The 144,179-nt window shown below is 42.0% G+C and overlaps 1 protein-coding gene across 1 annotated transcript; it reads right to left on the bottom strand.

Moving 5' to 3' along the window:
• Positions 1-52,258: 52,258 nt before the first annotated feature.
• LOC123798073 (uncharacterized) lies at positions 52,259-132,988 on the bottom strand. Its single transcript, XM_087866420.1, has 5 exons — positions 132,878-132,988; positions 80,832-81,165; positions 79,176-79,259; positions 52,538-52,691; positions 52,259-52,358 (listed from the first exon to the last, which is right to left on the bottom strand). The coding sequence occupies exons 1-5, from the start codon at positions 132,986-132,988 to the stop codon at positions 52,277-52,279; spliced, it is 765 nt and encodes a 254-aa protein (XP_087722546.1). The 3' UTR covers positions 52,259-52,276.
• Between the last annotated feature and the right edge of the window lie 11,191 nt (positions 132,989-144,179).

Here is a 144,179-nt window from a genome sequence, read left to right as displayed (position 1 = left end):
AAACCTTCAATTTATTAAAAAGATGCAATATCTGGGAAGCCCAATAAAGCAAAGCACAATAAAATGAGGTATGCTTGTATTCCAGAGAGCCGAGAGCACGTAACATAGTCCCTGCAGAGAAAGCACATGTATAAAAAGATACTTATGATTCCAAGCGGCATGCACTCTAACGGTTGCATGAAGGAGAAAGTCAAGGTCACTTGGGGCTGAGATGGGAGAGGAAGGCTCTATAGAAGAGCTGCACCGCAAACTCGTCCTGGAAGTGGATAAGGCTTAGACAGGAAGAGGAATGGAAGGACACACCAGGTGGGACACACAGGGTGAGCAATGACAGAGGCAGAAGGACTTGCGGGAGAGTGAAGATCAATGTAGAGAAAGTAGGGGGTAAAATGGGAGAGGCAGTTTGATGTTACATGATAGAGGGCCTTTGTGGGAAGCTTAGGCCTTTAGACTTCATATTACACAGGGAGCCATTGAAAGTTGTAGGAGAGTTACAAGTATGGACCTTGCAAATGCCATTTACCATACACCTTGCTGTGAAATCTGAGTCACTCATTGATGACAATGCCAGAGGCTCTACTGTCAGTCAGGAGATTATTAGATAGCAGAATCATCTAGACCAAGGTTTCCATCATCCTGGTGAACAGTTGCATAGGACAGACTCAAAAGCCTTCCTGTCTATGAACTGTTGCTTCCTGCTAACAATCATACTTGATTTGAAGGAAAGTTATTTCCATTACATTCCCAGAGACAAATTAAAATTATAGTCTTTTATTCTTCATTTTTGACCTCAAGGGCAGAGGCCTATAATAATCCTACACCTCACTTTATAGCACATTGTCACATATTCCCACAAGACACTTCTCTTACTTCATTGTTTTCTCCTCCTCACCGCAGAATCCTCATCACCACTCCTCTCGCCTCCACACAGGCATTCTGACGTCGATATTGTATCTTTGTATATCCAGCATTGTGTTGTATTTAACAAATTTGAATTTGTTTTTTAAATTTGGGCAGAGGTATTATGCTTTAAATCTCATTTTTTCTTACTTCTTCTGTCATAATTTTGCTTTTAAAATGTATCCATACTGCACACCAAAATATTGCATATCTGAACACTGATCATACTGCCTCTATTTGTTGCAGAGTTTTCCACAGAATGAAACTGCCCCACTTATTTATTGTCCTAAGAAGGGCACCCAGGAGAATTCCAACTCCCAGTTACCACAAAAGTGCTAAAAAGACATCTTTGTGCATGATCACTTTGTGATAATAGCCCTGGGATGTGTTCAGAAGTGGGCTTGCAGGAGTAGGATGACTACATAATTTATCGTCTTCCCTAAGTGGAACATTTTGGGAAGTGAAGCGGGCACTATTAGTAAATTATGGCTGAAGCTCAGGCTTTCCCTGCCTTCCTCGCTAACTTGTCGTCTTCACTTGAATGTCACCAAGATTGTCAGATTGTTTGCTGAAATGATCATACTCTTTACTTTTCTCCCAACAATTGAAGTGCTCCCATCACCCCCCATGTCCTTGCAAGCACCTGGCATTAGCCAGCTTTCCAGTTGGGACATTCTAATGTGTCTGAAGTGGTCTGTGTTGTTCTGATTACCAGGGAACTTGAGCACCCTTTTTAATACCAGTTCACCATTTGAGCTTCCTCTCCTGTGAATTGCTTCTTCATACCCTTTGTGCATGTTTCTTTGAGGTTTCCTGCCTTTTTCTGGCCAGTTTGCAAGAGTTCTTTTTATATTTTATGTAATAATCCAATGTCACTTTTTTTTTTAGAGGCAGTTTTAAGCATTGCAAATTCTTCTCCCAGTCTGTCATCTGTCTATTAATGTTGTTTATGAAGCTTGTCGTTTACGGTTGCCAAGGTCACCATTTTCTCTTTAAAAATGAAACACTATTATCTTCTCCTCCAGGCTGTGGCTGATTCTCTAGCTCTTTGCATATTCTCTACAAAGCAACAGTAAGATTGATAGTAACCAAAACGTGGCCTAGGATATAAGACATCAGGGCCTGTGGAATGGGATAATAGAGCTGCAAAGGACTTTAGATATTACCTAGTTCAAACCCCTCACTTGACAGATACAACATTCCGAGTCACAAAAGAACAAGTACGTTGACCAAGGGCCAAAAGCACAGGTCTGCTGCCTGATTCCAGGCTGGGCTCTTGTTAGCACACCAGGCACAATGTGAAAGTGTCTCTGTTACTCCAGCCATTCCTCATTAGGACGGACTCGCCCTTCTGTTCCCCAGGCTGTAGGGTGAGCCTTACTTTTGTTTCACAGTTGACTTCTTACCCAAGGCTTGGGGTGCTAAAAAGCTAAAATGCTTTCATTTTCGGATGTCATTATTATCAGCACATGTTTATTTCTTGCATTTCAACATTTTCAGAGTAAAGCCAAAGACAGGTGACCTCACCTTGCTGTGGATAGCATCTCTGAAAAGAGCCCACCAAACCTCCTGAGCCCCATGCCAACAAAACTCAGCTCGCTCTGTGGCTTCCCCTGTTTCATATTCACACGATGCAAAACACATGGGCCAAATTTATGTCACCGCAGTTTGCCTGGCAGCCTGCATTTAAATCACCAACGTTTGCAGCTCCACGTTTTAGGGTGTTGTTTGCAGTGCTGCAGCCAAGAGCTCCGAAGGAACGCGCGCACATGCAGGCTCATTAGCCAGCCGGTGTGATGGGGCTCTCCTGGCAGACTGATTAGTATGCTGCAGCATATCTGCGTATCTCTCAAGTAGACATTGTTTGTGTCTTTCCTCAGTGACAGGGAAGACTGTTCAGTAGGACACCTTACCTTTTAATATGCAGGGTTTGTTAGGAGAACAGCTCAATTCATATTTCCCTGGTTTGATGGTAAGTGAACAGCAGTGGCAATATTAATCTGTAGTAACCTGTCAGTGAACTCTACAGCCAATATGATGTAGTTATGATTTTACCATCAATCAGGACTGAACAGGCTCTGGGCAATCCTTACAGCACAGCCTCAAAAAATCTAATTGTGCAAAAGCTTCATTGGTTTCCAACATTTCTTTTTTATCTGTCACAGGCTTTAGGCCTAGTACACAACCTTTTATTATTGGCCTTATTGCATTAGCTTGTTGGACAAAGGAGAAAAGGCTAAAGCAGAGGGTTCCCCTGCATTCCATCATTTGTTTGCATGCAGGATTTTATCTGACAGTCCCGTATTGTTTTAGATGTAGATAAAAATTATTAGGACATATGGCATCATATGAACTTTTGAACTGCCAATTGCCAATGTGCTCTAAAGGACTAGAGGCATTTAACAATTCTGATCTACCTACAGAGGCAGAGATGCCACATGGTCAAGCAAATAAGGTCTCCCCGGGGAATTGCATTTTAGAGTCAACATAACCTTGCATGTTCTCCTTGACCAATTTTTATGTAGGGGAGGAGTAAAATCACTCAGAGATGGAACATTAGCAACCGAGATGATCTTTAGCCAAAATTAAGGCTGAATATTTGTGATATGATGATAAGGAGAGTTCACTTTCTCCAAGAACGTGCGCACACAGTGTGAAGTTGCGTGGGGCCACGTGGCCTCCGTTCCCATGCAGAGCATTTCTCCCCCATGTCTGGGACACAGTCAGACTCGATTCCAATAAAAGCATGTGTGTAAAACACAAATCCACATCAAAGTCGCTCCAGCCCTTGAGTCTACACGGTGGGAAGGGACTATAAGACTTAAAACATATAAAAACATTTAGGAAGATGAACTATTAACTTTATCCATTGAGGCATTTTAATCTTTTGCATCTTAAATGCGATTGGGCCTTTTGAAACTGGGAAATTGCTAATCAGCACGTTGGGTAAATGTTTCTATTTTAAAATGTGCACATTTAGAAATAACAGCTGGCCATAAAGTGCATATTTATGTTTGTGATTTAATGTATCACAAACTTTATATTTTATTTCATTTAGCTTCACAAAGAGACCACACTATTTTTTTTTGCAAGCCTTATATAACTTCTACAACAGCTTTATGACTCAAGGCACACATTTGACAATAAATCAGATATGTATGCAATGCCTAAGTTTTTCAACTTTGAAACACCTTTTAATCAAAAAAATTAAGGATTATATCCACTCCTTACCCTGTTTCACTTATTTAAAGATTCAGTTGAAAATTCCTGTTCATTAATCAGGAAAAATCTGCATAGAATTACAGTGATTGTCTTTTGAAACACTGCACCCTTGCTTCAAAGGAAACATATTGTGAGTAAGGGCACATCAACCGCACAGCTGAGTGTTAACTCTTCACAAGCCAGCGTGCACATTGTCCACAACCTAATCAAAACATCTACACAAACTGAGGAAATGGCTGTGACATCCTGCAAGAAGTGTGCAGGAACGCGCCTTGGAACTCCCGAGGCGGCTGCTGGAGCAGAGACAAAAACAGGATGTGAAAATTATTGCAAGAGTGGTGGTGATTTTGAGAGTTCTCTGGCTACCTCTCCATCATTGGTGAGATTTGCTTTTTTTTTTTTTTAATTGTCACTGGCAATTTACAGCTCCTGATGTAACCATTCCTGACAAGTGGTTGGCACACCCCTAACATGGGTTTTTGTCAATACAGGAAAATGTTTGCATTTGTCAGAACAGGTATGTTTCCAAATTATCATAGCTGAAAAGTGAGGAAGAGTACTAGATCCTATTGTGTTGTTATTAACAAGAAAAACACAACATAGAACATTCCTATGAGCAGGTCTAAAGTCTGAAAACTAAAAGAGTCCAAAACTGAGTAATTGCCCTCAAATAAGAAATCTAGGCCGTCTAACCTAGATGTTGCTGAATACTCAATTTTTTAAATTAAAAAGCATGTGCAGAGACATAGCTATGACAGACACGCAACGTTCATGACAAATAACAGTGAAAGTTCTCTCCAAAAGTAAGAAGCACAAAGCAAATGTGAAGTATTATTTCACCAACATTATCCTTGGGTGGGTTGGAAAAAAGATAACTGGATTCATCTTATCAATGTCTCAATAACTGTAAATTGAGAAAATACGTCTTTCAAAAGAGTTCGCTGAAAACAAGGGCAAAAGGTTTCTAGAGGAGAACTGGAGATAAAGACCTGGGGGCAGACGGATGGTGAACTTCCTTAAAAAAAAAACTATCTGGTCAGAATGAAAGATAAAGATACTGAGTTCTGGGGGAGGAAGGGGGAAGAGCTGACGAAACCCACATGTTAATTAAGTGTAAATTTGAGATTTTATTTATTTTTTTGAAGAGATAGAGACAGCCAGCGAGAGAGGGAACACAAGCAGGGGGAGTGGGATTGGAAGAAGCAGGCTCCTAGCGGAGGAGCCTGATGTGGGGCTCGATCCCATAACGCCGGGATCACGCCCTGAGCCGAAGGCAGATGCTTAACCGCTGTGCCACCCAGGCGCCCCTAAGTGTAAATTTGAAACATAGATAATAAACATTACTATGCAAATTGTTCATATTTCCAAACACTCATCCCTACGGGTGTACATGTAAATGTAAAATATACCTTTTCATGCTATCATAAAGGGTTTTTTAAATAAAATGTCTATTAAAGTGCATCTTAGGTACATATAATTCTGGGCAGGTTTGTACTCACTGAGAATATTTCCTAGACCCCAGATAATTTAATGCAGTTTCATAAAATCTATGTTTTTTTTTTTAAATTATACTCTTGTTTGGAAGGTACAAAGAGCAACAATTATTCCAGCAATCTACTGAGCATGGAAAGAACTGAAAAATGTAAAAGTCATAATGGCAAAATGTGTGAAGTTCAGCAGCCAATGAAAGGGAAACACAATTATAAGCTCAGTTGGTCAGAGTACAATAACGTTGATAAAAAATACAAAGATTAATTTCAAAATCATTAGAAAAATATCAAGTAATGCATGAATCATTGAGGTAGGATTAGTCAGGTCCCGTAGTATTTTGTAGCAGAAAAATGAGAAGAATTGAAATTCAAATCCAATCACATTTACTTGCATTCCTTTTTGGATAACATTATGGTATTAACACAAAATGTTTAGATCAAGGCCGTAGGTCAAATGAAATGCATGCTATAGGTCAAACGAAGTATGTGGTTGAACCATATGAAACTGCCATTTTGTAGGTCAAAATCAGTTGAGATTTTGCAAGCCCAAGTGGTTCATGTATCTTAATATATGTTGTAATGTAGGCAATTTAAGACAGTTTTTGAAATCAAATGGGCATGTATGGATTCCATCTCAGTTCTACCACTTTATTAGCTGTGAACCCTTAGGTAAGTTATATGCTTTTACCTCTCCTATAATGTTCCCATCTAGATAAGGGCATTGCGGTGTCCACTCTTGGAGTGTTGTATTAGCTGTGTAATTAGATATGAGGCACATACAGTGCCTCATAAAGGGTTTTGTCCCACCTAATGAAAGAGTAGTTCCCCAAAGGTTTATTTTAAAATCAGTGGTTTAGAACTGAGAAAGGAGGGACCCTAAAGCTTTACTGAATCTTCTGAGATGCCCCACAACTATAAGCGTTCTGGGCTTCTCGTCACCTTCCAGAAAAACCACACCTAACACAAGCCAGCTGTCCATATAGGTGAGGGCATCCCACCAAAACATCTGCTCTGAATCAATGTCAGCTTCATCTTCGAAAGATATCTTGAATCTTGTTTCCACACCTCACTCTGCCAGGGACAGTAGAATTTAAAATAACCAAGAAGACACAGAGAATAATTCTTTGAAATTCAATAGCTGTGAAATTGGGAAGTGGAGTAGGTGGGGCGCTTATGTCAAGCCCCTCACACTTCATAAGCAATTTGATAACTCCTCAATGCCTGGTGGTATTAATCCCACTGGCCTTACATATTTGGGTTAATTTCCTTTGGGGTAAGCTTTTTCACACCCCATCCAGCCAGAGAAATAAATGCTTATCAAACTCTGAAAGATGCCGGTGGGTGGTTTCTTCTCAGTGAGTCCTGGTCTCCAACACCCAGTCTGCTCTTCCCGCAGAAGCCTTCAGAGTGAATTCCACTGCCTATAAGCTTTCTGGCTGAAGGACACAGAGCCCTGAAAGTACACCGAACAATAAGCTTGTGGCTGTGATGAGTGACTTCCATGTAATATTTCACTTTGTTCTCACAGACACTTAGAAACGAGGAAACAACTTCAGCCTTACCAAAGTCACACTACTAGGAACCAGGGAATCCCAGAGTTGGACTTCTCTGTTATTACACCCTGGTGCTTCTGAAAATCAGGAACAGCCTAAGAATAAGCATGCTATAGAGGGTTCTTTGTTTTTTTTTCCCCCTATGAGTAGAATTTCTACATCAAATAACTGGTTAAAAATGACTGTTTTTCTTCATGACATCCTCTAGCTCATTCCCATTATCCTTCAAAATGGGTCAACATCACCCGGCCTTCCATTAGTGACTAAAAGGTGCTCTTCTCCTCTCTGATTCCCAGTGTTTTACCTTTAAAGGGAACTCTTTCAATGAACTGATACATTGTTGTTTTCAATCTTGGCTCTGTCCTTCCAATCCTTGTCCCTGGGTATCTTTCAACTCCGGCAACAGTTCCCCACATCGCAGGTTTTTCTGGTGTTGAAAATATCAGATTTTGCCCACTTGCACCTTTGGAATCTGTGCAGGGCCAGGATCTCTGGCACAAATCAATATTCTACGTTAGAGAAGTGCAGGCATGAGCCAATAGAATTAGTGAAGTAATTTACTGTGCCTTGGCTACAGCTGGTAGGGACTGCAGAGGGAAGTGAGCAGATGTTTGTTTGATAGTGGCGGTTTCCTCCAGCGGTCAGAGCCCAACGCCCATACTCCGTTAGCAGTCTGTCCAGCTTAATAAAATAGGATAAGGGAGATTTGGGTTTCCTCAGTTCGTAATGCCAATTGAGTTCTCCTTCTACTATTTCATTGCAATGTTCCGTGTTTTTCATGGTTATAATATGGAATAATATTGTATGAAGTTTTAGATTTGTTGTGGTGCAAAAAGGCAAGGATTTGGATGCAGACAGGTCAGAAACGGTTACTGGGGTCACAATTTCCTATAATTATAGGCATTTCCTATCATTAAAATGTTCAGGAAATCATGGCCATTGACAGCCCATGACAAGCTTGATAAAAATTAAAATGGCAGCAAGAAGCATATGAAAGAACATGCCGGTTTTCCTCTTTTTCCTTGCACGGTAGTAATTTACAGAAGTTTTGTTTTCTTTTTCTAAAATATTATAAATAAACTTGTATCAATAAAAAATTCAGTCAAGGAAAACCCTGTTTCCTTGGGATTAACTTCTGTCCTGGCCTTCATGCCCAACTTCCTGGGGCGGAGGGGGGGGAACCAAGACTTCAAGGGTAACAGTGTCCTCTTTTGCAAGGCCCCTGAGGAGACGACAGTACATAAACTATGAACCCACAGTAAGTCTTGGTATCTACTTTGGTTTTGTTTCTTCTTTTGGATCTTATCTATACCCTGAAATGTTTATCGAAAAGTATTCAGCCAAGATCTATTTTCTGAAGCTTACTGTGGCAAGGTCCTGAGTCAGGTTCACAGGAGAGATAACTTATAAATGAGAGTATAAGAAATGTACAAATATTAACAACACAGGAAGACTGACACAAACTTTGGGGGGTGAGGCCAGAAGAGGGTGTTTAAAAAATGAAAAGATGAGACAACATTATTTTTTTAAAAAGCCACTTCAGCTTGAAATCTTGGTGGAACTTGCATAGCCAGAGGCATGGCAAGGGAAAGGTGGAGGAGATGGCAGGGGATAGAGGCACAGACTTGGTAAGAGACCAGAGAGGAGTTGCATGGGCTGGACAGAGGAGTTGGTGGCAAAGTAGCCAGAGATAAGCCTAGAAAAGAAAAGAGCCTAAAGCTTGAAACACTTTGAATGCCAAGCTCTGCCATATGGATTTTATGTGGTAGACTACTGGGCACCACTGAGGGGCTCTGAGCACAGCCTGTCCAGTCAGTTCTGTGATTCAGGAAGGTCAATGGTCATCAATGTGTAGGTTGAATTTGTGGGTACAGAGTAGCAGGAAGTTAGGGGATAATGAAGGCATGAACTAAGATGGTAACAGGAAAATGAAATGGAAGCTAAGCTGAGGACTTGATGTTAAGGGGCTAGAAGATGCAGAAATTCCCAGATAACTGGGTAAGGTGGTGGGAGGGTGGTAGTTCAAGAGGAAGGAAGGGCCAGTGGCAACTGAGGTTTCAAACCTTAGGAACTGGGTGCCATTAAAAAATCTAGACCATTGAAAAAAGAACTGATATGGAGACACTGCTGGGTATCTCAGCATGTCAAGTGCTTTCATGCAGCATTTCATCTCATTTTCACAATTTTTATTAGAAGCTATGTTATTCCCACTTTACTTCTAAGAAAACTAGGACTCTGTTCATAGCCAATATGACCAAAGTCACACAGATAGCATGTGGGAGAGTAAGGATTTGAAGTCAGCTCCATTTGGCTTCAAAGTCTATACCCCATTCCAGAGGTTTTTCTATCTGTGCTCTAAAGAATTCTGGAAATCCTCAGAAGCTCCTTGGGATCTCCTGAAGGGGCATGATGGACATTGAGCCTCTGGGGTCCCATCTTGACTTCAACCTGGCTTAAGATTTCCTTTAATGAAAGAGTTTTCCCACTAGCAAAACCAGCACGTCCTATTTCATCTTAAAAGAAGAGAAGGGCTTATTTTTGGACTCGCTGAATTTGAGAAGCACATGCAACAGGTGAAGTCTAAATGTTAAATATGAAGAAATGATCTTAAAAATGGTACAGGATCAGAAGATTGTGGAGGGGATCAGTGCAAGGGGCTGCTAGTTCCATGCAGGTATTAGCTTTCTAGTATAAGTAATAACATTCTTGCATTTCTAGTATTAGTAATCACATTCAACAGTCATGTGGTGGAATGGCTAGGAGTTCCTAGTTGCCCCATATTGCTGGATGCTGCTCTCTTGAATGTCTACACACCCCTGCTCCCAACAGTTGGGTATCCAATTTATCAAGAGTACTTGGACTTATCCCCAAAACAGTTTCTGGCAGTTATGTTTGTTTTTATAATTCATAATTTTATTAAATAATATGTAAACCAATGCTATATGAATACAAAGGAAATAAAGTCTTTCCTTAAAAAATAGGTTGAATTATTTGGAAAGAATAGACAAGTTACTTTGCCTTCAAATGAGATTGGAATAAGATTATTGTATAATATTGGGGAAAACCATAAAAATCTTGACAAATTATTATTATTATCATATTTATTACAGCTTATACTACAAGAAAGCTGAGTTGACCTTCAAGCATCAGACCTTGGCCCTTCATCAAAAGAGTGGGAAATTACTGCATATTGGTAAGTTTGAAATGAAAATAAGATGTTATATGGGTTTATATGTATTACTGTTTATGATGCTTATTTAAAATTACTTATTCATTAACCTACAACCAAGTAGGATAAGAACCCGTCTACCATGTATTTCTAGCCCTTGAACAGAAAGGGGATTTTTACCACTTGAGCACAGGCCAATCACTTGACTCTTCTGATCCTTAGGTCAAACCAACTAGAAAATTTGGCAAGGAACAAAAAAATTGTTGAACTGGGTTGAAACTTCCTAGAACCAATCAATATGAGAAGGGACAGGGGTGAGAATTTAGATTTTAAATGACTTAATTATGATTTCTACTTGGAAAATTATGTGGAAAGAAATTTCTTCTCATCGTAAATATATGTAAGCTCACTTATGACTCATCGGTACACTTCTGCCAATCTCCGCAGTCATATAAAATAGGGTTCCAGGCCAGGCTAGCAGGGAACGGACTGCTGGGAAGACATTTTTAACTGTGTGTGCAAGGTCAGATTTTACTTTGCTGCCCTGGAGAAATACGAGGAGCTGGAGCAAACAGAAGGAGAGGCCACACTGCTCCCCAGCAGCTGCTGCCTCGTGACCCGGAAGCCCTGAGCGCTCAGCACCAGCCATGAGGCCTGTGTCTCTAATTGGCACTGCAGCCAGCTAAGACTCTTCCCTTTGTGTGCCCTAGACTGCCAGAGCCAGAGAGACAGAGAGAGAGAGCGAATAATATGTGTGTGTGGTGTGTGATCACCTGCTTCCCTTCTCTTGTTGCCATGGGTTACAGAGCCCAGAGCCGGAGAGTGGGGCCAAGCACTCGGGGTGGAAATAACTGCGTCAGCCTCTGAAAAAAAGAAATCAGAAATAGGGAGCAGGGAAACAATGGGCAAAAGAACAAAAATCAACATCCCAAGGCAGCCTGACTCTGAGCGAGCAAGCCAGGCAGCCGAAACGAGAGCAGCCCTTCATAAATCTAGCTCCCACCAGACACGTCGGTCTAAACACCAAGGAAGAGAACAGAACAAATGCAAATGTCTACAGCAATCCTATGCCTCTACCCCCTTGGGCCTTACGTACAGGTCTAGGATCCCCCTTGGAGAAAAACAAAGTCTGTTAAGAGTTAAGTCAACAGCTGTCAGGAATCGCACCCTATGCATAGCATTATGGAGTACCAGGCACTGAGTGGAGAGACACACCAACAGGAAGGAGGCTGTGACCTTGGGGAGGCCACTATTTAATTAGGCATCTTAAGTCTGTAAGTCAGGCTTGTTGTGAACCCTGCACCCAAATACTCATTACTCTTCTTATTTGATGGTCCATCAGGGAAAAAAATGTGTTCCCCCCTCTTTCTATGGCTTCTGAATATTTTATATGAAATGTCATAGCTTTTAGAAGTAGAGGGGACTTTTCAACAAAGTCCAATCCCCTGATTTTACAGCTAGAAAAACAGGCTCAGAGAAATTAGGTACCTTGATCAAGATAACCCAGCCTGTTTGGGGCTTCTTTGTTTGGTTTTGGTTTTATTTGTTTGTTTGCTTGCTTGCTTTCTGCAGAGGAAGAGAAGGGGAAAGAAGAGTCTTAAATGAGGCAGCTGTTGTTTTCTTATATCTGCCTCAGATTGGACAGCCAGGAGGTGAGAATCCCACATCTCTTCAGACTGAACTATCAAGAAAAGAGATAACTAAGATCCCTGCTTTTCTGATAGGACCACCCACTGCCTCTGGGTGTGAGGACAAGGGCCGCTTCCACCAACGTTGCTCAGTCCAAGTCTCATGGGTGGCAGGACGTTTGGAGGATGATTAGGAGGGACATGCTGGCGAAGATGTGATCTACAAGCCTTTCTAACTCAGACCATGACACCACTGTGAGCTTCCAGGGGCAATTTCTTCCTTCTTTGACCCCTGTCAGAGGACACGAGTCCTCAGTTACTACAGTGCCTGTTGACTTTTGCCATCCTCTCCTTCCTCAAGGTTGTGGTGAGCCTGTGTTCTTCCCGGTTACCATCGGCTATTGGCAGGAAACTGATTCCACGAGAGGCTGTGGCTAATCTGCGTGCCTGAAGGGAGCTAGTTGACTAGCCACTTGCCAACTCTCTTTCCTGCTCTAGCTCCCACTTGCTAAATACAGCGAGGTGGCCATTCTCTTTTTGGCTTCCAGTGTGTCTTGCTACCTCAAGAATTTAGGCTCTCACATTAAACCAGGTGAGCAGTTGTGTCAATTGTATGCTTCTGGCAGAAAGTGTAAAATTGTAGTATCTACCTGATGCCAGTAGGGTAGAGATAACTATGGCTGCTTGACTCCATGACCCTCCTCGAGAAGGCTAACGTCAGAGAGGGATGAGCATGACCCTTTGTAGAAGTGTGGCAAGGTTGTCCAGCTCTTCTGTCTCCCCTGAGCTCCCCATGGGGGTAGGGTGGGCAGAACACAAGGAGAGGCTATGCCACAGCCTCTGTGAAAGTTTATCGGGAAGCACTAGAGAGCTCTGGTGCTGGGAACACATAGGGAGCTGTAGGCTATACCCTGGAATGCAGACTGTCCCAGGAAACCACAGGAGACAGGTGTGTCTAGGTTCACATCCCATCCAAAGTACCACAGCTATTCCAAAGGGAAAGAAAGGGGTTAAGCTTCTCTCTGCTAAACAAATTAATCCAGATCCTAAATCCTGCTTGTTATTAATGGCTAGATATCCTTGAGATGGATTCCTCAGCAAGTCCTTTGATCTTGCTGGCCCTCTGGGGGCTGCAGATTTCTCTCAGTAATCAAAGTCCATAGATCTTTTTTCTTCAGGGGTTTATCTATACTCCATGAGGTTTTCAAAATCCTTATACCACGTCCTTCTCTATTTCACTTCACTCTCTTCTGTTCTTCCTCTATCCAAATCACTGTTATTTACCTTTCACTTTTGATCTCCACACGGAATAAGAAATGTTTACAGAGCACCTACAGAGTATCACCCCAGGGCCAGAGCCAGGGTATAACTGCAAAGACAGCAGATGTGCTCTGTCTTCATCACACTCATCTACGGAGTCAGAAAAGTCAGAGGCGGCAAGTTTCAGTAGAGAAGAGGGGCAGTTGGGAATGGAGAAAGGGAAACACAGGTACAAAGACCCCAACTCAAGAGAGAGCACAGCAAGTGAGAGAAACTGAAAGGAACTCAGTAAGTTGAAAGCAAAGGAGGGATGATGAGAGATGCTGTGGGAGGAGGCTGGCAGGGACCAGGTCATGAAAACCTTTAGACCTTCTAAACCACATCAAGGAATTAGACTTTCTCCTGTGCGAAATGGGAGACATTGAATGTTATAAGCAAGGGGGTAGTGCAATCAGATTTGAATTGAAGAAAGATGGATGCAAGACTGAAGGGACATGGGAGTGTCTGCAGGGAGACCAGTTAGGAAGAAAGTGAGTGGGGGTAATTACAAGAGTAGTGGCAGTGAGGATGAAAACTCTGAAGAGTGGAGACTTATTTAGAAGTGGAAATGCCATCTGACATCCGTGTGGGCTGGTGCATGAGAAGAGCATGGGCTGCTCTGAGAGGCCTTGTTAATTACTGAATAGGAATGCAAGGATGACTTCAGATGTCGATCATGGTGCTTGCCCAATCACAGCATCTGCTGAAGGAACAGGTCTAGAGGAGCCTGTGTTAAACAAGGTAACCCTACTCTACCTGGTCCCAGTTGATAAGATCCAGGGTAAGCTCCTGACCCAAAGGCAGGCTGCCCCTAGGCTGGCCGGCAACTTGTGATGTGGCCTGGCCTATTGCTATAGTCTGGACCAGTTTAATTTGCTCTCTTGAGAATATAAACTATGAAAATGCCAAGAGAATGAGTCAGTTAGTAATAAGAGCTGAAGTTTAAAAAGGATGGAGCAAGAGGGAACATATGCACGCTGGTTATAGGGAAGAGGAAGTTATAAGAAAGCAATAGCAGCCGGTCCTCAGAGAAGACAGAATGCAACAGAGGACAAAAAGAAGCAGAAAAACCAATAGAAAGTATTCCTGTGGTTCCTGAGAGCAACAGAGAGCATAGGTACTTTCTAGAACTATCTCCAGCCCTGAGCATTTTCTATTTCAAATGCTGTTCCACAAGCATCCTTGCAATAAATCACCCCCATAACTTGAGAGTCTGTTCATTGCAACAAAAGAGCATTACCAAAACATGCACCTAATATTTTGCCCAGCATCATGTACTTGACTCTGCCCACCTTGCTGCTTGTCTCCAGGGTGGTCCAGAGATGCTTGCCTGTCCTAGATCCCTCGAGGGGAAGGAATTCTCTCATCCCCGATGACTTTACAAAAGCTGCCTTCGGCGATACTCAGTAGGTACATCAAAATCAGAAAGAATGTAAAGCTTCATTCCAGAGATTCTGCTCTATGGCAAAATTTTAAACCCATGACGTGTTTCAGTGGGTTGAAAATGTCTTTGAACGTGTGCTCCCATATCCAGAGCTATGATTAATTACAGGTTGTTGCTGCTGGTTATGCCTGCAGCTCTCAGCAAGAAAATGAGTAAAAAGTATTTGAGCTTTTAACATTCTCTATCTGACAAAGAGCCTCTTTAAAAGAAGGAAGGAAGGAAGGAAGGAAGGAAGGAAGGAAGGAAGGAAGGAAGGAAAGAAAGAAAGAAAGAAAGAAAGAAAGAAAGAAAGAAAGAAAGAAAGAAAGAAAGAAAGAGAAAAGAAAAGAAAAAAAACAAAGCTGGGTGTAATTTATAACAAGGTTCCCATATTTTCTGGGCAGCCTGGGCCCAGCCAGCATCTGTCCTGAGATGAGCTATGATGGAGGCAGGTAAGGTGTGCTGCTTCTTCCCCACACACGAAGTCATCCTCATCATGCTCTCTGCACATTTCTGAATTAGTTCCAGCTAGTTAGTGTCACTGCAGGACAATTTAGACTGCCATTGTTTGAGTATTCAGCATACTCTTCGATGATGGATTCCCAGAAAAGGCGAAATCCATTATTTACACACAGTAGGAAAATAAACCTTCTCCCCAGCCTACAACATGAGATCGGAAAGCTTTTCATTTTAGACAGTTGGAAATTTTGCATTCAAGTGGCTTTGTCAACTCTTTTAATCAATGTCCTTGGAAAAACAAATTTAGCAATTTGGCTCTTTTATTCAGTAGGGGTGAGGGTATTAGCTATCAATGAATGGTTCATGGTCTGTTAGCCGACACTGGCTTGTAATAAAGTGCCGCTAACTGACAGCTGTGCCTTGAGGTAGCGTCAGAGTAAAACAATAACAACAAAAACCCTCCAGAATTGAAAAGTACAGGTAGGGAAGCTCAGTTCAAAGAGCATTTCGCCCCAGCTAGAAGAAAAACACCCTTCCCAATGGATCGAAGGGGTTCCCATGGTATAGTCACAATATTTCCAAGTCAATACAGCAGGTTGTTGAGGTTCTCTGAGCTCCCTTTCAAGAGATGCCCAAATGTTCTCAGCACTGGGGCCAGCCCGGGGGGAGGATGTGAATGGTGTCCAGCGGGCCGTGGGTCAGGAGGTGAGGAGACCTCTGCTTAACAGCAAGGGCTTTGCAGGACACCACTTTGGTGGCCGAGGAGACTTTGGGTGGTGGTCAGTGTAACCGGATTGGGGCAAAGAACTATAGGAGAGTATTTCCCAAAGTGTGTTCCTAGGAATGGATTGGGTATAAAACATGAAAAGGAGTCTAAGGTCAGATTAGTTGGGAAAATTATGGGTTAAGCAAAGCTACACAGGTTGTAGGACTTCTCGAATCTTTTAATAGGCTAATTAATCTGTAAGAAAGAGTATAGTTTGTGGTCTTCTCAGTTTCTTTTTAGCAGGAGGACCATGGGAACTTTTTATGGAGTAGCTCATCTCTCTGGACTAGTATGCTGTGAAAATTCTTTTCTAGGACTCATTTCTGTCCCCCTCCTGAATCTTCGAAAGAGCCTATCATCTTGTCTCTGCTAACCAACTTAGTTCTGATCTCTTCCTCAGGCTCTTCCTTGCCCTTGCTCCATCATGTTTTCAGCCTTACTCTTTGACCTTGAAGGTCCTGTCAGTTGTCCCAGGGATAACACTGACTCCATCTCACCCTGACTGGGGCCTCCTAGATTACACTCCCGGGTGCACTCTTCATGCTTCAACAATCATCTTTCCTGGTACTCCCCCACACAGGATCTCAGAGCCATGGTTCCCTGTGGGAGGCTCTGCTCAGCCCCCTTAGTCCCTTCAGCAGGCAAATTTGAGCTGATTAGCCAGGGGCCACACTAAAGAGCCACCTCACTTCAGGGCTCCTCATGGGGACACGTCCTGTGCAACCTCCATCCTCTATTGGGCTCTGAGGTGCTGTGAGGGGCTTACAGACTCCAGGAGGCCTTCAGGGGAAGAAGGAGAGCTAAAGTTGTTCCCCCACCCCCTGTATATTCCCTTCCAAAACCCGTCACTTTCTCTAATTATAGTCCCTTCCTGCCTTGCATAAGCAGCTGGCTTGGGGCAAAACCATGAGAAGGTGATGCTGTTCTCCCAACCGCCACTGTTTCTTATGCGCCATCTCCCAGGTATCCCCTTCGGAGCCTTTTCTCACCCACCCTCATCTACCCTTTTTTCCCTGTATAATCTGCTCTTATTTGGTATCAGTCATTTACACATAAGTATAATTTTAAGCCAGTTTTTACCTCTCTGGGGACGTTTAAAAAATATTAGGTAATTAGGAATGGAATGAGTGGCCTCAGGAAGTAGCTCTCCTCCCTACATGCTAAAACCCACAAGGTTGCCTTTGCAGAATGCTAGTCCTGGCAATGACATCACGTAGGAGAGCAAATTCAGGGGACTAAATAATTCTGTGCCACTGGCTAGGCTCCCAGGTGGTAAAGGTGGATAAGCAGATCTCATATTTCGAAAAAGTTATACCTGGAGCCAACCATTTAGTACTGTGATTACAGCTCTTACCAGCTGAACTTTCCTGCCATTTTTTATATTTTTATGTCTTGTACTGCACAATGGCATTATTATTTGACTGTGCCATATAGGGAAGAAGACAAGAGAGTGACCCAGAGTTCTAATAATGCATTTTCTCTCTTAACTTCAATGGATGTAGAGTAGCTAACTCACACCGCGGTGGTATTTCATGTTGCTGTATTTCCCAGCATGCTGTGGCTCTACAGATACTCAAGTATTTGAAGATGTAAAATGACAAAAACAGAACCAATAAGGAGGAATTGAGAAGACGGAACCCAGTTTTCCTTCCATTCCTGTCAGAAGTGACTCTGTGCCAAGCCATTCAGGAGACGCTAGCTTGTCCTTGGGGCTGAGGCTGGCCTTGGCAACAGGGGGGTCTCAGAAGACCAACAGGGGGAACTGAGGACTCACCTTGAGCAATGTATGTTGTCAACACCTGTAATCCCTTCATCAACTAGCTCAGTGCCCATATTTAGTGAACTGAATCTATCAAATTTAAAACTGAGCTTGGAGCAAACCATATCTGGTGTGTTAGGGGACAAGCCATCAGATGAACCTTCATTTTTCTTTATTTAATTCTACCCGTGCTCTTCTTTTAAATGAATGCAGTTGCAAAAAAAAAAAAAAGGTAAATAATCTTTACCTCATAAGATTATTGCAAAAACTAAATGACGTAATTCATATAAAGCAATTAACAAAACACAGGCCGTAAGTTTAATAAATGCGTGTGATGATGACAATGATAATATACACATACCTTCTTCCTGCCATCGACAAGAGGTCTGGGCTCAATCATTTATTTTAATATTATGAAAGTGTAGGGTGAGATATCTTTGTGGTGATAGAACAGCTCTGTATCTTGTTTGTGGTGGAGTTTCATGTGTCTATACATGTGATAAAGTTGCATAGAATTACACACATATACAACCGAGTGCCAGTAAAATAGATGAAGTCTGAATAAATTACATGGATTGTACCAATGTCATTTTCCTGGTTTTCCTTGTATGTATGCAGCTATGTAAGATGTTACCATGGGGAAACTGGGTGAAGGTACAGAGGACTTCTCTGTACTGTTTTTTGCAACTGCCTGTGCATCTATTACAATAAAATAAAAGAAATTATTTTAAAATAATTAGAAATTATTTAAAATTATTTAAAAATAAAAAGGTTCTAAGAAAGGATTCATGGTTTTCCCATATTTTTATAACTTTTAAAAGATTTCATTAAAAATATAGATATTCTTATGTTTCCTCATTTATTGAAAAAAAAACTTAGGAGAAAAATTCTCATCTCTTCCTAGAGATTACTATTGTTTAAATGGGAACCATTTCTGGGGCACCTAGGTGGCTCAGTTGTTAAGCGTCTGCCTTTGGCTCAGGGCGAGATCCCAGGGTTCTGGGATCGAGCCCCACATCAGGTTCCTCCACTGGGAGCCTGCTTCTCCCACTCCTCCTGCTTGTGTTCCCTCTCTCGCTGGCTGTCTCTCTCTCTGTCAAATAAATAAGTAAAATCTTTAAAAAAAAATAATAAATGGGAACCATTTCTGCCAGTAAATGTGTTTCCACAAGTTTGAGAGAGATTTATGCAAATAGCTGATTTATAATATCACTCACTTTAAAATATTTTATCCTTAGGTATACAGTATAGGTGTTGAAATTTAAAATGTTGTTGAGCAGCTTCCAACTGTTAAAGTAATAATAAAATCAAATGGTCATTACTGAAGGGGGGGAAACGCAAGCACAAGTTTAAAGAAACTTTATAAAGAAAACAGATAAAAAAGTCCAATACGTTCTTAAGAAAAATTATGCACTTTTCCATCCCCAAATAATATATTATGCATTATAAGAAATCTGTCTGTAAATTCACAGAAAGACATAAAGCTCTGTCCATTTGCTTCCAAAGGAAATTCTATTTTCTGCAAAAAGCGGCTCAACTCAAAATGAAGGGACTAACTTACATTTGACCACTAGGTGTCACTGTTGGTGGTGGCGTGGGCTGTACGGAGGGGGAGGGGAAATTGAAAACAATCTCTTACGGGATTTTTTTGGATTGTGGGATTTTTTTGAACATAAAATTCTCATATTATTGCCATTTTGCCTCTCTGTGTTAAGAGGGATGACGTGGAAAGGAAATAGAAAAGTATGAAGATAGAGTTCTTGGAGAATTTCTGTACTTAGGGCCATCACATTGCTTTAGGAGGTGGGAAGTGTGTGGCTTAACTATGGAGCTATAATACCCAACAAAAACTGACTATTAAACACAAGCCCATTTTAATAATTCCCTAGCCACATGGCAGGAAAGCAGAAAAACATCAATTACTTCATGTTCAGAGAGGGAAGCAGTCCTCAGCCATGTCTGCCTGGTGCTCAAGAAATTAGATGAATAATTTATATCAGAAAGCAGAGTGAGGGTCAGCGTGTGTGAAGGGGATCTGAGGAAGGAGCTATCGAAGCACGTCAGAAACACCATCCGCAAGGCCACAAACAAAGCCTGTTGGAAGAGTCTCAGGAAGTTGAATGGGATTTTTTTTCCATCAGCTATCAGTGAGGTATAATTTAATTCTGGACTTGGCTATAAGAAATGGGAACTTTTTCAAAGCCCATGGAAAATTCAACAATGAAAAAGAGATTTTCCTGGTGTTGTACTTGGCACAGGACTCCAGCGATAGCAAGATGGGTGGTGCCTGTCTGGTCTCTGGAGGGGGTCATCCTCTTCTTCAGAGCAGCCTGGGCCTGCTGCCAAGCCTCAAGGTCAGGGGCCTGTTCCTGGGGACCCAGGGGCATACCCAGGATCTGTGGGCCCGCTGGGCTCATTGGCAGAAACCCGCAAAGGAAGCTGCTATGTGCCAGTGCTATTTCAGGCAAGCGTCTCTAGCTGGAGCTGTTATTCTTTCACTTTCCTAAGGGGAAAAAAAGTTTAAGAAAACCAAGGAGTTGGGATGGAAGGGAAGTTGGAGGATAGAGCCCAGATGAAGGGTAGAAATCCCTAATGAGCATCCAGAGGAGAATTTTTTAAAATGGAGGGAGAAGTTGACCAGATGGTCCCCAACTTTTCATACTCGAAAATATTCCCTTGCTCATTTATGTTAGAAGCTAATACATGAAGTGATCATTTCTGTCCTCTACTTTAGACATTTCTCAGGGCAGTATTAATGGTTTATTAAATACGTTCACCGAAGGCAAGTTAGTGAGATAATCATTTAATAAATGAAAAAAGAGGAAAATAAGCAGCTAACATGAGTGCTAACTCTATGCTAGGTATTATTCCCAGTGCTTTCTAGGTATGAACTCATTTAATCATCGAACAACCTTATGAAGCAAGTAGTATTATTATTCCCATGATAGATGAAGAAACTGAGGCAGAAAGTGGTTTGCCCACGGTCACAGAGCCTGTAAGTGGTCTGCCTCTATGGTCACTCATCAAAACAGTCACAAAATCAGGACCAAACCTGGAGTACTGACCCTCATCACCCAGTTTCTCATTTTCAGACCACCTTTTGCCATCTTATGATTTGTGAAATGTCTTTCCCAAAGTCAAGATGCTAACCAGAGACCCACAGAGTGTTTGCCCAGAGGGATTTCTTCACTAGCTATGTTCTGACAAAACTCTACAACAAAAGATGAAAGACGTGCTAGAGTGGGAGGTACTGGCCCTTGACAGTCATGCCTCTCATGGCTAACCGCCCTGAACACCACCTCAGGTAAGCCCTTGTGATATCTCTCTGGACCCACTTACGTTCTCATTTCTACATAATGCCTGGTCAGAGTCCACTAGCTCTATCAGACTACATATCAACCTCCCATTGTGATCTACATGAAAGTGACTTCCAGAAACTGTAAGTAATAGTACTTTGTATGAAGACACATCTTCTCCAAGGGGTTTTAAATGCCTACCCTCCAACACACCACACATATACACTACGCTTTCGCCAAAATAAGTTTAAACCGGTTGTGTAATTGTACACAAAATAGCTGAGCCTTCACAAAATGCCTTGTGGGCACTGACTTGGGGGGTGGAGGGAGAAACAAAGAAAACATATGTGCTTCCTAATAACCCTGGGAGCTGCACTGATTCTAATGGATAGTTTCTAGTCCAGCAACAGTATTGCAATTTGTCATTAATGGATGTGGGAAGGCCAGTTTCCTTAGTTGGAATGAAGCCACTATTAGTAGATAGCCCCCTCCTCCTTCAAAAAAGAAAAAAAAAAAAAGAAGAAGAAGAAGAAGAAGAAGAGAGAAGAAGCAATCCCAGGAAATAAACCCAGAGGAAGCATTAGCTCTGGAAAGTAAAAACAAATATCAGAGCACAAAATGTTTTGTGGAGGTTCTCATGGTATTACTTTTAGGACAGACACTAAACATGAACAATGGAATCATCCAACAGATTTCTCATTCCTGTCGTACTTTTAATGAACCAGGGTTATTTCATGATTTGTCTAGGAAGCCAATTATGTAACAGAATTAAGGGGACTTTAGAATTAAACTGTCTTCAATTCAAGTGACCAAAGAAATCTAACTTTCAAAATCCCCCCTCAAATCTGATCAATTTTTGGAAAATGTATTCTCTTTTACTTTGCCACATACATATTTAGATACCAACTCCACATTATGGGAAACTACCAAAGTAAAGGGGAAAAAAAAGAAGTAAACATAAAATGTTTATTAAGATGATTGCACTTGAATGCAAATTTCAAAAAAAATACATGCTTTCACATTCATGAAACTTAACTACAATAAGCAACCAATTGTCAATTTATCAGAAGTAATTTTTCACCAATGACTTTATTTTATATTCATATTTTCAACAAATGTTTTTGTGTTCTGATATGGACTGGATAGTATTCCCTCAAAATTCATACATTAAAGTCCTTACCCCTAATGTGACTGTATCTGAAGACAGGGTGTTTAGGAGGTAATTAAAGTTAAATGAGGTCATAAGAGGCTCCTAATATGATATTATTGGTGGCCTTATAAGAGATACCTCTGTCTCTCACTCTCTATGAACCTGTGTTGAGGAAAGGCTGTATGAGGACACAGCAAGAAGGTGGCCTTTTGCAAGCTAAGAAGAAGTTTCATCAGCTGCCAGACCTTGATCTGGGACTTCTAGCCTTGAGAGCTGTGAAAGAGAAATTTCTATTGTGTAAGCCTATGGTAGTTTATTATGGGAGCCTGAGCTGACTAATATGGCTCCTACTCTGTGTCAAAGATATTACTGCTGGTCTACAGTGGTGTTCAGCTCAGATATGGTCTGTGCCCTCTTGAAGTTTATGATCTCATTAGGGGGACAGACGTTAAACAATCATAAAAATAAGAGTATAGCTATCAGTTATAACAGTGAAATATAAACTTAAAAGGGAATTCAAAAGACTGAGAGGAATTCAATTTAGCTTGGGAAGTCGAGGAAATGTTTAATCTAATCTTCGAAATGAGCAAAAAGTTAGCCAGATGATGATAAGGATAGAAAATTCTGGACAGAGGAAACAGTAGTATATGCAAAGGCCCTGAGGCAGGAAAGAGGATGCTGATTTTAAAATAACTGAAAGAAGTGAGTGGAGTTACAGCATGGTGAACAAAGAAAGGACGCAATATAATTCATGTTTGTAAAACATCACTGGAGCTTCTGTGCAGAAAATAAATGGCAGGGGGAGGGTGAGAATTAATGCAAAGGACTAGCTAGGAAAGGGGCCTGGAAGATCGTGGCTTCAACCAGGGCGCTGCCTGTGAAAGTAGGAAGAAGTAAAAAAGAGTCCAGGAGTCCTTTGTAGGTGGAAACAAAAGGACTCAGTGATTTAATGAAGGTGGAGGGAGGTGGTTAGAGAGAAGATAGGATTATGGATGACTCTCTGGTTTTCCATGTGAATAGCTAGTGCCCATATGTGGCATTTACAAAATGGGAATAGTTAGCAGAGGAGCAGAATTGGAGGGTGAGAGCCACTGTTTGAAACTGCTGTTGTACTTGCTTCTATGAGGCTGATCTTGAGATTGACCATGAGATTATTCTCTAGGGTGAGACCTTGGATGTATCATACACACCAAATTCAGCAGGTGATGAGGATAAATGACAAAATCACCAAGACCAGTACAGTTCCAGTTAGACCTTTTGGATGTAGGGTGCTGCAGGCTTGGATTAGGCTCCTGTTGCAAATCTACTTCGGGGGGCAGTATCCATTGCTGGGCAGCTATCAGGGGAATATCAGGAAAGGACAGCTCATGAACTTGTACAAACCTCACCCGCATACTGAAGGGCAGGGTCACAGGTCACAGATGAGCTGAGGGAATCCTTTAGGCTGAGCCAATACATGGCTCAACATACCTGGGAGAGGTAGCAGTATTCCCTGGATCCCTGGGCATAAGGGACTTCTGGAAGGGATTAGACCTCACTTGTTTCTACCACTATGGTCTGTTGGACACGGGACTAGGGACAATTTTGCCAAAAGCCTTGAGGTTGTACTACCCTTCCTTGCTCTTCCAAATAGTCTAATATTAAACAGTAAGATGCAAATTTGAGAAACATATCGACTATTATACTTATCCTAACAGGTATGGACCTATAGCTATCACAACAGAGACTGTTGGTTTCCTTCTAACCTCCATTCTTTCCTCCCTCCATAGTAACAGGACTGCAATCCTTAATGAGAGACAATGGAAGCTGGGACTAGCATTGTGGTGGTGGAGATGAAAAAACATGGCAGGCAGGAGAGCTGCCCAAGAGGTAAAACCAGCAGGAGTTGGTGGTCAATGAATATGGGGACTGGGGGCTATATTCTAGGAGACCAAGACAATGCCCAGGTGTCCTATTTGCAAAAGAGAGCAAATAATGATGCTGTTTCCAGACAGAGAGAGAGAAGACCAGGTTTGGGAGGGGAGGTCATGAGCTCCACTTTGGATATGCTGACACCCACGAAGAGATCTGAAAGAGGCAGCCGTATACACAAGCCTGGAGGTGAAATGAGGGATCTGGACTGGAAATATAAATTTGCGAACACCAGTATTTCCTGATTAGGTAGTGAAAGATGAGCCAGCAAAGAAGACTAAATAGAAAAGGTAAAAGGTGGAAGATAAAACTAGGAGTGTGTTGTCATGAAAGCTACATGAGAAGAGTATTTCAAGTGGGAGGGGCTGGCAATGGCATGAAGTGCTTCTGAGAGTTTAAGTTCAATGAAGACTAAAACATATCCCTTGAATTTAGCCACATGGAAGCCACTGGTTACTCTGGGGAGAACTGTTTCCAATGACGAGGGAAGCCAAATTAAACCAAGTTGGACAGCGACCAGCATATGCGAAATGGAGCCAACAAGTATGGGCAACGCCTCATTTCCCTTGCCAACTGCTCCTCCCCAGTCACCATTACTCATTAGCAGTGGTCAGAAGCTCCTCTCAGTATAGTCTTCTACATATAAAGATCACTGTCACCATCAAGTAACTCTGTTCAAGGCACTATTGGAAAATGTAGGTTTCTCATTGTTTTTTTAAGATGAACTTCACCTGTGACGGAACAAGTTTGAATGGTTTTTATGGCAACAAAGACAGATGTGCAGACTGATCTGTTCACTCTCTTTCAACCCCTTTTGTAAGAAGGTTGAATAAAGGTTGGGAGTGCAGCCCATGGTCATGGAAGTGACTAAAGCATTCATTTGGGATTGACGTCTGGCCCTCTTTGTTCTGCTCCTATCATCATCCAAATGACCTGTTGAAATCTCCTGTTGTGGGCAGTAAGTGAATAAGGAATCAGATGACAGGACCCTACTCTGTGGGCTGTTCAAAACAGAAGAGGGAAAAGCAAATGTACACACTAAGGACAAATTAAGGAAGCATTCTTTCACCCAAGGCCAGCAATACAAATCCATTCCTAATACAGATAAAAGGTGAGACTTGGGGGAAAAGAAGCAGTAAAAGACAGGGGCAGTCAGCTGAGTGAATGGAATGTATCTACCAAGAAGAAGGTTCTCAAGAAATGGCTTTAAAGTGAGAATTCTGTAGTTTGGCACAGATTAAGAAGGATATTTATAGCCAAGGGGAGTAGAATACTTGGAAATGGTTTAGACATTAGAGGGACAGAAATAAAGACTGAAGAGTCAATTCTAGCTCCAGGATTTGTACAGGTCTGCAACCCGTGGTCAGAAATCCTCAAATTGGGGTGCCTGAGTGGCTCAGATGGTTAAGCATCTGCTTTCAGCTCAGGTCATGATCCCAGGGTCCTGGGATCAAGCCCCGGCATCGGGCTCCCTGCACAGCAGGGAGTCTGCTCCTCCCTTTCCCTCTGCCCGCTGCTCCCCCTGCTTGTACTCTCTCTCTGTCAAATAAATAAATACAATCTTTTTTTAAAAAAAAAAATCTCCAGATTGAAAAAGTTCTGAAAATTGAACGTTTTTCCCTAACTTATTGGCAGTCAGTTCTGACTTGACCTGAACATATCTGGCTACAAAACCGGATCTGGACAAGACGTAAAGTTTTTCACAATTATCTCACTTCAAGGTGAATAGTCATACACCTTATTGCAGAAATATGAATGTTTGATTACAGAGAGCTGCCCAGACCCTACTGGGATATTAGATACTGTAATGCAGATGACACTGAGTTATCTTCCTGAAATATGGAAAATTTTTAATTCTGAAACACATCTGGTCCCAAGGATCTAGAGAAAGCATTGTGGACCTACAGGGGGAGGGGCCAAGAGGACTATATTCCTGACTGTATGAGGACAAATAACACAGAACAAATGCAGAGACCACAGCCTGGGCAAGAGGTCCATCTTCATGGAGCACATATGGGGTCTGCAGTCACAGTCAGGGGCTGTGGATCAGCCTGGGACTGAACCTAGCTCTGTGTTCTTGTAAGAGGGAGGTCTAAAGGGCCCTGATGGTCTCCAGCCAGGAAACCCATGTTTTTTGAGAGCCTGCTGCATGCCAGGCACAACTCATTACCTCATTATATTCCTCACATCAGCCCTGTGAGAAGAGAGAATAAGAATCACAGAGTAAATGGCACAGCTGGAGATCATACCAGGTCTGTGTGACTCCAAAGCCCATTCATTACCCATTACACTATGCCGTTCTCTCATTGAACATAAGTCAACAGGCTGAGGACTAGAGAGAGCAATTGTAGCTAATTCTTATAGAATAAGAATATGCACACACATCATTTAATATTCAAAGCAATCAAGCTGAGTTGGTGTATTATAATCCCATTTTTCAGAAGAAGAAACTGAGGCTTACAGAGGAGGCATAACTTGTCCAAGGTCTTATAGGCCTAATCAGTGGTGGAGCTGAATTTCAAACCAATATCTGTCCCTCCCCAGAGCTGGCCCCGCTCCCCTGTATGCTATGCTTCCTCCTGAACATAGATTGCTGGTGCCAGTGGCTGGATATTTACACACACACACAGACACATACACACCACACACACACAAATACAAACATACAACCCCTTTTCTTAATAGCCATGTGATTACCCAGAGTTAAGCGTCAACAGCCTTCTGGGATCTCTCTAAAGGGTGAAGTGATAAAGGTCACAGTGATGGCCACAGAAACCTGTTTATTATCAGGAGATTACATTTCCTGTCACATAAATGAGCCAGAGACCTCCAGACACTCCAGCAAGTCTCCCATTACACAGGAGAACAGCTTCAACATCAAAAGAGAGTGAGATATGGGCAAAGGAGGGGGAGGCGTGCTTTTCTTCAGCTGTTGATGGTTGGTCAAGTGAGTCTAATGGCTTATTAATAAGAAGCAATTAATTGTGTAGCCAGCCCAGTAGTTCTAAGAAATGAAATCCCAAATCTGATACATGAAGGGCATCAGGGATTGAATAACTGTTAAAAAGCAGTTTCTGGCACTGCTTTGCATCAATAAAGATGTAAAGAACAAAGGAGTAGCGTGCAACTGCACGATCAATAGATACTTGAAATACAAAAGCTGAAAAAGTGAAGAAGCGTGGAACCTGGTAAAATGTTAATATCTGCTTTCCAGGGAGGAAATAAGAATCATGGAGACACAGAGTTGGAAAGGACCTCAAGAGGTCATCCTGATCCATAGCCTAAATTCTCCCTGGCTGGGGACAGCTAATCTCTTATTTAAAACATTCAGAGAATTGCACTAGACTGCATTCCAGAGAAACAAGAGAATGTGCATCTACTTATTGCAGGCACTGGACACCTGGTCCACTGGGAGCACTGAATCAGAGTCCAAAACCATGAAATTCAAAGAATTTCTGGACTCATCTGACCTCCTGTAATGAACAAGACTGACATATGCCAGCATTCCAACAGAAATCATGTGAAATCAAAATTTCAGCCAAAAGAGATCTGGACTCTGTGATGGGAATTCTTATAATTCTAAAGCCAGCCACTGAAATGAAGGGATGCAGGGGCCACTTGGGGGGAGTCCTCTGGCCCATGTGGTGGTTATGACAACCTGTGCTACTTGGCAGGAAATAATATTCACATGGAAAGGATGCTCATAGTTTATAATGATAAGCTAAGAGAATTCTAATGCTAAACTGAAATTACACACACACACACACACACACACACACACACACACACACACACACACACCCATACACAAATTCGGAGATTCCAGGAATGAGAGACATAGGAAAATAGCATTTGTATCATGATGTTAATTTATTAGTTAAGCCTGAAATGTGTAAGATTTCCATCTTTCAGTGAAGTTGCACCAGCAATGTTCCTGCATCTAAAATGTCCTTAGTTCCTATTAATAAGGCTAAAGGAAGACTCAGTAAAATGTTTGGAATGTTTTGAGATCTCTGAACCCCTTGGGAACACCAGGCATAAAAATAGAACAGATTTAATGATCTCTATATCATGCAATGCTTGTTGCCTAGAAACATCCCCCAAAGATTAGTAGATGCTGTTTTAATCCATACTCCTGTATTCTGAGTCTTTTACACTTGTCCATATAATCAAAGAGAGGATATATGCAATTTCTATCTGGTCAGACATTGTTTCATTTCTGGGTGCTTTTTAGGGACATGTCAAAGAATTCAGGGGACCTAAGGAGTTGTTTCACTGTTCAGCAGAGCATTCCTGTGAGGTTAAATACATTTGGTCATAAGTATTGCCATATCAGTGTGATAGCTGAGGAAATAAAATCAAAGACTCAGGGTTGAGGCCAACATTTGTAACAGCGATCCCTTTCTTTCAGTCTGACACTTTCTTGGTAAGAACAGTCCCCTTTATGGGACCTGAACTGCCAAGCAAAGGCCATTTGTAATGAGACTTTTCTTTTAGTTATGAGATTGTCTTCTAAACTAGTCAAATCCCATGGGCCTTAAATATAAAACTGGCTGACACAATCTAATTTTAATATGGCAATGCTGGAAATGTTGGAATGTTGGAAATCACGTTCGTGATTGGGTTTTAACTGTTTTTTAAGAGGGTTTGATAGCTTTTTGTGTTTAGGCCATCTAACCCTTGAAACACTGGTAACTGTGTAAGTCAGAGCTCCACTCAGCCAGTCCCATAAAAGAGGAACCGGTGGCTGACTCTAGGATAGCATGAGGCAACAGGACAGGCACCGCCCATGTTGCTACGGTTGCACCTTCTGAGACCCATCCTTGACTAAAAAGGAAAGGCCCAATTTCCTTGGGGACATCCAAGTAGTTGGAGTAACTCATCAGATTGAACAGTACCCTGCCTGGATGGTGAGAAACTTTTCACATTTCTCTTTGAATACATATTCTCCATTCTCCAATGTGTCATGGGAGGGAAGCAGGTGTCATTAAAACATACTTGTGCCTTATGTCTGTGAGTCTGTGACTCTGGGTAAAGGTCTGCTCATTAAGAGGAAAAAAAACCTGTTTCACATTCCACCTGTGGAACTAGAAACTTAATCCTTGATTAGATAAATAGTAAGATCAGTGAATAACAATTAGAAATCATACCTAGAATCCTACCAAATTAAAAAGTCTTATGATCACATCACATCATGTCTCTTAAGGGGAAAGGAATGATGAACCCACTCACTTCCATTTGGCTTATTAAGAAGGAAGCAGAATAATACAACAATGCTAAAGATATTTCTATAGGTGTTCCTCCACCCCCCATTACTCTTTTTGTTTGGTATAATGGGAAATCACAAGAAAGAGTCACTATTAATAAAGATACATTGAATGGCAAAGATGTGCTAAGGGAATCTTGAAGTACAGCAAGAAACATGATATTGTGAACTGACAGATTAACACAGGCATATATTTTATTGTATGTATGCTATGATGTTTCATGCATTGAGCCTATGTTATAAATCAAGTAAATAAACAAATAGAGCTGGCAATAGCTCATGAGCATCTGTAGACTATTTAGACAATTGCAGGGGGGAATAAATGTTTTCTTTTCATGTTTTACCAAACTTGCTAATTTTATGATGTGGCGTGCCTGCTTTCTCCCAGGGCTTAAATGTTAAAAGTCTCTTGATGAACACAGATAAATTAATTGATAAATTAGAAAACAGTTTATAAAACTGAAGTACAAAACATGTTCTTAGCCTCAAGTACAATGTAATGTAGTGCTAATAACCAGTAAACACTCTGAAGACATTGCCGTGTGCATGCTAGATTGGAGGAACAGTTGAAATCTTGAACAATGGTGGTTTTCTTCCGCTGATTCACAGAATGGAAACAACATGAGGCATCTCTGATTTTTGAAAGTATAAGCAGAAGTAATAAAAAAAATGAGGAACCCTTCATTGCATCAGATCTTAGAGTTAGAAAGAGAAGTAATGACACACGTGGAAAACCAGCAAGAGGAAAGCTTATGAGACAGTGACCCCAAACTATAATCTTAACAAGAAAAAGACATGAATCAAGCACACAGGTTGTCAGACAATGGCCTTATGCAGTGGACCTTCTGGCCTTCCCAAAATTCCCTTTTCTTTTTCCTGGGAACCATACCTTTAACTTCCTGTGAGGAAACCACCCTCCCCTACTCTCAGGGCACAGTGAGATTAGGTCCATTGCCTCTCCTGAGGTAGATACGTAATCCAAGCTTTTTCCATCAACATATTCCCTCCCCCTGGCCATAATTATTATCTCAAGGATAGGCACATGACTCCAGTTTGACCAGTCATTACCAGGCTCTTTGCTGAGCTGAACATGAACCCAAGAGGATATAAGTCTGAAGTTGCTGGGGGGCATCATAAGAAGAGTATTCATCCAAGAGTAAAGCCAACAAATGGGAGAATAAGTAAGAGTGAGACTGAGTCCAAATAAATTTGAACTCCAGCATCCAGCCATGCCTAAATGGGCCTACATTTTACAATTATTATATGATCTAGTACATTCTTTTTGTTTTAATATAAGTCACCTTAGGAGTGGATTTTGGGCCCTTATAACCAAGACAGTCCTGAGTAATACACTCCAAAATAATGAACATGAACCACAGTGGGCCAGTGAATATGTAGTCTGAGTCTGTCATTCTGGTAGATGACATAGAAGGATTCTGATCTGTGCCCCAAATGAACCAAGACCCTTCATTTGTTGAATCCATGTACCAAATACAGAGTCAGCCAGAGGTAGAAGGGTACCATGAAAGATTACAGTGATCATATTGGGGAGAAACCATCTCTAGGCTAAGATGATTTGACACACAATTAAGAAACTAAAGTCCAAATTGATACAGGTAATATCTGATTTATCCACTGCCAAGAGCAAATGAAGAAAAGAGAATTCAAAAATGGACACCAGCTGGTGGATAGGTTTTGGATTTGCAGAGCATCAGAGCACTCCACAGTGAAAGAACACAAAGGACTGTAGAGGTTCCACATCAGTAGACCAAGCACAGACTTCCAGGAAGCTTTTGATAGGCAGGCTTTCCTGAGTTGCTTCCATTATTCCCTCAAGCTCCTTCTGACCTCTGTCTGATATGATCAACAGGTATCCAGAATATTAAGGTGGAATAGAGGCAGAGAGAAAGAACTACTTTCCTTTGATCAATTGGATGCAGTTTTGTAACAACATATTAAGAAAGGATTGCTTTGTAAAATAAAATATAAGCAGAATTTTAGTGTAGTAAATTCATACATGTGTATGCAGAAGAATAAAGGTCTGTGTAGGGAAAAAATTGCAGGCCAGGATTAAGTGCATCAAAGGGGACCTCTATAGAGAATCTAAAACCTAGTTCCTAAGGGTTGATAATCTACAGAGAAGAAAACTGGAAAGCAGCACAGGAACAGATGAAATAAAAAATGAAAGATTTTTTTTTTAAACATCGAGGTTGGCATATTTTGATGTAGTGTTCAAAGATTCATAGTTGCATAAGATTTTTAATACAGGTGAGAGGCAATTCAAGTCTCAAGAACATGATATAGAATGATGATTTAAAAAAAAAAAAAAGAAGTGCCAATGGAGGCTTAAACATTCAGACAGATTCAGATATTCCTGGATTCCACATCTCCCAGTGTGATTGTGAGAATCTGTTACACATCCATTTTCTTTACCCCATCCAGAAAAAGCATGGACTTCAAGTCAGATTGAGAGCTTCTCAAGGGCAGGAGATACTTCTTTTTCTTCTTCTTCTTCTTTTTTAATTCCTAGGGCCTTCCACAGAGGCTGTCCAATACTGCTGAACTCATTGGTTAATTAATCCCAACTGGAAGTGACAATGGCATTCTGAACTAACCCCTAATTTTACCAATGAGAAAGTAATGGTCAGAAAGGTGATGAGTTCAGTTCAGTCACAAAGCTAGTTAAAGGAGCATCTGAGACAAGAGTTCAATATTCCTGAGATGAGGGAAAAACTGTTCTTCTGCCTGAAAAAGTATACTGGATGGTAATGACTCTTCTAATCAGTTAGAAGATGGTCGCCATGTAGAACAGGGTGATACTTTAATAAGCAGGAAATAGAAGATTCCTTTCTATCTTGTTTTGCCCAGAGACACTGAACTGAGGAACAGAGAATGAGCAGTGGTGATAAAAAGAAACTTCCACAAAGATATTACCAAAAGCTTTATTTGGACTTCTTGTTTGGGCTGAAGCATCTAGAGACATCAACTTACCAGTAAGTCTGTGGTGTTTGTTAGTGCCTTTAGCGTACGGACTACAGGTTGGGAACAAAGGAGGAAACCAGAGAGACAGATGACAGAGAGAGTGAAAGCTCACTCACATACCTGGGTTTAATGCCACACAGCTCATTTAATGGAAACTGTTAGCCCTGGATTAATCCTCTCTTGATCACTACCCAACTGTGCAGCCCTCTGTGGATCTTTGCTGCCTCATTGTAACTGAGGGGTGAGGACTGAATAATCACTAAGATCCCTCCTGGCTCTAACATTACCGAACTCTGAGTGCCATGCGGATGTGGCATAAAGGCCTAATCAAATCAGTTGAGGTTAATCTAGAATTGTCCATCCTGCCTTCCTCTTCTGGCTTTCACTGACAAATGAGTATAAACCTGAAATTCATTTTGTTTCCAGAGTGCCTGGGATACTAAAATTATTTATATTTTAATCGGCTTTTAACAAGAATGGGTAAGAAAGAAAATTAAGACAATTAAGAAATAATGAAGCCATTATAAAAAGAGTAATGATTTAAAAGCAGGTAAGGGAATACTCTTATTGGGAATGTTGAATACCTGCAAATGAGCAGCCAGATGACAAGCACACAAATGGGGTTAAGGGATTTCACTAATGCACAGACCAAACCATTTATAATAATTTCTTCCCAAATTTGGGGATAATGCAAATGTCCTGATTATTACTGAAAAGATATATTTTCTTGAAAATTGACCATCCTGCAGAATGTTGGATATTGTATCTGAAGATATTATCAATGTTTTGCTCAAAGGTATTCTCTTTTCAAGGATAGGAACTTTCTAGAGTTTCTTGTAAATCAAAAGATGTTTCTGAAAACTATCAGAACCAGACTTGCTCTCTTAAAACAAACAAACTCAGGGTGTGATGCTAGGAGCTGTAACAACACACCCTAAACCTCAAGCACTTGCTTACTCAGAGTCCAGTGTGAACGTCCCTGATGGGACAGCTCTCTTGGGAGCACCTCTTCCAAGCAGTGAGTCAAGGTCTGGGCCCCTTCCATTATGAGGAGACTCCATCTCCTAGGATCTCAACATACCTCATTCTCAGCCCTAAGGACAGCAAGGGGGAGAACTTGAAAGATTACACAGAAGGCTTTATGGCCAGGCTTGATGGTAGCCAAAGTAGCTTCTACCCACATTTCATTGGCCAAAACTCAGTCTTGTGGTCCCACTTAAATACCAGGGGGGGGGGGGCAGGAAGAAGAGTTCAGCAGTGTGCTCAAGATGGAGAGGGAAATGAAATTGGAAACACTAGTAATCTCTATCGCAATACAGAAATCAACCCTGAAAAAGAACCTAAAAGAGAGCCGGAGGATAGGCAGGGTCCTGCACTGGGGGTCACTCAATATATGAGAATGTTGGCCACCAATCAAACAGTCCACAGATCTTCAGAATGACGCCTGTGTGTGTGGTTTGGGTGCTGTAGGAGAAGAGGGAAGGGTTTGGGCAAATACCTCCTGACTCAGACAAGGCTCTTGCCATCATGATGCTTACAGAATAGTTAAGGAGATAATATATGGAAAGATAAGTGCCCAGAGACCATTTAATAATATGAGACAATATCACCCCGAGCTTTAAGGACAGGGATTTGGCTTTCATTGCAGCCCACCACTATGCACATAGCATGACATAAGTTGACACAGATACATGTTGTTGACTTGAATTAGATGGACTATAACACATAGTACAAAGAAGTACATTGACTAACCTTCGTTACTAAGTCCTCTTTAAGTACAGAGACCGCTACAGGGGTAGCAACAGACAATTATTTGCTGCTTTCCAAGCACAGCTATTATCCCCCATCTCTCACCAAATGGTGTCCTAAGGTGGGGGAATGCCTCCATTCTTTGGCATGTGGTTTGTCTATCCCCAATTTCAGAGGCAGACATCAATTGTCTTGTATCAAAATTTCTTGTACACAGATTGGTACATGTCTAGGCACATAATCCTGTTAAGGTTAAAGAGAAAGATACAGACCATCTGGACGCAGGCGGTACCACAAGAAATACTCTTTTTCCTAGAAGAGAGTGAAGATATAAGATCTTGGACAGCCATGGAACTTTGTGGTCATAAGTGGAGATCTCAGAGCTGTGGGGACACGCCAGGTAGGCCCCAAGGAGAAAGCTTCACTATGGAATTCAGAATGGAAAGCCAGTGAGAAATTCAATCTGTGGTGGCATTGCTTAAGCCCCTAACCTTCTCCTGAAGCCAGATGGCTTTGGATTTTTTAGTTTTGTGTCAACAAACTTCATTCTTGTTAAAGCAAGTTTGTGGCTTTTGGTAACTGACAGTACAAAGTCCTTATGGATACAGGTGGTGTGGCCACTATGGAAAGTACTTTCCTAACTGGCAGTGTTTCCCTTCTTCTTTCAGGTGGAGCCTAGAAATGCTGATCGCTTTCCCAGTCTCTCTAGTAGCAAAGGCACGTATAGGAATATACTCACTCCTGGTGAATAGGACCTGAAGGAAACTCTTCAGTTAAGGAATGGGGGGGGGGGGGGCGTGAGAGGTGGTTCTGGAAAATTTTACTCCTTTACAAAAAGAAACACACAAGAAGAAACTTCTTTTGCTATTGACCACTGTGTGTGAGGATGTGATAGCTGGAGCTGAAGCAGCCATATTGTAACTATGAAGAAACAAATTCAATACAGAATGGCAGAATGAAAGATAGAGCCTGGAGCCTTGATGACATCAATTAATTGCTAAATTTATTAACTTTGCAATTATCCTACTCCCACCTTTTATTTATTCCAAGTTATTATTGAGATGATAAATTATTTCACTGTTTAGGTTGCTTTTGCCTTAATGGAAGAAGTTCAGAAGTTAACAACGGTTTAAAGGCATTAGAATTGATAGAGGCTGAAAGAAGAGTAGGGAGAAGGTTTCTATAACAATACAACAAAAATATCTACAATTTACTGCACATCAACACATGTGAAGGACTTATTCATTTATATCTTTAATTTTAATCTTCTGATTTCCAAATAATCCAAAAATAAACATTATGTTAATTTTGCAAAGGAGAAAGCTGAGTCTCAGAAAAGTTACATGAGTGCTCCCAAGCTGCCCACCTATTATGTGGCAGTACCCAATTCCCATGCATCTGCACTCACTCTGTTATACTGCCACAACTATCAATTTTAGGTCCAGCAAATGCAGTAGGTACATCTTTAGAACTTGAAACAATGTTTTCTATACAAGGATCAAACCTAAACTTATGAAGTAGGTGAACACCCAATGGAATGAATGTGACATGTCATGTTAATGGGTCACCAAGAATCAAGAGTATCTGTGCTTTTGCTTTCCTGTAAGATTCCATTTCCTCCTAGCCTCCTCTTTGCCATTTATGTGCTGTCTATGTGAGAAAATTATCGACTGGTTCTGTTCAGTCTGGGCCCAAGCACAGGAGGGGATGGTAAAGAGCTCTTTTTGTCAGTGTATCATCACTTCCCCTTTCTTTTGATGGCAGTCCCCTGCTTTAATTAAGGGAAATTACATAGTCTGCCTTCAGCGTTGTGCACATTTTGGGGGAACCATTACTCAAGCAAGGGGTCATGCAACCTTCTGGCCAAGGTGACAAGTGACCCAGATAAGCCATAAAGACATTCACTTCCAAGACTCTGCTTCTTGGGGCTCCTGGGTGGCGCAGTCCTTAAGCGTCTGCCTTCGGCTCAGGGCGTGATCCCGGCGTTATGGGATCGAGCCCCACATCAGGCTCCTCCGCTATAAGCCTGCTTCTTCCTCTCCCACTCCCCCTGCTTGTGTTCCCTCTCTCACTGGCTGTCTCTCTCTCTGTCAAATAAATAAATAAAATCTTTAAAAAAAAAAAAAAAAAGACTCTGCTTCTTGAGGAAAGTGATGCTAGTGGGGAAAATGGTTGGTATCCGTATACTCACTTCAGAGGTACCAGCCTAGACCACCAAATGGTTCCTACCATCTGCACCCTACTACCTAGACCCTTGCCACAGTTCCTTCCTGAGACCAGTTTCCATCTTTCCATTGATTACCCAATGTTGTTCTTAGATAAATCATTTCCCTGCTTAAGTTGATTTCCATTTAATTATGGAAAGTTAATACTAGACTGTCAACTCTGTGAGGGCAGGAGCCATGTCTTTTTAGGTTCATTGTTACATCCCAAGTATCTAGCACATAGCAAGCATCTGACAAGTATTTTAATTTCTTAATTAATTAATGAGGTCCAGAAATAAGTGCGTCATCCCAGTCTATAACCAAGTAGAAGTTTGAAGCTTAAATTTCAGATTCTCTTCAAGGATTTTTATGAGAAATTATCTGCTGCTTGTCTTCGCTGAACAAAAGCAGAACCTTTGATATTATGAAGAGTGAGTGATGGCTTAATCAGAAACAAAGAGGAAGTGTTTCCTCTTGTGCCACTAAGTCTAGAATGTGCCGTTTGAAAGACAGGCCGAGAAATATGTGCTTCTCTGTGTGAGATACCCTCGATGCCACACATCCCAGCGCTTCTGATTCTTAAAGAGCGTGAGTAGGTGGACAGAGAAGGGACAGAAAAACCAAGAATATTTCCATAGGAAGCCATAGTGTCCCTCTGCTAAGAATTATAAGGCTAGGAGTGGGTGACTTGGCCTGTAGTGTACTTGCTAGATAGAGAATGGGGATGGGACTAGGGCAGGAAGGAGTCCTCAGCACACTGCTGGTGGCTCTCCCCCAACTTCTTTCAGTTCTCTTCCGGCTCTCTGTCTCCTTACACACTCGCACCACACATGCATGCTCACATGCGCTCATACACGCACACACACACAGAGGCTGTGAGAACCCAGAAACATACAGACATAAAACAAATGGGACTGAAGGAAATCCAACACCACAAACCCCTGGTAACAACAATGATGAAGAAAAGCTGCTGCCAGATGCATCTTGTGATGACGCCAATGATCTAATTCTCCTACTATCAAAAGATGCCGGTAAAGGCAGCCTTGACAGAAGGCTTTAAAAAATCAAAAGAGCGCAGCATCACTGGAACTGTGTTATCTGATTTATGCCTTTTCAAAGACCAGACTTGTGTCATATGCTGATAATAGACTCTAGCCATCAAAACGTTATTTTTATCTGGTATCTTGATTTTAAAGAATTGTGGAAACTAGCAAATGGAACTGGGTTATTTATATGATGTTTGAACTATGGTAGTCCGCTAGGGGAAAATGCAACACACACACACAACAAAATCAAAACACAGGCTAGATAATAATATAATAAAAAGCAACAGCCATCAGGTGCCTGGGTGGTACAGTCAGCTAATTGTCTTGACTCTTGGGTTTTGGTTCAGGTCATGATCTCCGGGTGATGAGATCAAGCCCTGCATTGGGCTCCGTGGTCAGCACGGAGTCTGCTCAGAGTTTCTCTCTACCTCTCCTTCTGCTCTTTCCCCCAGCTTGCTCTCTCTCTCTCTCTCTCTCTCAAATAAATAAATAAATCTTGAAAAAAAAAAAAAAAGCAATAGCCTTGATGTTATAAACGGTCAACAATTCTGATTCTAATTTCTGAATTAGAACATTTCTCTTTCATAATTTCATGATGAAAGTATGAACGAATCCTAAGTTGATATATGGGTGCCCACTGGATGAGACCCTTACCCGCAAGTCCTTGAGCACTGCCAGAATGCAGAGCCATCACCGCCAGCAGATGGAGACTCCTGCTACAGAAGATCCCCCATCAAGAAACAGCCTCCGTCTATTAAGCTACGCAGAAATAGAAGGGTCTCCTTGGAACACAAATTAAAAAAAAAAAAAAAGTTTTAAAAAAAGTTTAAGTAATTGAATATAAAAATTCCCTCAGAAGCATGACCTAATCATTCCACGTTTCATGCAACTTAGAGATGACATCTTTTTCCTTGAATGACTAGACATTAATCAGACAGACCTCCACACTTGAGAAGATAAATGCCAAGCAAAGAAAAGGAAGCCTTCTATATATTTACCTTACTGTTTAAAGCACAGACATTAGAAATGAATGAGATGTTTGACCATTTATCATACAGAGAGACCAATTGTCTTGCAGAAATTTTTATGTCAAACCACACCTGGCCATACATGTTTGTCTCTTGATTCATTAGCCCTAAATATCACATTGCAACATTGTTGGGCTTAAGCCAAAAGTAATGTGTTTAAAACTTCTTCCTTGCAGTCTTAAATTAGCTGCAATACTGGAAGAAAGAAAAAAGCTACCTTGATGATCCAAAACTATGAAAAATCTCAGTGTTATTTATTTAGTGTTTTGAACATATTATTTAATGGGGTTTGGGCAGTATATTGACCTTCCTAATGAGGTTTGACTAAAGCCAATATTAAAATTAATGTGCCCTCCCTGAGCACCCAGTGACAGAGTGTAATAGAAGCTGGCTCAGAAGGATCTATGTGGCAGAAAGAAGCAAGCCTGGCAATAAAATCTGGGCTTGGACAATCCGTATGCAGATGATCAAGAACTAACTCCATCACTGTTAGCAATTCCAGGAATCATCTTCTCAGACTAGACTCAGTGCTCACTGATCAGAATATATTGATAGGAAATATTGATTGCAGTGGTTATAGTTTATGAAAATGCAAGAAGAAAATATAAAAGACCCTGATAGTGGTTTTAAGTGGAAAGACCAGTACCACATGCATCTGAACTCCATGGTGGTTGAAAACCACCGCAGGGCAGTAATAATGCCTGGGACTCATCAGTCCTACAGCACATCTACGTTCTCTTCTAGGTCCTGCATGTTTTCCAGCCTTGCATGCATTCTTCATTATTATTAGGATGCTCACTTGCTAACTGACCTCCCCAGATAAGTCCTACTTCTCATCCCTAAGTATCACAGAATCACGCCAGCCCTCATCCCTGAGAGCACAACCAGTTCAGGCTGATGGCGACATAGGTGGTGAGTCATTTCCACCTCCCAACTTCTTTGTTTTGTCTCCTTCAATCCCCTTTCCCCCCCACCCCCGAATTATCCCCTGAATCACCCTGAGGTTGAAATGACTAATAATAGCTTATAGTGATACGAATATACCTTATGACACCTAGCAGATTCAAGGTAGCTTTCAGAGTATGGCTTTTAGTAGGAATAAGCCTGGCTTCTATTTACGTATGCTGACCGGTCACCTCATAACTGGGTGACTCTGGGTGAGTTATTTTACCTTTCTCAGACACAGTTTCTCAACTGAAAAAAATTGGGGATAAGGAATGAAAGTATATTCACAAATGTTTTAATACCAAGAGGTACTTCTTTGTATTAGAAAGGATGTAGATGGAATAGGGTTCTTCTCATTATTCTAAGTCTGGAGATTCAAATACTGTGTGTTCATCTCTTTAATATAGTCCATCCGGCTATTTCAAACTCCAAAGAGAATTTGAGAGACCAAATTACCCAATTCATCCTCAGAGAACTACATTTACACTGGCTGCCTATTCCACTCCCAAACAGGATAATTCCCATCTCCAACCCTTTTTGGTGAAATCCCTTGGCCGTGTTCTCCGAGCAGACGATTACAGATGTTCTCCTTCTCTTTGTATTTGAATCCTCAGCCTAAGCAGACAAAGCAAGCAGGCTGGGAAAGCAGAGAGCATGCCAGGAAAGGACGAGGACTGATTTTCTGTTGAACTTGCCTAACTTCCACTACATGTTTAAGATACCAAAATAGTTCTTCAAATATGCTTGCAAATGGTGGCACTGCCCTTGAATATGTTCCCCCGGCTCCCATCTGAGTCAGTGTAATGAGTCTGCATTTTATAAGAGCTGAGCCTGGTCCAAATGGAACCGTGTAACTGTTAGAAAGATTAATGGACTGTATCATCCCACAGTTGACTATAAACTTCTAATTGTGTGAATCTCAGTGTGGTGTCTAGAGCTAAATGGGAGCCTGCTTCCTCAGTCACTAATATCCACTGATATTTTTCATGATTTTTCTAATGCCAACCCTAGGTACATCAGGGCTGGGCAGACCCCTGAGGAAAACAACAACTTTTGTTGTAGGTACTTGAGAGCAGTCATTATCACTGTTGCCAATTAATTCATCAATCTGTGTTTACCAAGCTGCCACTGAGAACGGGGACCGGCACTGAGCCTGCTGAGTGAGGGAAGGACGGAGGAGTCTATGAAGACAGCCTCTGCTCCAGAGCAAATGTAAATACGAGCCAAGAGATCTCCATCTGAGTGGGGACTATGTGACATCAAGCAACTCCCTTACCCCTCTGAGCCTTAAACTGGGCAGCAGGACACCCACCACGCCACCTACCTGAAGAACAACGGACACGATGTGTGTGTGAACACGCTTGGGAAAACATGAAGCTGGACACAAATGAAAGCATTCATCGTGACCTATAACAGAAAACACAGACCCTGTAGATCTAAGGAGAAATCAGGTTAACTTGAGTATATCTGCACCATTCTCTCCCTTATAAATTCTTGCCCCTCTCTTTTCACATTTCAGAACATTTTGAGTGGTTTATCCACATCAGCAAACCCCCACTCTTTTTCAGCTTTGAAACCATGTGTGGATGCTTCTTTAAGTTATACTTGCTTTGTCCTTGACAGAACCACATTCTATTAAACGGACTGTCAAGTACTGGCCCCTGGTTGGGATTGAGGGAAAGCTAGAGAGGACTTCTTTCCTCTACTCCCACCCACCTGTTCCTTCCCCTACTCCCTCTTTTTCTGGCTTCCTCTGAATGGGAAGCACAGAGCTCTCAGCCCTGTGATGCCCCTCCATCACACAAGAAACTAGACCATTAAGCGGAAGCCACGTAACCGCTGGGTCCTTCATCCCAGACACCCAACTGTGTGAGTTGCATTTCATCACTTTGCAGAGCTGCCCCCTCTCCTTCCTTATGGCTGCATTAAGTGAACAGATTCCCTTATGTTTGAAAGAGTCTTTTCTTGTCAAGAAATTAAGGAAAGAGGAACATTAGTTATGTATGTTGCTACAGTGTGTTGTGAAACTTGGGAGGGCATAATGCTTATTGGCAAATAGGACTGCAAGTCTCCAGAGTTAATCAAGTTGCTGAGGTTTTCAGGATCCGGATGTTGGCAGAATTTCCTTACGCTCCTATGCCAGTTTAGATGTTTATCTAGGGAACGGTAAATATAGAACATACAACTACAGCATGAAGAAAGAACTGTGGCTGCAGTCCTGTCCAACCAGCTTGTCCCTTAATTCCTCAGAACTGCCCTTTTGACTAGACGGGGAATAAGATCTATACCCTCCTCAGTCCTAGAAAGGGCTTTGCTGCCACTCTCAAAAGGGTTCAGGCATTTCTTGCCACCTCATTTATAACAATCTAATTTATGCTCTGTAGATCAGAGAAATGGGCTGATTAGGAACAGATTTGTGTAGATTCAAATCTGCACTTTGAGTGATAGAGAAGCTAAAGCCTATTGCACTCTAGGGTTTAGAAGTAACTCTGATTCTATCAACTGTCTCAAGCTGTTACAGGGGTTCTATAAAAGGACGGTCCCAACATAATGAGATGGCAAAAGGCGCAGTATCAGAATGCACCTGCAGTCCCCATAAAGCCCTTTATCGGAATATGGGAAGGTTGTGTGTGGACCAAGATGCCTTTACATATCACTAAAGGCAATGACAGCCAAGTTCGGGTCTTCAGACTTATCACCAAATGTTCTCTGTTGCTTCGCCCAAAGACAAGTAATAGGATGAAACCTGGTCCTGGGGAAGAAAGTGTGGGGAGGGGAAGTTAAAGCAGGAAAAAAATAACAGAAGGAAAAGATGCCTAATACTACCAAAATCCTGCCATTTGCAAACATAATTTTCTGTCAAATCTGGACTGTGTGAACTTAGGTAAGTGAACAAAACTCCCTGGTTGCTGCAGGGATAAGGGAGGAAATGGTTCAAGCCCCAGAGATCCAGAGGAAAGGGGCCTATGTTAGCTGAAGGAACTGGTGTTTTTCCTCTCATCTTTAAGAGTATAAATTGTGGAGGATATGAACAAACAAAAAGCCCAATGAGACTATTTATGAGGAGAAGCAATAAAACCCACACAGATAATGGATGACAGGGAGGGGGAAATGAACTTTCCAAAACAGAGTCCTAACACCGTCTTCGTGGGTGCAATGCACAAGATTAACGACGCCACCCTCAGACTCCTTGGTGGCATTTCAGGACCTTGCTTTACAGCTCCCTTTCATTTCACTGAGATGTAAATAATTGATAACTTGAAGGGACCCGAGAAACTCACTGCAACTGAACACAGATATTTTTTTATGACATCAATTACAGGGCTAGTGACTTGATGAGAAAAGGAAAATATTTCAAACCGTACTTTAATGATCTCCACCAAGAACCCCTAGTGTTCCAAATGAAACGTGGGTCTCTAGGCCTTGTTGTTTTTCTTTTTCCTCCATTTTCCTCCTTATAGGGAACATAAGTTACCACTGAACAGAAAAGATGGTTAATTATGTCTATACTTTGCGGTGGTGGCTCGCCGGCCTCCTTGTTTGAATAGCGAAGGAAAGGCTTGGGAGAGCAGAAGACTTTGAGGGGAGCTCCCTTGGGTGTGCCCCGTCAGGGCCACAGGCTACATGACAAAGGTGGTGTGGAGCTGGGCTTGGCAACGGGGCTGCAACTGTAGTCGAGATTGTCATTTATGACATTGCAACAGCAGGGCACATTAACATGGTACGGTAAGCAGCGCCGTTAAGGCCGTTGAAAGGAAGTCAGAGTTCAAGTATTTGTGTGTGAGGCGCTTTATGTGGTGGCGACTTCTGGATTTATAGTTGTCAGGACGGGAACAGAAAGGTTGATTTGGCCTGAGAAGGGGTCTGTTCATGCTTGTGTCTGGTCGATTGTGAGGTCCAGTGCATTTTTCCTTTTTTCTGGCCAAACCCTGGCCAGGTTGCCCCTGATTGATCAGGAACGGCTAGAACCACGTCTGGAAGGTGACCCACAAACCCGACTACGTGGTGCAGTGGGAGTGTGCTCAGGGCTCAGGCGCGTGGGTCCTGAGGGAAGGGTGCTTTACGGTAGTATTGGTGCGGGAGGCCGAGAGGGCCTGGGGATGTCTCTGAATGAAGGGGGAAGCGGGTGGGGAGATGCGTCAAACCAATGCCAAGAACAATAAAATCCTGTTTTTCCGTGACTCATAACATACATTTGAATCCACCAACAAGTCAAAACACATACCTTGAAATATCATTACAGAATACAGGAAAAGTCTCTTGGAACCGGCTCGGAACAGGCGCTTGAGCGTGTTTCTCCTCTACTGGCATCACGGGTCGACTGCAGCATTTCTTGCTTTGGAGAGGCCCAAACCACAGAGGAGAGAACTTCTTTGGTCGGTTAGTTTGGAACTCAAGAGATCTGCCAAACTGCTTGCTCTCAAGTTGAAAAAGACACTGGTTGGCTGTCAGGCCAGAATTCTGAAGCCCTCATACTTTAAGGCAATGTAATTTTAAGCTTCCATGTCTTGTAAAGAGCTGTTCACTGGCTTGGCTCCTCAGCAGGAAGAAAGGGGGGTGAACGGTGCAATGAAAACAAGAATTCTTTCTCTTCCTTCCAATTTTTTGATACAAATACGCCCTTGTTTCTCTAGTTGCATTTCCTCGCCACTCTTCTATACTTTCCTAAAACTCTGCATCATCTGATGATGTCAAATAAGCTATAGGACGTAAGATCTGCAAAATGTCAGCAGCAAAGGGCTCCTTGTGGCTTTTTCTTCTGGCTTTTCTGTAAATGGCACCAGGAAAAATCAATCTATTTTTATGAGTCTTCCAACCCAACTGGGTCTACTTAAGAAAAATCTCCAGATGAAATTTATTGAGATGTTCCTAAAATGCCTCCTATTTACGTATCACAAATGAAACATTATTCAGAATTCGGAAGTGGTTTCTGGAGTATTTGAGTCTTTTCATTCTGAGCCTGAAGGAATAGTTCATAATGAAAACTTACCAATGGAGTCGATATTTTATCACAACTGTGTTAATTGGGGACTTGCTGACTTATCATTAATAAAGCATTTGGTTAGAAAATGATGTCCATATTTGATGGTCTGGTTAACTCTCTCCCCCCCCCCATTTTATGCCACAATAACTGCCCAGTGTTATTGTTGCCCATAATGAATGTGTTAAGTTTTATAGCCTAAGTAATGTCAAATGACACAGTGTCAAGAAGATCTGGAGACAAGTTGGGAGGGTTTGATGGAAAAGGAAGTTGTGTGGTCCATGCCAACCTTGCTTGTAATTTTACTGGGTATTGATCCCTTTTTACATACTGATTTAGCGCCCTGAATTATGATGCAGTATTAAATTTAAATGCCACTTGAAAGCTTGTACCTCAAAGGTTGCTCTAAGTCACAACCATTTTTGACCCTACTGGTCTCTGCCTCTCTAGAGTGGGTGTTTTATTAGAACTGTCCATAAAAGACTGCGTGGCGCTGAGTTCTGCAGTGGAGACAACACACAGTGCTTTGTAAGCGTCTGGAGTGCCAGGAAGCAATGGGCGGTTTGATGTAACAAAAATATTCACAAAATCATAGTCTTGAAAGGAACTTTCAGAGATCATTCAGTCCAGTCTATTGCCTCTAGGTAGACCCGCACTTAACACATTCACTAAAACTTCAGAAAAGAGGATTCCACAGACTTCCTTGATAACAAAGTTCACTTTACAATAAGCCTAATCCTAGAGGAAATGTTCCCTATGCCTCCCCAAACCCCTGCACTTCATACTCATTTCTATTTCTCCTAAATTGAGGAGCGTTGAAATCCCACACAATCTACCACAGGAGGAAGAGGAGTATAATGTATTGGTCAAACTTTTCAAAAATTAGGAATCCTTAAATTTTTAATTAGGTAAAATGCATTACACTCCAGGTGTTATTTATATAGCTTCTATTTGCTGCATATGCACCAAGGCTATTTTTTTGAGTGCAATATGTCTGAACACCATGCTAGGCCTTTTTTTTTTTTCTTCAGTCAGGCAAGCTGGATTGAGTTCTAGAGTCTCTTTTTAATAGTGTGTCAGTTAGTTGCCCATATTGCAAAACACCCCCTATATTCCTATAATCCTTAATGTCCAAATATAGAAAAGAAGGGGAGAGGGGCTGCTGGGTGTCTCAGTCGGTTAAGCATCTGACTCTTGATTTCGGCTCAGGTCGTGATTTCCGGGTGCTGAGATCCGGCTCCTGAGATCCGGCTCCTGCTTCTCTCCCTCTCCCGCTGTTCCTCCCCCTGCTCTCTCTCTCAAATAAATAAATAAAATCTTAAAAAAAAAAAAAAAATTCTCTCTCTCCCTCTGCCCCACCCCCCATTTTCAGGGGCTTTCTCTCTCTCTCTTAAAAAAAAAAAAAAGGAAGGGAAGAGAGGGAAGGAAGGATAGAAAGAGAGACAGAGAGAGAAAGAGAGAAGGGGAAGAGGGAGGGAGGGAGGAAATTATTCATCCATTGATTTTAGATCTGCATGGAACTCACTCCCACACTTTTTGAGTCTGATGTGTGGTCATCCTGTTTCTCATTGCTCAGCACAGAGGCAATGCAGGGAAAGGGGAGGGAGCAAACAGCCAGTGGACCACAGATGGCTTTGTGTTCCATGCAGGACCATGGATAGCTTTGTGTTCCATTGCTGGGTCTAGATTCCAGAAGATCACGGAAGAGCACAGAGAAGATAATGGGAGAACAGAAGGTGATTTATTTATGGCAATCTAAGATGAGTCCTTTCTTGCTCCCTTTCCTTCCAATGCCATAGGCAAATCTACTAATTCTTCCCTTACAATAGTAAAAGAACAAGACCAAAATAAGGTTAAGGTGTAGATTTTCTCTTCTGCAGTATGAAAATATATAGGTTTCAGAAATGAAATAGTTTAATTATATCTGGAATCCCCATTAATTGATGGTATTTATTAAAATGCAATACTTCATCAGGTTTTATAAAGAATTAAACTATGGACCTCTAACAAGTATAACTTTTTATTTCAATCAACTGGCTCACTCATTTTCACTGTACCATATGTTTTACACAATGATCACATTTAATCTTCACCCAATGGAATAGGCAGTTGTTCTCAAAGTTTGGTTCCTGGACCAGCAGCATTACTCAGGAACTTGTTAGAAACATAAATTTACAGGCCTCACCTCAGACCTACTGAATCAGAAACTCTAGGGATAGGACTAGCCACCCATGTTTTAAAAGCCTTCTGGGTGATTCCGACACACACCACAGTTAAGAATCACTGGGTTATGGAGTATTCCCATTCTAGAGTTAAGAAAATTAAGGCACGAAGAGTTGAAGCAATTTCCTGAAGACCACACAGCTAGAAAGTAGTCAAGGCTACATGATTCCAAAGCCCTTGCTCTCTACTATGAGATTATGCTGCATGATGGACTCAGTTTACTTGGGAAACCAGTGTCAAGAATATAGACAAATAAGAAATAATACTCCAGAGAAAGAATTTGGATTTGGTTGTTTTTTTTTTTTTTTAAATCAACAACATATGGCTTAAAACATGTCTTGCTTGGCTGAATTTCTATCTATAAAATTCTTTTTTTTTTTTAAGATTTTATTTATTTATGTGACAGAGAGACAGCCAGCGAGAGAGGGAACACAACAGGGGAGTGGGAGAGGAAGAAGCAGGCTCCCAGCAGAGGATCCTTATGTGGGACTCGATCCCAGGACTCCGGGATCACTCCCTGAGCCGAAGGCAGACGCTTAACGGCTGCGCTACCCAGGCGCCCCCTCTATCTATAAAATTCTTGAACTGAAAAAGTTTTGATTCAAACTGCTCAAGTCAAACATCAGGTAGGTGATGGGTAAAAATGCCCGGACTCAGAAGTCCAGTGAGCAGAGAGCTCCTGTCCCATGTGACAAGGCAGCCACTGGACTCAATGCCAACAGAACCATGCTACGTCAAAATAATCTCTTAAGAGAAGTCAGGAATCCAAATTTGTGAGGGAAATCTTGCAACTTTACAACATTAGCTACTAATTCATGAATTTTGAAAGAATGATGCAGGTTTTTAAAAAAACATAGGTTTTGCTTACAAGATGCCATTTTGCAACCTCTCACTGAGAAATCCTCATAACATTTAATGAACACAGATCAAAAGACTGAGGGGATATAAGGTTTATGGAAAATATGTGTGGGGAGAAGTGTGGGAAATTGACTTCTGGAACTGTGTTAACTGATCACATTATCAAAAGTGGACCTAACCTTATGGCTATGTCATAGTGACCCATTTTATTAATTCACAGCTTGGAACAGTGTTTCATAATACCACTGTATTTGTACAATCTTCACTGAGATCCTGTGACTGCAGACTCTGGTTTCACAAGCAACTGTTTGAGTGAATGTTGGAAAACAAGCTTTTGAGGCATATGTCAAGTGTTTATGTGGGCACCATTTTAAATTCTCATTGAGAAAGCCACTCTATGGACTGAAAAACATTCAGAGGAAGCAGGTTTGGAAAGGTTACTGCAAAATCCATCTCAACTGCAAACAGAAGTGATTTTAATGCCTGTTATTTTGGAAGCAGTTCAAAGTTGTTTTTTCCATTGTAAATAGCATTAAAGTGCTCTGTGGAAGCAAGTATTACTTTGTTCTTGGCCCACTGCACTTCAGTAATGGCTCTTATACACTGAAGGCACAACAATAAGACTCAGGAAGTTATGCACAGTATATCAGGGACAGCAGAGGAGAAGTGGGAGGGGAGAGGAGGTCATATGGTAAGTATAGAGAAGAAAAATTTGGGGGTGGAGATGCTGTGCATGTGAATACCAGCCAAGACAGGGAACATCTGGAAAACCTGCTCTGTATTATGTGGTCATTCCACAAACTTTTCCAAGGAATCACATAAGGAGAATATTACATTTTAATTAGAGTTGGGATTGATCCAGAGAAAAGGGGGGGAAAGGATGGTTTGGTGAACGAGCTGCATTTTAGTTTGGCTGCGGCCACGAAATACAATTAACCACTTAGTTCCCTCCAGAGGTGCTCAGCCTATTCCAACGGCTCAGTGACTTAATGAAACACACACCGGACTCTTGCTTAGCCCTAACCTGTAAAAGGAGAGCAGAAGCAATGGGTGAGTGTCAATTGAAGAAAAGAGGTCAAACCTGGGACCTTTTTGTGGGGATGGCCCCAGAAAGCCAATGGGATATCCTTATCACTCCCTTCCTTCCTTATTTATGTTACATAGCAAGTTTATCAGTTATTCTCTGAAAGTAAAAGGTAACAGGGAAAAAATAGATATATGAATGTAATGAGGTATGTAATTATTTAAGATAATATTCTGTTTCATTTTATGAGAAAATACAACTATTGTGCCAAGAGATAAAATATACCGCATGTCTGGAATCCTCCTTAATAGAAATTAAATTCACTTTAAATGCTTATAATTTATCAATTTTCTAGTTAAGCATCTCAAAATTTAAATTTAATACGTTTAATATTATTAGAAAGGAGTGAAATAAATATTTCTTAGAACTCTGTCGTTGTTGTGTACAAATTCATCTTTGTACATTTATTGAGCTCAAACTACATAGTGGGAACTGTCCTAGAGGAACCAACCCCTCCACTCAAGGGACTAACAGTCAAGTAAGACAGACAAGGCAGAGAACTTTGAAATGTTAATAACAATACAAGACAATGATATATATAATGGCAGTCGGTAAGTTGCTGAGCGGTAGAGAAAGCAGGGGTGGCTTCCTGAGGAAAGTAGCATTTGTCTGGTCCTTGAAGCCTGAGTAGATAAGTGGAAAGGAGAGAAAGGATCAAGCAGTGAGTGGGCTATGCTCTGAGCCAATGTTCAGGAAGGCATTAGGAGTGTTCAAAGGGCACACCCAAGTGGCTGAGAAGAGGCTCCTGGAGGTGACACAGGGAGGGTGATATTTTAAAGGAACCAGTGGCCAGAGTGTATAAGGCATTGTCAAATGCCCTAGATAAGGCATTATATAGGGACTGTAGAAGACTTTGTTTGAGGAAGGATCCCTGGTGTAGGGAAGGAAGGCTTATAATTGAAAAGGACTCAAAATGAGTAACTAGAGATTTCAGGAGTACACATACTAAACATATACCAGGAATCCACAAACGTGGGATACTTCCAAATGACTAAGGGATGTTTTTTCTTCAATGGTATCTCTGTGGCCTATTACAGTTGGACTTGATGATGTCCACTGTGATTTCTATGTTTCCCTTCCTCTATACCCCAGGCCCCAAATTATTATGCCATCTGAAATAGTCTAAATTCCTGACCCCTTGCATTATTGACCCCATGCCAATAACATGTCAACTCCTTTTCTTTCCTCTTTAAGCATATCTTCTCCAGACAGTATTTGGCCCTTGTACTTGAGCTACAGACTTTCCAAAAGTTGGAGAAATCTTGCAAAGAAGGAACATGGTATCTGATTCTTGAAATTACCCTCCCTCAAACCTCTTCCAGCTGCTGTGCATATACATACTGCTTGATTTTATTTAATAAGAAAGCTCAAATGTTTCCCAATTCAGAACATAACCCTGCATGCTGTTCCCTCTAGTCTAACCAGAAATCCCATTCTCCTCCTCCTCTAACTCAATAAACCAAATCTAATTGGAGAATAATTATAAAATACACTGATGTGCAATTTGTTTCACTAACCCAATAATTAATTAATATGCTACTTATGGTTCGGAAGAGCTCTTAAAACACAGCACAAATTCTACTAGATGAAAGAGAATACCAAAGACATAAACCAGGAGCAGCATCTTTACATAAGACAGGCCAGGAGAAAAAGACAAGATCTACTTGGCCTTTTTGAAACTATGGTGAGATTTGTTTCACCCCATCAAGGATTCTCCTTTTGCCCTTTTTTACATGTAAACTAGATTGTGTGTTTTGCAGATGAATGGGTAGCTGAATCCAGCTGGTGGATGGACTTTTTTGTTTAAGTTTTCCAAACACCAGATGCTTTCAGGTGAGAGAATAGTCCTAATCAATGGAGCCCATCTTCTATGGATTCCTGGGTGATTTAAGTACACAAGCTATGTTTGTCCCAGTAATACGCAACTCCTAGTTGCTTTGGCTTTCACACAATTGAAACTTGCAGCAGGAAATGCCTTGGATTTTCCTTTTCATTATTTAAAATGTACAGCATGCATAAATTGCTCTGGAGATTTCATTTTAAATGATTATAAACCTACCTTCTATTTGCCTTTGGAGAGGCAAGAGTTGAAGCTAAATCAAACTCTTTGTAATTACAGCAATGAACAATTATTAAATGATCACCAAATCTTTTTAAAAATCGTTTTTTTTTTTCTTTTTGGACAAATGAACATATTCCTCATAGCTGGGTGCAAGATTGTGAGTGACACCAGGCAATGGTCCACCAACGTACCTTCATAAGCTGTAGGATATTATGTTTTATTTTAATCCTTTCAACTCTGTCTTGTAAAATTGACTTATATCTTTAGAAGTGTCATGGACTCTTCTTCAGCGTACCCACCGATGGGAAGCTACAGTGTTTCTCATCTAAGGGTGAAAGAGCCTGAGATGATCCAGAATGGTTCACCTTTATATCCTCTTCTTCACAAGGCTCCTGGAAGCCTTTCTTTTAATCAGCTTCATTTCTTTGGCAAGGCATGCTTGAAGCATTTCCCTGGCTCAGCGTGGGTGTGCCTGTGTCAGAACCCTGTTTTCCTGGAGACCTCATGTTTGTGCAGCAACACAGTTCACTTTGGCAGGCCAGCACCATACATGACGAATAAGGACTCAAAACCTACAAGTTCAGCTGATTTCCAATCTAAGGCCCATACGAAGGAAGTTGTAAATCCGCCGCAATGTGGTTCTTTGCCAGGGTCTGCATTTATGAGTACTGCTTTGTATTTTTATTGCTTTTAACATGAGGTTTGAAATTCAGCTGAGAATTGCCTCATTTTATAAAAAACAACTTAATCAATTGTGTACCTATTGTTTGCCACAAAGGATGTACTACACGAAGTCACTGTCTTTTTAATCCACGTTTCTTTTACGTGGCTGTTATGTCCAAATGGGAGAGGCTTTCTGCTCAAACACAGCGGTTAACTACTCAAATCCCTTCCTTCAGTGTGTCACCTGATCCTTTTAATCATGCAGTAGAAATCTCCTGAACCTGGCAAAAAGAGCAATATTTATGCAAGCTTACTTTTTAGGAACATGGACCTTTTTTGAGAAATTCTTTTTATCTTTCAAAACAAAAATACCAGTTCATTTTACAGCCATGGGATTTTCCTTAACAGAGAATTCGTCAAGCCAAATACTTTGGACTCGTCCCGTGTCGATTCATGAAAGGAATGCTGATTAGGAAATTCCATTTATTATATGAAGCCATATTGGACAAAGATAAGACAAACTTGCTTAAATGAATTACTATTTGGAGGAATTTCCAAACTATAGAAAACTGAAAGGAACAACTCCCTTCCTCTCTAACTCTTTAAATCCTGCACTGTCCATCCTCAATGGTACTATCATATTTCAGATTTTAACTGTCTAGAGCCTATTGGAAAATATTTTTACCTGTTTTTCTCATCCTATAGAAACCTCATCATGGCATAATACGTGCATGGATTTTTTTAAATAAAGATGATTATAACAATAAGGCACACGGAAAGATGCATTCAACGCTGGAAAGCATCAAACAACCTGATAAAGTAGATTAAAATAGATTACAGACTTCCTACAGATCATTTTAATAGAGGCTAAAATATGCAAGGAACACAGTGGTTGCTTAATAAATGTTTAAAGATGTGATGATAAAGTTCACATAATACAATGCTTCTCAAACATTTTTGTAAAAGAGAATCACCTGAGGTTATGTTCAAAGTGTGGATTCCTGAGCCTGTCCCCAGAAATTCTGATTCGGTAGTTGTGGAGTGCGTCCCAAGAATCTACAGTTTTGACCGACACCCCAGGTAATCCAGGTGTTGCTGGCCCATGGGCCACACTTTGAAAAAATACTGCCATGGGGCATGAATTGTAAAGAAAGCAAGATTTATTTCCCATAAGTACAGAGCACTTCACAAAGCAATAGGGTGACAAAATGCTTGCTGGAGAGCAGCAGGAACATCGCCAACCTGGAAGGATAGGAAATTCTGTTCATTTGTTCGTTTACTCATTCCTTCATTCTTCAAATTCCACTGAGCACCAACGACAAAGAATTTATTGGCTTGCCAGGTCCTGTGGCTGCTCTGTGAACCCCAGGCACAGTCAGGGGTGAGCCCACAGAAAAGCCCATTGTCAGATGAAGACTCACCATGCAGAAGAGCATTCTTTTTCTATTCGAATTTTCCTTTCTTTGAGGGCACTAGTCATTATTCCGCGAACACATGGTCCTTGCTTCCAGAGAGGGCCCACACGAACACCTGCATTCTGCTTCCTCCTTTCAGCGCTCAGAGCACTCTTTGATTCTGGAGGTCGAAGCAGTTGGCTTTGAGCTTGAACTCATCATATGACTTGACATCAGGCTGGACTATCTTTAGTTTGGTTTTGTTAGGTTCTTTTACTGAGATATAATTGACATATAACATTGTATTAGTTTCAGGTATACAACATAATTTGATATGTGTATATTGTGAAAGGACCACCACACAAAGTCTAGTTAACATTCATCACCACACAGTGTTTTCCTTGTGATGAGAACTTTTAAGATCTACTCTCTTAAAACTTTGAAATATGTAATACAATATTGTTAACTATAGTCACTATGTGTACATTATATCCTTAGTTCAGTTCAGTTTTTGGTTTTTTTTTTTTTTTTAGATTCCACATATAAATGAGATCATATAATATCTTTCTCTGAATCTTTGTTTTGATGACAGGGGTACAGCATGGAAGCCAGTTTAACACCACCTCAGGCAAAGTGGGGAAGTTCTGTATTGGGGAAGTTGATATTATTTTTTTCAACAAAGAGTTAGTTTTCTACTGAGGATAAGCTAATGATGTCATATAACTCACTTTCAACATATATTGCTTTTCCCCTTCAATCTAAAGGCCAGGCCAATTAAATTTAGCCTTTAAAATAGACTACATTCCAGATTCCTTAGAACTGTATGAAAATAAATCACGTTTAATACCACCATATGTGCTACCTGGTATATAGCTCAGATAAATAGTATTCTCAAGAAAGCTCTGATACAGGATATTATTCACATAAAATGGTAGAATGTACATTGCCAACCAGTATGGAAGACAAAAGTGGTCTTCTTGTTCTAAGCCTTGAAACCCCGACTTAATGCAGTGTCTTGAGGTAGGATTTGTTAACTATCAGATGCTAGAAACTTTCAATTCAGTTTTATATCTTGAAAAGTTCTATTTCCAGAAATGGTAGGATAGTTTTTCAGACCAAATTTCCTGCAGAAATAACCAAAAATATTGGATAAAACATTAACATAAAAAGTCTCATAAATGTATCAATAAGCTGACAAGGCTGTAAGGAACTACCAGGCCAAAATCTAAGCGAAAGAAGATACAGAAGAAAGAAGGCCTGAGCATCACAGATGTTTTTATCCAGAAGGCATTTGCTGAGTTTTGTTGGTCTTATCCAGAGGTAGATAAAAGGCAAGGCTCAGGGCCAATGCAAGAGGGGAGCCTAAGAAAACTCCTTCCCCATATTAAATGGAGCCCAAGGACTACACCCTCAGAGAACATATCAACCAGAAGTGAACGAGCCTCCACTGTACCCATTTGTGAAGAAGGGAAGAAAAGTGGGGGAGGAGGGTGGCGGGAGGAAAGAGAAATCCATCTCTGAGATGTCTCAGCCACAGGCCAGCCCTTATGTGGATTTGTATTCCCTGGAAGTTTCAGAGAACCTCAAACTCTGAACTTGATTTAAAGTGGTAGAGGACTGGTAATGTCCGCAAGCACCAGGCAGAAACAAAACCTCCCTAGAGAATGTGCCTTTGTGACAAGCCTCAAACACTCCCACCAGTAACTTTTCAAAGACAATGACAAGTACACACACAAAAGTTATCAAACATACTAAGACAAGACACCATGAGCAAATTTGTTATCTGCTGGGTATCCCAAAATATTGCTCCAGAGAACAAAGATCACTAGGAGACAGGAAGACACCAGCTCTACTCCCCAAAGCAGGTGCCCTTTAATCCACTGAATATTTGATGAAAAGTTTCTTTAGCTAGAAAAGATTAAGATATCTGTTTAGGTATTTAGGGGACTATGGGTTTTCTTAATTACCTGACTCGGAGTGGCCATCCTTGACAACTAAGAAGCCAAACAGTAAAAGTCATCAAATTCCTTCAAGTAAGAAACTTATCTACTTGGAAGGAAACTTTATATGTGTGAGGAATTCAAATCTTTTTAAAAAACACAAGAGGAAAGATTTTAGTATCTTTACCCGTTTTCAGAGGCAAAAACTGAGGTATGAAACTGAATCCCAGGTGACAAGGAGGTCAGAGGCAGTACAGAGAAGTGGCCTACGGTCTTCTCTGGATTCTATATGGCACACCACATTAGTCCAACTGCTAAAATCTGAATTCATCAGGCCTTTTGATTTTGTTCATGTGTTTTAGATTCAAAAAATGTATTTTGCCAGAATTCTTAGCCCTTAATTTTTAAAACCATGTGTGTTTTAGGGTCAATTTAATCTGCATGTTTCCTATTTTCTTATAATTAAACCATCAAAATATTGTCCTTTAAAAACTATTTGATGTCCACAAAATCATCTGAGCCCTTTCAATAAGCTTCTTAAAAGGGTTTTTATCCCACTTAAAAACAGAAGTTGCACTGTGTTATGGGTGACCTGATGCAGAAACCAAGAATCCCCTTTAAATTCCAAAATCCTTGAAGTCTGAATAATTTCTGAACTTGGAGAAAATGAGTTCACCCATCGCTGAAGTTTCTGAGTCGCTAAAGAAGACATTTGGAGCAAAGATGAGTTCCATAAGAGGGGAAATCAGAGCTGCAGAAGAAATTGAAGGTATGTGAATTTTGCTTAGGCCCCTGAGGAATAGCTGGAAGCCTAACTTGTCACATTGCCATCCACAGAGCAAGAAAAAGCTCAAATGCACAACAAATGCTTGACAGGACTAAGAAGAAATGTGATGTCCATATGAAATAATATTTGCTCATAATGCTAAGGAAACAATGGAATATAAATGTATGGATTTCAGCACATCCAATTTGCTCTCTAGCATAATCCTCTGCTGTTGGCAGCCCATGGAAAACCCTTAATAATATTTACCAACATTGAATAATTAATTCCTCATAAAGGATAAATAGGATTTGTTATTCTAACACTAACTCCTATTACATAGAACTGCAGAACTGTGGTAGCAGGGCCAGTGGATGGAGGAGGTATTTTGTAGAAGGCTATGGACAGCAAACCAGGAAAGCGAGCTGGGCTTTGTAGGAAAGTCTCTCCCCTGCTCTGCTGGTGTTGACAAGAGCCCAAAAGCTGAGCAGCAGCTAGCATGCCTGTGAGGGGAAAGCTCTCCAGCCAGGCTCCAGGGTGCGTCCAGGAGGCATTTCCAGTGAACCCATAAATACTTCTGTTCTGAGCGGTTCCCAGCTCTTGGAGAGCACAGGCCTGTTATCGCTAAGCATCAAATACTGAACAGACAGGATGCAGGGGCTTCCCCACCAGGGGAGCTGGCACACGAGCTCTAAGGAAAAGGGATCTGAGTCTATTTCCTGCAATTGTTAGAGAAGGATGGTGGCCTGGCCCTTGGGTATTTAGAGTCCTGTGTACATTACTGTTCTCATGTGATCATTAGGATCTCAGCATATCCAGGCCTTAATCGTCTACCGAGAAATCCCCTCTGCTTAGGCACCTGAGAGAATTAAAAGTTTGATTTCTCTATAATAGCTAATAAAATACAGTTTTATTCATAATTTCAAAGCTCTAGCACATGCATTAAATAAGTCCTTTGTTAATGCTGTTGATTCTAACCACGACAGCAACAATAACAGTACCAATAAGCCTTACTGGAACAAGTGAGTTTAGCAAAGTCGCAGGTCAAACGTATTACTATACACTAGCAACACACTACTGGCACTTTTCAACAGCTTTGTTGAGGTACAATTCACATATAATGTACTGCCTATATTTAAAGTGTACAATTTGGAAAAAAATAAAGTGTACAATTTGATGAGTTTTACATATATCAGAGCATGTCTATACGTATGTGTATCTATATACATGAAACCATCACTACAATCAAGAAAATGAATGTCTCTCAAAAATTTTCTTTGTCTCTTTGTAACCCCTCCCTCTCACCCTTCTACGCCTTTACTCCACCCGCGTCTGTTTTCTGTTAATATAAATTAGTCTGTATTTTCTAGATTTATATACAGATGGAATCACAGACTATGTACTCTTTTTGGTTTGGCTTTTTTCACTCAGCATTATTTTAAGGTTCATCCATGTTGTTGCTTGGGGTGCTTGGACCTGCTTGGTTTTATAGGTGTATAGTTTTGATCAAATTTGAAAATTTGTTCAACCATTATTTCTTCAAATACTTTTATACTCCCCCTTCTCTCCTTCAAGTAATTGATAACACATACACTGGAACTCACTAGATCACTGATGCTCTAGGGATTTTTTAGGGTTTTTTTTCAGTCTTTTTTTATCTCTGAGTTTCAAGTTTTTATTGCTTCAAATTTACTAATTTTTTTTTCTCTTCAGCGTTCAATCTGCCATTAGTTCCATCCAATAAATTTCTCTATCCAGGCACTGTTTTCATTACTAGAAGCTCAATTTAGGTATTTTATTTTTACTGTTCATGTCACCACTTAACATTTTTCATCTTTCCTCTATTTTTTTGAACATATGAAATAGAATTATAGAACTTTTGATGTCCTTATCCACTAAATCTAATGTCTGGGTCAATTCTGGGTCAGCTTCAATTGGATAAATTTTCTCCTAATTTCACATTCTCCTTTGTATATCTGGTAAATTTTTATTGGATTCCAGACACTGTGAATTTTACCTTCTTGAGTGCTGGATTTTTTTTTTCATTCCCAAATACTCTTGAGTTTAGTTCTGGGATACACTTATCTTGCTTGGAAACATTTCAATCCATTTGGGTCTTGCTGTTAAGCTTTGTTAGGTAGGACCAAGCGTACCATTTAGCCTAGGGTTTATGAATTTTATGAGGTTTTTCTACCCTGACTGGTAGGAACAAAAACTATTTTTGACACTGTGTGAGTTCTAGGTATTGTTGACTCTAAACTCTTTAGCAGATCTTTCCCTGCTCTCTGATAGTTTCCTCTGCAGCATGCACTGATGATAGTGGACTTATAGGAGCTCTCTGCAGACCTCTGGGATCTCTCAGCATTGTTCTATTCTCTCCAGTACACTGACCTACAAACTCCAGCCATCTTGGCCTCCCTAAACTCCCACTTCTACTTCCTCAACTCAGGAAGACTGCTGGGCTCTATCTGAATTGCTGTCCCCTCTGCTATGACCTGGAAACACTCTCCAAGTGATGAGCCAGGCAATCACAGGGCTCGCCTTATTATTTTTTTTCCATCGCTCAAAAATCACTGTCTTTCATTGCCTGATGTCTCATGGCTTAAGAACCATGTTTTATATATTTTGTTCAGCTTTTCAGTTGTTCCCATTGAGAGGATAGGATCAGTCCCTGTCCATCTTGGCTAGACATAAAAGTTCACAATTGGAAACTGAAATTTAAAATATATACTATTTATAATAGCATCAAAAATATAAAAATGTTAGGGAAAAAATTAATACAGTGTGTATAAAATCTATAAATTGAAGATTATAAAACATTTCTGAGAAAAACTTAAAATGGACCTAAATAAATGGGGAGATAAACTGTGTTTATCTATCAGAAGACACAGTATTGATGAAATGTCAATTCTCCCCAAATTGACCTATTGACAGTGCAACTTCAACCAAATCTCAGCAGATTTTTTTATAGAAATTGGCAAAATGATTTTAAAACTTCATATGGAAATGCAAATGAAGATGTAGGAAGTTGCATTATTCTAAAAAGAACAAATTTGGAGTAATTATGCTACCCAATTTCAAGACTTATTATAAAATTATAGTAGTAAAGATGGTGTGGCATTGGAATTAATACAGATATATAGATCAATGAAATAGAATCCAGAAATAGATCCTCATATCCACGGCCAATTAATTTTCAACAAAGGTGCTAAGATGCCAATTTAATGGGATAAAGGATAGTCTTTTTCAGTAAAAAGATCCTGCAAGAATTGATCATGTGGGGGAAAATATCTAGAATCTACCTCACATCATATACAAAAATTAACTCAAAATGGATCATTTAAGGGGCGCCTGGGTAGCGCAGTCGTTAAAGCGTCTGCCTTCGGCTCAGGGCGTGATCCCGGCTTACCGGGATCGAGTCCCACATCGGGCTCCTCCGCTATGAGCCTGCTTCTTCCTCTCCCACTCCCCCTGCTGTGTTCCCTCTCTCGATGGCTGTCTCTCTGTCACATAAATAAATAAAATCTTTAAAAAAAAAAAAATGGATCATTTAAATGTAATATCTAAAATGATAAAACTTCTAAAAGAAAATATAGGAAAAAATTTCAATTTGAATTAGGAAAATGTTTCTTATATAGGACACACACAAAAAATGAGCCTCAGAAGAAAACCTACACCAAATTGGTCTTCATAAAAAATTAAGCTGTAATAAAGAGTCAAGGGGCGCTTGGATGGCAATCAGTTAAGCATCCAACTCTCGATTTTGGCTCAGGTCATGATCTCAAGGTCCTGAGATCAAGCCCCACATTCAGCTCTGCACTGCTGGGCAGTGGAGCCTACTTAGGATTCTCTCTCTCCCTCTCCCTCTGCCCTTTCCCTCCAGCCACTTCCCATAGCCCCCCACCCCAACTCTTCCCACTTGCATGCATGCTCTCTCTCAAAAAAAAAAAAAAAAAAAAAAGTCCGACTCCATTTTGATGTTTGATTTTGACTGCTGACAGCTTTCAAACCCCACCATTCCACCTTTCCCTTCTGCCCCACATCTGGGCTAGCTGATAAGAAAGCCCAGGGGCTCCCACCTTTGTTGCCAAAAGGAAGTTCAAAACATGCAAACCCTGGCTCTCGTGCACAGGAACCCTCACGCCAGCTCCATTCCCCAAACACAGTACAAACAAAACGAGTCTCTTTTCCCTGTCTCTCTCAAGCCACTTCTGCTCCTGCTTAGGAGCCTGCCATGCTCTCCCCAGAAAGTCTCATCATTGAGTAACAATCCTTTCATACCTTCCTGGTGTGGTCTCAACACCGAAATCAAATTTGGTGGGGAGGAATCCATCCTGTTTCTATAGGATAACCACCCAGAATTTTTACGCTTCAAAAGGATCTGTTAAGAAAATGAAAAGGCAGGGGCGCCTGGGTGGCTCAGTCCTTAAGCATCTGCCTTCGGCCCAGGTCATGATCCAGGGGTCCTGGGATTGAGCCCCGCATTGGGCTCCCTGCTCGGCAGGAAGTCTGCTTCTCTCTCTCCCACTCCCCCTGCTTCTCTCTCTCACTGTGTCTCTGTCAAATAAATAAAATCTTTAAAAAAAAAAAAAAGAAAGAAAGAAAAGAAAGAAAGAAAAAGAAAAGGCAAGCCACAGACCGGGAGAAAATATTTGCAAGCACATTTCTATAAGGCGTGTTTATCTAGAATGTATAAAAGAACTCTTAGATCTCGAAAGTAAGAAAATAACCATTTTAAAAATTGGCAAAAGATTTAAACAGATTCTTCACTGAAGAAGGTATATAGATGACAAATCGTCATATGAAAGATGCTGAACATCATTCATCATTAGAGAAATGTAAGTTAAAACAGACATCATGGGGCACCTGGGTGGCGCAGTTGGTTGGGTGACAACTCTTGGTTTCAGCTCAGGTCCTGACCTCTGGGTTGTGGGATAGAGCCCCACTGGGCTCTGCACTCAGCGCAGAGTCTCCTTAGGACTCTCCCTCTCCCTCTGCCTCTCCCCCCTGACCTCTCTCTCTCTAAAATAAATAAATAAAAATCTTTAAAAAAAAAAAAAGATATCACTCCACAGCTGCTAGATAAACTAAAATTACAAACACCTACAATACTGAATATTGCTGGGGCTATGGAGCAACTAGAAATTTCATACATGAAGAGTGGAAATGCAAAATGGTGCAGCCACTTTAGAAAGCAGTGTGGCCATTTCTTATCAAATTAAACATATACTTATTATACAACCCAGCAATCCCACTTTTTTGGTATTTACCCAATAAAAATGAAAACATACACATACAAAGACTTGTACTCAAATGATTATAGTAACTTTCCTCATAATAGCCAGAAACTGGAAATAAGCCAAATGTCTACCAACTGGTCAATGGACAAACAAAATGTTATGTATCCACATAATGAAATATTACTCAGTAATAAAAGGGAACTACTGATACGTGCAACATTATGAATGAACATTAAAAGCATTATGCCAAGTGAAAGAAGCCAGACACAAAAAACTACACACTGCATGATCCAATTTATATAAAATTGTACAAAAGATTAAAGCAAGGATTTAATGGGAGGGAAGTGATGTCAACAGGGCACAATAGAATTTTGGGGGTGATGGAAATGTTCTATATCATCACTGTAGTGTCAGACATATGATTATATATATTTGTCAAAACACATCAAATCGCACCTTAAAATTGGCACATTTTATTCTATGCATATTATACCTAAATGAAAAATTTTTAAATTAATATCTATCATCTATTGATTGGTAAAACACTGTACTGGAATCTTTATATCGTTCTCAGTTTCATATACATTATCTTACTTGATCCTTGCACATTTTCAGAGCCAGCTTCTCCTTCTCCCTTTGCTGCTCGCCCTGCTTATTCTCCCCCACCCTTTCTGTCAAATAAATAAATAAAATATTTAAAAAAAGAATATCACCATGATGCATTTTACCATATCTGTGAGCCACTTATGCTATTATTTATTTAAATTTCTTTAAGCCTCTTATTTTTTGTATTTTTTCTAACTCTCAACAATAATGTCTACAACATCACAGGTTTGATAAGTTATACATACTTGTGATACAGACATCACAAGATGCAAAGGGGGACATTTTCTGCCACCTCAGAATTTGGGCTAAAGTTTCAAAGCTTTAAAAAACTGTGATAAGAAGTACCCCAGCAATCTAAAGCAAGGTGTCACTAGGTGGCCAAGCTGATTTTTTAGGACTATGAAAACAAGGTTGAAGATCTGTCAAGAGGAGACACCTTACAGAAGTAGACTGTACCATGGGGTCTTCCTTTCTTTCTTCAAGGCTCTTCTCCCTCCTCTTTAAGCAAAGAAATAGGGACTCAAGAAAACCATTCATGGAGACTGATGACACTTGTCACACATAGAGGCTGGCCTCTTACTCCCTAGCTGGGTGCCAGCTTTGGGCAGTTACAAAGCATTAGTGAATTCTTGGGAGAACCCCAAATTGTGTTCCTTGGAACTGGGAGGAACTGAAGAACTCCGAAAGCAAGAGGTTAGCTGGTGTTACCCCAAGCAGCAGCACAAGGAGAAAGGGTCAAGCAGAGCAAGCTGACTTGTATAAACGACAGCCAGAGCAAGGTGTGTGAGCACCTGTGAGCCACGTGTAGGATGCCCCAGCGAGCACTCGGGTTAGAGCTATCTTGAAAGGAAGCTGCCCAAGATCTACCTGCTGAGAGAACCCCGGGGGGAAAAGGCCAATTGGGATAAACTGCCAGAAGACAGGAGCCAAAGGAGTGTTCTACAAAGTTGGAGAGACAGTCCATCAGCTTCAGGGAATGGTCTTTAGTAGGCAAATCCAAAGGTCTCATAAAACCATGCCCAGTGGAAGCCAGCTTGGGCCTCTGTCATAAGGAAAGCAATGACCACAAGCTTACAACAGCTCCAGGCAAGCCAGTCATTCCATCTTCCTCTAAATCTCCTCCTCCTCCTGGCCTTGACACTGGAAGAGCCAGAGCAACATTGTGAATTGGAATCTATGAATCAAGGAGAACAAAATAAAACGTATTCCTTTTCCCTACTATTGGTCTTCAGGATCAAGGGTAAGACGGTGGATCATAAAAACTCTGAATTGGACGAGATTGAAATTTGGCTTTTCATGTGACTAGAATTTTTAATACGTGAACATGAGACTGTTCTCTCAATGAAAAAACTAATCACCTGAAAGTAATTTAAGAAGTTATGAAACTGGGGGCGCCTGGGTGGAACAGCGGTTAAGCGTCTGCCTTCGGCTCAGGGCGTGATCCCGGCGTTATGGGATCGAGCCCCACATCAGGCTCCTCCGCTATGAGCCTGCTTCTTCCTCTCCCACTCCCCCTGCTTGTGTTCCCTCTCTCGCTGGCTGTCTCTATCTCTATCGAATAAATAAATAAATAAAATCTTTAAAAAAAAAAAAAAGAAGTTATGAAACTGGTCTAGAATATCATCCAGTAGTAGGACAAAGATCAGACAGAACAATTGGGAAGGCACTAAGGGAATTAAAACAATGCTATTTCCTAATTGTATGTTATGGTGTTCGACCCAATAAATTCAATAAAATTAAGCAGCTCAATGAATTCAATTAACGTGGTTTTTTTTTTAAGCGAGAGTGTGCAAATAGAGGGGCAGGGGTGGTATAAGGCAGTGGGAGAGGAAGAGAATCTTAAGCAGGCTCTTAATCTTAAGCACCACCCTGAGATCATGACCTGAGCCGAATCAAGAGTGAGACATTTAACTGACTGAGCCACCCAGGTGCCCCTGAATTAACAATTGTTAACATTAAAAATATTCATTCATGCACCCTTAAAATCATGTTACACACCCCCAGTGGCCCTTACTCCATATTCCACACTTTGGGAAAGACTGAGTCACATCACATTAGAATAAGGAGACCATGACAGCATTTTGGTCCCTGGCCATCGCTTCAGTGTGAAACAAAATCATTTAGCGGTAAGGACGGGATCTCAGAGATAGCAAATGACTTGCTCCAAATCACACAGCTACTTCCTTTACTTAACCAGAACTCAAGTATTCTAAGTAGATCAGGTAGTTTCCTGAACAGTACGTTGCATTCCTGGTTTACCATTGGCAAGTTTTAATATTGTGTTGAAAATTTAATTATTGAATATATATAATTTGCCTGGTTGTTTTATAACAACAACAACAACAATTCTGAATTTCTACAATTTAATTAATCCAATATTAAAACTCTGGGAAAATAAATTGTCTTCAGATTTCTATTCAACTTCTAGTATATCTGCCAGGCCACCCACTTACCTCAGAGGCTGGGCTTGAAAAACTTTGAGTAGGAACTTTTTTCTAGAGTTTTCATGAATTCCACAAATGTTTATTAAACTCCTCATGTACCACTCCTTGTGCCAGGCACTGGGAATTTAACAAAAAATTTAGGGTTCCTGCCCTCCAGTTGCTCAGATCAACAGATGAGAAAACAGACAAATACAGTAAAGCATGACGAGTGCTCTGATAGAGGGGTACTGACTGGGTGATATGAGAACTAAGAGACAACTGACCAGTCTCCGGGGGCCCAGGGGGCTCAGGAGAGGCTTTGCCTAAATACATAAATCTATTTGGTTAACGTCAGAGGTCATGACTAAAGTGGCATGGAGATTTCCACCGGTTTGCATGATTGGATGGGCAGGAAAAGATCTCCTGACAGACCCCATGCCCCACCTGGTGAGGCTCTAAGTGTAAGCTCTTCTCCCTCCCCCTACACGATTTGAAAGAAACATTGCACTCTGTTCAAGAATAAGAATCGGCCTTGAAATCGCAGCTCTTCCCGTGATTTTGCAGATGAAGAGGTCAAGATGCACAGCTAAAATGGTCAGAGACTGTGGTAGGCAGAAAAATGGCCCTCCAAGGATATTCACATCCTAAACCCCAGAACCTGGGAATATGTAACCTCATATGGCAAAAGGGATTTTGCAGATGTGATTAAGGTTTAAGGACCTTGAGACGGGGAAAGTATCCTAGATTATCCAGGTGGACCCAGTCTCCCTAAAAGCTAAAAGAGGAAGTCAGAGAGTCAGAGGCAGATGTGATTAGGGAAGAGAAATCAGAGAGATACAGGCTTTCTGTCTTCAAAGAAGGAGAAAGAGGGGTATGAGCCAAGAATTGTCAGTAACCACTAAAAGCTGGAAAAGGCAAGGATTCTCCCCTAACCTTACTGTCACTTTGATTTTAGCACAGTGAGACCTGCTTTGGACCTACAAAAAAATAATAAGGGAATAAATATGTGTTGTTTAAGCTGCTAAATTTGTGATAATTTATTATAGCAATAATTGAAAACTGAGATAGAGCCCATGGCTCCTCACTAGAGTGAGCTGAAAGTATGGTGAAGAAATGGTTCCCAGAAAAGTTAATGACATACAAATAAGCAAATGTCAAAGATAACCATCCAAACTGGTTGTGTGTGTGTGTGTGTGTGTGTGTGTGTGTGTGTGTGTGTGTAAAGCTAGACATAGTGGGCTGTTTTAGTTATTAAAGAAATATATTTTCATAGGGGGGTGGTAAGGGTTCCTTGAGGAAGATGTATAGTTTTCTGCAGATGAGGGTAGACGACCTCAAAAGTCCAATGAGAAGTTCACTGTGAATACCATGTATTCACATCTTCTCCCAGCGGTAAAACAAAGGGGCTGATCGTCAGTGGACCATTGGCCATAAGAAGCCATAGGGAGGACTGGTCTGGACGCAGGCCTGCGCACCAGAACGTAGTAAGCGTTTATTATCTTTCCCGTACTCTGTGCTGCTGAAAACATACCTAAGGAGACAAATGGATTCCTGGGACAATAAAAGCCAGAGATCTGTGGTGTGAGACTCATTACTTGCTTTTACTGTCCAAATAATCGGAAAGAGTAATCTGTAAGTATTCTTTCACAGTGATATTGGAAAGGAATTCTTCTTCCCCCTTCTCAGCCATAAAAGGGGACCCATGAGGATACATGGAATCACATCATGAATTTTTCCTTTGTCCTCAGCAGGATCCTGCTTTTGTGTTTGCTTAAAGTGGGATTTATGGGAAATAGACTCTTGCTCTCTCTAAAAGTTCACCTACAGGTACAGATCAACAATAACGGCTGTGTGCTGAAGTACCTCGACCCTCGTGATGGAATGAAACTGCCCCAAACGAAAATGCTTCACAGTTCCTTTCCATCTTTGCTTTCCCTAGAGTACAAACCACTTGCTGTTTTTGTTTTCCTGCAGCCCTGCTCGTTGTGCCCCTTCTTACTCATGTTCCTGGTCATGTGGTGTTGGTTTTGAGGAGCTTTAGACAATATCGCAAATTCCTAAAATTGGCAAGGTCTTCAGGAGTTCATCTAATCCTCCTCTTTGTTCATCTAATCCGGGGCTTTGCCAAGCCAGCCAAGGAATACAATGTTCTCCACACTCCCCAAATCCCCCGGCGTGGACATTGTTATGGGCTGAATTGTGCTCCCCCAAATTCATATGCTAAGTCCCAACCCCAGTATCTAGAATGCACTGTATTTGGAGATAAGATCTTTAAAAAGGCAATTAATTTAGGGGTGGGCCCTAATCTAATCTAATCTAATCTAATCTGACTAGTATTCTTACAAGAAAGGGAGATTAAAACAGTCACACAGAAAGGGAAGACCAGGTAAAGATATAGTCAGAAGACAGACATCCACAAGCCAAGGAGAGAGGTGTCAGAAGAAACCCAGCCCGCTAACACTTCGATCTCAGACTCCCAGCCTCCAGAATTATAAGAAGATAAATGTTTGCTGTTTAAACCACCCAGTCTGTGGCATTTTGTTAGGCAGCTCTAGCGAACTAACACAGAGAGCAAACCCATCAGTCCACTTACTGTTAGAAGAATTCTCCTCATATCTAGTAAAGATCTCACTTGCTCAAAATAGAGGCCTTTTATTCTGTCTTTCATGGAGAGGGTAGCAAGTTCTTTCAAAAGTACCCTAAATGTATTAGGGGAATCCAGAGTGTTAGATGTAGAAGGAGTGTGGAGATTATCATTGCAACCACTTCTTTTTACAGATGAAGAAACCAAAACCCAAAGAGGTTGAGTGAGTCTTCCAAAGTCACATTGCAAATTGCCAATCAAGCCCAGGCAATGGGCACAGGGCCTGGACCCCTGGCCCACTGCTTCCTAACTCATGCCAGAAGAGCTAGAAAAATTTTTAGAGAAACAATGTCAGAAGGCATAATAAGAATCAAGTGAATTAGGAGCAGAGGGTGGGAGCACAGATCACCAGTATATGATGCTTATTTTCTGTGATAATAAAAATTTTGCAGCATTTTAATCTGTTACAAAACAAACAGTTCTGGACTCACACTTCATAATCAACTCAGGGGATCCCCTGTACATTTGACAATCTCCCATTATCTGATAGTACAATTTTCCTCTTTTGGGAGTTGGAGGGCATTATCATGACCTCCCCCGCCATGGCGAACCTCATGAGAGGACACACAATGTTGTGGAAACCCAGCCATGCTTTCTTGCCTCTTACAGTTTCATCCACTCCTCTTCTGCCCTCCATCTCTTTCAATCTCTCTTTCTCTCTTTTTTTACCCAGGATATTTTATTGCATATCCATCTTTTTCTAGAAGCTCTTTGGAGGACAGAAATCTCTATATAAATCATAAAGTAAGAAAAGATACAATTACATTATTTTACTCTTCTTTCTTTTCTTTCTCACCAATCTTTCAACCCCTCCCATGGCAGAGTGGCAGGCTTCACACATACAAACTCAAAACACTAAATTTCTTCCCTTTGGGTCCAGTTCTCTCCACTGGAGCACGGTGAATCTGTCAATTTCCCTGCACACTGCTGAGCACCAATGCTGCTGGCGGCCAAGGCAGGGGCCACATCAGCGGATGGTGTCGATGCCTGGGGATCACTGCCCTGCAGAAGCTAGAAAGCAACAAGTGGAGCAAAGCCTGCCAGTCTGGGGTGAGATTAAGCCCATTTAATAGAGCACAGAAGCAGGGGTCAGAACTGGATTATGATTTGTCTGGCTATTAACTAAGCACAGTGGCCCTATGTGAACCTTCTGACCCTTAGGTTGGGGTTCTCAAAATGAAGTCTGTAGACCACCTGGGTCAGAATCACCTAAGGCCATGTTAAAAACTCAGATTGCTGAGCCCCACTCCAGACCTACAATTTTAGCAGTTTGCCAAAATCAGGAGTGATTGCCTTTAGGACACCAGCGTGCTGTGTTTGTCTTTAAAAAGCAACAGTATGGACATTCTAGGATATCCAAGCTGTTTTAGTTTAGGGGATTACTTTTACTTTTGACAAGTGTTAAAAACACTTATGAAATCGGAATCTCAGGGCTGTGGCCTTGGGGTTTTACATGTTCACTAAGTTCCCCAGTGATTCTTTGGTTCACTAAAATCGGAAAACTCTTTCCTGTAGTTTTCTTTCGCAATCCTTTCAGTTGATCCTTTGGGGAGAATAAAAAAAAGGAAGGAAGGAGAGAGGGAGGAAGGAAAAAACCTCCGTCGTCATTTGGTCTGCCCTGTTCCATTTGGTCTGTACTTGCCCTCTTGGGCAGGTGCGCTCTCACTCCACTTTGCTCTATCCAGCATCCAACCTTCTCTCTTGCGTGGGACAAACCATGCCCTATGTGTTGTATTAGGGGGACACGGGGCCTTCAGCTCTTCTGGCCCCATCCCCAGTAGCCAGGCTTGAGCACGTGACCACTTTGCCATGTGATGCTTCCACCACTCAGATGAGGAAGGAAGTGATGGGTTTGTAGCCATGACAACAGCATCCTTGCAGGAGTACCACTGCCGAAATCTCAACTCAATAATGGTACTACTTGATAGTTAGGCAATTGAATATGACAGAGAGCACTGAGCAAGTCATTGCAAAACTCTATACTAACTCTGGTTACAGTGCTGGTGAGCTGCCTGACTTCAGGCAAGTCTCTTCTTCCTTCGAGGCCTCACCTGTATCACTTATAACAAGGAAAATCATTGCCCCTAGCTGTTTAGTAGAATTGTAGTAAAACCCAAGTTTTAAGTATGTGTGTGCTTTGTAAATTGCAAAATACAACAGAAATATTAGTGGAAAGTGAATTTTTAAAATTTATACCTAACCTCACAGAAGCAAAAAATTTCCACTCAGCAAGAAGTATTTTTAGAAAGAGATTCTTGGTTTTCTTGTGTGACTTTTAAATTTAACATCCAACTTGCTGATTTTTAACATCACGAATTTTTATATTTTGCTAAGTCCCTGTTGTTTCATCTGCTATCAGGCAGGCAAATTCCCCAAAGGAATGAAAGCATTAAATAAAATGCTATACACACTACAGTAAAAACTTCCATCCATTTCCCAACAGCTGTTGCTTTTTAGAGAAACCAAATATTTTTGGAAAGGGCCACAAACATTCTGGATTCAAACCATTTATTAGCTTTGGAAACATAACATGCAGTCATCTTGCCAGTCTTAATCTTGCAGTTCCATTAAACACACCACAACTGCATCATAAAACAGAAAAGGGAAGAATTTATAAACAAATAAACCAGTTAATTGGGGCAATAAAATAGCAGTTCCCTCCCAAGTGTGGAATTGCTATGTTTCAACCTACGGAACCCTGAAATCTGCTTGTCAGGAGTCTAGTGACTAGTGGAGCCAAACACAGATCAAAGATTTCAGGATTGTTCCTGGGTCCACAATGCTTCCCTCTGCCACCACACCCTCAGTACCTCCTGTCCCCTCACCTGGCATTGCTGCAAGTCTTCCCAAGGAGAGGAGCAGCCCCAAGCACAGTACTCTCCCTCTCTCTGTTCATAGCTCGGGTTGCAGTTGAAGAAGGGATTGCTGGGAGATCCACAGCTATGGCTGCACCTGCAACACGAGCCTCAGGTGGAGGGATGGAGACATCTTCTCAGATGTGCTTCCGTTTCCTGGGCAGTGCAGTGACCTGACTGTGCTGTCTCTCCTGTGCAGTGCCAAGACAAAAGTAAGCTTTGGAGCCATATGAACTGGGCCAGAATCCTCCTATTGCCTCTTGCCTACTTTACGGCCACGAGCAAAAGAGAGATTTTTCATCTGAGTTTCATTCATTTATTCATTCAACACAGATTTATTGAGCACCTACTACATACCATGCTCTGATCTTTAGAGTTTTAGCAGTTACATGGTAATGCTAAATCCCTACTTTAGAGAATTGTTGTGAGAATCAAATGAGAAACAATATATGTATATGCATATATATGAGATATGTGTGTGTATACCCTTGCATATAGTATGTGCTCACAAATATTCACTCCCTTCATCCAAGCAGCAGATGAGAATTATATTGTGTGCAATTAAAATTATATCTTGTATAGTATTGCTTTTATTCAAGAAAGAAACAGAAAAGACTTAGGGTAGCTGCCCCCCTCCATAAATGAGCCCTGGCTTCACTCACGTGAACTGCAGAATAGTCAGAGGGATCACAGCTCCCACTCCGAGGGGCCCTCTGTGGCAGTGGGATGGAGCAGAGCCAAGTGGTCCATGTGGGGAGTGCACTCATGACCTCTGCCTTGTTAACACCCAGGACCTGCACTCTTTCCCACCCCTGGAAATGTTTACAGTCCATTTATGTAATCAGATGCGCGCGCACATGCACGCACACACACACACACACACACACACACACACACACACACAATCTAGCAGGAAATTATGCCTCTTTGTAGAGGTCTGGCTTTTCATATGTTTTGTTTAAACTCTCTAGAGATAAACTGACATTTACCGTTGTTTAATAGCCTCCATAATACACAGGTGAGAGTTATACCCAAAAGATGCTCTATTAATGACTGATAATACTTATGAACAGTTATTTTCCTGATTTAAAAAAGAATGAGATTAATATATGGTACTCTTGTAAACTATTTCCCAGGTCCTACGTCAACCAAAGAGAAGGGATATACCCTACAGTCAAAATCTGTGTGAAGTCTATGTAAATGCTTGCTACTGCTTGAAATCTTTCTTAGACACAGCAAGTACAGATGGGCCTGCATCAGAAAGGTCACCTAGGACACTATCGGTTGGAGTTAGAACGCGACATTAGCCCGAAAAGTGAGACCAGGGGGTGGAATGGGGGAAAGGAAAAAGACTTAATCTCTTCTCCAGGTTAGTATCTTAAATACCTATAATTCAAAGATTTCCAGGCTGTGCAGGCAACATGTTGGGTTAACTGGTTTCCAAATGTACTGGGATTGCTCAAACCTAAATGAACCTTTTACTTTTGGAATCATATGTGGCTGAAGAGATTGAACCCATGTGTCTCATTCATTTGCACATTGGCTGTAAAAACATCTTTAAGTAATACTCTGGAAAAGATCTGTAGGCCTTAAGCAAGCATACCATCTCCTTCCCCTTCAGACCTACTGAGGCACTGTGTGGGTGACAGTGCCTTCTTGTTTCTAAGCCTTGCCAGCTCCTGTCTCCTCCTACATGTAAACAAAACTCAAGTGAACCAGGAGTCATTTGGAAGGCAGTCGGAGTGCTGTCCTTTCATCAGCTCACCTGGTGCTCTAATAAAATATCCAAGAAGCCCACATCTGGTAGGTAATAAAATCCAGAACGGAATGAAGACGCCTGGCTGCTAATGTGCTCTAGCCACTAGACAAAGCCCTTGCGACATTTTTTTCAACCTGTGCTGATGCCAGGATTTTAATGGAGCAAAGCTGAGAGCCCTCTTTCTATGTATTTTTCCTGCATTGGGTTCACTGGCTATGCTGCTCCCACGCCACTAAGGGTTTCCTCCACTGCAGCATCAAACCGGCTCACGACCCAAACAAGGAAAATGCATCTTAACATGACAGAATCAAACACAATAACACTTATCTCATACTCCCATTTCCCCAGGGTGGTGGCACTGAAAAGGGCGGATCTTCTTTTTTCTCCACCTCTTCTTAGTCTCCCAAGTAAGAATGAATGTTAGATCTCCTTGCAGGAAAAGACAGCTATGCCAACCGCAGAGGACATGTTCTACTGTCAACAGTGATGGATGAGATTCCGTACATTTAATAAATATAAATGTCATAATCCAACCATCAAATTTAATAAACAAAAATACCACAAACCATCTTTCCTCTCTGCTCCATGTGCTCCTTTAAAGCTGATAACATTAGAACACATTTTGCCCAAGCTATAACCTCACCATCTGCCTGGCGCAACTTCTGAGGACTTGGTACGGGCTAGAAAGAAAAGCAAATGACTTCACACTGAGGAAAAAAACGAGGGACGGGGGCCTGGATGGCTTTTTTCACTCCTCCTTTTCCTTCTGACCTATTTGTTAACTATAGAACCAGATGTAACCATCCGAGCATAAGTTCAACCCTTAAGAATTATTAGGGAGGCAGATCATGGAGAACATTTTCTTGCATAAGTTACACGAACAAAACTCAAAAGGCTGCTTCCCCAGCAAGCTGCATTGTGCGTTTCAGGGCTTTGATTTGGAAATGTGGAGATGAGATGCAGACTGACTCATTAAGGATGCACTTTCTTTTGATGGCAAATTAATAGTAATCATAACCACAACAATAAACGCATACAAAAAAATAATTTCATTCCTTAGCCAGATTCAAAGCTGTAACTGGAAGGGGTTCTTTATGTTGAGTTCAGGAGACCTCAGTGGCTCAGGGAGTGATGGAAAGAGGGAAGTCGAGTCCAAAGAACCTTAGAAAATGTCTAATATGAAGAGAGAGAGAAAGATATGGCAGATCTACTTTTTTCCAATTCCCTTTTATTGAGAGCCTGCTATATCCTAAGTACTTTAAATGCATTTTTACAACTCAACCTCATTGAGTCCTTTCACGAACACACACCAAAAGGTACTACTAACGCTGTGTAGTGGCCGATGTGCATAGCGGCTCTATAAGAGGCTCAGGTTTACAGCGCGAGAATGTGGGAGAGCTGACCTACTCCGGAACTGCTACTTCTTCCTTTCTGGGGCACCTCAGTTTTTCTTCAGGGAGCTGCTCCTCCCTCCTTCACGTAGTTTGACCCCACCTCCCAGTTCCAGGATTCACATTTACCACATCTGGTTCCAAGTCCACATTCACAACTACTATGCCACAGTGCCTGGGAAATAGATTCCGATGCTCCAGAAACACTGGTGGTTGGGCTCGTTGTCTGCCCTAGAAAGCACATTTCTTCATACCTAAAAATCCCCAGGGTATTCAAGCTAAATCCAAAGGGACCGTGGGTTTCGGGGTGTGTCTATTGGTTGTTGCTACTCTCATGCCATCAGAGATGTCCAGGCAGCATCCTGTGCAAATACCTGCACGAGAGAAATCATCTGACTGCTTCAGAGACTGGTGTAGTTTTCTCCTCTTTAGTAATGAACGCACACCCTGCAGTTCTTCAAGCCTCACACCGTACACAGCGTGTTTCCTAATGAAGCCAGGGAAGCTGAGTGGCAATCTTGTCCCCTGCTGGTTCCATATGTCCAAAAGGAGGCTTGGGTTGTCCAGGGGCTGGGACAAGTCTTGGTGACTAGCAGAGTAATGTGTGGCCTGAGACAGAACTAACCCAGCAGGGAGGAAGAAGAGAGGGGCGGTCTGCACGTTTATCCATCTAGACAACCTTGCTGGAAACCCTGAGCTCCTGGGTTCTTTAATATATAAAACCTAGAAACCTGCAGTACCAGGCAAGACAAGAGGCAAGAGGATGGAGCCTGAGCAGAGGAGTTCTCTTGAGTTGAAATCTCTCTACATTCCCTTGGTACATAGTGGGGGGAAATGCAATGGAAAAATCTCGAAGAGATTTTGCTACTAAATTACTATTGGGACATCACATTGCAATTGAAAAATTTTATTTGGAGCTGGGTAGGATCTCAGATTGTAAAGGGTTTCTTTCCCTTCTTAGTTTTGATTATAAGGCAAGTCATTTTGCTAGTGTCACAAAAAATGCAGTAACTTCAGTGTAACAATTATTGTTTTTCCTCTTGACAGAACTCTCAGGCAATGGAAAGCAGCAGTACTTGGAACAAATATTGCTGCTTACCAGAGATGACGACAGGGGTGGGCAAAATTCTGCAAGAAACAATCCCTGCCCTGAAAGCTAGGAATCTAATTTACACAAAGGCCATGGTCAATGCTGTAGTGTGGAGACCTCTACAATTTTCACAGCATGATTTCATACCTTGAAGGCCAACATTTACTATTGCAAATTTCTGCCTTCCAGAGTCTTCTAGGATTAAAAAAAGAAGAAGAGTTGGGCAAGGAAGCACAGACACCAAATTTTCCACCCCTAGTGCCCTCCTCCCCAAAATGCATATAAATGATGGTAGCTGAGAGATTTGGGAGGTTGGGCCGAGGAGCTGAGAGATGGTAGCTGAGAGGCGGGGAGGGAAAAAGATAGAATGCCTCCATTCTGTCCACATCTGTCCTTTACTTACTTGCCAATGTCTTTAAAAAGAGATAAGAGATGCAAGGGATCCTGTGGTCTGCTCTAGGAAGGCTACCTCCTCTCGGGGCCATATTCCAATTAGCACCTAAGTCAACAGTAGAAGAATCTGGCATCTGTTCTTAATTATCCTTTTTAATTCAGAATACTAAACCATGAATTCAATACTCTGCCTTCTTAGTTGAACCTTAAAATACCCATGTCATTTTAACTGTCCTCCTTGGCCTCCGGAATCCAGAAAGGTCAAGTGTGCTCCCCAAAGATGCATAACAAGGGCTTATTTATTAATCCTGGACATCTGATTTGTTTCTAACTCTACATTAGTTAACAATGGCTGACTAATAGCAAACTTATTTTGAAAATGCTTGCTAGCTATTTTTCCATCACTAGATATTACCTGGTAGTTTGCCTCATAAATATTGTATCATTATGATTCCTAATATCTCTGTCAGAGTTCTTAACTTTTATGATAATAGGCAACTTGGAAACACTCTGCCAGACATTAGGCCATAATGTACAAAATCAGTGACTTACAAATGGGTTGTAGCTATCTAAAGCATGTCTGGTATAACTGATACTGGACAACAGTGAAAATCAAAGCTTACGTGCTGTCTTCGTGAAATGAAATCAGGACTGCTTTCTGGTTCTCTGTCTCACCATGAACTGCTACAGCAGCTGCTTTCCTTTTCGTTCAAAACAACCCCTCAAACAATAAAGCCAGGAGGAAGCTATGGGAGGCAAAGATACAAATACAGCCATTCTCTAACAGCACCCACTACACTACCTGCTGAGTGGCTCTGTTAATGTAAATAGAATAACAAAGTCCCTAAATCTTAATATCTTTAAATTCCAAAAGCAAAGTACTCCATGAAGAATTAAGGCCATTCATTGAGGGTGGAGACCCAGGAATAAATTACTCTTCAGGATACTACCACCCAAATTCCAATGCAGAACAGTTTTACACAGATAAAACTAGATTAAAATAAATTTCAAATATAACTTTGAAGACAAAAAGACATAAAATTTTAAACATTCAAATGTTGGGAAAATTGCAAGTAGAAGGATGAAATGGGTTTTGCTTGGATGGTGGTGAGGGATTTAGGCTTTTTTTAGGGGGGGGGTTGATTTTACTTCTTTTAATCCTCTGCCTCATTCTACCAAAGACTGGAGACAGCTTAAAGAAATAGAATAGGAAACTATTCTTAAAACTTGAGGGAGCCTGAATAAAATTTTTAGATGAGAAAATACTAACTCCAAGAGTGATATCAGCAGAGAGGAATGTACACCATATGGTAATATAGAGTTGCTCCCAAGCTTCCTCGGAGCCAAAATAAAGAGGGGAAACAGAGTCATTTATAAGATTCAGCATGTCAACAAGACAAAAACAAACCAAATGTTCCAGAGAATCACATTTCCTGAAACTGAGAGCTGGAAGCACTTTTCCTGCAGCATCTCATGAAGAGGATGCAGGCTGGTGCCCGACAGCGTGGCTGCTGCAGAGGCAACCAGAGTTCCCGCAGCCAGGTTCACCCGGCACCGTGCGCTACGGCATCAGGCCAAGGTCCGACTGAGCGAGCACGGCTCTGAGGAAGGTGGGGTACTGTGTTTCAGAACAATATAACAGAGTATGCATTGGACTCTTAACTGGGGAGTTTTAAATTATCCTGATACCCTGCCCACATCCTGGGTCAATTAAATCAGAATCTCTGGGGGTGGGTTCCAGGAGTGCGTATCTTTTAAAAAGTTTCCCAACTGATTCCAGTGTGCAGCCACTGCACGGGGTCTTTGTGACGGGTGCGCGCCCACCGTTCCCCCACGGGTGTCTCCCCATTCTACTTCCTCACTGCGAGGCCCAGGGCAATATACAAACTCACCGCAGCTTAGAGCTCTCATGTCGCCCCTGCCTTTGTAAACAGTGGTTTTGACCGTAGCCATCTTCCTGGAAGGACCCCCTCCCAACTGTCTGTGCCTTGGCTATGACAGCTTCCGCTGTCAATCTTTATTGACATCATTTAATTCAAAGATGACACCAGCTGTACTCTTTGGGTAGGCATCTGTCTCTTTAGTCATAGTCACACACTGACACAAAGGATTTTTCTTTTTTTCTTTTTCTAAATAATGTAGGACAAGTCATGCATTTTGACAGGGGCTATAGAATGGCTTACTCAGTACCCACTCCATCCCTTAACTTCTCCCTCCATTTCCTCTGCTAGAAGGGCTGGAAAATTAACGTATCTACTCAGCTTCCCATATAACCAGGGCTCATGGTTCTGATCACAGATACGAGCAAGATCCCTAGGAAAGACTCCTATTTCTAAGTAAAAAGGCAAAGCTTCATGAAGAGAAAGGATCTGCTTGACTCGCTTCTTCCTGCCTGGAAGCAGCCAACTTTAAATCACATAGATGAAAGGAGCACACTAAGCATAGGAAGAGAGAGCATGAGTGATGACATGGAGCAACAGCACCAGTCCTAAACTGCCTATCCTGGGAATTTTTATTACACGAGGAAAATAAACCCCGTTTGGTATTAGGCCACTGTAGTCGAGTTTCTGCTCCATACAATCACATGCAAACCCAGGCAACGCATGTATGGTACCATTGGAGAAGGTGGACTAGGAGTGTTTTTCCAACAGGAAGTTACAGGCCAATACTCAATCAACCTAAGATAGATACGGAGATGGAGACATGGAGATAGACGGTAGACAGAGGAATAGATAGATAGATACAGATAGATTTATTTCAGTAGAAATGAAGGGTCGACGCAGTCTCTCCTCCTGGATGAGGAGAGTTAGTTAATACGGTTGTGTCTTTCTCTGCTGTAAGAATTAAGAAAAAATAGGGAGGCTTTTCTTGTCTAGGGATCATAGAGAAGACGAGTTAGACTGTCCAAGATGGGGAAGGAACCCAAGGGTTAGAGGAGGCGGATGTGACCCACTCCTGCAGGGAGACCAAGTAGTGGACAGATGGTAAGGACCATGACCTAGAGAGCTGACACAGTGCCCCATGGCTAGCCTGAGGTGGGTGAGGGAAAGCTGTGAGGGCAGCTCTGTGGGCTGCCCTGACCAGGACTGCCTGACAATGCTGAATAGCACCCCATTTAGCAGAAGGTTCATTGGAAGGATTAAGGCCACCATGAGCCAGGACCACTGTAATTCGTTAGAGGTGGAGGGAAGCCCTCCAAAATAATTGATACTGGACTCATTTTGATAAGAGAAAAAGAATTAATTATCACTAGAAAAACAAAGAGTTGTGAGAGCTGATGGTTCTTGGATTTTCACGTTGGGAGAATGCATTCTTATTGCCCAGCCCATTATTCAAAGAGGTATTCATTCCGTAGTATAATCTTTGGGAGCAGCCCAGTCATTAAGGATTGTATTTATTAGAAGATAATTAAACCTTGGAGAAAAGGCTCATATTTATTTTTGACCAAACTAGAGAAAAGGAGTGAAGAAGCCAGTTGCCCCTTCTGGTAAGGCTTTAGTATCGTCCAACTGGGGAGTGGAAGGCACTCTGAAGACCATCTGGTCCCACCACTCATGTGATGCGAAAATCCCCTCCCCAGCACCCCAGCACTGCACCGGAACTGACTTGAACATGCCTGTAGCATACAAGACACTTGGGGCACAGTGGCACAAATGGTAAGTGAGGGCACAGACTCTGCCCTCAAGACACTCAAAATGAAAAAGTGAGAAATGAGTGCATAAAGATTTGTAACCACACTTGATTTTGGTGGGAAGTGAGGTTCTGAGACAGGGTAAAGTCTGGATGAGGGTCTGCAGTGAGAGTCTATTGGGGGTGGGAGTCAATGAGAAACCGTTCAAAGGAAACTCAGGGAAAATCTTAGTAGAGTGAGGACAGACTCCACCAGTTGTACAAATTTGCTGTGAACCCAAATGGCAGGGGAGGTAACAGGAAGGTCTAGCTCAGGTGAGAACAGGAAACGGAAAAGGGGGTGTATATATTATATATATATATGAATATATGAAATACTCCGAGGAATGCTCCATTTACAATTAAAATCCCACTTCCCACTCTGCTCTGTAACATTCATTTTCCCCGGGAAGATTACTGCATTTCATCTGGAGTTTTGAAGTCATTAAGAATGCACTCAAGTTCTTCCACCACCTTTGTCCAGCAATAAACATTACTGAGCCCAGCAGCAGTCAGCTCTTCTAGCAGTATGTGAGGGACTATTGGGGGAATTTGAAAATTTTATGGTCTGAAAAGTGGGCCTTAGCACTTTAGCTTTTATTCTCTCAGAGAGCTTATAAATCCCTCTTCATTTAGCAGTTTTCATGAAAGTGACAGCTTTTGTTAGTCAGGCTAAAGCGAGATTAGAAATAAAAATTTTAACCATTAATCCTCACTGATTAAAGTGAGACCAGAAATCAAATTGTTACCAACTGTGTGCTAATTTCAGCTTAATTCTTTGGCAAGAGGCATTGGAAATTTTCAACTCGCTGCACTAATTCACAATGCCTTACTACTGATGGCAGAAAGTCAAGGTCTCCTTTCCTCCTGGGTCCAGGGTGTGAACAATGACTATTTCAAAATCAGTCCAATAAAATATAAACATTAAATTCTTAGCTATGCTGTTACTCAGCCATCAGTTTCCACACCACTCTCTCCTCCTACTCACCACCAGCCTTCCCGCACTCCACCAACAGCTATGAAAAAATATCTCCCCAGAGACTAGAGAATCACAGCTGAATGGCCGGCCTTTCCGCATCAAACAGAGTGTCTGCAGCATCAAAGCAGGTGTCACCCCCACACAAGCCGTTTCTATTACATACAGTGCTGGGAGGGAAGGAAAATCTTCATGCCAATAAGCCACATCAATTCATCAATCAAAATGAATTCATGCGCTAATTAAACTAGCAAAAATTTTATAAAAGGCATTTGTGTTGCAGACGGGAGAGTAGAGTGGGGAGGGAGATGGGAGTTAAAATTCCAGGGAAGTGAAAACTTGACAGACACAGCACCAAACAGAAAAGGCAGTAAATACACGACTGGAATTAATAGCAAGTCTTTCCTTAACTTGAAAGTAATAAATAAATAAATAAATTAATTAATAAATTAATAAACAAACAAACAAACAGGACTCTTACATGCCAAAAAAAGCGGGGGTGGGGGAGGGGGGGGCAAATATTTTCCTGGTTGGGCCAAAATTGACATTAACAGAAGTGCCCTCTGTACTGTGCCCATTCACTGGGCAAGCCTGTGAGCAGAGTAAAACTCTATCCCTTTCTTCATATTCACTTGTTCCTTAATACTAAACATTTCTCCTACTCCCTTTGATGACTTTCCAAGGCTACTAAGTACTGTTGCATGGTTAGCACACTGCACAAAAGCCTTGAGCTGAGGGAAGAATGGAGGCTGAAACCTCACCCATGCTCTGACAACAAAGTCACATGTTCTGGCATGGGGTTGCTGTCATTAGGAAGTGTGCCTTTTTCTTCATAAAAAGTGCCCTCTGCTTGTGCACCCAGAAGGCTGTGACCCCACCGAGGCCGGTGGAGGTCCTGGTTCTTGCTTTTATTTACCTCTCTTGTCTCCTGCTTCTCTGTTTCCTCCCTCTGAACTTTGAACGGAATACTTCTTCAGCTGTTTCAGTATATCACAAATATCTGAACAAAGAGAAAAAAACTCAATTATCCATCCAAGTGTTTCATCTATATGACACCAAGTACCCACATATAGGGGAAATATCTTAAAGCTTAGTATTGTGTAGACAAAACATCTGGTTGATCAACTTAGTTCATGTTTCTTTCAGACGCTTCAGTACCATAGAAATGCTCTCATAGTGGTCTCAGGCTGGATTCTCCTGTGTAGAGTGCAAACTAGTCGTTTTTCTAGGCTCAAAGAGTCTAATTCAGTATAGTAGGGGCCTGAGAGATAATAAAGGGACAAGGGGGCTGCTTTCCTCTTAACACTAAATAAGAAGTATTTAGCCCATATGCCAAATATTATGGGGAGAGAATTTTCATCTTTACTCCAATTGTTCTGATGCTTCATTCGACAAGATTCTTTCACTGTCTCTCGTCTGTGTTGTATTTGGAGGAGAAAAACTTCAATATTTGCCTCAATATCCCAATTTTATACAGCCTTTCAGATTCATCTGTTTCTTTCAAAGTTTGCTTTTGAAAAACAGGAGTCCAGTGGAATGAACTTCCTAAAGTTGGATTTAGGTCAAACAAGTGGCCCGACCTCACCTTTGTTTGAAATGATAGAGAAAAATGGTTATAATATATTAAGCATATCACCTGAATCTAGCCTTATGGCCAGGGCACTCTATAACAGCCCCATAGCAAATGTCATTCTCCCCATTTCCCACAAAGAGAAGCAATTGACTGCAATGCTAGGCCCATGGTCAGTGAGTCAACAGCATGACAGAGAACTTTCCAGATCTTCCCAGAATTGGCCCCAAGACTTGATGCACAAGGGGTGAAAACTAAAACTCCTTTTCTTCTCCCCAAGGCAGACCGTGAAACTGTAAAGATGAGCTGGCATTTTGTTTTATTTTGTGTAATAAACTGTTCTTTTCACAGCAGTTGGCCCTGGGGGAGTTTCAAATAGCACTGCTCGGCTGCAGCTGTGGGTGTGGCCCGGCTCAATCCAAAGGCAACTTGGAGACCCCAGCTGTGTCAGGCAGAATGGATCTTAAACCTTCCATCTGGGCTGCACACTTTCAAGCTCACCCCCAAACTAGTTGAGTCATTTTCACACGCCAGAACCCCTCGGATGGAGGTTCTGCCCTTCCTCCGCCAGGGGTTCCTGGGGAGCACATCCGATAACCCCGGAGACTGACACCCCCATGTGGCTCAGGACAATTTCTGAACCCTCCGCGAGCCCTCCCCTTGCTAGCCACGACAGGCTGCGCACTGGGGTTGACAAAAGTGGTCAGCGTTTTACTGGCGGCTACTGGGTGGTAGGATTTTGTGTGTGTGTTCTGTGTTTTGATTTTTTTCATTATGGTTTCTTTGGCTCTCAGTGCGCTCTGACAAGCGCGGAATCCGTCCCCCCATCCAGTAGATCCGTACACACTTCCAGAAAAATTGTCAAGGGTTTTCTTTGAGCCCCCGCTTCCAGCTGGAGCAGATAAATGGCGAAGTAAGCCTCCACCAGCGGCGCCCAAACCCGAGGACGGCAGGGCGCACTCTGAACCCCTCCTCGCCCTCCAAGTGAGGGGACTCACTTACTTCTTTGTCTCACTGAGGAAAATACGTGGGCTTGTGAAGGCTTCTTTTCTGCCTGGATCACAAGTACGTCAAAACGGGCACCGCCTGGGAGGGCCAGAGAGGGAAGGCGCAGCGCCGGCCACACGTCCGGCCGGCTGCGTGGCGAGGGCGTTCTCGGGAGGCCGAGCAAGCCCTGGAAGGCCGCGCCGGGGCCGCCGCGGGAGGAGCGGCCGCTAGGGGGAGCGCCCCGAGCCCGCCGCCGGCCTTTGTTCGCGCGGCGGCGCCGGGGAGGGCGGGCCGACGCGCTCGGGCCTCTGCAGTGGGAATGACCCGCGTCTTTGGCGGTCGGAGTCGCCTACGGTCTTGTCGGCGGGGACTCGCACTGTCTGGGGCTGTGCGCCTCGGTCTCGCCCCGTCCCACACATCCGGCCTTCGACGCGGTCCAGTCCCCCAGGCCTGCTGCGCCGCGACGTCCCCCTGCGCGCCCAGGGCCTGGGGACCGGGACGCCCGGGGCGGGGGTGGGGGGGGGGAGGTGCAGACGGAGCGGGCAGGAGCCGCCAGACAAAGCCTGGGGAGAGCGCGAGCGGGAGGGGGAGAGAGCAGGGGTGCGGCTCTGTGTGTGTGTGTGTGTGTGTGTGTGTGTGTGTGTGTGTGCGCGCGCGCGCGGGTACAAGAGAAGGAGGGAGGGAGACTAGAACTAGAGAGCCAGAGGAGAGAGGACAGCTCAACCCGAGTCAAAGCTGAACGCTGTCCCCTGGGAGAGCACTGTCCTTCACAGGGGCCCTGCCGTTGGGTGCTTGCGAACTGGTAGGGAAGAGTGGGCTGCTCATTTCAATACCAGACAGATGGGTCTGTAGGTACAGCTAACGTGACAAATATGCACGGGTCTTCTCAGGGATCCTCCTTCCTAGAAAAAGGAGCCAAAACTTCCCTCAGAGAGTTCCAGTAGCTTATCTGTGGAGGGTCAGGCTGTCCCCAGAAGAGATTCCATGATCGAAGGCTCTGGAAAAGTGATACGAACATAGTTTTTCCGCAGCTAGCAACGCTGAACAAGTTCCTTGGACCTGGCCACTTTCTTCTCTTGTCATGCTTTCTTCCTCTCCATTTCGGCCGGACTGCCTGGTATTCCTATAGAATTGTAACGCCTGAGTCTTTCTGCAGCCAGGGCCAATTCTGGACTGAGTGACCTATCTGCTGATGACAACAAGAGGGAAAGACTGAATGTGATCCTGGGAATGAAGGTCATTAAGAACATTTTCAGATCGACTTCTCATAGTCTGGCAGTGGAGGAGAAAAAATAGAAGTGTGGTCACTCAAGTCTAAACACTGGCTTCGAAATTTAAACTCCACTCAGGGTACAATAGGAAATGGAGCAGGTGTTTGGCTAGCTCATTTCATTGAAGTTGAGCCCCTTAACTCCTAAAATAAACCATTTCTTTCATATGAGCATGGGTGAGTCACTTGATCTTCTTTTCCTCATTTGTGAAATTGAAGGATTGGATCAAGGTCTCTTCCAGCTCTAAAATTAAAAGAGTTATCTCTGTTGAGAAATATGCCAAGGGACATTCCTTATTTAAATGTATGATGCTATCATGGGATGAAGAACATGAAATACAAATTTTTAAAAGAAGAAAATGCAGGAGGATAGCATTTTCTCCAGCTGAATCTCCATTTCTAAATTGTTTATGTCCAATGTTGATTATTTACTGTTATATGAGGTCACATCTAAAATAGTTAATGCTCCTTAAGTGAGAAAGCAACATCACCTCTGAGACCCAGTACAGAAATCAACCAGGGAGACCTATGGATGAGATGATTTGCTGTTCAAGAGGAAATCATTTTCCTGCGCTCAGAAAAGACTCATAGACTTTATTTTTTTTTTAAGATTTATTTTATTTATTTTAGAGAGAGAGGGTGAGTGGAGGGAGGGGCAGAGGGAGAGGGAGAGAAAGAATCCTCATGCAGACTCCCTGCTGAGTGTGGAGCCCGAGGGGGGTGGGGGGCTCAATCCCAGGACCCTGAGATCATAACCTGAGCCAAAATCCAGAGCTAGCCACTGAACCAACTGAGCCACCTAGGGGCCCCAGCGTCTTAGACTTTAGAATCCTTGGGTTTTCAGTACCAGACCCCTGCAGGAGATAGCTGATTTTTCAGAGCACTTAATTCTTTATTCACATTGTCTTTTTATCACAGTTGCATAAGTTTTGGGGTTTGAGGACAACGGAGAGACGCAAATCCAACTTTGTGGTGAGAACATTTCTCAGTGTGCACATCAAATTTTAACAGTTGCGAGAATGTCCATGATTAAGGCTATTTCACCTAACATTTGTCTAAGTTGAGGAAGTTCCAACGGTGAAATTTAAAGTCTGTGGCTAATGAGGAACACAAGTTTTTTTAAACTTCATGTTTAGAGGGCAGTTCTTTAGCCTCTCTGTTGGAACTATGACAATGTGGGTCTGATAAAATATAACTTGGTTTCAGACTATCAAATAGCATTATAAAAATGTTTGGACTAGATTTAGTTCTCCTAAAAGGTGGCAGATTGATAGAGCATGGAGAAAGCAAGTCAGCTTCCAGAAATGATTGCTTCGTGAGAAACAGGGCCCTTCTTTCTCCAGAGTGACATGGACATTCCTAGACAACGTCTTAACTTGCAGAGTTCTTAAAGCACGAGTCCCAGCTTCCTTCCCTGCTGAGGCCTCTGGCAAGAGTGGAAATTTCTCCAGGAGTTCTGTAATGCAATGGTACCTTGCTGAAAGTAGGGGTCACCGGGTCATTGCGTTCTAATCAGCCAGAAGCCAGCAAGGCTATCACCATAGCTAAACCCTCCAGAACAAGCCTGTGAAATATGTTCTCTGAGCCCTCTGATCTCCTTGGTCGGCCACCTCCCTAAGTGGTTTCCCTCCCCCTCCTGCCATGTTCTCACACTGACCACAGCCCCAGCCTGCTGGCAGGGTCTCCGGGTCCCACTCTTTGTCTCTTACCCCTTCCTTCACTCCCTTACCTCACTGCCCGGCTAGGTACATTTGCATCTCCTCTGTGTGACTCGTGCTCCTAAGGCTCATGGCTCTATACAGCAGGAATGGCCCTGTCATCGTTCCGTAAGAGCAGCTAATAAAGCTGGACAGAGTATTGTGACTGTAAGTGTCGATCGACGCCAAATCATTTAGGAACTGCTTCTTCAAAATACCATAAGTTGTTTTTAACTCAAGACCTTTCATGGTTAAGAAAAAGAATAAAGGTTTAGGGGAGACAAATAAACCTGCGCTGTGGAAGACATAATATATAGCTCTCTAAAGAGATCATTTACGTGGATAAGCATGTGTTCATAAATGTGGCTAAAGCTCCAAATAATACCAGCTAGATTTCGTCCGTGGTTGGTCTCTTAACTACCTCCATATCTGTTTTGAACCTTAGCACAGACTGGCCAAAGGAAATGTGTCTGCCTCGTTGACCTTCTTCCTCATTAGGGGACGGTTCCCTTTGGCGTTTTATTGCTGATCCTCTAATTACAAGAAGTTCTGTCTGTGCCCACATGTTCAGAGCTCAGACTTTACAGAGTGGTCACTCTCTCTTCTCTCCCTGCCACCCCCCTCCTTCCCCTCCTGCCTCCCTTCTGTAGTGACGGCAGGGATTTTGCCAACTATTTTGGCTTTTTACTAGATAGAATAATTTATGGACTAAGCACCTTGCCCACCCTTCAGAAGTCAATCCCCCACGGTTAGTTCCCGGTTCGACGATTAAATGTTTCTTCTCTTCCTTGCTCCCGTGGTTGCTGCTGCGGTTTCAGCTGTCCAATAGCCATCTCAGTGGGAAATTGTTGGTTCCTCACGTCACGCTGGTTTCTGAAAAGCTCCTTGAGTATCTTCCCAGAGCTGGCCCCAAGTCAGGAGCCGAATCATCAGCCAGACCGCATGGGCGCCCCTTCAAGATGGCCCCATCACTTTTCTTTCCTCAAGGAAGCAAAACGATCTGCCCCACCTTCTGGCTGGCCAACAAGTATCCCACATTTGTATAAAAACGAAATTGGCCCACATATATCGATTGCAAGCATTCTTAGCAAAGCACTCTGCTAGGCACTAAGTAACCAGATACAGGATCGGGTGAGGTTTGCTAAGAACATTGCGGGATTTCTGAAAATAGCTGCAGGAAGGGAAGAGAGCTCCCGGAGGCCACGCTGCCGCGAATCCTGGAAAGCAGCGCCTGACACCGGAGGTCCAGACGGCCAACCGGCTTCAGCAGAGCAGCATATTTTTACAGAGTTCATTTAAACCATTATGTCGTATACGTTCTCTTTTTTTTAAATGATACATCACTGCTGACAGTTGGCATGTACTGTTTTCATAGCTTACCCTTTATAAATATTACGAGCACATATCACAGCAGTATTGTTATAACGAGTTACAATGATGTGTTCTTTGAGAGCGTGCCAATGACTGGTTTATATCCTTGGTGAGGTTGCAGCATCATAATAAATGTGGTATAAATCTTTTCCAAGGTTCAGCAGTTCCTTTAAGCCAAGAACACTACATGTGGGTTGTTGGGTTCCCCGCGTTGCCCCCAACCTTTGAACCCCCTGCTTCCTCAATGCTTTGATATATAGTCCCCAATTTTGAGGATGTTAATATGGTCAGTGATCTAACCACACTCCTTTAATAGAGGGCAGCCTTTATTATAATCTGGAAATAATTTTCATCTAAACATCACCAACAGCCAAACATAATAAAATATGTATAAGTCAAGTAACATTACCCAGAGGCTGCATGGGCTCCAGCAGAGTCAGCCCCAGCCGCTGCACAGCAGTGGGTCTCAGGGAGGCCGGGAGGGAGGGGACAGCTCTGTGTGCTGTCACAGGGGTGCTGTCATTGTCGGGGGCACGTGGGAGAAAGCAGTCACCCTCTACTAAGAGGGCTCTGTTACCGCAGAGGAAGCGCAGCAGGTTTTGTCTGTATCAGGAGCCAGAAGAAGGGGCTGGGGCAGTGAAATAAGCCACATGCCAGACGTAGAGGGCTGACAGAGCCCATCTCTTCCGGCCTAGCTCACTTGCTTGCTTTGGACAGCTGGCATGGTCTCTGGTCTTGATTCCCTTCTTTCTACCATGTGGGGCCCGCATAAGGACGGAAATGCAGACCTTTCATTACGGCGCCAAGTGCACGCTCACTATCCCAGGGCAATTCTGGGTACAGTAACACAGCCACCGCCCTGCCTGCCCTCATCCCCTGAGTCACTCCCTGTGGGAGGACACCAGCTTTGGCCCTCGAGCATCTGATTCGTGCCCAAAACTGGTCCCAGACGCCATGGTCCCTTCTGAGTAGGGTGCATTAGAATGATTAGTTGGAAACCGTAGGTATACTGAAAAGTAGACAACTGAATCCTGAGTCATTAAATCTTCATTTAACCCTGCTAATTGTGTACCTGGGCCAAGAGCTGCCTTCAGATAATCACGCCACAGAAATCGGCTGTGGAAGTAGAATTGATCTATAGTCAGCTGTCCCAAGCTTGAGGTGGTAATTCTTTTGCAGAACATTCATCTATTCTACATCATCAATGAAACCACACTTGAGTCAGAACAAACGCAGAGAGGGTTTCGGGGGGATGCGTAACAAGGCCAGTGTGAAAACTCCCTGTAAGGTTCGCCCTTGGTTCAGGCTCTAAATCACCTCTATCCCTGACTAGGCTGGGGTGACTTCATTACCTTTTCCTGTGAATTATTAATACCAGAAACACTGAGCCTGGAGGCAACGGTTGGAGAAAACTCTACGCATGGAGGAAATGAACCCCACCTATTTTCAAGTGCTTCTCCTTTTCTTTCCCTGGAATTTCCTTAGTCCGCCCCCACTCCACCGCCCCAGCATCTTAATTGTTCGTGTGTTTGAAATAGCTGGCGTTTGGCTCACTAGTGGATCCAGTGCTATTGCTCGAGTTTGCTTATTCTTTAAGAAATATCTTTTTAAAAGGAAAACCTAGTTCCTATGACTTTTTTGCAGCACATGTCCCAAGTCCCAAGTGACCTGTAAGGATGTGAGCTCTGAGTACATTCTCTGCCTGCTTTTTGCTTTGCTGGGAAAATAAACTGGTAGGTGAAAAATGACTTTCACTAATGGACCCTTGCTGTTGCCACAATTACCTGTAATCTTAAAAGACAGGTGCTTGGATTTGGGTGCCAGGCTTCCCGTTCTCACTGCACAGCTCTTCTAGGTTTTATCCCTGATCCGGTCCTTGCCACCCCCTGTTGCCCGCGGCACTCTCCTCTTGGACTCCTCCTCTCTCTCTTTCTGGAGCACAGGTGGTCTCAGGACATCTCACTCTCCTTCTTGTCCTCACACCTGTTCTCTGGCCACAAACGCCCTCCCTTGACTGTCCAGACATTGTGAAAGCATCTTGTTCGAAATTAGTTTTATTATACTCCACGTTCCCCAGGCCCTGTCTCAGCTCTCAACCTACAGGAGAAAAATAAAATCCAAAAGATTAAGTCAAAAGAAAATCTTGCATGCGTGTGCAGTTCTTAATGCCCTAAATACACAGACCAAAGAAAACTTGGGAAATTGGAGACTGGAAGAAAACTGTGAACACTTTTTAGATCGTAATTTCTGAAGTGGCCCTATTTCAGAAGAAAACTGACAATTAAGTCATTGACACTTGGTTTGAAGTGGGCTTCTAAGCCTGAGAAAGATGTGTTTGACGGAGTGGGGGGAAAAGTTTCATGAGGCTTCTGGAACCTCGACTGTGTCTCAACCTCTTGAGGAATTAGGGATAAATGAAATCAGAAACATGTGGAATATATTTCCCTTTAAATACACGTGAGGCTAGAAATTAAGGAGAAAGTGTTCAGCTAAAGTTATTTAGGGTTTGGCTTTCCCCACAACATCTGAAAAATAGTTCAAGATGTCAGATGAACCCAAAGTGCAACCACGTTCACCTTCTACTGAAAATAGAGTGTGTGTAGCAGCTGAGGGGAGACATGTTTAATGTCAGGTTAATAAGAGGAGAAAAAGGTATGTTGGAGCTGAAAGGAGGAGGGAACGTTCAAATATGCACAGAAAAGAAAATTGTTAAAGCTAGAGGAGATTTGGCTAGAGAGAAGGGACAGAGGAATCTGGAACCTTAGTACTGTTCCTGAGACATGCACCTCCCTGGGGCCTGGGTTTCTCTTAGCAAACAATGCTTTTCATGAGACTTTTTCTTTTGTCACTTGATTTTCCCTCAAAAGTTTAAGCTATTGCACCTTGATTATAACAGAGATGTCTTATAGGCATCAAAGATAGGTTTGAAATGGGACTGGCTTTTAGCTAGATGTCTTCAAAGAACCGGTGGGTTTTTATGCCTAAGTGGTTGAACTCTTGGATGCCCAGACACTCAGTAAGTTGGGAGCACACTGGGTCGCCCTATAAGAGGGAGAGCCGAGACCTCTGTAGGACTGCCTACAGCAATGAGAGAGGCTCTTGGTCTATGGGTCTGCCGTTGTCTCTGCTGGCACCCAGAACATGGTAGAGCTGTCCCTCCACTGGACACAGAAGGACCAGCTTTCTTTAAAGCCCACAGTCTACACCTCTACGACCATTTCTGCTGTGCCCTCCCTGTCTGGATTGATGCAATCCATGGCCGTGAACCCCCGTTTTGAGCTGGTGATCATCCTCTTTCTTTTCCCATTGGACCTCAAAACAAGAGACAGCAATAAGTTCCACTTGTGCCTTCTTAGCTCTTGTGGAGTCTGGGACTCTCTATAAAGAGGGAAAAGCCTGCTTCTTGCTCCACCTGTAAAAAACTAGAAAAGAAGCCTTAAATCAGACTAAAACACATAATAAAACTCAGAGGTGGAGGAACAGGATCAAATGATTATGTCCCGTAGGATGCCCTTGGAATTTGGGGACGTGAACTTGGCTAAGTCTCTGAACATCTTTTTATTTCAATTTTCCCATCTATGAAATATAGGATAATAATGTCTGCTCTGCCAGTTTCATAAAGGGATTGTTATATGATTAAATGAGATAAAATATGTATAGGTGTGTAGGTGCTTTGAAAGCAATCCGCACCTCTCTTCTGAGCTCCGAGTGGTCTATTTGACATTTTTACCTGAATGTTCTACTGGTATCTCACACTTAGCATGTCCAAAACAGATCTCTTGATCTTCTCCTACAAATTTCTACCTACTCCAACTTTCTCGTTTCTGCCAATGACTCCATCACCCAACTGGAGGTTTCAGCCAGAAATTTAGGGATTTTCCTTGCTACCTCCCTCTGCTTCCTACTGCCAATTCAGCACCATGTCCTATGGATTCGGCTCCATTTTTCTGGAATCTGGGCACTTCTCTAGCCCAAGTTCTAACCCCCTCACCTGAACTACTGTGAAGCCAATGATTAGTCTCCCTGCTTCCTCTCCACCCCCACTCTCCTCCTCCCTCCTGCATCTCTCCCTACCCACTCCTCCAACCCCCACCCCCACCCCCACAATGTCCATTCTCCTCACTGCAGCCAGATCAGTCTTTCAAATTTGATCATGTCACTCTCCTGCTCAAAATGGTTTGGGCTTTCCTGCCTCCCAGGAACTTGAAGAAAAATTCAAGAACATAGGAATTGAGAGAAGGCTCCGCTATGTTGCGACTTAGGATGTGTGACTTACCAAGGTCTTGCTGTGAGACACACACGCAGGGCTAATATATCTTCAACCCTTCCCTCTCCACAAGAGCTCTGACTGAGACCTGACAGCTGCGTCCTCCTCAGCCAGAAGTCTTCCCTGGACACCCCAACAACAGGTCCCTCCATTGAGAGGGGGTGTGTGTGTGTCTGCTTGTTTGTGCAACTTTTGTGCCTGCCACCTGTTTCCCAGCTGTAACTGCAAGAAGGAAAGAGGGGAGGGAATGAAGTATAATGAGAAGAATAACAAGATGAGCTCTTTTTTATTTGTATTTTTTATTGATAATAAGAATTTTTAATGGTCTGAAATTTTCTAAATTTTGAGTATTTTCTTGATGTCCTAAAAATGCTAAATCCGGAAAAGCCTCAAACTATTGAGGCTGAAAAGTTTCTGGAAAACAAATAAGTTTAGAATTTGGAATCCAAATAACTCTGTAACATCCATATGCAAAGTCTTGGCTCCGTGGATTATCTAAGAAAAAATTTTAATTTGAAACTGACTTCCTCAACCACCCATTATTAGTGATTTGTACTCAAGAAAGATAAACTAATTTTAACATTTTCCCAAATGAAATATATTTTAAAAAGATAAATTCACTACCAGTCATATTCTGTAAAGTTTTACAAAGCTAAACATAAATGCTTTCTGAGCTATCTGTTGTTTTAAATTATTGGGTCAGGATTTTAATGTTTTTGGCCAAAAGCCATCTCAAAACTTTCAAAGTAAAAATTAAGTATAATGTAATTTTGAGAATAAGTCATATATTATAAAACAGAACAGAGCTAAAATATTTCTAAAGCATTCAAAGTTTTTATTTTCAATTATCTGCACTTTCATTCTAATCCAGGAACACAAATGATCAAGGGTTAAGTAACTATATTTAAATCCTTGATGGCATCTTTTCTCAGTGATCTTCAAAACCTTCATAGACATGACCTGCTGTCGAGTATGATTAATCTCAAATGCACAGGAGCTGGGGGGGTTGGACAAAGTGGCATAAGCATAGTGTAGGGAGAACAGCGTGGGTGTCGTGCATCTTAGAACCTTGTCCCTTTCTCTCTGCCTGCCATGCCCCTAAAAATCAGCTGTGTCATCCAATTTCTTAGATGTTCAACTGCAAAGTGAGGATACAAAGGCAGATGGTTTCTCGAAAACGCTTTCCAAGTTCCAAAACACCTGATCCATGCTTTTACGATTTAACACAGCGAATCATCTGTAATGGGGAAAATCTTCAAGTGAATCCATGTAAAGCAGAACCTGAAAAATGCAGAGTAAAGAGTCGGAGCCTGGATAAGGTTTGAATGAGACTTGACTCTGAAAAGCAAAACTAAAAATTATTAAAAGAGATTAATTTTATTGTACTTTAAACTGGGGGTTATCATTGGATAAATTACTTTTTAGAACCAAGAATGAAACACATAGGAGATTTTCTTCACGTAATTTTTCTACCAAATTTATGGTAGTAAAATACCTCATTATGACATCCATTACTATCATAAAAATAGTAAAATATTTTGGAACTTCATTACTTTTCCCAAGGGCCCTCTTACTCATTTGATTTTCAAACATTTCTGATGAATTACTATTCCATCATCATTCCTCTTGATTTTTTCCTTACTTGTTGCTAATTTTTCTGTTTCTTCCATTCCCATCTGTCAGCAGCTTTGTGTGTAATTCAAACAATTGTCAACATCACCTTATCAACTTCACAAAATCCCACATCTTTTACAAGATTTGCAACTTCACTTTGCGGTAGATTTCTACTATTTTGTCAGAGTAATTGGCAAGTCTAGCATGAAGAAGGGAGAGATCTTTAAGTGAGGGCTAATTTTATAAATAAATGAACGACATTAGTGAACATTTTCACATTATGGCTGCTGTTCTGGCCCCTGTGCTCATTTTGTAATGAAAAGGATTCACTCAGATAATAAAGCAGCCTTGTTTTTGTGAGTTCTGGAATCTACCTCCCTTTTTGTTTACACAAAGCCATCTACTACAAAAATAAAAGATGTCTTCCTGATTCCTGATTCCCTAGGAAAATTCCTATGAGAAAATACTACATTTTAGAAACATAATACTAATATTATTGGAACTCTCCTCATTTGAAAATTAATAAATGAAAGACTTGACAAAAGAATGCTGTCTCAACTCTAGAACAATTGTCTGCTATAATGGCTCATAGCAAAATTGTGATAACTGCCTTCACAGGATATTTCACAGTAAGAAATATCCTTTTAAAAAATATTCTTGGTGGCAGAGTCCACGATATCTTTATGTGAAAGGCCATTTATCAGGTAATAAGGTGGCAGATCGCCTTACAAGGACCCTCAGGTGGAGGTCATTTGTTTCTGAGAAAAGGTGGTCTCAGTGCGGCCTGTGTCCCTATCATGGAAAAAAAGAAACGGATTGAATTACTGATGTTGGAAGGTAAGTTCTAGAATACCTAGTGCAAAAAAATCCTGTTACAGATGGTGCTTGAGAGCCATTCTGATGATTTTGCTTTCTCTGAACTGCTGCTTTTCTGAATTTTGTCTGCAGATGTGTCATTTGGCTCCGAGATGGAGTCGTAATGGCCAGATGACTGAATAGTGCTAACCATGGGTTTCTGAGCCAGGATTCCCCATCGACCCTTTACCCCAAACTGCCACTTCCAAGCAAAAGCTAGGTATTGCACGGTGCACTGGTATCATACACAAGTGATGACTCATGGAACTTTACATCAAAAATTGGGGGTGTACTGTATGGTGACTAACATAATATAATAAAAAAATATTATTTAAAAAAAAAGCTAGGACAGTGGGTTGTTTTTGGAGGAGACACAAACCCAGGAAATAGGAGTGAGACACGGCAGACAATAAAACAGGAGGGAAAGCTGAGGGAAAGGTATGTCTCCTAGCTGGTCAACCCTGTGGGTGACTGGAGTTCAACCTCCCCAGGACCTTCAGAGAAACTGCAAGAATGTACCTAAGAACTGTCTGCCTGGGAACAGAAGGGGAGGCATCTCTCCTCCAGCTCCCATAACATCCATCAGGAGTGGCCTGCACTCCTGCACTTCCGGGCTGCGGGTCGCATGTGTGAATAAGCTTCCACAGGCATCTCTCTCACTGGGGTTGTCAGAGGGCCCTCAGGACAGGAAGTAAGATGTCTGTGGTGTAGCTGAGGTGAGGCACTGTCCAACTTGGTCAGCACGAAGCTAATTCTAGCAGCAGCAGCTAGAGTAAAAGGTGCATGAGAACAGGAGGCAATGCCGATGAAGTGTTGGACACAGAGATACAATCACTGAGGTGAAGAGTACAACTGAATTCTGGTCAGGGCACTCGGCAGTCAATCTACCCCCTGCTGGGGATGCCAAGAAGACTAGGTGGCTTTGTCCTACCAGCATATGGTGACACATGGAACACAGGCACAGGGCCCCCAGCTCTTTGCACCATTTTACACTTTCTCAAATGCCGTCTTCATCATGTCCATCGCCTCTGCCTGTTCAGGAAGATGGGTGAGTTCTTGGAAGCTTATTGTTTCAAAAGCACACTCAGCTGGCTTCACAGGGTCCCGTGAGTCTCCACTCCAATCTCTGATTCCGCATCGGAGATGCTAGTAGAGAGTATGACTCAGAGTAGGCACTCCGTAAATAGTCACTCTTTCTGTTTTTACTCCATAACTTTTACCAACTCTTTACTCCTTTTGTCTATACTGGTAATTTTTAGAAATTTATTTGTTTAAACCCTGCCTTACTCCAAAAACTACCTGAAGTGGCAGGTGCGAAAGTTAAATCTCACCCCTGCTTTTGTCCATGTATGTCCCTACACAGAAGGAGCCTTCTCTAGGGCTATTGCTTGGAGAATTAGAAGTTCAAAGTCAAACCCAGTTAATGAATGTACTCACCTATGACACAATATTTACTGGGCAACGCTTACATGCCAAACACTTGTTTAAAAAGGGGAGGGGGGACACCACTATTCCTTCCCTCAATAGGCTCACAGTCCACTGTGGGGAAGGAAAACAGATCAGTAAAGAGACAGTTGTGATGCAGAGGGATGGAGATAAGCACAGGGAGCCTGGAACATAGCCAACCTAGATTTGGAGGAAGAAGGGGGGTAATGGGGGGCTCACTGGGTTGCACCTTGAAGAAAGTAGCTGGGGGTTCCAGGCACACAGAGGAACCTGTACAAAGCCCCCAGGCACCTGAGGGATACAGGGCAGGCAGATCATAAAGGACCTTTTGTAACATGCTGAACAGGTGGCATTTGATCTTGAAGGATACAGAGAACCAAGCAAAAGATATCTAGAATCTGCCCACTTCTTACTATCTGGACTAAACCACTATCATCTCTTGCCTGGACCATTGCGGTGGCCTCCTAATTGTTTCTGCTTCCACCCACGCTCCACTAAAATCTTCTCGACACATCACCCAGAGTGATCTTGCTAACAGTAATTCGGATCATATCACTCCTCTGCTCAAAACCCTCCCAACAGCTGCCCAGACCACTCAGAGTAAAACTAAAGTAGCCTCAGTGGCCCAAAGACCCTCAGTGATGTCATACCAACACCATGCTGTTACTCCATGCCCCCATCTCAGTGGGTGGGACCCTACTCTATCCTCCTTGCTATTTCCCAGCAAAAGTGGCCACTTCCTTCCTTCCCGATGTTTCCCTACCTAGAATGCTCTTCTGCATGTCCACATGGCCTGCCACCCTCACTTCATTCAAATCCCTGCTCAATTGTTTTTTTAACAGTGAGGACTTCCCCAACCAGACTGTATATAAAATAGCAAACTCCCTTTCCCCTCCCACTGGTTCTTCCTAGCTCCCTTACTGTGCTGCTTGTTCTTCCTAGCATTTATCACTCTCTGACATACATATTTTTGTCTTTATCTTATATTCACACATATATATTAACTTCCTTATGTTGTGTATTGTCACCCCCTGCCCCACTAGAACGTGAGGGCTGTGAGGCAGGAACTTTGCTCTGCTTTCTGCTTATCCTCATTGCCTAGGTCAAAGTAGCATCTCGTAAGGCTGCGTTAGACTGTTGAATGAGTGATTTGAACAGTTTTAAGCAGGAGAGTAACAGGATTAGATCAATGTTCAGATGACAGAACAGTTGAGAACAGATTAAAGAAAAATAAGACCAACGAGGTCAGGCAGGGTGAGGACGTGAGTTGATGATGGAGCAGAGCGGGAGGGAGGAGAGACGGGGTGAGAGGTGTTGGGAGCTGAATTCTGCAAGACACGTGGGGCTGACTGACAGAGGGGAGTGAGTGGTAGAGTCAAGAGGACCCTTCACTTGTGGGAGGGTAGCAGAGGGATGTCCTTCACTGAGATCAGGGGACAGGAGGACATGGCGAAGGGTGCAGAGGGAGGGGAAGAGAAATTCCCACCTGATGGCTTCTACTTGCCATGTGAAGTAAAAGATAACCACCACAAAATGTTTGCTGAGAATGAGGGGAGAGATCATGAATTAGGGAAAATCTGCTGTGAGGGCTGTAAGAGAAAACTTGCAGGGGATGTGTGAGAGACAGACATCAAAGGCAGCCTTGAGTAAGAAAAGAAGTCACATTGGAGCATGAAAGGCTTGTGAATCCGGGTGTGAATCCAGGCCTGCATTTACCAGTTCACCTCATGAAAGCAATTTAACCTCTTTGCGGCTCAGTTTGCTCATTAGGAAAACGGACGAGTATTCTATTATGCCCAGCTATGGTGCACCCTTAGTAAGAGTAATATGCCTGCTAAGTGTCACACAGCCAAGACCTGGTGGATCCATATTTTGTGGGGACTGGAATTCTTACAGTAGGGACAACACTGTTTAAAGACTAGAATACCAGTGGGGTGCCTTCGGCTCAGGCCCTGATCTCAGGGTCCTAGGATCGAGCCCCATGTTGGGCCTCCTGCTCGTGGAATCTGCTTCTCCCTCTGCCCCTCCCCCTACTCATGCACTCACTTGCTCGCTCTCTCTCTGTGTTCAATGAATAAATAAAATCTTTTAAAAAATAATAATAATAAAGACTAGAATACCAGTGTTTTGTGTATCCATCCAGAATTTGCCCATGTAAATACAAACATATATGTCTCCTTCTCTTCCTTAGAAACAGCACACCATATATGCCTATTCTGAGGCTTGCTTTTTTCATTTAACACTCAAACATGGAGATTATTCCATATAGTACCTTTAAGAACTACCATGTTCTTGGACACTTGGGGGATTCTGTCAGTTAAGTGACCGAATCTTGATTTCAGCTCAGGTCATGATCTCAGGGTCGTGAGATTGAGCCCCCCAAGTCGTGTTCTACGATCAGCTCGGAGTCTGCTTAAGAATCTCCCTCTCCCCCTACCCCACCCCTGTTTGCACCCTCTAAATAAATAAGATCTTTTTTTTAAAAAAGAACTATCGTGTTCTTTTCCATGGTTGCATGAGACCCTGTAGTATACATGTGTCATACTTTATTTGGCAAACAAAGGACCATGTCTTAGTTATCTTCCCCTGCCTACATCTTCACACAATGCAAGGAATCAGTAGACATTCAAGGCTTGCTTACAAATTAATTACATTCAAAATAAAAATGAATTTGTACATAGAATGAGAAAAGAAATCACAACTTACATATTTTTAACCTGCCAAAGGCCACATGCATCATAAAATCCAGAGAAAAATAACACAATATTTTTATTAATTAATTGCCTAGAATACCTCTATAATATTTTTCCTTTATTATTTGGCTGCAGTCTTGATCACTTCTTCATATAATAATGATTTTGTAATATAATTTTTATAGAAAGGATAAAAAGACATTTCAGTCTTTGTTCTAGCTTGGTTGAACTAAATTTGTTTTTTATTCTTTATAGCTGGGATGCGATAAGCATTACACACAGACATATCTCTGTTTTTTACATGGCTAGAAGTTCTCATAAATGCAAGAATCGTGATCAGTTCTATTTCATACATTCTTATCAATAGAGAAAAATATATGGGTGGCGTCTTGGCCCATTGGTGTTGCTGAAACAAAAATATCATAGACTAAGTGGCTCAAAAAAGCAAAAATTTATTTCTTATAAATAAGTCGAAGGTCAAGGCAGATTTAGTGTCTGGTGAGAGCCCACTTCACTATGACCATCTTCTATCTTCTCACTGCACTCGCACGTGACAGAAAAGGCAAGGAGGCTCCCTGAGTCTCTTACAAAAGCACTAATTCCAATTGTGAGGGCTCCACCCTCACGACCGCATATTCTGAAGGCCCTACCTCCTAATACCATCATAGTGGGTGTTAGGTTTTCAACTTATGAATTTGGGGTGGGGGGCCACAAAAATTCAGCCCATAGCAGTGGCTTTATGTGTGGTGATGTATGGTTCATTACTGAGTGTATTCCTGACAGAAAAGAGCTTCCATTTTCCTTCGTCATTGAAGAAACTAGTTTATGGATTTCAAACCTCTTGTCTCCTTCATCACTCACCTAATTCCGATGCCTTGCCCTGTAAACCATGTTGATACCGTGGTATGGCTTCTGGGCTCTGCAACTTTGTGTCCTGATGCTGAGTGAATCAGCAGAGTGGGCAGTAGAAGTATTCTCGGACAGTTTCTACACTGGGGTGGTTCGCCCAACTGAACTGAATGTGGAAGTGACTGAAAACCACGTAAGTATATCTCAGGAAACCCAAACTAACTACTGTACCCACCCAACTTCCCTCAACTAGATCTCCAAAATACTGGCTCCCAACTCGGGAAGTAGCAAGGTGGAGTGGACAAAGACAGTGGTCTTAACAAATTGCATTTAAATATCTTACTTTTCCAAACTTTACAGAACATATAGGTATGTGAACATATGACCTGGGCCCTACCCAGGGTCTGAAGGGGCTCGTACAAATGAGGGACCCTAAAGCTTAAAGTTCATTGGCATCATGGTAAACTTGTGTCTAGTTGGAATGATAACAAGTACTCAACAAATTGTTGTTCTTCTCTTCCTCACATGTAATTTTTTCTAGGCTAGTGCCCCTAAGACGACGTGCCCCGCACCCAGTACACAGCTGCACTTGTAAGGGGGGCTCGGCCAACCCCTGACAAAGCTGCCTCTTATCTCCCATACCGCTCAACTTGACTTCAACTTTGGCTGGGTTTTTATTTGAGGTAGGTCCAATTTTTTAAAACAGAAAAATAGATTTGATATTTGCACTACTCTTAGTTGACAGGATTTCTTAAAATGTAGTCTATAATAACCATACTTCGAAGGAAAAAAGAGCTGGAGGTTGGCATTCGAAACCCAGATAAATTACATAGCAATGCCCTCATAATAAATTCAACTAACACTTCATTTACATCAATATTGTACAGATGGACCCAAAGAAATTTATTATGAATCTTGGCCCCAATCCACACTCTTCACTAAAGTGTGTTGAGTTTGGAATATTTTGTTCCTCCGCCAAATAAAAAAGAAAAGAATAAAACAAAACAAACAAAAATCCCACCTCCAATAATTTAATATATTTACTTTTCATACAATTTTTTCCCAATAGATAAAATATGTTTCCATCGCCTCTTCTATACAGAGAACAGAAGTAGAAGGCAGTCTTTCCAGAGGCTTGGGTCTTCTTTGTTCGAAGCAAGATTCTAATAAATGCACACAATTTATAAGTGATACTTTGAGGACTATCTCACAGAATTTAAAGCAATCCAGGATTTAATAGCAATCAACAGAATCAAGGCAAAGTGAAACTATTACGGCTGAACACACTGGAAAAGTGGAGTTTGAATTGATGCTGCGTATTATTCATTTTGACAAGTGCAAACTCACATTGAAGATAGCAGGAGAAGAGACGGGGACTGCAAGGAAGGGTAATACAAATGTATTATTAACACAGAAACAAATCTGACTTTAAACCCAGAGTGTCTCCTGGTTAGCAAGAATAATAAGGCCTTGAATTCTCATTGTATTTTGCATCGAAAGTAATCAAAGAAGTCCCAAATTTTCATGGGAGATAGGCTGGTCAGTCCGCCTCAGTTATCTCTTCAAAGGAAACCTATTACCAAATTAAATGTGTGCATTTCGGGGATGGCTGCAGATACGGAACGTCAAAAAGGCACTCAGACATGGAGAAATACGGAAAGTAGAATTGCGGGGCTCTGCCCGCAAAGACCAGCCAGGCAGCTCATCGGAGACTGACCCGATTCACATAGCGCAATGAGGCACTGAGGACACTCACAGCGCAGTGAACTCCAGCAAGGCTCCCAGCAACTCCCTTGAACCAACTGCGGGAAGCCCTGACAAAACGTCTCAGAAAATTGCCTGTGACTGGTGGGGTTCAGCGGACTTTCACAACTACTCCAGGGGGACCAAGAATGCAAACATGCAGTCAGGATTCCAACTGCATGTGGCAAACGCCAAGCCCAAGGACATGGGTTGAGCCCACCTACCACATGCGTATCCTATGCATCGGGTCCTGCATCTGTCTCACTGGCCGTCATAGACACCTTATGGGGCGAGTCCTGTCATTCTTCACATTTTACTTGCGGGGAAACAGAAAGAAGCAAGCACAAAGAGGTGGAGGAATTTGAGAGGGCCAGTCCCATCCAGGTGATGCCAACACAAGGTCAGAAAAGCATCTTAGTTTAGCAGACATGAAATCTGTCTTTAAAAATGTTTGTATTTTATTTGTTTGCTCACTGGATCCATAGACTTTTCTAAGACTTGCAGACACAGTCAAGCATCCCAGCCTCTGATTTCCCACAGAGCTCGACCTTTGTCTCTTCGCTCTGTTCCAGCGACTCCTTAGTAAAAGACATTTATAAAAACTTCATACACTTATAAATACCTTAGGCTAACCTAATGCACAAAACTAAGCCAAACGACAAATAGAGAGCGTGGTCAGAAGGCACCGACGAGAGCAGCTGCGCCTGACTGGGAATAGCTGGCATGTCCGCCCTTTGAGGGAACATCCAGAGCCTAACAAAGGGTTAAAACAGCTGCTCGGGAACACCCAGGCCTGTCGCAGGTAGCCATTATTCTAATACCACTGCTCCTCCGGAATTAGTGTCAAGTATGTAAACCCAAATTTATATTAGCATAAATATTGAGGAATGTTTAATGCTGTGCTGTATTCTTGATTTATAGGAGGACAAAACAAAACAGATAAATCATTTTCCTTAAGTGCCACAGCAATACATCTTTAAATAACCAGCCCCTCAACTCCAAAGGCACTAGTTTCTCTTTAAGCCACATTTGTAATTCCCATTAGTATCCAATGAGAGCCGTACCCACCAGGGAGAAATAAACCTGAATGGGTACCTTGCACTTCAGATTTTCAGAGCAACGTGAATGAAGCAGATCTTCGGACTTACTCATGGTAAAGTAGTCCAGGAAGGCAAGGAAGAGCAGAAAGTCCGAAACCCAGAATTAGACATTCGTTAACACCGAACGACATTCAATTCGGCAAAGGTAGCGATCTCAAATGAATTAGTTCTATATAGAAATGTTGCAGGTTATGAGGAAAGGAAGTACATTAAATGCAAGCACGTCTTTCTTATCGGCCCTAGAAGTCTGATTTTCAGATCCACGAGGAGAGCCTTGTTCTTTAAGAATTAAAAAGGAGAAGTAATTATCAATAATGTAGTCAGTTTGTGTATGTCAGACAGATAAAGTGAAGCCACTTTTAAAAAATCAATGAGATACAGAATATGAATTTGTATCCGAATGGACAGGCACAAATAAAGAAAGGAAAGCATAACCACAGTACTGGACTCAAGGTTTTCAAGTGAGGTCCAGAATTTTCTCTCAAGATGCTTCTTAGCTCCAAAAACAAGAGTGGAAATGATGGAAGAGACCACTATCAACAGCTGGCTAGCTTCTTAGCCGCTAAGAGCATTTTGTTAAATATTCAGGAATTTCCTGACCTAGATCTTACACTGTTGGGAGCTTAAAAATGGCTGTGGTGGGTGGGGGTAGTTACACGAAGGAAATCGGCAAATGCCACAAAGCGGGCCCCCACCCCGGGCCCCGGGGCCGTCTTACTAGCGGTCTTACTAGCGCACCACTGGGCAGCTCCTAGCACGTATCCGACTATGTCTTTATCCCGGTTCCAAAGGCATAGACTTCTACTCTCACACTTTTTGAGTCAAAATAGCGCATTAGTTTTCAATTCAGCGACTAGGCAACGTGCCACTTTGTTAAAAATGCATTGGGTGATAAAAATACTGCCGAGTGAAACGTGACTCCGTAAAGAATGATTGTCTGGTAAAAAGTACGCTGGCTTGGGAAATTAGTGGGACTCCCAGCTTCACCACTCAGCAGTCGGATGGCCTTAGGCAGTTCACTTCACCTCTCTGAGCCTTCGTTTCCTTCCTCATCTGCATAATGGGCATAATAATACCTCCCTGCCTCCTTCACGGGATTGCTGTGAAGGTGCCCATGAAACCAAGTTCTAAACTGTGAGGTACAGGAATAAGGTCAGGAAGTCCTCAAAATGAACCACGTATTTCCTACCCCTTCTATCATGGCAGTGACTATCGGCCTGTTGTGGGCCTCTGTGGGTCGAGGCTCCTAACGATCCTGTTAGCTCCGTGGGCAGAGATGACAGCATGCGTTTCTGGAACGCACCGCAATGCCCAGCACAGTTGTGCACACGCTGCACTGCCTAAAAAGATGACTTCCTACTACAAGTAAGGAATAACCGAGGGCTTTGTGGACCTACGAAGAAATTAAAATTCCACAGAGAAGTTATGTTTTATCACTTCAGCCTTGACATCTTTTTTGATTCCTCTGATGACAGCTTCCTCAGATTTGATCTTTGAAACACCTGCAGCCTCTGTCTCAAATCACTCCTCTAAATACCCTGTTCCTTAAAGTTCCTATGGCCCACGTGCATGGGTTCTTCCCAGCCTACCCTGATTAGATGGGTCTCGTTCTAATACACAGCAGAACGACAGATGCCACTGGTCACAGAGTCATCAACCAAGCCCTAATGTCCACTAATCTCTATTCACTTTAGTTTCTGACTGTTCTCCTTTGTGGTTTTCTTATTTTTTTATTTAGATTTTTACAACCCACAAATCGACCTTCTGTTTTCTCACTGTAGAGTAGCATGGAGTCAAGGAGAACACATAGGACTTGGAGCTCAACAGATTCAAGTTTAAATCCCAGCTTTAGCAGTTAATAGCTGCATGACTTAAGGAAAATGATTTTACCTTTCTGACCTTTAGTTTCCTCAGCTTTGAAGTGGGGACAATAAATTAAGTGAGACAGGGTATGTGAAAGCACCTAGCGTGGTCCCGAGCACAAAGCTCCCTTATACTCACCTCTCCTACCTCTGGAAATGCTTGCAACCCCTACTGCCATCTCCCAGAATACCCTAAAAGAGGCTTAAACACATTTGTCTTTTGTCTTTGGTTGCCAAGTAAGAATGAAGCTTTTAATAGGCTGAGTAAATTGAGGTAAACCATTGTCTACTGCCGTTTGGGAATGGCGTAAGAAGGCTGCCTCTGACTGATCAAGGTTGAATTTGATCCTCCCAGCTGCCATTGGTTTTTTTGGTTTGAGTTTTCGTCCTTCCTTCCTTTTCTTTTCTTTTTTTTTTCTTAATTTTGTTTTCTCATTAGGTCAATAAATATTTATTGCATGCTCCCCAGAAGGAGGCAAACGCAGGTTGTGCAGGGCTTGAAGTTTGAAATAGTTGGGAGACCCTGTGGTGAAAAAGAAAATAAAACTGCAAATACAAAGTTAGGTATAAAAGTGAGTCTTTCTTAGAATGCAAGTGGAAGGAACGCTGAAGCCTGAGGTTTATTTGGTCTATAGTAAATCTGCCTCTGACGCCTACCGCATGACACGCATGAGGTGACGTTCTGGGGATACAGACATGAAGGCTGTGGACACGCTTCCACTCACATGGGTCCAGCAGTCTAGTAATTCTCAGACAATGCTTAGCCTTTTCTTACCTCCTCAGAGAGCTACATGGTCCATGCCTTTCTCACAGTTGGAGGTCCTTGAACACCAGCACTTTTTCCTGTTTCTCCGTATTCTGTGCTAGAAATAACCCAGACTCTTCTACATCCAGTGGCTCTCTCGAATTTCCTCCAGCTTGAAAAGAGAACACTGCCTTCCCCGTGCATGTCAGTGGAGAGATTTCTGGAATTTTCCCAGCTTTTGAAACCTCATTTACACATGAAGTCATGGGATCCAAAAAGTGAAGCAATGTTCTTAAGGTAGAAAGGTCGTTATCGCCCAGCCCAAGGTAAAGCCCAGTGCCCGCTTGGGGCTGTAATGGCACGTCTGTTATGCCCTATCATCTCCTCCAGACTTGCTCTCCAAATGGAGACTGGGAAAAGGCAAATACACTTTATCCCTCTCCAGAGAGGAATTTTAGCAAGCCAGTCCTCAATGCACATCATGGATAGTTAGTTGTCTTTATCACCTTCTTGGCACCATAATCAATCAGCATTTAAAATGCCACAGTTGTCATTGTTGGTTGAATGGTTGTGTTTACCAGCTTCATCCGAAAAATACACTGAGGTCTAGGAAAGACTTACATCTTTATAAGTATTAAAGAGAAATTAAAAATTAGAACATAACTCCTGTGTTCTCTTTATTTTAACGTTTCTTTTCTCTTTCTCCCTGGAGAACATGGTAATATACATCTAAAGAGCTGAATTCAATCTTACCAAATTATCATCTTTTTCTGGTCTGGGTATAAGGTTTGGGTGTGTGTAACTGCTGATTTTTTTTTTTATCTTAAAGATAAGGATTAGCCACTAGATGCTCCTTGAAATATTCATCAGGGTCTAATGCATACGGAATATTGCTTAACATTCAGGACAATATAATCTCGCCTTTTTTTGAATTTCATCTTTTGATTAAATGGCACTGGTATTCGAGAAACCAAAACAATGATCCCTGAAAAGCCATATATATAAGATAGATATTGATTCCATTTTGGTGTAATAGCAAATCACAACACTGCTATGAAATTATCAAATTTGGGTTAGAAATCCTTAAAGAATGAAGGCTGGGGAATTTATTGTATGATCAACATCTTGCATCTTCGCAATCGCAGAGAAAAAGCATGTAGCAATTGCGGCTGAAAACATCAATGTAAATGTTATTATGCCTTCCCAGTTCTCAGTCATATTGGCTGCTGACATCGCTCAGTGTCGCTTGATTGTCAGTGGCAAGGCAGGTCTGTTGTCTATTGGCTCGCCCGCGTCATCTGATCCCACTGACTGCACCCACGTAAATCACCGAGTGAACTGTTGTGTGAAATCATTCCTATGCCCTTTGGTACATTGGCAGTGTGACAGCTCACCCCCGAAATAGATTGGACGGCTTCAGACCACATTTGCACTTCCCACCATCCATCCTGGAACCTGAGGCTCCCGGGAAGCTCGGGACTCACATCTTACTGTCTCTCATTCACAGGCGAGTTGCGTGGGCTTTGCTCCCTCGCAGGCGCACCGCCTGCACCTTTATTTGCTTATCCTCTCTTTGCATCTGTGCGACGTCTCTTCACGAGACTCCACGAGGAACGTTCTGTCGCCGCGCAAACTGCCTTTCCAGTTGTTACTTCCTCAAATCTGATAAAGCGCTTAGCAGGGCATTTCAGTCTTTGTGTTTGGATAATTCATGTGGTGAAGATATAACAAAATCAGAGCTGGAAGGATACTGAGACCTCTTATTACCTACAAGAAAAAAATATGACAAAATGTGTCCCAAAATCTCAATGTGAACATTTGGCTTCAAAGATTTCTTATCTCTCAATACACAATCACATTTTCATATGCTGAAGCGAGTATAACCTTTCTGGAGGACAATTGGGCGCTCTCCTTGATGAGTAATCTGAGATGTGTGCAAAAATAGAGCTATAAGAATGTTAACCCAGAGGTGTTTGTAATCGCAAAATAGCTACTTATATGCATTTATAATTGTTATATATACTTAGGTGTTTATAATTACTATAATTATAATTATAAACAAATGGATAAAGAATAGATATGCAAATAACCTAGATGTCTGTCCAAACATGACTCTGCCGTAATTATTAAAATTTTTTGAGATTATGTTTATAATTTCAGAGTATCTTAGTAAGCAATACATAATACCCAGAAAACATTATTTTACTGCCTACAAATTTGCAAACAAACACACAAAACAGCATAAACAAAGTCAAATGCTTGCAACACACATATTGAAAAAAGTACGCAAAGAGTTCTTATGATTTAATTTTGATTTGATCAATTTAAGAAAGAAGAGGAAGAAAAGAAGAAGAGGATGCCAATAGAAGAACAGGCAAATTTATTTATCTATAAATAGATAATTCACAGAAACCCCATGGCTGGTAAACAAAAGATGCCTGGCCTCACCAATAATCAATGAAAAGCAAATGAATGCCGTAATTAGATATTTTTCAGCAATTACACTGGGAAAAAGACCAATAATATTCACTCATGGCAAAGGGGTGAGGAACTGGTAGCAAGAGCATAAAATGGTACAACGCTTTTAGAGAACATCTGGAAACACCTAAAATAATACATATGTCTATAATCACACAATACAATAATTGCTTGCATTTCATGATTGCTTGGTACGTACTCGGGCTAAGTGCTTGTACAGTTCGTGTATTAACCATTTTTTCCTCGCAACTGCCCTGTGAGCAGTGCTGCACACTCACAATTCCAGAAGGCACAGTTCACCAAGACTTCCTTGTGAACGGTTCCTCCTAGAGCTGTGTCAAGCAGTCTCCCCGGCTGTGAGGTGGTATTTGAATTATCCCATTTTACACATGAGAAAACTAAGCCCTGGAGAGGTTATATAACTTTCCCATGGCCATGGCAATGGTGTGATAGTAAACCAGCAATCCAGAAAGAGAGAGGAAGGAAGGAAGGAAGGAAGGAAGGAAGGAAGGAAGGAAGGAAAGAGGGAAGGACAATGGAACAAAGAAAAAGTCCTGATCTTTAGTGTTTGCCGATTTCTGTGGTGTAAATACTTCCACCGCGGCCAATAATAACCTATGGCCATAAGGTCACTGAACTTGGAGTTGAGAAGAAAAATGCCTAGGTGGCTCTCCTGTGCTAGCCTCAGCATATCCCAGTTCGGTAAGCGTTCCCACCAAGATATAAATTCAGGCAGTATGCCTTCCAAAGCAGACATCCGTGGCTCAAAATTCTATTTCTAGGACTACACAAAATCTACAAAATACACATGGCTGAAGTTACATGTGGAAGAATGTTTGTAATGGAGAAAAACTGAAAACAATGTAAAAGTTTATTTATTCATTTATCAGTTACTTACTGAGAGCCTACTATGGAGCAGTCACTAAGCTGGGGCCAGGACACCGTGGGGATAAACCGGACATGGTTCCACAGAACTTACGGTCCAAGGGAGCGACCAGAGACAAGTACTTACTCAAATTATAATTCACCTAATCAAAGAATGTTATATAAATGGAAAAAAATAAAGAGGGCTGTGTGTACGTGCATTATATGCACACACATAAAAGGGCACAAAGTTTAAAACCTTTAGCATACATTACCTCATGTAATGTTTTCTCTTTTTTATAAACTACAGATATACAGTTTACTTTTATAAGTAAACATAAAAAAACTAAATAACACCATTGCTGTGCAAAGATGTTTGAGGCTATGGTTTGAAAGAAAGTAGGTTACAAAACAGTATGCACAAGTTTTGCATAAGAAAAATGCCTGCAAAGACGCCCGCTGAATTGTGAGCAGTGGTTAAGTAATGCTTTATCCTCCTCTTGTTGCCTCTTTTTACTTAACAGCTCTCCTACCACGAACATATGTAGCTTTTGCAATGAGAAAAATAAACAACATAAATTATTTTTAATAAATAAAAGGAATAAAAGGGAAAAAATCAACCAATGACATCTCTCTCTCTCTCTCTCTCTCTCTTTTTTTTTTTTTTTTGCCATATGAACAATCTCAGAGCTGCTTTTCTGCAGAAAAAAGTGAGACGGTGGGGTGTCTGTTGTCCCTAAAGAATAAATATGGGCTCTCAGATTTGGAAGTACCATCATGACTGGTAGAATGTCTCACCTTTCATCTGGGTGTTTGCCTTCACGTAAAAACCGCAATTCCATGTTGAGCCGGTCCAACCCAAGGGGAAAAAAAAAGAGAGAGATGCCCAGTAAACTCCAAACGTGAAATCACCTCCCCCACTGGAAATCACGGTCAGGTTCAAATGAATTCACACATTTTACACATATTCCTCTGCTTCCACTTATCATGCCAAAGGTCAATCTACGGTTTACATTCATACCAATATGACGTGTCCAGACCATTGTAATTCTTAGAAAAATACAATGCACAACAACACACCAGAAAAACCACCACCCAGCAAGGGGAAAAATTTCAATAGCATTAGGATTGCTCAACAAGCCAACAAAAGCCAGGAAATTCAAAGTTAAGTTTTACACTCCCTTCTTAACTCCACACTATTGTGAAAGAGAAATAAAAGGCACAATGGCGTGCGTTAGGGGTGCAATGTCAGCAGTAACAGCACTTCCAGGCTTTTATTGACTGTGTCATAACCTTAACATTCTATAAACAGGGGATTTGGCTTAACACCTGGGTCCTTTAAAAGAGAAATATCTCCTGGAAGCCTAGACTAGGGAAATCCAAAGAGGTTTCCTCGTCTCTTAGGTATACATAGTAAATCATTATAGAAAGAGGAAACAGATAAACTTGTAGTTAAGATTACAGCCATTCTGGCCTCTCGGGAAAATAAATAATTACAACAAAGAATCCTATTTACTTATGAGACCAGAAGAGACTCCTGAGTAATCTGGTCTACCAGCTAATTATTAGACACATTCTCATGCAAAGCTTTGCATTTAGGGAATAAAAGTATTCCTCAGTGGTACTTTAAAGTGCTAATAGTTTAATGTTTCTTTTCTCACCGTTTGCCAAATACAGCAAGCTCCTTTTGGAGTGTTCAATGCCTGAATAAATTGAAACTCTAGCCAATTCAAGGACGACAGAAACATTCTTAGAGATTTAAAAATAAGCATAATTTCATTACCAGGCATGAAATCTGGACATTTTTTTTTTAACCTGGCAGGAAAAGTTTATTGAGAAAGTTAAATGAGTCCCAGAACAGGGCGTTTTCCTGAATTGATCTGAGTGAGATCGTGGAGAAGAGATGCTTCACAGACGTTGGGCACTAGCCCTGAACCATGGGCTGGGCATCTTGAAAACCCTTCAGGCTTTGCCCCACCCACCCCGAAGGAAAACCACCTCTGCTTAAGAGTCTAGACGAAAGACTGGGACTCTTTAGCGATCTTTAAGGTTTGGCCCGTATAACTAATGTCAAACCAAGGAATGATTTGGGATCAAGGCTCTTCTCCCTGGTAACATACAGAGATCCTGGCAACAGAGAACAAACTTCAAATAAGTGACCTATTTTCCTCTTTGGAATCTTCACTTTAGCAAATGGCAATGGTCAGAACTGCTTTTAAGTAACTAAGTGATAAGCTGCTGTAAGGCCAGTTCTTGCCATGATCGTTGGCTATCAAAAGGTAAGTGATGAACAAAATAACAGTTACCTATAATTAAGATCCCTTTACCATGTTAAAGAAATTTTCTTCTATTTGAAGTTTACTTTTTTAAAAAATCAGATAATAAATATGGAATTTTATCAAATCCTTTTGGGGCATCTTTCAAAAGATTGTGTGTTTTTTCCCTCTTACAATATATTAATATGATGAATTACATAATAGCTTTCAAAATGAATTTTTGGAGTAAACATAGGTCCATTCACATGCAATTGATGAAACTTTAGTCACATGACCAAATACAAGTGAAAGAGAGGGAAAGGTAGACGGTGTGCCCAAAAAGAAAGGGAAGTGGGTTTGGTGAATGGCTACCCAGTCTCTGCAACACCAGCCATGCCATCTCTGGACCTACAAGAACACCAGTTGCTACGAGGAGGGGTTCCTGAAGCAAAGGGCAAATCCCTCCCCTTCTCCATTACATCCCCAATTCAAAACAGCCAAGAAATAAGGACAATCTGGAGTGAGTGGGGCTAGTCAAACTTTCTCACCAACTAAGAGTAAGATCATTCTTGCGCTCCCATCTCAAAACTCTGCACTCCTATCAAGAAAGCAGGTCTATACTTTTCACCCGTCTGAGCTGGGTGGATATATATAAGGACTTACAGGTACCATTATTGTTAGTTTTGTAAATGTAAAATGATATGCATTTTCACATTTTTATGGGGTCTGCTAAATCAAATGTGCAACTAGTACAGAAACTAAATTATACATTTTATTTTTAAAACTAGAAACAGAAAGAAAAGGTAAAGCAACAAAACTTTTAGCTGAAAAAGTGAATAATCTGTTTTGTAGACATTTTTAAATTGCTATTATGAACTCAATGGATATTGTATTCAAAGATAAATTCCATCTAAATGTGAGTGTGGTGAATAGCATCTTGTCCCCCTGCCCAGCCCAGGGACCATTTGTGTGTTTGGCTTCTTCAGACTACAAAGGGCACTCAGTAAAGGGAGAATTCTATCAACATAGAATGGCAACATGCCTTGCCTTTCAGGCATCAGCCTTAATTTGATTGATCAACTAGATCTTACAGAGACATGATAATGTCTAAGTGACATTGTACAAGGTTAGACCAAAGCCATCGATTGTTACAGCCCCTAATCCATTGATACACACCTCTAGCCAATTTATTAAGACCAAATCATGTGACTATTGTATGTCCCAAGGTTGCAAAAAAAGTAATCTTACATTTTAGCAAGAAATACTTTTAAATGAATTTGAATTTTCCAGAAGGTTGAAGGAAAGAAGCATTCAAAAGTAATATATATATATATATATATATATATATGAATGACAGTTGAATCTCAAAGATGATTCTAAAGCAAACATTTTAGAACACTTCTGTTTCTTTCCCACTGACTCCCTCTCAAACTCTTCTCTCTTCTCAAGGTCCACAAAAATCACCATTATGCCTTGGCTCTCCCACGTACCTCCTTGACAACAACCCAGAGGAGTTAAAAATTGTTTGCTTTTCTTGGGTAAGAATTGAGGCATAGTGGGGCGCCTGGGTGGCTCAGTCGGTTATGCGCCCAACTCTTGATTTTGGCTCAGGTCGTGATCTCAGGGTTGTGAGATCAAACCCCATGTTGGGCTACACACTGGGCATACAGCCTGCTTAGGAGTCTCTCTCTCCCTCTCCCTCTGCCCCTCCCCGCAGTGCTCTCTCTCTCTCAAAAAAAAAAAAAAAGGAAAAAAGAGAATTGAGGCATAGAGATATGTGCTCAAAATCACCCACATCCATGTGGAGGGACCAATCTCCAGCTCTCTGACAGACCTCCACGGCCATCCTCATCACCAACACTACAGTTCCCTACTGCGCTTGCTTTCATGCGTTCTTTTGTTTCCCAGAGGACAATGATGGTGTATTTGTCTTGTAAAGAATCTGGAAATCCCATACTGCCTACACGGGAGCTCCGCACATCCCAGGACTACCCTGGTCCACCATCTCCCACCTGGATTACGGCAGGAACCTCCTAACTGGCTCGCCCTCCCTGCTCCCCCGCTCTGCCCACTACGGGCTATTCTGAGCTGGACAGATCCTTTCCAATCCTAAACCAGACTGTGTCACCACAATGCTCAAAACTCTCCAGGGTAGCGATCAAACCCAAACCACAGTGAGATACCGCTTCACACCCACTAGGACGGCTCCCAGCCAAAAAGATAAATAATAATACATGTTGGTTAGGATGTGGAAAAGTTGGAACCGTCACACATTGCTGGTGGGAATGTAAAATGGTGCAGCCACTTGGGAAAACAATCTGGCAGTTCCTCCAGAGGTTAAACATATGACTCAGCAATTCTGTTCCTAGGTGAGAAATAGGAAGGAAAGTGTATTTCCACGCAAAAATTTGTCTGTGAATGTTTACAACAGCATTATTCATAATAGCCAAAAAGTGGAAGCAATCCAAATGTTTATTAACTGATGAATGGATAAATAAAAAGTGGTGCTATGGAACGCTATTCAGTAGTAAAAAGAAACGAAGTACCGAAGCACACCGCAACACTAATGAGCTTGCAAACGTACAAGCCAACGAAGCTGGTCACAAAACATCCCATGTTGCGCAATTCCACTTAAATAAAATGTCCAGAATAGGCAAATCCATAGAGAAAGAAGGTAGATGGGTTGTTGTCAGTGCAGAAGAGGGGATGAGGAATGACCGCTATTGGCTCTGGGGTTTCTGGTTGGGGTGATGAACGTGTTCTGAAATTGATGATGGTGACAGTTTCGCAACTCCGTGAACATACTAAAAGCTATTGAATTGTACACTTTAAGTTGGTAAATTCTACGGTATGTGAGTTCTATCTCAATAAAGCTATATGTTTTTTTAAACCCTCCAGAGTCAATTATAAAACCTGGCACATAGTGAGTGCTTAATAATATTTGTAGAAGGAAAGGAAAGGAAAGGAAAGGAAAGGAAAGGAAAGGAAAGGAAAGGAGAAAGAAGAAAGAAAGAAACAAAGAAAGAAAGATAGAAAGAAAAAGAGAGAGGGGGAGGGAGGGAGGGAGGGAGGGAGGGAGGGAGGGAGGAAGAAAGAAAGAAAGAAAGAAAGAAAGAAAGAAAGAAAGAAAGAAAGAAAGAAAGAAAGAGGGGGGTGTTTTCATTTGTAGATCAAATTAATCCCATGGAATGAATAAGCAGAGTTCAGAGAGGGGACTTTGGTCTTGCCTCATTTTTTCATTCCTTAGGATGTCTTCACTGAAAGCTCAAAATTCGCCTTCAGTGCCTGCCCTTCCTCCTTTGTCCCATTCATTTCACATGATCATTTGTTCTCTGTGAGGGTAGAGGCCATAGCTGCATCCCCAAAACCGCCCAGCACCGATCTTGGTGCTCAGTGAACACTTGTGAACTTCGTGCCTGCACGTGAAATCAATCAATATCTACTTACATCTACTGTATTTATTAAACATCTACTTTTTGTCAGACAATATGGTGGATGCTATGGGGACTAGAAAAAAGTTAACAGGCTTTGAATTGTTTGACTTGTATTACAATCATGTATTACTTTGGTACTGCAAAAATAAAATAATGTAAAAAATGTTTTAAAAGGGTTCTAAATCCTGGTTTCTTTTGAATGCTTGAAAGAAAAGAACTTGACAACTCAGAAGGTCTGCCATTGATGTCTGATAACCATAGATATGAACATAATAATTTGGGTAAAGCCATGATATGCTACGTGGAAAAATGGAGTGTATTAAATATGACTGCACTTCCCAATCTGATCCTTGGCTCAGCCACATATTAATTGTGTGATTTCAGATAGGCTACTGGGCTACTTGGAGCCTTGGTTTTCTCATCTGCAACTCAGGGATCTTGACACTATTACCTACCTACATGATAGGCCTGTTGTGATGATAACATGAAACACCCATGTATATATTCTGCATAGTATCAGTAGCAATATTAGCAGTGGCACAGAGGAACAGGTTGTCTCTACAGGGACCCGGGAAAGAGGTTGCCCTGGGCTTAGGGCTTTAGGGAGGGGGAGGTTTGGTTATCTCTGCGGTCTCTGGAGTCAGACCATCCGGGTTCTAATCCCAGGGTGACCACTTACTAGCGTGAGGAATTTGGGTGAGTTAATTCTCATTCAAATAATTTTATTTTACTGTTAAATGGGGGAAATTAAAAGCACCTACTTTGTGGAGTTGTGACAAGAATTCAAGAGATAGTAAGCTTTCCATCAATGGCAGCTATTACTCAATCCTGTTTCTTAGGAAGGAGCTTTGCCAAGCACATTTCAAAAAGGGTAAAAGGATAAGGTGCCAAACAACATTCTAACCAGAGAGAGCATACCACAATGCCCTGCAAATACAGATTATTAACCTCCTGATAATAGTTTATTGTGATTACATTCTATAATCATCTTCTAAAAGCTATCACAGGTACTGACTCCAAAGTTTTCCTTTCTCTGGCTGGTGTGGAATACCTTACAGAGAGCATTAGAAAGCTCTCTAGCAATTCATCAGTCCAGCGTTTCCCTGCAATGGGCTATCACAAACCCCACTGTAAACTTGATCGTCGTTAAACACATTGGAGTCTCCCATAACGATGGTGTCAAAGTTGGGGGCAGTATTCCTATGTGTTCAGATTCAACAGGACACTAACTAAGGATGTGTGCTGGATTCCAGAAGGAGAGGAAACCAACAGGCTTCATGCATTGAGAATCTAACTTTGGCCTCCTCTTAGCTGGAAGGTTTGGATCACCCTTTCCCCACCTGTCTGCTTTCCCATTATATATTCCCACATTCACTAAATTAGGAATTCTTCACCTATTTTCATGGTTCTCAGACTTCAGTGTGTATCAGAATGACCCAGAGGGCTTGCTGGGTCTCACCCCCAAATTTCTTACTCAGTAGGTGCAGCATGAGGCACTGGAATTCACAATTCCATCAGTTTCCCAGGTAAGGTGACACTGCTGGTGAGGGAAACACACTTAGAGAACCAGTTACCTAGCCTAACAAACAGCCACTTGGAAAATATACTTTTTAAAGGGCTGCCTTGCTCTTTAAAAGAACTCTGACAGCAGGCGAGCCTTCCGGATAAAGTCCAAAGCACACAGCTTGGGAAGATTCTAGAGGGTGGACCTTCTGAGAGGCACTGAGTCAGGAGCTGATCAGTTGCAGCTGCTCTGATGAAATGTCCTATAATCAGCGGCTGCTTGTCTCCGCAGACCTCCCTTAGCACAAAGGGTTCCCAGCCCAGCTGCCTGCTCCCAGCTTCCTGGAGCAGAGCTGCAGCTGGCCCCACTTCCCTCTGCACAGGGGACCCATCCGTGGGTGTGGTGAGGACCTGAGCAGGGCCTCCCCCGGGGGACTTCCTCCCCACTTCCTCCCGCCCCCTGACATCAGCTCTTCTCACCGGGGAAACCAGTCTACACTGTCTTGAGGTCAAGTGCTGGAGGTTTATTGTCATAGCAACTGATCCTCTCTCAGCAAGAGGGGTAGAAGAACCCTAGGGTGTGATCCGATGGGTGGGTTACACCATTTCCATTTCCCTAAATGGCTATGTTACCACTAGGAACTCTTTCTTTTGAATTATGCACTTTTCCACCCACAAATCCCATCTTATAATGCAAACGGTTCTCCTGAAGGAAGAGTGTGAATTCCTTATCAAATGGAGCCTGGTACCAGCCTCAGAGGAGAGATCGCCAGACCTCACCCACGAAGGGATGCTGACAACAGCAACTTTGCCTCCCATGCTATTGTATCAGAAGTCCTGCTGAGAGGTGCTTGCTGAGGGTGAGGAGGGGAGTGACTGGGGCCACAACAGAGGCTGGAACCAGTAGCTCTCCCTACACATGATGATGTTTTTAAAATCTCATGATCAAAAGCAGAATACTAAAGATGGTCACCAAACACCTCACTAGTCTGCCCGTCGTGAAACTACAGAGAAATGAAGAAATGTCCTTTGAGATGGGACTCCTACTTAACAGCACATTTTGTTGATGTTTCAGGACAAATTCACCTTCATGGTTTGTATTTTATTTTATATTTTATTTTGCTATCATCTATTTTAACATCTTGAGTCGGGTTTCACATAAAAGAACTAGAGCCAGGATGTTTGGGAAATTAACAGATGATATTTAGCAAACATTTTGACGGGTCATAAAGAAACATCTGCAGCGAGTCTGAGACTAGGAGTGCGTTGGGGGAAGGAGGCCCCTCTCCAGCAGCTGCATCGGGTTACCAGGTTGAGCTGAGCTAAGGGCTCCGAGCTGATGGCAGTGAGATTCAACGAGTCCCCAGCAGGGGGCACCCCGTTGCAGTAAACGCTCTCCTTTTTATAGTTCTGCTTGGGTCTCAGACCTTACTCATAATTGGCATTTTGGTTTCTCTAACCCTCTGCTTCCTCCTTCAAAACAGACACTCCTCTCTAGGAAGCTTTCCTCCCACATCTTATGAAAATGGACATTTTGATGGGAGGGGGACTTTCGTGACTGACCCAAAGAGCACAAGGAATTCTGAGATTGTCTCACAAAATTCTGAGTCAATGGTGCACATCAGTATAAAAGGCCCTCCTGGTATTTAATTTCTCAAGGGTCAACTGTATTATTTGACAGCCTCTGCCTGTGCAGAAAACACCCCGTGTTCTTCGGCAGTGCATAAACAATCACAATAAATAATCCACTCATTAGCCAAAACAATCAGCCCTATTTTAGACAATCCTAAAATGTCTTGGAAGCAAATAATTCAGAAGTAGACAATGGCCTTCTTGCAAAACTGGGCTCCAGTGTTGCGGCCGTTACTATTTAAGCATTTTAAATAACCTTTTTTTGTCCTTTGAATAAATAATAATTTGTCTGTTTTGAATAAATAAATAATTTTGAATAAAATGAGGCAATTTAATTCATTACACTCACACTTCACAGCTCTGTAGACGCTTTTGGGCATTTTCAACTTGTAGATTTTGTAATTTGATAGGTTTTTGGTTTTTTTTTTTTCTTTTTTTCTTTTTCTTTCTTTTTCTTTTTTCTTTTAAAGCTTTTCTTGCTGGAGATTTTGTCAAGTAAGGTGTCCTTACTCACCCTGGCTCTTTTCTCAGCCACATTTTAAAAACCAATTCATTCTAGAAATGTTAACTCATTTCAGCCTCTTGAGGTAGCTGTCACAGAGGGGTAAACTGAGGCACAGAGAAATGCTTGACTTGCTAGAATACGCAGAAGTGGCAAGTAACCCAGGCAGTATTTAAACCCAAAAGGTCTGTAGCCGAAGCCCAAGTACTTAGCTACCAGGCTGTTATCTCTTAACAATGAAGAGTCCTTAGTTGTATACACGTTCAGCTAGTAAATGGCTCTTTAAATTAAATGTGATAACCTAGGTAAGGTATCTAGTCCAATCCCTGGCTCATAGTAGATGCTTGACAAAAATTGGGATGGGAGGAGGACAGCTGTGTGTGTGTGTATTGACGCTCTGTACTCATTTAGTGAAGTGGTTGAGAGCACTGGCTTAAACAGAACTAGGATATTTCCAGTTCTCTCGATCATTATCGGTGTGGCCTTTTTCAACCAACTCTATCACACTAAGTTCAGTCTCCCCAACTGGGGATATTACTACAGTCTGCCTCACAGAGTTGAGGTCAAGGTAAATGCAATCATGCATGTGAAGACTTAGCCCAGTGCCTGCACAAGATAACAGGTTGCAATTCTTCCCATTTAGTTTAGACCCAGTTTTATGTAAGGATTTAATCAGTGTTTAGTATCCTATAAAGTAAATATTTCCTGAAATTTTCCCTCAAATAAGGCCATTCAAGGAGCAAGTTCAAGTCTTTTTGGAGAGACATGGAAGCATTTGGTAATCAATATTGATTGAGGGTTTTGAAAAGAAAAAAGATGACGAGCACCATTAGAAAGTCAGTTATGGGCTGAAATTTGGCAAGGTTTACAGAGTTCAAGTCCAATACTTCTCCTCGGTAGCCGATACTTTATGCAAGAGAAAGCTGGAAACTCTGCCCTTGACAGAGGGCAAGGAAGGATAAAGAAATGAGAGAGGAGAAGCTCGGCCTGGCCACTGAGTGGGGTAGGCCTTCCCCCCTCCTTCCCTCTCCTTGCTCCATCTCAGGCTACGACTGCTCCTCATTTTGTTCCACTCCCCCAGGCTGGACTCTCCCCCACCGGCCCTCCTCCTGGAGCAGCTGCTGGGTGCTGAAAGAGCATCGCGAGCTGCGTTTCCTGCCTAGAGGCTGTGACAGGGGCCAGGTGGCCTCAGGGAGTGCCCAGGGGAGTTCAAGGCCTGTGATGAAGGGAAAGTGATTTCCCTCTAACCTCCATGGATGTGTAAGGGCCATGGGCATCTTTGCTGAACGGTTGTCCTTGCTATAAGGAGAGGGAAACAATATTCCATCCTCAAAATTGTATTTTAGACCATTGCAGGAACCACGATGGATGACTCAACATCAGTCTAGGGTAGTATTTTCCCAGTGGTCACGGGCCTTGCTGGGAAGCAGCATGTGCACAATGTCTTCCTGGGGTTCTCATGGACCCATAGGCAATTTTTAAGATGGCATCTTCACGTTGCTAGTCTCTGTGCCCTTCCTTATGATGTCCTTCTCACCCAAACAGGACTTGTCACCAATGAGGATCACATAATTCCAAAATACGTGAAGGACAGGAAGGACTACAAGAGACCCTGGTGCTGGTGGGAGTTAGAAATAGTGAAAAGCAGGAAAAAACATCCAGTGGAAAAAAGACAGTCTCATCAATAAATGGTGCTGGGAAAATTGGACAGCTACATGCAAAAGAATGAAACTTGACCACTCTCTCACACCATACACAAAGATAAACTCCAAATGGATGAAAGACCTCGATGTGAGACAGGAATCCATCAAAATTCTAGAGGAGAACATAGGCAGCAACCTCTACGACATCGGCCAAAGCAACCTTTTTCATGACACATCTCCAAAGGCAAGAGAAACAAAAGATAAAATGAACTTGTGGGACTTCATCAAGATAAAAAGCTTCTGCACAGCCAAGGAAATAGTCAAAAAAACTAAGAGGCAGCCCACGGAATGGGAGAATATATTTGCAAATGACACTACAGATAAAAGACTGGTATCCAAGATCTACAAAGAACTTCTCAAACTCAATACACGAGAAACAAATAAACAAATCAAAAAATGGGCAGAAGATATGAACAGACACTTTTCCAACGAAGACATACAAATGGCTAACAGACACATGAAAAAATGTTCAAAATCATTAGCCATCAGGGAAATTCAAATCAAAACCACACTGAGATACCACCTTACGCCAGTTAGAATGGCAAAAATAGACAAGGCAAGAAACAACAATTGTTGGAGAGGATGTGGAGAAAGGGGATCCCTCCTACATTGTTGGTGGGAATGCAAGTTGGTACAGCCACTCTGGAAAACAGTGTGGAGGTCCCTTAAAAAGTTAAAAATTGAGCTACCCTATGATCCAGCCATTGCACTACTGGGTGTTTACCCCAAAGATACAGACGTAGTGAAGAGAAGGGCCATATGCACCCCAATGTTCATAGCAGCATTGTCCACAATAGCTAAATCGTGGAAGGAGCTGAGATGCCCTTCAGCAGATGACTGGATTAAGAAGTTGTGGTCCATATATACAATGGAATATTACTCAGCAATCAGAAAGAACGAGTTCTCAACATTTGCTGCAACATGGACGGGACTGGAGGAGATAATGCTAAGTGAAATAAGTCAAGCAGAGAAAGACAAATATTCATATGATTTCTCTCATCTATGGAACATAAGAACTAGGATGATCGGTAGGGGAAGAAAGGGATAAAGAAAGGGGGGGTAATCAGAAGGGGGAATGAAACATGAGAGACTATGGACTATGAGAAACAAACTGAGGGCCTCAGAGGGGAGGGGTGAGGGGAATGGGATAGACCGGTGATGAGTAGTAAGGAGGGCACGTATTGCGTGGTGCACTGGGTGTTATACGCAACTAATGAATCATCGAACTTTACATTGGAAACCGGGGATGTACTGTATGGTGACTAACATAATATAATAAAAAATCATTAAAAAAAAAAAGAAAAGAAATAGTGAAAAACACTCTTGTGATATGTGTCCCTATATTTGTACATCCCAGGGGCACCCCAAAGGACAGCTGGGGAACTTTTATCAAAAATGGCAAGAAATATGGGACAGCCTGGGTGGCTCAGTTGGTTAAGCATCAGCCTTCTGCTCTGGTCATGATCCCGGGGTCCTGGGATCGAGCCCTACGTTGAGCTTGAGCCCCACATTGGGCTCCCAGCTTAGCAGGGAGTCTGCTTCTCCCTCTTCTCCTCCCCCTACTCATCCCCCCTCAAATAAATAAATAAAATATATTTTTAATGGTAAGAAATAAATCCCAAAAAGATTTCACTCTACAATTCATCTGTTCATTCTTTTCTTTTCTTTTTTTTCTTTTTTTTTTTGAGCTCCCATATGTGCCCAGCACTGGGAGGAGCTACCAAGAGGCATGAGGCACAGTTCTTGCCTTCAGTGAACCTGTGGTCTGGTGGGAGGGAAGGTCAAGGAGACCAGCCTCCCACAGTGGGAAGAGCACAATCATGGAGGCATATCAGGGTGCTATGTGCACCAGAGGGGAACTCGGAGAGGGGCAACTAAGCTAGCTGAGGCTGCCCACAAAGAAAGCTCTGTAAGGCATGTGACTCTCAGCAAACCCAGGGGACCGAGAGTAGGAAAAGGAGGGGATGGTTCTAGGTAAGCGTCAGGAACTCACTGAAGCATGAAAGCACTCGAGGGAACTGGAAACTGCAGGGAATGAAGCTTCTTTGTGGAGAGACCATGAGAGATGCCTCTAGAAAGGAAGGCAAGGCCAGATGGGCCATGCTAAAGAATGAGTGTTTTATCCTCCATGCAGAGGGAACCCACTAAAATGTAAGTCTGAGAGTGATACAGTCAGATTTGAATCTTCTAAAAATCACTCCAGTAGAAGTGTAGACGTTCATTTTCAAGGGTGGGTCTGAGATAGAGAGACTGTGAGCTGGGCTCACCATACAAATCCTTTCCAGAAGTGAGTCCTCACTGTACATGAAGCAGGAGTCCCGATAGTCCAAACTGGAAGAAGCCCAAGCCTACGACCCTGACCCCTTTTATCTGGACCCCTCTTATCAGGACCAGCCTTGTGATTCCCTTTGACCAACAGAATGTGGCTGAAGTGACATAGCGAGACTTCCAAGCTCAGGGCTCAAGAAATTCTACAGCTTTCATTTTTACCCGCTTGAAAAACCACTGTCACCACATAAGAAAGCCCAGAACAGCCTCCTTGAGGACGAGAGATCCAGTGGAGAGAAGCCCAAACGTCAAGCCACCCAATGAATAAGACCATCCCCAACCAGCCAGCCTCCCACCAACCCATGGCAGCCACAGAGGTGATCTTAGGTAAGACACGCAAGAGAACCATCCAGAAGAACCCAGCACCAATTACGAAATCCAGGGCGAATTCATGGCTATTGTTGCACACCACTGTGCCAGAGGCGGTTAGTAACTCAGCAATATGTAAGCAGGTCTCCTCTGTTCTGCAATTCCTGAAAACTGGCACGGCACCCAGACGCTGTCCAGAGCCTCCCCGGAATGAACCCTGTCTGGAGGGTAAATACACTCCCCATACCTAGTGGAGAACGGCCTTCTGCTAGCATTGTCTTGGTATCCTCTCCTCCAGAGGGCCAATTAGGCTGCCTGACTTTCTCTAACTTATATCTAACTATAAATGCACTGCCCAGATTGATGAGACATCAATATTAATTAATAATTCATAGTAGGGTCAGACTTTTTCATATGTAATCACAACTTTAAATCTCAAGAAATGCTCCTGTTAGATAGCTGGGAAAGCAACTTTTCCTTTAAATCCTGACCTTAAAAAAAAAAAGTTACCTTTAGTCCCTTAGAACTAGTCCCTCAGAGTTTTGGGAAAGTGTGTGAAAAAAGCCAAAGTTGGCTAGAGATACCATTTTTCTCCTCAGGGCGGGATGCCCCTCTTGCAGAAAGTAGCTTTCATGTGAACAGTGGGGACAGACAAGGAGAAGACAAAATGACTGGGTATTCACGGCCCCTCGGATCCCATATGGTGGGGCGTGGGGGAGGGTCACTGAACTAGGCACTTGAAACCAAGTTGATGTTATGAAATTCATGGCATCTAAATTCCTGCATGTACATCAAAAGGGAAAGAGCCTTGTTGCCACACACTTGAACTCATTTTGAACCTGCAAGAATTCTCTGTAGCACACTACCATGCCTCATCTTTGTTCCATAAATCTAAAGTTAAGTTTCTATCTTTCTGCTGTCAGCACATCATACCAAAACAGCTAGACAGATTTTTTTTTTTTTTTTTTTTTTTTTTTTTTACCAAATTTAGAGGATATGTTCGGGATGTCCTGACTTGAAAAAAATAAGCCCTGGGATTTGCAAGCATGAAAGTCACTCAGGGAGGCCCCAGAGGGCAGGTAGAAATGAGACATGAAAGACACCGTGACAAAGCATTACACCGCTTGGCCCAGAGAAAATGCAACTGGGTTTCAAATGTGAGCCCAAACTAAGACCATGAAGGGCTGCTGCTGCCCAGATCCGTTCTCACTGGAGCCGTTTCTCATGAAGCCGTGTTTGTCATGTTCTCCAGGGTAAGCAGCAGCAGGGATTTCTTTATTTAGCAAGGGTTAAAGACCGTTCCCAGCAATGCGGGGAGAGGCCAGTGAGTGTCATAAATAGCCACGGGCGGTGCCCTAGGAGATGCACCCTTTGGAAACAAAGACATATTTGAAGCTAAGTTTAAACCTAAGAGATGCCGTCTTATATTCTTTCTGGTGAGACTTTTCTTCCCAAGGAGGAGAGTTCAGAGCTCACCCTACGAATGAGCCCAAGTGATCCAGTAGAAACAGTCCTCTTTTTTTTTAAAGACTCATTTATTTATTTATGAGAGAGAGAACGCGTTGTAGGGGGTGCGCAGAAGGAGAGGAAATCCTAAGCAGACCCTGTGCTGTGCGCAGAGCCCTACGCACACCTCGATCTCTAACCCTGAGATCACCACCTGAGCCAAAACCAAGAGTCAGCTGCTCAGCCGACTGAGCCATCCAGGCGCCCGAAACAGTTCTAGTAGATACCTGCTGTGAGCCTTCAAAACCCACTTGCACGTTTGCATTGTGGTAGGAAGTAAAGCTGTCTGTGTATGTTTCCATATATGCTCGCAGAGGCATTTAATAACCAGTAGTTGGATGAGTGAACTAATGAATGAATGAATGACTAGTGTCTGAGGAGCTGTGAAAAGTGGACGAGTGAAATGAAGCATCCAGCAGAACCCTTCCCAGAGAGCCAAACCTTGTTGGCTAGGCTTAAAATTGGATGGTATTGTTAGTTCTATTACTTCATGGAGTGTTGAGATTTTTCAAACTCTATTTAAAGGATCTAAAATATAAAACTGTGGCTTTAAAGGGCCAGGACTACAGTGTTTCTATAATACTTTTCATAAGAACTGTTTACCTCACGTTTAAATATTGACACTGCCACTGTTCCTGCAAAGAATTGACAAACCAGTTCAATACACCTCATTTAGAGCCATTATGGGGCATTTCATCAAAGATCTGGTTATGAATGTCTCCAAAGAAAGGATCAATGAGGTTTTTATGATGGTCGGGAGGGGTTTCTTTGGGGGGAAAAAATCCCTATAAAAGGAAGGCAACTGGACTAAAGCATGACCTGGACAAAGGACATGTTCCATTTTATTCTATTGAAGGTAAATATAATTTCTATGTTTACAATAGCCTATTCCCACATATATTATGTATGTAATTGTTTATGTTCCCAAACTCACTCGATGGCAGTTTTACAAGCAGCATAGACAGACGATTCTCAGGAGCTAGCGCTTGGGGACCGCCTTAAAGAGAAAACTGCCTTATAATTAGCACATTTGGTACATTAGCAATAAAGCACCCCTTGGAGGATAAAACAAGCCTGCAGCTCTCCAAACCCCTGTCTCTCAGAAGAGTGTCAGAGGGAGGTTCTGGGGGCTCCTACATCGCTACACTTGGGTCAAGCTTCCCCTGCATTGTGGTCTTAATTAAAGATCCTATGAAACATGGTATATTTAATCATTTCTTTGTGTATCTTCTTTACCCAAAATGAATTAATTTAGCCTTAGTGTGGTTTTATTTAGTTCCAGATAGTTTTATAATTTGATAAGAAAAACGTTTCTAACTGGCTTTAATATTTTTCTTCAGTTTGTACCTGCCAAGTCAGTAATTTGAAGGCAGCTGAATAAAATCTCCAAAAGTGTTCTGTTTTATATTATCTCCCTAGTTTTGTTCAACCTTATTAGTAAACCCTTACACTTTTTGTTCTTCATACAAATCTCGGAAACATGTAACAAAAGCATGTGAGAAAAGCAAACACTGCTTTCCTGTAGGTGTCCATCCACGTTCTTTGGATGCAAGGCAAAGAACCAGGCTCTGGCTAATTGAAGTCAAGAAACAGGTGGTGGGAAGGATACTAGGACAACTTAGATCGAGGGAGAGCTGAACGGTGGGTCTCAGGCCAGGCCTGCAGGGTTCCCATGGCTGGGCTGCACCGCCCTTCAGTCTCTCAGGATAGGGACTGTGAATGGCCCAGCTGGATCTAGCCTGTCTCCCCTGCGCCAATCAGGCGCGGTCCGGAGCCTCGGAGGAACGCACAGACAGGTGGCTGGGGCGCCACGCGCTGAGCAGCCCCCTTCCTGATGCTGACTGCACTCTAGACTTGTCTGTTGTAAATACCTCCTAAGTGACTTTGGTTGTATGATATCTGCCAATGGTGAGTGCGTGTATTTTTTTCAAAATAGACTTAACAACAACAATAACACCGGATGTCTGTGCAGAGTTTTACAGTTTCAAAGCACTTGGCATACATATTATTAATGGTACATTTTTCTTAATTGTCAAAAGATATCATTCACTGAACACTTACTAACTTTCTGACGGTAAATGACCACTTACAGTGTGCTAACAACGTGCTAGGTTGGTGCTAAGCACTTTGCATAGATTATCTCTAATCCTCACACACACACACACACACACACACACACACACACACACCTCGTAGGTTTGTATTATTATCAAATTTGTCAGATCATTTCGGGACTAAGACAGATATAAATAAAGTAAAATAATAAATATAAAACTAAAGTGATATCCTACACATGGACTTACTTGACCTTCCCAAGACCCTGATGAAATCATAATTCTGCACAAGACACAGGCAAGGAAGCCGAGGCCCACAAAGAGTTTCTGCCCTATACCTGTAAACCTATAAATGGTAGAATTCTCATCTCCTCACTGCCTGTCCAGTGCTCTTTACCATATTAGGCCAATAGAACTTGAGCGAATCTATTGGTAAGGTTATTTCTAGAACTTTGCCTATTAGTCAGACTCGGTTTTAGTTCACAGGATCAGGAGTAATTACTGAGACAAATCCTTGCTGAGCTGGGTTTATATTTTAGTTTCTTTAACAGAGAAGACAGGGAAATGAATGAATTACAGTATAGACTAAACTGCCATAATTAAGAGACTCAAAAGTTATGTGGCTTAATTTCTCTCAGACTCAGGAGTGCGGAATGAGCAGACCAGGAAAGTCAGGGTGGTGCTATTACCCCTTACATGCACCTTCTGGTAATCACCATTGCCAGCAAGTGAGAAAGAGGGAAGTTTGGGGCAAGCAGCTTAGGTTTTAAGACCCAGAATCTGTACCTTCTCACTTTGGCTTACTTCCTATTGGCCCAGATTTAGTCACATGGCCATACCTACTACAAGGGAAGATGGGAAATGTACTTTCTAACTGAGGGGACAAGTGCCCACCTAAAACTTAGAGGGAAACATTACTGAAGGTGGGGAGGGGAAGTGGAAACCACGGGGAAATTAGCCATTTCTGACACAAGGAGTATTTTTACATGTTCTTTTTTTTTTAAGCAATCAGAATTTGAAAAAATAGCTATTCATAATCAGGAGCAGATCTAGGTTTTCTGGGACCTGAAGCTTATACAGTCTGGAGGAAGTGGTGTGTGGAGATCTTTTTCAAGAAAAATAATACAAAAATATCGAACTTTTGGAAATGTTACAAAAACATATGATCTTAGGAACACATTGCTCGCCCCTCCAGGGGCCCTGCCTCATCCAGGATCTATGCAAATGAGAAGCCTAGAACCTTAAGCCTCATTAGCTTCAGGGTAAACCAGTTTATCCTTGTAACAGCTGGATTGCTCAACTCTTTGTTCCTGCAAAGTTACGAACACATAAATGCTATGACCTTGTATCTGAAGAAAATGGCTGAGTCAATGACAAAGTTGGTGTGATTTTTTTATAGTAGCCGTGGCCCAGCTGGTGGCTGAGAGGTCTTTAGTGAGCTATTCTGACCAGTTAGTCCATCAGCCGTAAACAAACATAGTCAGAACAATGACACATACAAAGCAAAGGGTGACGTTGGTTTTGTCTAAGCTGAACTGGAAGGGCTGGATCCCATTTCTGACCATCCTGACCAGCACTGTGGCCTCGCTGGGATGTGCAGAAGGTATCCTCTGCCAGCCTCAGGTCCCAGATCTGTAGAAAAAAGGGCAGAGTGGGATTCTGCTCAGGCCTCCTACACCATAGGGAAGATTCTGGTAGAATCTTCGTGAAATATATTCTGACCTGCTTCACCTCATGGGCCTGAGCTCAAAGAAAAATGATCAGTCATTACAACGATCACTTAACCATTTGCCTAGAGTAAATCACAAAGAATGACAAACACAATTTTACTAAAAATACACCTTCCATGGGGAAGAGAAAGCCGGTACAGGTGTCCCCCACCCTGGAATGCACGCTTCCTCATTAGGTATTTCCAGAAATGCAGTTCTCCTCAGTACAGCTCAAATGCTCATTCATTCATTCATTCATTCATTCCAGGAACATTCCTTTTCTGCTTGCTCCAAGCAGGCAGGCCCAAGGATACAGGAAGGGGTGAGGGAAGGGCACGCGCACACACACACAGACACACACACACACACAGACACACACCATGGAGGGTGAAAAAGGCTGTGTCAGACTTATGTGTGGAGACCCTGGGGACACACACATAATCCTTAACTGGGAGGGGGTAGAGGTGCCACATCAAGAGAGGGTGGAGGGATGTTTAAAATTAGTCACCACGGGGGCGCCTGGGTGGCACAGCGGTTAAGCATCTGCCTTTGGCTCAGGGCGTGATCCCGGCGTTATGGGATCGAGCCCCACATCAGGCTCCTCCGCTACGAGCCTGCTTCTTCCTCTCCCACTCCCCTGCTTGTGTTCCCTCTCTCACTGGCTGTCTCTATCTCTGTTGAATAAATAAATAAAATCTTTAAAAAAAAAAAATTAGTCACCACAAAGACTATTTTTCTCCTTAGTTCACTAGGCTGGAACAACCTCTCCCTTTCCGGAATACTGGGTACACATGACACCAATCACATTCCCCTGCATGGCACTCGGCATCAGCCTTATCTTTCCCACTGTAGGGTAAATGGTGGAGGAGGATAGGACGGACTATGAGCGAGTATGAATGTGCAAAGGACACTGATATTTATTTATTTATTTATTTATTTATTTATTTATCTAATATTTTATTTATTTATTTGGGAGAGAGAGTGAGCGAGAGAGCAAGAGAGAGCACACAAGCAGTGGCAGAGGGAGAGGGAGAAGCAGTCTCCTGCTGAGCAGGGTGCCCAACATGGGGCTCGATCCCAGGACCCTGGGATGATGACCTGAGCCAAAGGCAGATGCTTAACCAACTGAGCCACCCAGGTGCCTCAGACACTGATATTTATTAAACATCTGTTTTAAATTAGGCAGTTTATATATTCTGTTAATTATTTAAATCATGTTTTTTAAAATTTGATAAGGAGGATAATATCCCTATTTTGCAGATAAGAAAACTGAGGCTAAATGGGGGGTGCAGTCGTTAAGCGTCTGCCTTCGGCTCAGGGCGTGATCCCGGCATTATGGGATCGAGCCCCACATCAGGCTTCTCCTCTATGAGCCTGCTTCTTCCGCTCCCACTCCCCCTGTTTGTGTTCCCTCTCTCGTTGGCTGTCTCTATCTCTGTCAAATAAATAAATAAAATCTTTTAAAAAAAAAAAGAAAAGAAAAAGAAAACTGAGGCTAAAAATAAATAAATAAAGAGGTGCCTGGGTGGCTCAGCTGGTTAAATGTCTGACGTTGGCTCAGGTCATGACCTCAGGGTCATGAGATCGAGCCCCGTGTCAGGCTCTGCGCTCAGTGGAGAGTCTACTGTTCCTCTCCCTTTCTCTGCCTCTCCCTTGATTCTTGCACTTGCTCGCTCTCTCTCCCTCTCAAATAAGTAAAATCTTTAAAAAATAAATTAACTTAAAAATAAATAAATAAATACATAAATAAATAGGCTTAAGGAGCTTGTCCAGACTCACGTACCAGCACTGGTGGAGAAAGTGAGGATTTGAACCTAGTTGTCTCTGACCGCAAAGCAAATATACTTGTTAGATACCAGATTAGTCATTTTTCTTTTACCTCACAGTACATAAAACATTTGATTACTAATAATAAATAGTCTCACTGGGCCTTTCTTCTTGGGCCTTCTTTAGATTAATAACAAGGAAACCTACCACAGCCTTGTTTCTCCTGGTATAGACATCTGTTAGTTCAAGATAAACATTTAGAACACTACCTTAGCAAAAGCCATTAAATAATGATTAAATAACATAAAATAATAAATAAAACAAAATGACATTAAATAATGACATCTAAAAAAGAACTTTGGCAATTAAACACTTCAGGGTGTTATGTCAATATATTGCCAATACCAAGCCTGCTGGTAAACCTGTGCTCTGTACTTTCGGTTCTTAAGAAAAAACAAATTAAAAAAAAAAAAAAAAAGGAAAAGAAGAAAAACCGAAGGCCATGATTGTTGGAAGTGTTTTTTTTTCCCCTTATAAACTGATTTCTGTGTTGACTGGCAGCTATGTGATTTAGTTTGGCTAGTTGAGGTCATACCAAAAGCAAATTTTCTTTTTACCAAACCCTATTATATATCTTATTACTGGGACATGGGAAAACATTACCTAGTATTTCCTATTTAGTGTATTTAGAAAAGAATCATCTATCTTCCATTATAAGCAAACGAAACTAGATATGTTTTTTAGTTAGAATTAATATTCCAGCCACTAAGTTCCATGTGCTATTATGGAAATAATATATAGTATATTATTGGAAATTTTTTTAAAAAGCTGGCCATAACCCACATGATATATACTGTTCTCAACACTGTTGTTAGGCTAGCACAACTCTAAGCTGATTTGGGATTTTTTTGTCTATGCACAAAAACTCAGCAGTTCTGTCTTCTGACGCTCTTTCGAAACCCTTCTCAGCCAACTTTGCATTGCATATTTGAAAGAACTTACTGTAATAGTCAACCTTTTATTGAAATTCAACTCATTTTTAAAAATAAAAATCCTTTTACTCTCTAAGAGAAGATTCAAGATCTTTCAAATGATACAACTGAAAACTAATGTCAAATGATAGACAGAAATTATTCTCCGAAAATAGTAATATCCATGTGGAGAGGCAGGTCCCTGCTAGCAGGCCAGTGATAGCTGGGTGAATTGAAGCAGCTATCTGGGAAGAGAGAACAGCTAACCCAGTAACAATTGGGGTAAAAAACAGGTAGTAATTTCCTACTAGTTCATTTCAATGTAAATAGAGCCTTTTAACTACAATTCTCATATGCCTTAATCCTTGCCCAGATTTCATGAAGAACAGAATCTGCCATTTTTGTTTTTTTCAGACATGGACATTTTTATTTACCTTCTTTGATGAACCTTAGAATCACATAGTTCATGCAGCTCTGCCAACCAACTTCACAGTTGAAAACACTGAGGCAGTGGGGCACCAGGGTGGCTCAGTCAGTTAAGTGACCGACTCTTGGTTTTCACTCAGGTCATGATCTCAGGGTCACGATCTCAGGGTTGTGAGATCGAGCCCCGAGTGGAGCCCCACATGGAGCCCTGCATTTGGCTCCTAACTCAGCAGGGAGTCTGCTAGAGCTTCTCTCCCTCTGCCCCTCCCTCTGCTCGCCCTCTCTCTCTCCTTCTCTTCCTTTCTCTCTCAAATAATAAGTAAATAAATCTTAGAAAGAAAGAAAGAAACAAACAAACATTGAGGCAGAGAGAAGCAAAGTGATACGCCCAAGTTCACAACCCTTTGGAAAAGCCAGGATGAGAAGCCAGTCGTCTAGAACAGATTTCCCACCCTCAGCACTATGAATATTTCAAACCAGATAATTCTTCATTGTAAGGGCTTTGTTGTGTCTTGTCATCTATTGGGCAATATTACTCTCATCTGAGCCTATTATTTATGTAGGAACTGATTCCAAGCTCTACTTCTCTTCATAGTATCAACGTGTGTGCCTTGTAGGATAATTATCAGCACATCTGGCCTCTTCCCACTTGATGCCAATAGCCCCCACCTCCCCAGTTGTGACAACCAAAAATATCTCCAGACTTTGCCAAATGCCCCCTGGGGGCCAAAATCGTTCCAGCTGAGATCCCACTTCTCTAGACCTACCTTGATTTGCCTAATGATTCCTTAGCCCAAACCCATTTGCACATATGCCCAGGCTTGCTTTAGGAGGGTTCATTTGTGAGAAGTCCAAACTCCTTTCCTGGCAGGAATTGTGGGGAGATAGAAAGAGCACATAAAATGGAGCACCTGCCAGAGTCAGGTTTAAATTCAGGTTCTGTCACTCACTTGCCACTCACTACATTTTTAATTTCACTGACCCCCATTTCCTCAATTGTAAATGGGAATGACAGTGCCTGAATCCAAGGTTAAGTATTAAATAAGAGTCTGTGAATACCATGACTCATTGCCTGGCACCCAAGAAAAGCACGGTGATGTTAATTCCCTCCTTTTTGATCCTTCCCACTAATCATGGTACCAAAACTACTAGAAAAGAGGAAGCATTTACCAATGGAAATCTGGTGGTGTTGTAGTACAGATCTTGAAGACTCAGAGTTGAAAAAGCTGGTCTATATTGGAGAACTTTAGGCCCGAGCTTTGCCAAGAAATCTCAGGCCTTCCTGCGTGGAAGAGTCTACCTGATTTCTAGCTATTGGTGAAACTAAACCAAGAGAAGGACAACCAAATAGGTGGGATCCAATCAGGAGTCCCAAGACAGAAACACACATGCAGGTAAGACTCAGGCCTTGAGTCAGAGGCCTAGTACACGAGATCTGGCTGAGTTTGTCAAGGGTAGGGATGTGGTTGAGGATCAAGGGACTCCCTCTATGTTATAGAGATCTTATTTCTTCAGAAAAATCTTTCCAAAACAGAAGTTTCTTCCTTTTGGAAGCCGGAGGCAGTGTTACAACTTTAATACATGTTGAAAACATGACTACCAATTATTTTCTATGGAAAAATATCTGGAAAAACTTTATTGCACATGGCAAGGCAAAATGATTCTCAAAACAACTCTTTTAAAACAGGATTAATGCTTAGTTAAAACTTACAGTTCTTAAGATTTTATTTTTCCCATGATGCCTTATTAACTATTGGACAATATCCATCTCATTCTGGGCCTATTATTTATGAATGAACTGATTCCAAGCTCTGAATGATATTATGAATGAACTGACTCCAAGCTCTGAACTATCTCTATTCTACTTCTCTTTATACTATCAATTAAAGACTTGTGAATAATGAAAAACAGAAATCAATAATTTAAAATTTTTTATTTCTAATCCCTCCTTACTGCTTTTAAATTTTAGTCTTCTCTTTCAATAGAATCAAAATTTCATGTACTTGATGATGCGTATCGCAGCTTTATCTGTCACAGTATCACCACCACCGCCACCAATAACAAAAACCTGGAAACAACCTAAATGTTTGTTGTGTATTGAACTGTATCCCCCCCCAAAAAAGATATGTTAAAGTTCTAACCCCTAGTACCTCAGAATATAGCTTTATTTAGAAATAGGGTCTGTGCTGATGTAGTCGGGTTAAGATGAAGCCTTTAGGATGGGCCGTAATCCAATATGACTCCTTCTTTTTTAACAGGGGGAAATTCGGTCTCAGACACAGATATGCACAGAGAGAAGACTATATGAAGAGACAGAGGGAGAATGCCACATGAAGATCAAGGATATGAATGAAGTCTATAAGCCAAGGAATGCCAAAGATTGCCAGCAAACCACCAGAAGCTAAGAAGAGGTAAGGAAGGATTCCCCTATAGGTTTCAGACATAGTTGCAGGTAAGATTCAGGCCTTGAGTCAGAGGCCTCGTGAATAAGATCTGGGTGATGTTCATCATGGGTGGAGAGGAGGTCGGAGATCAATGGACTCCGCTCCCCCATACTATGGAGATCTTATTTCTGAAGGGAGGAGGGTTTTGGCCCCACCTCATATTTGGACTCTGGGCGGAGGTTGGCCCACACCAAACCAGAAGCTGCCACATCATATGAACTCTGGAGTATGGTGTTGGTAGTGAAAGGAAGGCTTTCCTGGGTCACCCTGGAGTCTATGTGGCTTGGATAGGACCCAGAAATTCTTACATGCCCCTAGAGAAGACACAGATGTTAGCAGCCGAGAACCAGCCCGGGGCCCACCAGGGTGAGAAATAAAATGGAAGGACGAGTCCAGGGGCCAGAGGTAGCATGTGGCACAGACTCAAGGAACCTGCAGTGCCATGAGAGTCAAGGTGAGGGACTCCAAGTTCCTGGGGGGACCTCCAGCCTCGCCCACACAGACTGAAGGCTGTACCAGCAATGGGCCTCCACCTCAGCTGCCGGCCAACACTCACTTTGAGATCTATCCCTCGGTGGCCACCTTTCCAACAATTTTACAACAAGGACAAATAAAGATCCCAAGGGAAGCGCTAAAGCTACAGGGATCTCTGTCCCCTTCCACCTCATCCTCACACACCGAGATCTTCTGAGACGAGGGTAGGGGCAGACCTGAGTGGAGCCTGTTTTATCTAAAACATGTGAACATCTGTAAAGACCGTTTAAAGACTGTTTACCACAGACTAAATATACCAGTTAGCAAAAATCTAGTTTTTAACATTTTTTTCCTGCTCCCAAGGCATAAATGAGGATTTACGAGGAAGATCAAATTGGTCTTAAATAATCAAAAAGCTATATATTTTTGCCCGAGTACGTTATGAGGAAACATGTGCCTTACTACATGGGTATGTAGACAATGATTAAAAGGAAATACCCAAAATGAAAACAATTTATTTTTTCATTTTTTACATTATTTTTTTAAAAAGAACATCTTGCCTACCCCCTGTCTCTGAAGAAGGTTCTACAGTTGCTGCATAATCACATATTTACAGTAAGACTGCCTAAATTTTTGGAAAGTAAACATCTTTCCAAAACCAAGGCCTGGTTCCCATATAAAGGCTTCAATAAAGCTGAAGATGCAGAAAGGCTTTCCTTTTTTAGTCCTCAACTCATCCAGATTTCTGGACTGACAGAGAATAAAAAAATGGGTAGAGAAATGGAAACGGCTCGGAAGATCTTCACGCCACTCGTGCCCACCGTCCCACCAGCTGCGAGGCTCCAGGCAGCGTTTGTGAACAGCGGCCCCTCTCGGCCACCCGGAGCCAGCAGGCCCCAGACACGGAGAGAGCCGCCACCCAGGTCCTGCTCCACATCTGTGACCACTTTTCCTTTCACACACTTTTCAGAGCTCACGTGGTATGTCCCCAAAGTAATTCAAACTTAATGTGAAAGAACGGTCTGCATGTTTTTGTTTTCGCGCTTCTCTCTTATTTAGCAGGCAGGCCAGCTGTCCCACGCAGGCTGCCTAGGAACGGGGCGTCTCACGACTGGGACTGCCTGAGGCATGTGGTTTGAAGGGTGTGATGACAGGACGGCCTTCCTCCCTGGGAACATCCGCTCCCTCTGAGCATCAGGTACCAGGCATCCTAGCATCAGGGACTCAACTCACTGGTCTTCAACATACCTCTGCTTGCAAGAATCGCTTTTTAAAACGCATCCACCAACTGGGAGAAGCAAGTAGCACTCGCAAGACTGATCAACTAGCTATGTGTAAGGCCTCAAAGGACAGGAGCCAGACTCAGTACCAGAAAGGAAGCAGAATCACCCAGTAGGTGGGGAAGAGTAGGAAAAAGACATCTAGAGATGGTTCCTTCACTCTTGGGAGGTCACTGCAAGAACGACAGTTAGCATTGTAAATGGCCGGTCTGTGCTTGGCACTTTAATGCTGTATTTCAATTCATCTTCATAAAAACTCCTTTGAGGTAAGTATTGTTATCTCCAGTCTACGGATGGTTAAAATGAGGCTCAGAAAGTTTAAGCAGCTGGCTCAGGGTGGTGCAAGTTGTGGAACTGTGAGGTGAAACTCAAGACCACTGATTCTGAAACCCATGCTCCCTCCTCTATTCCCTGTGAGTGTGGATATGTGTGTGTTTGTCCGTGCAGGTGTGCAGACTGGGAAAGGATAATTGGAAGGTATTTGTTAAAGGCACTAAAAAGAATAGGCACTTCTAATTTTGAATATTATTAAGTTATCTTAAGAAATAATAGATATGTCCAAAGAGGTAGCTGAAAGCTTTAGCCAGAAGGTAAACTAATATTCAACATTGGGGGATTGATTTTAAAAAACAGCATCTTATTTACATACAGTAAAAATGCTATGAAACCATTAAAACGAGGCAGAAGGAAAAGGAATGAACCTGAAGAGTTCACAGTATGCCGCTAAATTCGTTTCTTTGTTTTAAGCTTGTGTTCTGGTTACTACTGCATACATAACAAAGTGCCCCAGTTACTCCATTTTTTCTCAAAAACTTGTAGGTCAGGAATTTGAGATGGGTTCAAGCAGTTCTTGCTTGAGGTCTCCCAAGCAATTGCAGTAGGATGAAAGCTCAGTCACCTTAAGGCTCACCTGGACTGGATATCCAAGATGGCGGGCAGCTGAGGGCTGTTGGCTGCAAAGCCCACACATGGCCTCTTCATATGGCTTGGACTCCTTTACAGCAAGTTGAACTTCTTGCATGGTTGCTTGGAGCTCCAGCACCAGTGTTAGGAAGAACAGGTGGAAGCTGAATATCTTTTCTCACCTAGCCTCAGAAGCCACACAGTGTCACGTCAGCCACATTCTATTGGTTACAAGCAAGTCACAATCCTGCTCAGGTACAAGGCGAGAAAACAATGAAAGGAATATCAAAAAGTTTGCAACCAATTTTTTAACCTGTCATGGTGTGTCATTAAAGAGTTTTTCTAATATAGGTGCATTTTTGTTAAGTTGGCATGTGGCTAGGAAAAGATCATAAAGACATAAATAAAATATTAAGAATGATTTTCTCTGGAATTTGGATGAATTTTCTTTTCATCTTTTTGTACCTGAATTTTTATCCTGAGTCTCTATAAACGTTGTGATCGGAAATAAATCAAATAAAAATATTTAATTTTTAAAGTTTGAAATGAATACTTAAATAATATTTTATCTCCATATTCTTTATTAGCTAGGAACTTTCCCCCACATATCCATCTTCCAAAATCACCACAGAGCAATCTATCACACATAAAACCTTCAGGTACAAATTACACACGAATTCATACATGCTTTCTATCACATTCATGTCAATAAATCTCCTCAATGTCTTAGCCCACTGCTTACCTGCCATGTCTGGCAATTCATAATGAGCCTTAAAACACAATCAGTGCAGGACTGCATCGAGGAAGTGATCATGGCCACAGCCTTCTCATGCAACACCTTCAGAAAAACAAATGCACAAGGGCCCCTGCCATGCTCTCCTGACTATGGCAATTTTTTATGGCAGCTGATGGTGGTTTTTTCTCATAGAGAGTAAAAGGAGATCTCAGATCAATTGGTTCCATCTGCTTTTGAGATAGTTACCCTGGGAGGAATAAAAGAAAAGATCAGCTCCATCGGCTGAGTCTACCGAAAGTGGTAAATACTGCCTCCATAGCAAACGGATCGACCATGAGTGGGATGATCCATTCAGTCAGGCTACTTGCAATGCTAATACCAATTGCTGCAGACGGAAGAAACAGATGTCTTTCACTTAGTGAGTGGAGGTATGTACTAGATCAAAATATTCACAAAAATCTCAGAGGCGAGACCATATTAATGACCCTCTCCTTTTCTTTCCTCCTCCCCTGAAAATACTATTAAAAAACTAAGGTCACCAGCTGTTGCATGCCATCAAGAACTAAAGAATTTATAGCAAGAGTCCTATTTAATTACAGCTCATGAAACTGATCCCATGGTATTGCAGACCTTATATATAAATATTATTTATATCCCTAACTTTCAGGAAAGCAAGGTCTATTTCACAACCTTGCCAAAGGTCAGGGATCTGGCCCTGATGTTAAACATAAAAGGAGTTGTATAACACAGCTAAACAGATTACGGGCTGGTGTGCAGACATGGTTTTCTTCTCCACACAACTATAGCTCTCCTTTTCTGACAATGGAGAAAGAGCTCCATTCAATACACATCTCCCAACAGCCGAGAGAACCTGCCTGAAGAGTGCGTACTTAATTCAGAGGGCCATGGGGAGCCATTGAGGGCTTACCGAGAAAGGAGTAACGTGACCTAAACTACACCTTAGGGGGATTAAAGCTGAAATTAGTAGAAGAGAAAACAAAACTATGTAAATTTGAAAACTAGTTCCTTGAAGAGACTAATAGAATAGGTAAATCCCTCCCAAGCTTGATTAAGAAAAAAGAGCAAAACTGTAAAATTAGGAATGTGAAAGAGGAGGCATAATAACAAGATCTGGAGAGGCTAAAAAGGACTATCATAGAATATTACATAAAGAAAACAGATGACTTCATGGAAAAAAATATAATTTTTCATAGTTGATCCAAAGACCAGTAAATGTGAATAGACTCGGTACACAAAGAGGTCATGATGAGCAACTTATTGCATGAATCCCAGAAATATTTTTGGATTGGAGATTGTTTGGAAGGATTAAGAAAGAGATGAGTGGGGGCGCCTGGGTGGCGCAGTCGTTAAGCATCTGCCTTTGGCTCAGGGCGTGATCCCAGCGTTCTGGGATCGAGCCCCACATCAGGCTCTTCCGCTATGAGCCTGCTTCTTCCTTTCCTACTCCCTCTGCTTGTGTTCCCTCTCTCACTGGCTGTCTCTCTCTGTCAAATGAATAAATAAAATCTTAAAAAAAAAAAAAGAAAGAGATGAGTGAAGCTAATTCTTACTAATCTGGCCTAATTGAGTGGGGAAAAAAAACTGATTTAATGCAAAGAAAAACAGGAGGAGGAGCTGAAATTAGGGGAGAGTGAATCACCTTGGAAACATGCTGAGGTTTGGCACCCGGGGCATATGTAATGACCACCGAGTACGTGTACTCACAGACGAATCAGGATGATGCACTGGAATGCAAAAGGAAAAGAGGGTGTACTTACTTTTACCTCTTTTCTTAACTTCTAGATGTTTGTGTCATCTTATAACGTGTAAAAGATATTAGTGCTGTAGTACAAATATACTGGGCATAGTCATATGGCAGGGTGAAAGCTCAAAAAAAATTTTAGTGTTCTGGATGAATCACCGAAAACATTAAGGAGTATATCCATACAGTAGACTTGAACTGCGACAAAGAAGCTTAGAAAACAAACAGTCCCAACTGGAGCACGTCAGAAGGCTGTTTTCTTCAAGAAGATCCAATTTATGCTTAAGGTGTTGAACATACTGAAAAGAGATTTGTGCAATTTCAGCAAAGTTTGGATTGAATTCAGTGATAAGGACATGGATATTAAATGACAATAATTTTCTTAAACAAACACAAAACTCTAGGGAAAACAAAATATTGGGCGAGATAGAAAAAGTTACTAGTTATACTACGTGGTTCAATGCATGAGTAACATCTGCATCATCATAATTATTCAAACATAACACAAATGTGGACATAAATAAATTTACTATATAACAATACTGAGTGGATGAGGACATAGGAAGGGAGTGTGTGTTATTGGAGGAAGGTGAAAGAGTTACAGCTTCATCTTCCAAGTGAGAAGTCAATGTGATAGATAATGTCTGACACTGAAAAATAAAAGTAGTATCTATATAAGTATCAAATAAGAAAGTAAATTGCCAGAAGGAAACATTACATTTGACCTCATGGAGAGCAGAGACTCAAGGGAGAAAGCGATGCACAAAATTATCTATCATAAATAGGGGACCCAAAGGACAGAAAAACTAATTCTGCCCAAGTTGCTCAGGAAAGACATCACAGAGAAAGAGAACACCCCATCATCCATTCTCTCCATCTTTTCATAATAGGCTACACTCCCTGTTCCCTGTCTCCACTTCAGGTTTCAATTGAGCACAAGGTCACTAGAGATTATGTTTCCTGCCTCCCTTCCTGCTAATTAGGACCATGTTACTAACTTCTGAAGGTTACAGATGTGATGTTTGCAATTTCTGGATTACATGCTAAAAAGAAGTTCCTTGTTTTCTATTGCCTACTTTCGCCCTTCCCGTGGGCTGAGATGCAGGGGTTAGGAGCCTACTCGGACCATGTGGACAGGGACAAACCTCAGAGGATGGCAGAGCAACAAAATAGAAGTGGCTGGGCCCTAGATGACCCAAATGGAACAGCACAGCCTACTTTGAGCCTGTCCACCAGCTCAGACTTTAACGTGAAGTAGAAATAAAGCTTCCCCTTTGTTTCTGTCACCATTAAAGGATCTCTGTAAAAGCATCCAAACCAGTATCTTAAGTAACATAGGGACCCTGTCTGGAAGGACTTCTTGGGCAAGGTACAAAAGGGAGAGGCACCAGGGCCAGGAATGATGAACGTGGGGGCTGGAGTGGGGACGTCAGAGGAGACAGAGGGATGTTGGAACTCAATGGTGTGATGCCATATGCAGGAGCATTCACTTATCTGATAAGAAATTAGGAGCTATCAAAGTTCCTTTATATCAATAGTGCAAACTCTGTCACTACAATCACCATGTAATTATCTGAAAATAATCTGTAATCTAAATCATGCATTTTTAAAACTACATAAAAATAGATTACATGCAAACTCTATACAACAGATTACATACAATGCTTGCTATCTCTAAGAATACTCTGGTTGGACTGTAGCTTTTTCTGCTCTATCTAAACTTGTCTTCCTCCATTCAAACGATCACTTTAGAGCCTTGGGAAATAATTTCCTATTTCATATATAAAATAGGCATTTCTGGTGATAAAGTTATATTCCCCGTATTAAAAAAACCTCTTATGGAAATATTCTCGCCTTATTAAGCAATGTTTCTAAATAGTCTACGATGCTGAATAGAAACTTTTAGACTAATAAATAGATTGGAAAGATATTAATATTTAATAACTGCTGGTGGAAAGATCAGCTGGATATCCACATGGAAAAAGAAGTTAAATTCAGTTTACATATGACAAAACAATAAAAAAGTAAAAATAAAAAGAGTGCAATTCTCATCCCAATAGTAGGACAAAGGAACTTTATAACAATTGAGAAACAAGGTATATGAGAGCAACTAAAGGGAAAATGAAACATGTGTCCAAAATAGAAAGAAAACAAAAGATAAGATGTAATAAACTTATTTGATTACACATGAATAAAATGTTTAATATTTTTTAAAGTGGATGCAAATCCATAATGCTTTCTACTTTTTAGTAAAAAAAATTACAAAAGGACAGAAAACAGATAAGAAGATACAAATAAAAGTCAACACTTAGAATAATATTCAGATTTCCTAATATTAAAAATGCAAACTGAACAACTGCAACGTAGTTCATGCTATTATATTAGCAAATAAAATTTTAATTGCATGTACCCTCATACCAGTAGCATTGCATATTAATCTTTTTAAAAAGTTGTCTAGAAGGATACAATACCTCTACAATCGATCTTTTAACACAGTAACTCACTTTGAGTGGCATATGCCCAAGAAAATATTTAAAAGAAAAAAAAATCTACTCGTACAAAGATATTTCTAGCAATTCCATTCATATAAGTTAAAAAAAAAATCCCACAATTAGGAAGTGGAGAAACACACTTTGGTGTATTTTTGCTATCATAGATTCTAGCCATTAAATAATACTGATAAATGTAAAATTACATGCAAAAAATGTTTCAGTGAGACCCAAACATGTTAAATAGGACATAAATTACCCTGTTTACTGATGATATTTATGTGAAATTTAGGTCTCTACATTGAAAAATATCAAAGAAGACATATATGTAATTAACTAGAGTTTAACATTAAACAATTCTTTATCTTTTTTTCTGTAAAATGTAAAGTGTGCAATAAAAAACAAAAGATTAATTGGTCAGGCAAAACAAAACAAAACTTCAACCAGCTTGCAATCACCTTGAACCCGGAGCAACGATTATTTTAAGTACCATTTACTTTCTAGCACATGCCAGCAATTCTGCCGACCTCCTTAAATAGAGCAGCTTGGTTCGGCATCACAGCAGCCCTGCAAGCTGGAAGTTATCTTCCCCATTTTACTGATGATAAATTGAGGCTTAGAGACAGTGAATAACTTACCAAACATCATACCAAAATAACACACCGACAAGACATGGTAGAGCCTAAATTAGAATTTAGTTCCTCCTCCAAAGTTTTTATGAAGACCATTTTTATGAGGATCAAAAGAGCCCATACTTGTGGGGGAAGATATGGAAAGGTAAGGGGAAAACATTATTTAGAGGGAAAAAAATCTATAATTCCACCATCCAGAGGCAATCACTCAATATTTTCACAAATTTCTTTCCAGTGGTTTTCCAGCATATTTTCGTTCTCATGGTTGAATTCATAGTCCATATATAATTTCATATCCTGGGTTTTTATTTCACATTACATCATGCTCATAAGTTTTAATGGTAGCATACTATACTATCCTAGCCACGCTCCATACATTGAGGTAACCATTCTAATATACACTTGAATGCTACCAATTTTTCACTATTACAGAAAACACTGCCATAAACCTCTTTATACACAAATAATCCTCAGCAAGAAAATCTATTAAAAGGTAAATAATTTTATAAAAGGGGAATTTTAAGACCCTTCTTACGTTTTCCCAAATCTCTTTCCGGGAAGGTTTTCTCAGTTCACACCAGCGGTGACTGAGAAGCTTTATCTCATAACACCCTTACTGTGACTACTGTTACCTTTTTTCTTTTTTTTTTTTAAGAATTTTTTTTTTTTTTTTAGGGGCGCCTGGGTGGCTCAGTCGTTAAGTGTCTGCCTTTGGCTCAGGGCGTGATCCCAGGGTCCTGGGATCGAGCCCCACATCGGGCTCCTCCGATGGGAGCCTGCTTCTTCCTCTCCCACTCCCCCTGCCTGTGTTCCCTCTCTCGCTGGCTGTCTCTCTCTCTGTCAAATAAATAAATAAAATCTTTAAAAAAAAAAAAAAAGATTTTTTTTTAAAATTTATTCATTCGATAGAGACAGCCAGCGAGAGAGGGAACACAGCAGAGGAGTGGGAGAGGAAGAAGCAGGCTCCCAGCGGAGGAGCCTGATGTGGGGCTCGATCCCAGAACACCAGGATCACGCCCTGAGCCGAAGGCAGACGCTTAAGGACTGAACCACCCAGGCGCCCCTACTGTTACCTTTTATCTTTGCTAGTAGATAGGTGAAAAATTAGACAGACTAGTCTTACTTGAACCTACACATGAAAGTTGCTTTTTCACGTTTTTTAAAAAGGCAGTGGTCTTCTTCAGACGTTATGCTAATTCCCCTGAATTCTCCCAGTGTTAGGCACGTCATGAAGCAATCATGAGACCCAGAGTCTCCTGTTACGATACGCTGCCTCCCGAATAGAGCATATCTGCCATCTTTATTTCATTTATTCTCCCACCCATCCATGCAATCCTTAAACAACCTTTATGGAAAGTCTTTAAAGTATTCACATCCTCTAACCCCACAGACTCTCTGCGGGTAGAATGCCTTCTGTGGACCAGTCACACTCGATTTGTTTTCTAAAGAAACTCGAGGAAAGTAAACCCAAGGAAATAGCCCCCATCTTTTGCTTTTCTTTGTTTCTTTCACCTCATTTCCGAAGAGCAAAACATCTTCCCAAGAACAGCTGTCCTGAAAACAGTGGAAATGAAGCAGACGGTACCACCTGTAGCTGTGTGGCTCCAGGCTCTGTAAGAGGCTGCCTACCTAGTTGTGCTGAAGTCCACTTACTCTCAGTTTTGTTGGGAATAGCGCCAAGCCTTTACGAGATTCTAGTTCAGTCTTCCCAATGGATAGACAGATAGATGATGGGTTGATAGCCTGTGAAATAGCAATGAATGATCATTTCACTTTCTAATTTAATCTCCTATGGAGCCAGTGCCCTATTAAACAGCTATCCTATCAGTCACAGTATGTGCTGGGGTTGGTCTCTCTGTAAACCCATTACCCACCTCAACTCTGACTAACAGTGTGTCTCTTGGTAGGAGAGAGCAGACTGGTGCAGACTGATTGTCCTGCATCCAGGACCATGTCCCTGGCACCATCACAAATGCATTCTTATATCTTGCGTGTGTGTGTGTGTGTGTGTATGTGTGTGAGAGAGAGAGAGAGAGAGAGAGAGAGAGAGAGAGTGGGGATAGGCAGGTTGGTGAGTATTCTGTAAGACTTAAATTGCTACAGGCCAATAGGCCTTCAGGCTTCATAACCCAAGCATGTATACATTTGTTCACTTAACAAACATGGGGGTGCTTTCTAATGTACTAAATTTTAGAGATAAAATAAGGAATAAGATGGATAATGTCACTTCCCATGTGTATGGTCCTTGCATGGTTCTTACACCGTAAAGGAGAAAGACCGTTAACATAAGAAAACAATATAAAAACAACATAATGTCAGATTATGATAAAAATCAATAGGGTGAGATGGGGGCTGGCCACTTTAGACCTCCTGAGTACAGAAAGGCCTCTCTGAGAAGACAGCATTCGAGCTGAGACCTGGAGGATGAGAAAACACCAAGAAGTCAACCACGATGAATCTCCAGGGAGGGAGGTCTCAGGTGGCAGAGAGTGGGCTCTCGAAGGCATAGAAGGCCCACCAGTGTCACTGGAGTAACGTAAAGGCTAGGGAAAGAGAAAAACAAGGTAAGTTTTGAAAGAAGAAGACATTATCTTCCATGAGATCCTATTAAAGGGGTTAGACCTTCCTGCAGGAGCTGAGGGAAGACTTTGAAAGGCTTTAAGGGTGAGGGGGATGTCAGGCAGAGATCCAGTCAGATGCCGATTTCTCTCGTCTGCATGGCTATCTCTGTTCCCTCCAATGGCTTGCTTAAATATCCCCTATCCCATGATGCCTCCTCTGTCCACCCTCTTTAAAATTGTGAACACTAATCGTCCTCTCCAACGGCTCTTCTCACACTCTGACCCCCTTGAACCTGCTTGACCTTTTCTTTTCCCAGGACACTTCTCACCTTCTAGCATACCATGCAGTTCACTGGTTTGCTGTATTTACCATTTGTCAGTCTAAGTCCCACGACGGAAGGGGTATTTGTATGGTTCACTGACCTATCGTCCCAAGAGCCTGGAATGGTAGCCAGCACATAGTAGGAACTCAATAAACACTCACTGATTGAATGAATGAGTTGACATGAAGATAGTAATTGGGCGTAATAAAGAAATAGCATATTCATTTTTTAAACCAGTTTTTTTTCCAGAGAATGATCTGTGAAAACCACACTCTCATCCACAGCGAGGGAAGAACCGGGATGGGACGCTTCGACACCAGTTGTCACTACTCCATTCTAACGGTCTCAGTGGCAATTTTTTTATGGTGTTAACAGCCAGGGTCCTCAAGGGGTAAAGAGTTCCTCTGTGTTATTCTTGGGCATTTACCCGAACTGGCATGTCATTTCACCTGGACTGTCACAGAGGCATGAAACAATGTGCTTTTAATGGTTTGTGACTCCTTGTGCTCTACTGTACAGTCCTGCTGCCAGTAATAATAACAGGGCGTTAAAGCCCTATTCGTTCATGTACTGGAATGTGCTACTCTGTATCGTTCAGCTGTGATCATCAATACTGTTACGTCAGCTCACAGAGGAGCACGAGATGATTAGCTACTGCAGTTACTCAAGTTTCAAGCATGGCTAAAACAGACAACTTGCAAGATTATTACAAAATATCAAAATACGCTGACAAGCTCTGCTTTCATGCCTCAGAATTATACTTACCTTCCCATTCTAGGCAGGATCATAAAGCAGGACTCGGACATCTAAAGCAGCCACAGAATAAGCATCTCAGCTTGGGTGCCCCCTACACATGTGGAGTGCCCCCTCACAATGGGAAGAAGCCAATTCTGAAGTTAGCTCAGAGTGTGGAGGAGAAGGAAAAGAAAAGAAGAACCAGTCCCCACTTTCAAAGTGTACCATTAAGTCAGGAAGACAAACATCACAGAAGTTAAGGGTCTAATGAACTGATTTATAGAAGTGGCTGTTTCTTGGCAGCCCTCAGAATGTTCCTATGCCAAATCGTTTGATTTCCCAAAAGACAAGGAAAATGGAAAACTGGTATTTTTACTCCCTGGCCTAAGCATCCTTACTCCTAAACACTGTGAAGAGTTCTTTCTGAAAAGTGAGCTAGAAGAAATAGAGAGCAAAGCTTCATCTTGAAAAGCTCAATTAGAAAGGATTTGGCATTATAAAAGAATGACAGTCAACTGTTGAATACAGAAGAAAATATATGTTCATAAAACCTCCCCTAAAGAAGCTGTAGATTAATGCAACTCTATCTTAATGCAAGAAAATAAGGATCCGCACTGGAATGAGCTTAGGAAATTTGCCTTGGGTATTGAACTGGAGAACAGCAGCAGAATTAAGAGGCGAAGGCTAAATGTGTATGAACCCTGAAGGAATTAACTCAGATTATCTATCTATGAAGTAATGCAAGAAGAAAGAGGTAAATTCGGAGGCTCCAGCTTGGGAAAGGAATTCCATTTCCTGGGATCACTGGAGCAGTGCGGAGCCCTGCACACAGAGCCATCAGCTTAGGGAAGGATCAGAGGACTCTGGTGCTGAGGCTGCACTGGGCATTTGTGGGGGAGGGGCTCCACTTACCAGAACAATTTCCTGCCCTGGGAGGAACGAGGAAAGATGAGGGGAGAGTCTTTGATTTAGGATGTGTATATGAAGAGATTCAACCTCTATAAAGTCACAAAATCTGTCGGAAAACCACGAGATGGCTTTTTCTTTTAATTGATTTGTTCAGGTGTATTAGAAAATGTTTGACGAAAAGCAAAATACCCTTTGAAGAGAGAAGGCAAGTCTGCAAAAGACTCTAAGTAGGTGAGAGCAAAAACTGCTGGGGCTGGGAAGCAGGGAGAAACTACTTAGGTATTCCACACCAATGAACTCTTACACCAAAGCAAATTCGTCTACGGGGAACGAGGCCCCTGGAATTCAGCTCCTGATGTGTCTTCGTTCTGTGAGAGGGGCAGCCGGGGAGCATTAAGAACATGAGTATTGATTGGTGGGGAAGCTGAAGACCTGGAGTAGCCAATTCAGTCAAAAAGATCCTTCCTCTCCAGTTGGACTCCCACCTGTGCCACCACAAAAAGAAACCACAATTCCCATGTAGTTAATGACTTCTTCACTTTTGTAAAGAAAAATGGCTCTCCTCCATTCAATCCTCTTCAACTCTCCATAGCTTCCGGCCGTTGATCAATACCTATTATCTTGCCCCTGCTTCTGTAGCAGATTGGCCAAACTTCCTTCCTTCCTTCCTTCCTTCCTTCCTTCCTTCCTTCCTTCCTTCCTTCTTCTTTCCTTCCTTCCTTCCTTCCTTCCTTCCTTCCTTCCTTCCTTCCTTCCTTCCTTCTTTCCTTCGCTTCTTCCCTCCTGCGTTCACTTATTCATTCGATAAATACATATCAGTCCTCCCAGAACACCAGACCCTAAGGGAAGATGAATAAGACCGGGTCTGATTCACATCCCAGTATAACACACTGTCCTTGGGCAACGGAGCCAAGAAAGTCATCCCCCTTTCTTTGGATTCAACTTCTCTGTGTTTCATAGCTTCCTGACAGGGCTCCTTTCCAGGCCACTTCTTCATATAGGTACAGGGTAAATCAGTGTAAATCCAAACCCAGTTTCTATCACTCTTACTCCAGGAACCTAGCCATGCCTTCCTCTTGCTCAGCAGAACAAAGTGACACTTCCATTTGACCACCATGTTGCTTTCACCAAAATATATCCTCCCCACCCACTCCTACTGATC

The sequence above is a fragment of the Ursus americanus genome, chromosome 1 (genome assembly GCF_024610735.1).
Source record: "Ursus americanus isolate L20-20 chromosome 1, mUrsAme1.1.p, whole genome shotgun sequence".
NCBI lineage: Eukaryota > Metazoa > Chordata > Mammalia > Carnivora > Ursidae > Ursus > Ursus americanus.
Note: the sequence above shows the minus strand (reverse complement) of the source record. Positions and strands in the feature narration are given on the sequence as shown.

Coding starts and splice junctions, on each gene's coding strand:
- LOC123798073 (XM_087866420.1), bottom strand. CDS start 132,988: ATGCAAGAAGTTCAACTTGCTGTAAAGGAGTCCAAGCCATATGAAGAG. Junction 79,260..80,831: donor TTCCTCAGTGAGACAAAGAA/GTAAGTGAGTCC, acceptor CTCTTTGTTCAG/ATATTTGTGATATACTGAAA. Junction 52,359..52,537: donor AAAGAATGCTCTTCTGCATG/GTGAGTCTTCAT, acceptor CTATCCTTCCAG/GTTGGCGATGTTCCTGCTGC.